The sequence below is a fragment of the Macrobrachium nipponense genome, chromosome 4 (genome assembly GCF_015104395.2).
Source record: "Macrobrachium nipponense isolate FS-2020 chromosome 4, ASM1510439v2, whole genome shotgun sequence".
In the NCBI taxonomy this organism is placed as follows: domain Eukaryota; kingdom Metazoa; phylum Arthropoda; class Malacostraca; order Decapoda; family Palaemonidae; genus Macrobrachium; species Macrobrachium nipponense.
Genome location: NC_061100.1, coordinates 139,066,685 through 139,210,863, shown reverse-complemented (window position 1 = coordinate 139,210,863; position 144,179 = coordinate 139,066,685). Strand labels below are relative to the sequence as shown.

Genomic DNA, 144,179 nt, shown 5'->3' with positions numbered 1-144,179 from the left:
CATCCCTGTGTATTCACTTCCACAAATCTATAGTCATCTCCAACCCTCCTACTTATGGTTCTCGTCCAAGCAGGCCTGAGTCTTACAACTCTTCTGGTACTCAAAGTAGCTCAATTGACTCCATCTTGTACTATTCTCCTTACAGCGGAGTAAAGGACATATCCATCCTCACTTCATTATTATTTAGTACTATATATGTGGAACTTTCCATAATTTCCTGTATGTATCATTTCTCATTCCACTGTGCCATCTGACTCCTAATTATAATTCCTAAAGCTTTATTAGCAGATCAACAGGATCTTAAAGAAATATTTGGTTTATTCTACCATGATTCAGATGCTGGAATGTGTTTTTGTAGTTTTCTGAACTATATTATTCTGGAAAAGTAAAGCTAAAAAATCATCCTCAAGTTTGTGATGGTCCATGGATTTAGTTCCATGCAAAACTTACGCCCTGTGCTATTTTAACTTGTGGCCCAAAATCAGTCTCTTTCCTCTAGTTTTATCTCCTCTAGTATAACCCACAAGGACACTTGACAGTCATTGTTAGGATGGTTAGATGCAAAGTACAAAGCCAGAGCAGCTAAAAATCTTAATCACAGGCTAATTATGTCACAGCAACGGATGAACATGAATTGAGATCAACATCCCTGTGGAGTATCCCTGTTTGTCAGGTTAAGTTGATTTGTAACATATATAACGAACTGATTTAAATATGGTATTGCAATACACTCCCTGAACACCTGAATTAGCCGTGGTCACTGACCAGCCAGAACTATATCCCCACAGATTTACCCACAAAGTGGGTAATTTTAACTTGGCGCTATCAACGCAAGTAAAATCTAGTCAAATGAGTTACCTGTGTCACTGTTGGCAACACTGCTGCAAATACTGGCCACGCCTGACTCCTACATATAGTACATATATATGTATGGCCTTGGAATTCTGGAATACAACCTTGGCATTGTATTACAACTACGCTCTTGGGTTTTGCTCCAATTTTTTATTGATTTGGACCTTCTCCTGGTATTGACTGGCTTGGACTGGACTTGAGATGGACAAGCTACATAAAAAAACGCTGTCAGCCAATGCCTCTATGTCTGCTGTGCCTTCCGAGCAAGTTGCTGGGAGAAATGTCGAAGTTCATTAGGACTGCTCTACATGCAAGTGGAGGATGAGTACACTCGAACATGGTAGACATTTCCTTATGTATTACTTGTAGGAAGGTTCAGTGCAGCGTCAGACAGACATGAGGATGTTTTTTCATGTTTGTTCTTGTCCGCCGCTGCCTGCCGCTCTTCCGAAAATATAGTTAAAAAGTGCAAATTTAGCGATCATCGTGTCAATTTTTTAAATGTTCATGCTTTTATGTTTAAAATGTGTATGGAAATGTATTACGTATAGGTTAGTATTTTTATTTTTCTACATAAATATGACACAAATTACGGCAGCTTTTGTAAGTACCCTCCTCGTATATCAGAGGATATTTTTTCATGTTCGTTCTTGTCCGCTGCTGTTCCGAAAAAATGCTTTACAAAGACTTCACGTGGTTATATTTTATTAATTTGGGAGCTAATTATAACTCATTTTGCTAATGAAACTTGCTTTTTGTTATAAGTTTTCATGTTTTTTTATGTTTAAAATAGGTATGAAAAATGTATTACAGGGTACAGGCGGCCCTCAGTTAGCGGCAGGGGTTCCGTTCCTGGCCACCGACGCCAAGCGATTTTCGACGTTGAGCGATTTTAAAGCCTACGGCCGCCGCACACCTTCTTTCGAAACTAGACCAGTCAAAGGTGCCGTAATCCCACAACGGCGCAATAAGTAAAATTATATTTATGCAGTATAGTACTATAGAATTTACTGTACAGTACATGTGGGTGTCTAGAGTATGTAAAGATATAATAAAGTTTATACAGTGTACAGGTAGCTGTAGTGTTCAGGTTATGATCATTAGTCTTACGATAGTTCGATTTTATGAGAGATCAAATTACAATGGCCTAACTTTATCCATCTTCTAGTTACATAAGTTCAATAACAGCAAAAGAGAATGATGAAAGTGTGGTTTTAACGTTATACTCGTTGTGTGAACGTGTACAGCCATGAACAACCGAACGAGAAACGACTGTTTTTTTTTTCTAAGTACGTACAACCGAACTGGATAACATGTTTGGCTTGTATTTCGATCATCGTACTACAGTGCAACATTGCCGTATTTGTTATAAATGGCGTTATGTATAGAATAGAACTGACATATCTTAATGTAATAACTTTATTCGCTATAGATCAGAGATCAATATAGATTAAAGATCAACCGGGAAATATACCGTTAAATTTAAACCTATTTATAACTGAAGCTGAGAAAACTGTTCAAGCTGCTAATGACTATTATCGTACATCGGCAACAAGAATAAAACTGCAGTAAACGTCTGCCATCACACACAACTGTAGATAAAATTGGGATAAAATCATTTTAATCAAAACTACTGTGCTTGAAAGAACACATTTTACTGTTGGTTTCACGCCGATATAAGATAAATAACGTAAAGTTCGTATTACGATGATATAAAGGATTATTGCGAACGGAATCACGTAATTTTTTACGCAATAAACATGCCGCCAACGTAATCTGTTAACGAAAAAAATACTAGTAGTTCACATTCACAACGAGACATATTCAATAAATATTTCCACCTAAAAACACGCTGTATAAGGAAAAATAATTTTGTCTCATATAAGTCAAGTATATAGATATTCGTTTATGCTAACTAGAAGCAAGAGCATTCGCTCAGAATTGCGTTATGGTGAAACAAACTCGTATTCATCAGCTGATTTCAAACCACAACATTGGCCGCTCCGCGGAATACGGGCTTAAGTTTGCCGTAGTATTTTAAAATACAATAATATGAGAATACATACAATATTCTTGGATACAGTGAAATAATGTATAACTATTTAAAGGATTTATGGAAAAGATGCATAATTAATAAAATAACACAATGCATTTTTCGGAACTGGCGGACAAGAACGAACATGAAAAACCATCCCCTGACAACGTGGAGCGTAGTTACAAAGGCTGCCTTAATTTGTATCTTATTTCTGTACAAAAATGAAAATACCTTTACGTAATATATTTTCATACACATTTTAAACATAAAAGCATAAACATTTGAAAATCGACACATCGATCGCTAAATTTGCACTCTTTTTATCTCGATATTTTCGGTAGAGCGGCAGACGGCGGCATACAAGAACGAACTTGAAAAAAAAACAACGTAGTTGATAACTTGAAGGGGAGTTTCAAAAGCTGCCTGTTTATCATATTTCTGCACAGAAATAAAAATACCCTATTCGTAATACATTTTCATACATATTTTAAACATAAAAGCATAAACATTTATAAAATCGGGGACACATCGATCGGCTAATTTGCACCTTTCTTTTTTTTTATTAAATCGATATTTTTTCGGAAGAAAAGCGGCAGGCGGTGGGCTTTACCAAAGAAAAGAACATGAAAAAATATCGTATTGATAACGTGGAAGGGCAGTTTCAAAAGCTGCCTTTGTATCATATTTCTGTACAGAACAAAAATGCCCTTTCACGTAATACATTTTCATACACATTTAAAAAACAAAAGCATGAACATTTATGAATCGACACATCCATAGCTAAATTTGCACTTAAGTAACTCGATATTTTTGGAAGAGCGGCAGACGGCGGCATACAAGAACGAACTTGAAAAAAAACAACGTAGTTGATAACTTTAAGGGGAGTTTTCAAAAGCTGCCTGTTTTATTATATTTCTGCACAGAAAAAAATACCCTATTCGTAATACATTTTCATACACCATTTTAAACATAAAGCATAAACATTTATAAAATCGACACATCGATCGCTAATTTGCACTTTTTTTAAATCGATATTTTCGGAAGAGCGCCAGGCGTCGGCTTACAAGACAAAGAACATGAAAAAATATCGTATTTGATAACGTGAAGGGCAGTTTCAAAAGCTGCCTTTGTATCATATTTCTGTACAGAAATAAAAATGCCTTTCACGTAATACATTTTCATACACATTTTAAACAAAAGCATGAACATTTATGAATCGACACATCCATAGCTAAATTTGCACTTATGTAACTCGATATTTTCGGCATAGAACAGCGTCAGAGGCATATATTTTACCCTAATACCTACGTAATAACTCTCCATAAAATTTGTTAATATAATTTGCATAACCTTTATGGTCTGAACGGCATTTCTACAAATGTATGGACTCGTTAGACAACGGCGCTAGCGGCGCTGTTAACTGAAATTTGTGCCGTAAAGATACCTTTAAAATGCCTTATTTTTTTAATGAATATTTTTGACGACCGCCGTAAAACCGATTCGCCGTTGAGTGATTGCGCCGTTAACCGCGGGCTGCCTGTATTTTTTTTTTTATTTTCGTACATAAATATGATACAGTGGCAGTACGCATGTCCATTTGAAGTCTTTTTGCATGGTGTTTTTACTTTGCATGGCACTAGTGGTTATTCAGCAACGGGACCATTGGCTTTACGTAACTTCCGAACCACGTCGAGAGTGAATTTCTATCACCAGAAATACACATATCTCACTCCTCAATGGAATGCTCGAGAATCGAACTCGCGGCCACCGAGTAACAGCCCTTCACATGATGAAGACAATAGGTTGTTCAGTCGCACCTGAATAATAATATTTTAATTTATATAATTGAATCATGGTTTTATAACAAACTATATTTACAATTGTTGCATAATTGATTTTAAAAGACAAAACTCAGGTATACATTCAATTTTGCAACACTGCAATTTGTTTGTTTTTCCATGGGATAGAAGTACAAAATATAACTGTGTAACTCGGTCGATTTTTTGCTTTGTTACGAGAGCAAAAAATTGAGGTCAGACCTACGAGCTTGAGATGTCACTGTTATGTAGATGGCATAGTGATGAAAATTAGGATAAGCACAGAAGAAAAAGTAAATAGTATGCATCTTTTCCATAAATCTTTAAAAAGTTGTAAATTACTTCACTGTATCCAATAATATTGTATGTCTTCTCATATTATTGCATTATAAAATACTACGGGAAATCTAATCTAATGTTTTGGTTTGGAAATCGGCTGATGGCGAATATGAATTTGTTTCGCCATATTTAATGCAAATCTTGAGTAAATTTTCTTGCTTTCAGTTAGCATAAACGAATATTATCTAGATACTTGACTTATATGAGACAAGGTTATGTTTCCTTATACGATGTGTTTTTAGGAGGAAATATTACTTGAATATGTCTCGTGATTGTGAACTATTTTTTTTTTTTTTTTTCGTTAACAGATTACGTTGATGACATGTTTATTGAGTAAAACAATACATAATTCCGTTCTCAATTTTTCTTTATATTGTTGTAATATGAATTTTATGTTATTTATCTTTTATCAGTGTGAAACGAACAGTAGTTTTGATTAAAATGATTGTATCTCAATTTTATCTATGGTTATGTTTGATGGCATACCTTTACTGGAGTTTTATCTTTGTTGCCGAAGCACGATAATGGTCATTAGCAGCTTGAACAGTTCTCAGCTTCAGCTATAACTAGGTTTTAATTTAACAGTATATCTCCCTATTGATCTTTGATATATATAGATATTTGATCTATTGTGAATAAAGTTATTACATTAAGATATCTCAGACCTATTCTACATAACATCATTTATAACAACTACGGTAATAGTGCACTATAGTATGATGATTGAAATACAAGCCGAACGGCTGTTGTTGTCCAATTCGATTGTACTTAGAAAAAATAAAAAGTTGTTTCTCATTTGGTTGTTCATGGCTGTGCACTTTTACGCAAAGAGTATAACGTTAAAACCATTCTTTCATCATTCTCTTATGCTGTTTTTGAACTTATGTAACTAGAAGATGGGATAAAGTTAGGCTATTGTAATTTAGTCTCTCATAAAATCGGATTATCGTAAGACAAATTATCATAACTTGAACACTACAGCTACCTGTACACTGTATAAAACCTTATTATATCTTTACATACTCTAGACACCCAAAGGATTAAAGCTAGGCTTTTTTCACTTTACAGTATTTATAATATTATAATGTACTGTACAGTACTACTGTATAGTGAATTCTATAGTACCATACTACATAAATATAATTTTATTTATTGCACTGTTGCGGGATTACGGCGCCGTTTGACTGGTCTAGGGCACTATTAACTCTAGTATTCCAAAAGAAGGTCTGCTGCGGCCGTAGACTTTAAAATTGCATAGCGTCAAAAATCGTTGAGCACCGGCGGCCAGAAATGGAATCCCTGCCGCTAACTCAGGGCTGCCTGTATACCATGTTTGTCGTCTTGCGGAAAAGAGGTCTTTTAACTATGTTGACATTTTAACATAGCTAATTACGGTCTCTTGTGCTGTATAAATCAGAAATCATAAGGAATTTGTACATTTCATTACTTTCCAAAAATATTCCCTCAGGTGACGGAATTCGGTAGTATGATGTCTTCATCTGTTTAGTAGTTGAGGTTTCGTTAGTCGTTCTTGTGGTAATTCCATTAAGCTTTTTGTCAATTACAGTTACATATGTATTACCAGTCGTGTGATCATATACAATTACAACTGAAATTAATATTCAATAGACTAAAGATTTATACTTAAAATTACCACAAGAAAATGTGTAATTGATTACATTTCAATTAAATTACAATTTCCAAATTGCCTCAACATACAGCCCCATTGTAAAAGGGGCGTGGCCTAGGCAGGCAGAGATGCCAACTAGTCAGTTTCCTTCACTTCAGATGCAACCATCTCACTTGGTTTCAGTGAATGTTCTTGTTCCTAGTTAGCATAAATGAATATCTACATATTTTACTTATATGGAATGAAGTTATATTGTTTATCTTACGACGTGTTTTCAAGTCCAAATTTGACTAATACATCACAATTTGAACTTTTTTTTTCTATGTTAATAGATTGCATAAATTTCAGCGATTTCATTCGTTTTTACTTGTTTTCATCGGTATTATGAGCTTTATGTTACAGGCAGTCCCCGGCTTATGACGGGTTTGGCTTATGGCGTTCTGAGATTACAATGCTTTTCAATTATATTTATCAGAAATTATTTCCATGTTTACAACGCAGGTTCTAGGGTTACGGCGCTTACAGCACTGATTTGGCAGAAGAAATATAACTCCAAAAATGCAAAATAATCAGTATTTGAAGGTTTTTTGATGAAAAATGCAATAAGAATGCAATTTACATAGTTTATAATGCACCAAAGCATTAAAAGTAAGGTTTTCTTAAGATTTTTTATGATGTTCCGGCTTACAAGAATTTTCGGCTTACAACGCATCTCAAGAACGGAACCCCCGTCGTAACCCGGGGACTGCCTGTATTTATCTTTTATCAGTTTGAAAACAACAGTAAATTAGCTCTTCCTGCTAGTGAAAGGAGGTGAACGTGGACTGGTGTAATCAAGTACCAGCGCTCAGCACTCTATGTACAGCCAAGTTCTTTTTGAAAGCCAGAGAGGGACCAATACCTCTGACGTCATGCCCTCTAGCCTGCACAGACGTGGTGGTGGAATCATCAAGAGTCAAGTTAGCCGTTTGATGGCTTCCCGTAGCCAAAAAGAGATAGTATTCTTTAAGACACCTCTTTCTTTGTACGGCCTGTGCTAACGAAAAGTCTGCAGCAGCCTGGTCTAAGGTGCCGAGTCCTTTTAAGATAGCTATGCAGGGCCCAGACAGAGCACAACAAAAGCTCTTGAGCATCACCACCCACAAAGTCAGTCAGTGATAGAATGGAAAACGAAGTGAACTTGACATCATGCACGGAGGGATTTTGGGTCTTGGTCACGAATTCCGGGACAAATCGAAGGACATCGACCCCCAACCCCTGGTGTGCTTCACCTCATAGCTCAGACCGTGGAGCACTCCTACCCTCTTGGAAGGTGCCAAAGCCAGAAGGAAAACTGTCTTGAGCGTCAGGTTCCTGTCAGATGAGCAACGCAAGGGCTCATATGGACTTAGTGAAGCTCTTAAGAACCAAGGAAACATCCCACGTTGGAGGCTTGAGCTCTCTAGGAGAACTCGACTGCTCAAACCTTTTTACTAGCATGGAAAGTTCCCAGGAAGAGGAGATGTCGATACCCTTAAGACGTAACACCAAATTCAGTGCCACCCTAAAGCCTCTAATAGCAGAAATGGACAAACGTTTCTCGTCTCTGAGGAAGGTTAAAAAAGTTTGCTTTTTGCTGAATAGAGGTTGCAAGTGGAGAAAAACCCTGTTTACGACACCAATCACAGTAGATCGCCCATTTGCCTTTCGGTAAACTGCGGAGGTCGAATTTCTTTTTAAGACTGTTGGACAAGTGCCCAGCTGTTTTCTGAGAAAGGCCTCTCGCCCGGAGGAGATACTTGATAGCCTCCAACCGTGAAGAGACAGGGATTATACTGACTGGTGGAACCTTCCGTATGGGGGTGACACAGAAGATGTCGCCCAGGGGGAATCTCCCTCGGAACCTCTGACAACGACGACAGCAGATCTGGAAACCATTCTGCCTGAGGCCACAGAGGGGCTACCAAAGATATCCTGAGACCCTGTGAACTTATCAGCCTGTTCAGAACCTGACGGATCAAACAAAACGGAGGGAAGGCATACACCTCCAGGTTGTCCCAGGGATGTTGGAATGCGTCCTCTGCCAATGCTAAAGGATCTGGAACCACTTAACAGAACGCCTCCAACTTCCTGTTGAAGCATGTCGCGAAAAAGTCCAGCATGGGTCTCCCCTAAACCTGGAAAAGCTTGTCTGCCACCACTTGATGAAGGGACCACTCTGTGTCTAGGATCCGATCACGGTGACTGAGTTTGTCTGCGACCCCATTCCATTTCCCTGGGATATACCTGGCTGAGAGTTCTACCAAATTGCTGACCGCCCACTGGTGAAGCTCGACAGTCCAGGCGTAAGTTTAATGTGAAACCAGGCCTCCCTGTTAGTTCACATAGGCTACCACCGTGGTGTTGTTCGACATGAGAATGACAGAATGACCCTCTACCTTCCCCCAAACCTCCATCACACGCGAGGGGCCGTCCGAGAACTGAAGAAGTCCAGTGGGAAAGAATGCAGAGGAACATCCTTCAACAGATTCTGGTCATCCAGCCACCAACGAAGGTCTTCTTTCACTTCCAGAGACAGAGGAACCATAAACGGGAAAGTCCCCCGCCGGAGATCAGAATACTCCCAGTCTCCATTGCAGAGACCGAAGATGAAGACGCCCATGAGGGACCAACTTCTCCAGGGAAGATAACACTCCCAGAAGAACCTACCACTGATGAGCTGACTGATGTGACTTTGACAGGAAGTTGCGCGCTACCGCCCGCATCTTCTCCAATCTCTGATCTGGCGGGAAAACTTTGTCACTGTCGTATCGATGCCCATGCCCAGGTACAGAATCCATTGAGTGGGTACGAGGTTCAACTTTTCCTGGTTGACTAATATGCCCAGGTCCACACAGAACCGAAGTAGATGACCCCTGTCCTGCCGCAGCTTCTCCCTGGAAACTCCAAGACTAACCAATCGTCGAGGTACCTTCAGCAAATAGATCCCCTGAGCATGGGTCCAACTTGATACGAGAGAGAAGACCCTTGTGAGCACTTGAGGGGCTGTCATCAGCCCGAAACATAAGACTTTGAACTCGAAGATCTTGTCCGTAAGAGAGAAGCGAAAGAACTTCCTGGACGTGGGGTGAATAGGTGATTTGGAAGTATGCATTCCTTAAGTCTATCGACAGCATGAAGTCATCTTCCCTCACGGCTGCCAACACTGAGCGCGGGATCTCCATCTTGAACCGTGTCTTTCTGACGAAGTGATTCAAGGTGGATAAGTCGATCACAGGCCTCCATCCTCCCGACACGTTGGGCACCAAGAAGATGTGACTGTAAAACCCCGGGGATGGACGCACTATTTCCTCTAACGCATCCTTGTCCAGCATTTCTTGCACTTCCTCCCGAAGAGCCAAGAACTTCAGAGAATCTGGAGGATATGCCTTCCTGAGCTGCGGCTTGTCCGACAGAGGAGGAGAGAAGTTGAATGGTAGTAGGTAACCCACCCGAAGGACATCTACCACCCACTTCTCTGCCCCATAACTCTGCCACTAGGCCCAATGGCCAGCAAGGCACCCACTACCCATGGCGCAGGAGAGGGAGAGCCGCCTAACCTACCGATGGCCCCCTTTACCTCTTAGCTAAAGGAATGAGAGCGAAAGGGGCGTTGATCTTCAGGCTTAAGCTGTGTCGAACGGGAAGGCCCTGCCGAACTCAAGGTCCTCGATGGCCTACCAAAACCGATCCCCTCGACTGCTGCTGGACCGGGGGAGGAGGAGGAGCCGGACGTCTCCGAGGATGAGACTCCGACCTAGACATGGCCTGGTGTACCAGTTGGTCTTTGGTGTCAGCCCGGCGCCGGTCTATTACATTTTCGAGTTCTGTCCGAGGAAAAAAAATTGGGACTCCAACAGATCTCCGTCCCTCCTAATCAGAAGAAGATTAGCCCATAAATTGGCACGGAGGTGAGCCAAATATGAAAATGCCTTGCCCCTGGACTGCAACAGACTGGCAAGCGAGGAGGCACTCTTAACCCTTCCAGGGATCTGTCGGAAGCTATCTTGGCAAAAGCCACAAACCAGAGGTCCAGGCAAGAAACAGTCTGCAACATGGAGGCCGCCGTAGAATCCAAAGCTGAGGCATCTTGCGGAGACAAGAACTGTGCCACCGACATCACCTGTTCCAAAGTCAAACCCGGCTTCAGTCACAAAACCTTGCCAAGTACATAGTTGGAGTCCAAACCCCCGATGTTCTCTCTTGCTAAAAAACGACTTCCACTGCTCCCAGGCCATGCCTGGCATTCCGTGCAAGGATTCATACTTGAACAAAAACTCAAACAACACCTACTGCATGTGATGTGAGGGTCGGTCGCTGCCCTTATGAGCTAAGCTGTGTACTTTGTATTGGTTGATCCAGATCAGTCATTACTTTGTCATATTGGCATGTTGCTGTACCCATGAAGGATCAACACCCATCATTGAGTGTCTGTGTCTTTATCCGCTGCAGACTGCCATTGCAGAAGTGTCCGATGACACGTCTTTCTCGGAGTCTTATGAGACCGTTAGAGACTTCTCTGCAGTTGGATAGTCCAGTGAATGGGTACATTTCATCACTCCGAAGAATATGTCGGACAGGAAGATAGATGAGGTCTCATTGTGACCATATTTATGTCTTTCTTCCTTCGGGTATGCCCACAGGTCCTTGGAACCTCCCTTCCTTGGACCAGTGGTGGATGCTTGCAGGTTGTGCTTGCTTACCCGGCTCCTTCAAGAGGACAGGTTGCATCTCGTCTATGGTGTGCAGTTCTAGAGGTAAGAAGAATGAGAGTGACTGGCCTCTCCACCTTCCCCACCTCGTCCTTATACTCCTCTTCCTTCGGGTTGAGGATAGGACTCGAACTTACACTGGCTGGTCAGGCGATTGATGAGGTAAGCCTACACATAGAGCTTCCTTTCTATTTTTCTTATCAGAATCAGAAGCAATCCTGCTCCTTCTTCTAGCAAGGGGAGGAAGGAGACTGGCAATAATGCAACCCACTTAGAAAAAACTTGCATTAATGCCTCGACTCTAAATATTCTTCCCAGCCCATTTTCGGATGAGTTACGATTCCTCACTCATTTCGAAAAGGCCCAGAAGTCTGTCTCTTGATCATGCAGCTCCTGTACTCCGATCAAGTTGTCAGAGGCAGGGCACTCCTCGCTCTTACGACCAGGAGGAATAGCCCAGGTTTGCAGAATGGGGTACATCTCATCACCGCCAACTCATTGCCGCCAACTCATCGCCGCCTACTCATCCCCGGCCCAACTCATCCCTGGCCCAACAACAAAAAAAAACTCATCCCTGCCCAAACTCATTCCCGCAGTGATTTAATGAAATTCATAAATATTAAAAACACCTTTATTCAGAATCAAGTATGACTCTTTCATGACACTAAAAATAAATTAACACTATATAATTAAAGACAAAAAATCCTTGAAAATATAGAAAACAAAAATTTATTTTATGTTATGAAAAATGCCTCTTAAATATTCAATGGGAGTCCTTTCATTAAAATTTTGGACAATTCTAAGAATGCGGGAATCAGTAATCCCTGACTTTTTTTAATTTGGGCGGGGTGGTGGAAACTGCCTGCTAGAAGTGATTCCTAACAAATTAAAAATCTACCTTTCTGAACTTTTTTAAGTGCATTTATGAATTTCCAGAGTGTAGGATGTTCCATTCCTAATTCCATTTGTAATCTTCTGTTCGCTCCTTCTGCATGGTTGTTTGTTTTATCTTCACGATTCAAAAGTTCGAAATACAAATTCCACATTTCCAATGGAAAGGAAAGGTGGTTGGCACAGTCCTGCCCTATTTCCAACGTCTGTTTAAAACCGACCTATATACAGGGGGTCCTCGAGTTACGATGTTGATCCGTTTCTTACGATGCGTCGTAAACACGATTTTCAGCGTAAGTCGGAACATTGAAAATACCACATGATTAGTGTAAATACCTATCAATAACAACGAGAGAACAATTCCTTACCTTTATTAGTTTGATTGGCTTGCACACTGGAGAGGAAGCTGCGGTGCTGGAGAGACTGGGGGAGGTTAGTGAAGAGAAAAAGAACCTCCAGAAGTTGCTGGAGATGCTGAGGCAGGTGATTCTTGAGGTGAGGCAGAACATACTAGTACTGGAGATGCTGAGGCAGGTGATTCTTGAGGTGAGGCAGAACATACTACTGGAGATGTTGGGGCAGGTGAGTCTTTAGGTGAGGCAGAACCTACAGAAGGTGCTGGAGATACTGGGGCAGGTGAGTCTGGGTTAGCAGAACATTCAGAAGGTGCTGGAGATTGTGGGGCAGGCGAGTCTGGATTAGCAGAGGCAGCTGAGGTAGAGGGGTACAGGATCTCCTGCAGGCCTCTCTACCTTCTTAAAATACTGCTCCAGGTTAGTCTGAACAGAGAGCGACCTCTTTTCATCCAAGATCTCCTTGTAACACTGCATCAAATCCATGACGCCTCTGGAAACCCTAGTGAACCTGTCCAAGTTGGGATCCTGAGCCTCAAAAGTTGACAACGCTTGCTGCAACTCTGCAAAACCTCTTATCAAGTCCTGCCTTGTGAAAGCCTTAGGCTCTGGGGTGGGTGCTTCTTCTTCTTCCTCTATCATCTGCTTCTCCAGTTTGTTTATCAGGTCCTCAGCAGATACTCCTCGCCATGAGACTCCAGCAGCTCTGGTAACATCATCAACCTCCATCTCCAAATTGATTTCCTTACTCAGGGCAACAACGTTCTTGACAACTAGCTGAACTGTGTCCTCAAACCCATGGAAATCATTCACAAACTTGAGGACAAAATTTTCTTCCAGACACCATTCATGTTTGTTTTCTTAACCTCCTCCCAGGAATTAGCAATGTTCTTTACAGCATCAAGGATGTTGTAGGATTTCCAAAAGTCCTTCAGAGTCAAGTCCTTCTTGGTTTCAGTTGCCTGTAAAGCCATAGCAATTGTCCTTCGTAGGTAGTAGGCCTTGAACGAAGCAATCACTCCTTGGTCCATAGGCTGTAAAAGGGCCGTGGTATTAGGTGGAAGGTAAACCACCTTGACATTAGGGTTGAAGTCTCCCAGCTGGGCAGGGTGTCCAGGGGCATTGTCCAGCACTAGCAACACCTTAAAGGGGATACCTTTGGAGGCGCAATACCGCTCCACACTTGGAACAAAATGGGTTACGAACCAGTCTCAAAACACTGCAAGTGTCACCCATGCCTTCTTGTTTGGACTTTCCAAATTACTGGTAGTTGACCCTTCCAAATGCCCTTGAGTGCCCTTGGATTTTCAGCCTGATACACCAACAAGGGCTTCAGTTTGAAGTCGCCAGCAGCATTACCCCCAAGAAGTAAAGTTAGCCTCTCCTTGCTGGCTTTATGACCGGGTGCTGACTTCTCCTCCTTGGCGATGTAAGTGCGGTTAGGCATACGTTTCCAAAACAAACCTGTCTCGTCTACGTTAAACACTTGCTGAGCAGAATAACCCCCCTCCTTAATTATCTCAGACACGCTTTAGGAAATTCACTCGCTGCTTTCTCATCCCCACTAGCAGCTTCACCTTGCAATTTAAGGTATGGTAATTGGCCCGAGCCTTAAATCGCATAAACCAACCCCTACTAGCCACAAACTCTTCACTTTCACTTCCCTCCCCCTTTTCTTTTTTCAACGCTTCAAAACAATCTTTTCGCCTTCTCCTGAATCACCATAAGGCTGACTGGGGATACGCCGTTGATTTTGGTCTTCCAACCAAAGCACCAATAACCTTTCCATTTTCAATTATATTAGACCACTACGCTGTCTTAGTTATCACTGTCGCTTTCATAGGAGCAGATCCTTTCACATGTTCAACGATGCGCTCTTATCTTTGATAATGGTAGCAACGGTCGAACGGCTAAGGCCAAGCGAGCGGCCAATGTTTGTTGGCGTTTCTCCCTTCTCAGATCGCTTTATAATGTCCACTTTAATTTCCATGGTGATGGCCTTTCTTTTCTTCGATGCACTACCATCAGAAGAGTCCGCCTTGCGCTTGGGAGCCATAACAAAGAGCAAAAAGTTACAAAAAAACGATACAACACGAGGGAGAGAGAGGCAGTGTAAAACAACCAAAATGGCGTATGGGCGAGGAATGAGCGTAGCGAAGCGACGCCGTCCTCTCCCCCACAAAGCGTATTCTTCCGCCGTGCACCCGGAACTAGTTCGCGTTTTGTTTACGTTGCTTACGACGCTAAACCGCGTTAGACGGAACGACGCAAAATATTATTTTTATATTTTTATGGGCGCGTTCTTTGTAACCACGAAACATCGTAAGTCGAGACCAGCGTAACCCGAGGACTTACTGTAGTTGTCTTCAAGCCAGTTCAAGATTGGCACATGCTCTGGGGATAATTCATCAGCTAAGACATCAAATATGAATCCAATTATGGATTGATCAGGTACAAATGCAAGCACCAGTATATCTTTACTTGTAAAGAAAACTGGCTATCGTTATTTTAGCGAGAACTTAGACCCAAAGCCGCAATGTGTTTTTGCATGTTTTGGCTAAGGTGAAAGAAGCACCCTTTTAGTTCGACTTGTGGAAAATTTTCCTTGATTGCCAAAAATGCTGCAATTTCAAAATCATATACAACCGATTTCGGGTTTACTGTTGGTTGACATTCTTTTATCATTTTAAATAGCCTTGAATATGTAACTTTCTGTTTGTTAGGTAATAGAGCATAACGCACTGGAATGACACCTCTGATTTTTTAAGCCATTACAATATAAACCTGAGAAAATAGCGTGGGAGCAATCTTAAACGTTCCGTCTACATACCAAAATTCTGCTGATACCAAATGTTGCAACTAACTTCTCCTTCCAAATAGCAAAATTCTATCTTCACTGGGACCACTGTCTTTTAATAAAAAATTTTCCTTCTGGTTTGGCTCTGTTTAGTAGGTCGAATATTCATCAGGGATTGCTAAATGATTTAGGTCAACTCGATTTGGCGGAGAGGCACTAATCTGATTCCGTTTCCGACGAATAGTTTTCTTTAGAGCCGACGAATTCAGGAGTGATCCTTGCACCGCTTGGGGAACATTACATAAAACTTCATTAATCACTACACTTGGGTTTTCCATCGTCTCTTCAGCTCTGGTTTTAATTTTTGTAGTTGTCCTTTCTACTTTTACTTTTATCGGTGAAGAGTCATGGGTGTGAGTATTCAAGTCTTTAACTACGTTTCCAAATCTTGTGTGTATTCTCGCTTTACACCTGCCGAGCTGATCACATTTCCAGAACATCAAATTGCTGTCTGTCCGTTTTGCTGAATTTGTCGAAAATGAACAAATAGCCATCATGAGAAAATTTTGCTTTGCCTCTCTGACTTAAAATTGTCTCCATTGTAATGGGTTTACTGAAAGAATGTAAAACTGAAAGTGATATATCGAAAGGTTAATAATTACTAATGTTTTTGTTGACAAACATCTGATTTCATACTTGGGTACTTTTGTTTGTAATTGGTAACTGAGTAATTGTCGTCATGCGTTGAAAGGTTAAAAATTACTAACGTTTTTGTTGACAAACTTTGATTTCATAGTTCGGTATTTTTGTTTACAAATAGTAAGATTGGTAATTGAGTAACTGTTGTTTTGTTTTTATTTACACTGCCTTGTGTGTGTGTGTGTGTGTTGGACCGGTGATGAGTTGGGCCGGGTATAAGTTGGACTGGTGATGAGCTGGGCCGGAGATAAGTTGGGCCGGGGATAAGTTGGGCCGGAGATGAGTTGGCGGTGATGAGTTGGCTGGTGATGAGATGGCGGCGATGAGTTGTCCCACGAATGGGGTACATCTCATCGCCGCAACTCATCGCCGCCTACTCATCCCCGGCCCAACTCATCCCTGGCCCAACTCATCCCCTGGCAGTGATTAATGAAATTTAGTAAATATTAAAAACACCTTTATTCAGAATCAAGTATGACTCTTTCATGACACTAAAAATAAATTAACACCATATAATTAAAGACAAAAAATCCATGAAAATATAAAAAAAAAAATTTATTTTATGTTATGAAAAATGCCTCTTAAATATTCAATGGGAGTCCTTTCATTAAAATTTTGGACAATTCTAAGAATGCGGGAATCAGTATCCCTGTACTTTTTTAATTGGGCGGGTGGTGAACTGCCTGCTATAAGTGATTCCAAATAAAAATCTCTACCTTTCTGAACTTTTTTAAGTGCATTTATGAATTTCCAGAGTGTAGGATGTTCCATTCCTAATTCCATTTGTAATCTTCTGTTCGCTCCTTCTGCATGGTGGTTTGTTTTATCTTCATGATTCGAAGTTCGAAAATACAAATTCCACATTTCCAATGGAAAGAGTGGTGCACGTCTGCTATTTCCACGTCTGTTTAACCGACCTATATAATTGTCTTCAAGCCATTTCAAGATTGGCACATGTGTGTGTGTGTGTGTGTGTGTGTTGGACCGGTGATGAGTTGGGCCAGGTATAAGTTGGGCTGGAGATGAGCTGGGCCGGAGATAAGTTGGGGCCGGGGATAAGTTGGGCCGGAGATGAGTTGGCGGTGATGAGTTGGCTGGTGATGAGATGGCGGCGATGAGTTGTCCCACGAATGGGGTACATCTCATCGCCGCAACTCATCGCCGCCTACTCATCCCCGGCCCAACTCATCCCTGGCCCAACTCATCCCCTGGCAGTGATTAATGAAATTTAGTAAATATTAAAAACACCTTTATTCAGAATCAAGTATGACTCTTTCATGACACTAAAAATAAATTAACACCATATAATTAAAGACAAAAAATCCATGAAAATATAAAAAAAAAAATTTATTTTATGTTATGAAAAATGCCTCTTAAATATTCAATGGGAGTCCTTTCATTAAAATTTTGGACAATTCTAAGAATGCGGGAATCAGTATCCCTGTACTTTTTTAATTGGGCGGGTGGTGAACTGCCTGCTATAAGTGATTCCAAATAAAAATCTCTACCTTTCTGAACTTTTTTAAGTGCATTTATGAATTTCCAGAGTGTAGGATGTTCCATTCCTAATTCCATTTGTAATCTTCTGTTCGCTCCTTCTGCATGGTGGTTTGTTTTATCTTCATGATTCGAAGTTCGAAAATACAAATTCCACATTTCCAATGGAAAGAGTGGTGCACGTCTGCTATTTCCACGTCTGTTTAACCGACCTATATAATTGTCTTCAAGCCATTTCAAGATTGGCACATGTGTGTGTGTGTGTGTGTGTGTGTTGGACCGGTGATGAGTTGGGCCAGGTATAAGTTGGGCTGGAGATGAGCTGGGCCGGAGATAAGTTGGGCCGGGGATAAGTTGGGCCGGAGATGAGTTGGCGGTGATGAGTTGGCTGGCGATGAGATGGCGGCGATGAGTTGTCCCATTTCAGGTTTGCAGAACTCCAGTCAGTTCTAGAGGCTCACTCACATTCCTCCCACCAATGAGTGAGTATTCCTCATGTGAAGGACCGAGGGTTTGTATATCATGTAGGAACAAATCACAATTTTTTAAAGTAAATTGTATTTTTCCTGATTATACAAACCTGAGGTCCTTTACATTTATACCCACCTCATGAACCTGGGCCGAAAGGCAAAGTGAGTGTTTACATCGGGGCAGGCAGGCCTACCCACCTGCCAGGTGGTAGTTACTGCCTAACCACCCTATTCAAGAATTTAATGGCTGTAATTCCAGCTATGCTGAAAGTAATTCCTTATGTAAAGGACTTCAGGTTTGTATAGTTAGGAAAAATACAATTTACTTTTAAAAATTGTAATATTGCAGGGTACTAGTTACATTGTCTGTGACTGAAATAAGACTTGCTTTCACTGCCTTGGATTTTGGTTCATAAATTAGATAATGAAAAGTTTCAAATATGGGTTACACCAGTGTCATTATAAGGTCTTTATTCCGCATTACAGCTTGATGCAGGCTGCTTGCGATGCAGCTTTCGAATACGTTCATGTTCGCAAACAGTTTAACACACGAATTGGAGAGTTCCAGCTGATGCAGGTTAGTGCTGAAACCAAAAGCTTAGTATTACTTATTTTGTGTATTTGATTATAAGTGTACTATATAATAGCTAAATTAAAAAAATTTTCTTAATTACATCTGGACAGCACATGAGAAAAAATCCTGAGAAAATTTTTGACATTTCAAGTTTGTATGCATATTATTTGTGCTGAGAAGTAGATTCTTGATGATCACTTACAGTTTACTTTTGGAATACAATAAATAAAGTTTATTTAAAAGAGTATCTTCTGTTTCATTCAAACTATAATTTTCATCTTACCAAGAAGATGCATGAGAAACCCATGATCTGTGGACAAAGAATCCATGACTGTTTGTTTAGTCAAGTTGATTTTTTCTGTAAACTCATGGAATTACATATTTCTGTAAGAATACAGAAATTTCATTCATATACATTTTCTTTCATCCCTGAAGGAGGGCAGTGCCATCAAAGCACATCACATGGTGCCCTGTCAGTATTACTTAAGGGTGCTTGCAGTGTTTCTTTTGCTCCTAGCTGCATCCACTTTTTAGCTTTTTACTTTAACTCTGTTTGCACTTCCCACCTGTCGGAAATGTGTTATTACATGAACTGTCAAGAGTGGTAAACAAAACCAACATAAAGAAAAAAGAAAGGAATATGATTGCTAATAAGAGTTTATTTGGTATTAGAAAGGCTGAATCATGGAATGATTTTAATTATAAAGTATTGATTCTATTACAGTATAATGTTTTATACTTAGATCTGCAAACAAAATGTCTTTGGAGTTTTGGACCAATGTACAAAGTTAGTAAATTAGACTAATCATTTTGTCAGAGTTGAAATGAGTTGAACATGCAAGTACTTCTTGAAAATTATGCATCATGGGAAGGGGAAGTAGGACTTGAAGTGTTTTTAATATCATGTTGACCCTTTGATTTATATAAACAGTGCTTTAGATAGAGCAGACATGTAACATCTTCTCTCCATTTTCTTGTCAGGGTAAAATTGCTGACATGTATTGCACTTTGAATGCGTGTAGATCATACTTGTATTGTGTAGCACGTGCATGTGATCTGGGTCACTTCAACAATAAAGATTGTGCTGGTGTCATACTCTACTGTGCTGAGAAAGCAACTCAAGTGTGTTTGGAAGCCATACAATGTTTAGGTAGGTGATCTTATAATCTTTTTTAAATATGTTTTTGTTTTTAAATTCATTATAGTTGTAAGAGAAGTGTAATAATGCAGCATCCTTGGGACAACCTTTACAATTGATAGAAAGCTCTTAATTATTGCTCAACCGTATAATTTATAAGTATTAGAATATGAAATCCTAACATTCCAGCAGCTATTTGGCACATTTAGAAAAAAATTAGTATGCACTGGGAAGGTAATAGTTCTCCAATCCCTGGCCCAAAGCTGTCCTGTTGACTCATTGTTCATACACAGAATAAACCTTAGGTCTTAACATTAGGATCAGTCTTCTGGTGCCAGCTGTAAACTGGTTAAAAACAATGAAAAATTGTACTTGCAAGGGATCTGAGGCATCTGGCGTCTGATATGTAACTGAGGTGGCAGCAGGTCAGAGACGACGCTTTAACCTTGTGACTTACAGGCAGTCCCTGGTTATCGATGGACTTGGTCAATAGCAATCTGGTTTTAGGGGGCTTGTCTAGTGATGAAAATTAGTGATTTTTTGTGCTGAAATGCACCAATGTCTGTTTATCAGCACCAATAATCATGTATTAGTGCTGATACATACCTAACAGAGGTGCCGAGAACTAAAAATCGATTTTTGGTTATTGTCACGCTGTCAGAATGGAACCCCCACCGATAACTGGAGACTGCCTGTATTTAGTCTTTCTTCAAATGCCTTGGAGAGCAGATGTTTGCTTGTGCTCTCCTCCTCCCAAGCTGGATTTTGTCCTAAGCCAGGTTCCTTTCTCTGCTTTACTGTGCTTTTGGGGTCTGAGTGTGTTTTGCTTCCCAGGGTTCCCGTGTTCACGCTTCCTGGCCTCCTCTAAGACAGAGCCCCATACAACTTGCATTAACTATCGTTCTAATTTTAAAAAAATCTCCAATCCATGCCCAGAGTGTTGTTCCTGGGTTGTTGAGCAGTGGAAGAATTTCTACAAAAAGGAGGAGCATAAAATGAAGTTTGTGCTTCCATCTTGGGAATGATTCCCTCCCCCATAAGTGGATGTTTATGTTTCCCCCTTCTTCCTGGCCTATTCCTAGTGCTTTGTCATCCATTGATGCCTTGTCTCCTTCCTTTTCCATTGATTTGTCTATGGAAGCTGCCTCGTCTCTCCAAGGGGGGAATATTGCCCCTTCATGGAGAGAGGAGGAAGTGCCATCTTGTTCCTTTGTTTCAGGCTTCGATGTGCAAAAGATGTCGTCTGTTTGGGCCTCTGTAAGGCTTACGGGGATACCCTCCCTGGAAGGTCTGTTGTCCCATTTCATGTCTCCATGCCTACCAGTATCGGCTCCCCTAGCAGTTCCCCTCCCACCTAGTCTCCACTACTTTGGGTCTCATCTGCTGCCACCAAGTGGGACGCCATCGCTATTAACTACACATCAGCCTTGGTTGACTTTTCCCTTTCCTGCAGCAAGGCCATCAACCCTGGGGTGGATTCCATTTGTTGCTTGAACAGATATAGTTCTCTCTGACTTCCATATATGTAATGAACCTGGACATGTTACATTGTATTTAATCCCAGTGGACTGGGTGTTAGATACCTATATGTCTAACATTTCAGAGGCATAGTTCCTCTTCCTCAGAATCCTTATTTCTAAGAAGAATGATCAGGTGTGCTGAACCTCCAGTCAGTCCAGGATTCTCATACCTCCCTCCGAGTATGTGTCTATCCTAATGTTAAGACTAAGGTGTGTTCCACATATGAACAAATGACAAATTTCTAATTAATTTGTATTTTTCTTTGCTAACAAACTTGAGGTCTTAATATTGACTGCCCACCTCTAGCCACCCTTCTTATGTCTTATCCTGGTTTGGAAGAGACTAAATAGGAGAGATTATGCTTGTAAACAAGTGAAGCATATCTGGTGCATATGTAGTACGCTGGTGGGCAAAAGTGAACATGGCAGATGATGCTCTCACCTAATTTAACTTTGTCAAGTGTTTTGTGCACTGTACATGTATGGCAGGGTAAGGCTTCTTTCTTGCATATTACATTGTATATGTATTCTTGTGTAGTGCTGTATTAATATCTCAAAATGTGAAAAAATATTCTCAGAGTTGCTTATGTTTTAAGTTTTCAGTCTGTTAACTTCTCTTACCCTGAAAAAAAAACATTCATGGCAACAATAAATATTTAAATAAAATAAATATTATTTTGCTTTCCAAAAAGTTTTAGAATCCAGTAGTTTTAAACAACTTTCACATGAGGGCAAGCTGTCTGTGTCACTTCCTCTTAATAGTGGAATGGTCTGAAATTCATTGGTCCATTATCTCGATCCGTTTTCTGTGAATCCCAACTGTTGCTCTTGTGAAGTCTATCGTCATTTTTTACTCTAAAAACATGGAATTATAATTTTATTTATTTATTGTTAGTATATTGGTTAAAATAAGTAATTATATAAGAATGTGGTGGAGTAATAAAGTTTTAAATTTTCTATTTACTAGTGAAACTGCATGCATTTTGAGTAGTCTTCTAAAATGATGTCAGTGAAATATCTCAATCTGAATATTTCAATCCACAAATGCTTTTATGCTATAATATTTGCTTAAGATTATATTATTTCATAAAGATCAACTTCCAATTTAAAAATAGCACAAATTAGATATATATGGGTGAAAACTCTCCATGTGTAGGTGGTGGCTGGAAAATGTTATTGGAACTTTGTTCTTAGCAATGGTTGGCAGATGGACTTATAATGGTAGTGTAGACATGGCAGGACTATTGTGTGGGTCTTTTGAACTTAGTAATAATATTACTCATTTACTGAGCAAGTGATCTACCTTATACCTCCTGAGCAATTTAGGCCAGGTTATGAAGTGCTCTGTCCCCTGCTCTCTTTCATCTTAATTCTCTTTAAGCCTTGCATGAGTTAGACAGTTAGTGGCTGTCAGCCACCTCTTTCGCCATTCCTTGTCACTTTCGCCGGGAATACAATTCCAGGATACTAGGCTTCTCTCCCCCCACCTATTCGTGCATCGTACAATAACGCATAACTGAACCATTGCTTAGAAATAAGGCGCAGATTAACTTGAATGGTCAACGTTCATCTGATACAGTAGTAAGGCGGAAAGGCCACCAGCAGTGTTATTGTTTGGAAATTATGTGTTGATGACGTCACGTTGATGACTCCTTTAGTATGTCATGAGGTTCAAGTGTGGTTTCTGACCCACTTCTACCTTAGCTATGCATCAGATGCCAGAGACCACAGTTCCCTTGCATATACAATTTGTTATTCTTTTTAAGCAGTTTCCAGCCGACGCCAGAAGATTTATCCTAATGTTAAGACCTCAGGTTCACTAGCCATGAAAATTACAAATTAATTAGAAATTTGTCATATTTAGATTTTTGTTATGGTCTTGGTCCCAGTGGTAGTCAGAGGTCACTCCTGAATGAGAGGTTTAAAATAACCAGCACTCTTTGTATGATGTTAGCACTTATAAGTATCTGTTGTTTTAAAAATTCTTTTTAAAGTTTTACAGATGATTTTGTTGCCTCCAGACTACTGGGATTGACTTTCTGTTTTCAGGATCTTACTCTTAGAAAATTAATAATTACAGTGCCCCCGTGGTTTTACGTGTTTCCCGTTTTCACTGTCTGCTTTGTAGTGGATATTTATGGAACACAATATTCACTTTTCCCCGGGGAACTTTCACTAATTTGCAGGTTTTTTTTCAATGGACCATATCTCTCAAGATTATATTACTGTACTAATTTGCTCTATTTTTTATTGAAATATTTATTTATTTTGTAGATCAACATGATTTATTCACTAATTACTCAATTTTTTCGCATTGTGTTTGTAACTAAATACTGATTTTTATGTTAAAAATGATTAATGATTAACAGTGAACTTATAATGTAGTTATGCATCTATTAAGTTCAAACCAGGTTGGGGCCCCATACTAAGCATAATAGGTCTCTCTCTCTCTCTCTAAGGGTAATGTAAGAGGTATTTGAAATGAGATTGCTAAAGATTTTTGATGATAGAGCATATTGTACAATATTTAAAATATATTTACTAATTTTCATTTTATTTTCCAGTAAAAGTGTAGGAAAATAAAATGAAAATAATTAGTAAAAATATTTTAAATATTGCACAACATGCTTTATCATAATAAAAACTTTACAGTAATATGATTTCAGATACATCTTACATAACCCTTAAGCCTGGGTCACACATTGGCGATTTCAGACCGTGACTTTCGTAAAGGCTGGGTTTGGCCATCAATCTCCTGTACAGTGGGCATTCTCCGGATTCGCGGATTTCTCTTTGGACCATCTACCCATTATTTGCAGGAAATTTGCCCATTTGCAGGGTTTTCCAACAAAAATAATCACTAATTAGTGTATTTTGGTGTTATTTTCATTACTAAATACATTTTTGATACAAAAATGATTTACTAATTTTCAAATATTAATATTGATTAATACTGTATTAGTAAGTTTAAAAAGATTAAATGGTATCACATAATAAATATAATAACTCTCTCTCTCTCTCTCTCTCTCTCTCTCTCTCTCTCTCTCTCTCTCTCTCTCTCTCTCTCTCATAGATGTATGTCTTTTGGATCATAAACAAATTATTTACCTTTTTCAAATATTAATATTAATGTAAACAGCAATAATATTATAATTCAATAAAGAAAATGCTATAGCGAATTAGTAAGATTTTATTTTATAAATTAAAAAAATTATGTAAGAATGAAGGAAATCCCAGTCTTCTCTAACTCCAGGTACTTAAACTGTCAAATATATCAAGTACAGTTACCATCCGAGTTACGACCTAGATCCGTTCCGACCAACAGGTCGTATGTCAGAATGGTCGTTAGTCGAAAATACCAGCCAAAATGGCCGACACTTGGATTATAAGTACTCGGTTAAAGTGGAAGATTATACTGTACTCGAGGACATATGATATGAATGTGTTGCATTTTTAAGTAACTTTTTCTGTTGAATAATATTATTGTGTATATACAAGCTGTTTATTTATCATTTTTATGCCTTTTAGTTTGACTTTTATAATTTTATCATACTTTTCGGTTGAATAATATTACTGTACATATGTATATACAAGCTGTTTATTTATCATTTTTATGCCTTAGTTTCACTTTTATCATACTTTTTCTGTTGAATAATATTACTGTTGTACTATACGTACAAGCTGTTTATGTATTTATCATTTTTATGCCTTTTAGTTTCACTTTTATCATTTTATCATAGAGATATTTTTAATATTATACTGTAGGTGCAATGTATTTAGCTTTTTTTTTCAGTTGCTTAGTTGATATACTACGTACATACATCTTAATATAATATGGTTTTAGAAATAAAATATTTATTACTGCAGTTGAATTTATTACACAAAAATACAAATGAAGATCAAAATACGAAAATAGAAAAGTTACAGTTCAAAAATAGAACATACAGTACTGTAGTACAAAATAGAAAATACATATGCATGTAAAAAAATAAGCAAAACAACACTCAAAATTAATGTTCACTGGTGCTTGGTTCGACATCATCAACACTTTCTTCATACGCACGGTCGAAAGAAAGATCAGCTGTTAAGTCAGGCGAGGCAGGGGATGGGGAAGGGGTGGTTACTGCGCTGGCCGATGTAGGGGAGGGGCTGGCTTCGATGCTGGATGAGGCGGGCTTTTGTGTTCGTTTGACAAACATGCTAAGTGTCGTTTGGATCTTCTGCTTTTTCTTTTCATCGTAGATTTCTTTGTATGGCCTCATTACTTCTTGCATAGATCTCTCTATCCGGGCAAACCATTCAACATTCGGATCCATTCCTTCCAATTTATGCAGCATTGTATTAAGCATTTGTATGGCTTCCGATAATCCCTTTACAGTAAACTTTCGTTCGGGCTCCTCCTCTTCCACTTCCTTTTCTTCCTCTCTTCTTTCTTCTTCAGCTTTCCTTTCTTCTTCTATTGCTAACAGTTCTTCATTTGTTAATTCCTCAGGTTCTTCACTTATCAGTTCTTCAATTTCTTCTTCATCACATCCTAACTCAAGTTGCTTTGCCAAGCTAACAATTTTTCCTCGGACATTGCTTATTTCCTCTTTGTTATCGAAGCCAACAAAATCTCTGAGGAAGCATTTGCAGCAGTGTTTCCAAATACCACTCATACATTTTTCTGTCACCAAATCCCAAGCTTTAGCGACATGCTTGATACAATGGTAAATGTTGTACGATTTCATCCCACCTTCATATTTCTTGATTACATCCATCTTCATCTCCAACGTCAGTGCCTTCCTAGCTTTCGTGGCAGAATTGCATTCTGATGAGTCAGACTTTCTCTTAGGGGCCATGGCAAAGGTGTAATGAAAAAAATGTTCCTGCTACAATGTTACAGTACTGCTACAATGTCTAGACAGTGAGTGAGGTGGTTGGGATGAGTCTGTCTGGGATGCTGTGCTGCCGGCTCCGTCGTAACTGTCATACCGCGCCGCACGCACTACGCTACCGCGCTGCCAAACAGTAAACGCCGCCAAATATAAAAAAATAGACCCCTGTCGGACACTGTCGTAAGTACGGGTGGACGTAACTCGCGCAGGTCGTAACTCGGATGGTAACTGTAATATGACAGGAAGGGGAGTAGCTGTTGTGTTGTTACCACTAAGTGTCCATGTAATTTCTCTCTCTCTCTCTCTCTCTCTCTCTCTCTCTCTCTCTCTCGCTCTCTCTCTCTCTCTCTCTCATCTCTCTCTCTCTCTCTCCTTACTGAGATAAATAATTTTTTATGGTACATGTATTTAATAAGTTTACCATTAATATTTTCCAATAATAATACTACAATATGTATAATAATAATACATACTATAACTGTAATTACAAAATTCATATGTGAGTATTTCAAATACAATAATCTTCCATTTACTCTTTGCAAATATTGTAAGGACAATTTCTCTCTCTCTCTCTCGTCCTCTCATCTCTCTCTCTCTCTCTCTCTCTCTCTCTCTCTCTCTCTCTCTCTCTCTCTCTCTTACTGAGATGAGATATTTTTATGGTACATGTATTTAATAAGTTTTACCATAATATTTTCCATAATAATACTACAATATGTAATAATAATAAATCATACTAGAACTGTAATTACAAAATTCATATGTGAGTATTTTCAAATACAATAATCTTTCCATTTTCTCCTTGCAAAATATTGTAAGGACATTCTCTCTCTCTCTCTCTCTCTCTCTCTCTCTCTCTCTCTCTCTCTCTCTCTCTCTCTCTCTTACTGATATGAGATAATTTTTTTTATGGTACCTATTTAATAAGTTTACCATTATATTTTCCAATAATAATACTACAATATGTATAATAATAATACATACTATAACTGTAATTACAAAATTCATATGTGAGTATTTCAAATACAATAATCTTTCCATTTTACTCTTGCAAATATTGTAAGGACAATTCTCTCTCTCTCTCTCTCTCTCTCTCTCTCTCTCTCTCTCTCTCTCTCTCTCTCTCTCTCTCTCTCTCTCTCTCTCTCTCTGCTGCAAGTGTTAGAAGTACGCATGTATATACGTATATACCTTTACGGGTACTAATGTTTAAGATTACTCTGAAATTATATTAATACAGTCTCTAAGATTAATACAGTAATATGATAATAATTTAAGGTAAATTTGATGTAGGATGTTACATAAGGTATACATTTGGTGTTTCTGTTTCTTCCTTCTCTCTCTCTCTCTCTCTCTCTCTCTCTCTCTCTCTCTCTCTCTCTCTCTCTCTCTCTCTCTCTCAGCGAAAGAATTGATAGACAGACAAATAGATACTTAGACAGACAAATAGATACTTGTACAGCCCTTTCTTTCTCTCTTCTCTGGAAAGTTAAGTATATCTTAGTTTTTCCAGACCACTGAGCTGATGAACAGCTCTCCTAGGGCTGGGCCGAAGGATTACATATTTTTACGTGGCTAGGAACCAATGAGTCACCTTGCAACGGGACCTACAGCTTATTGTGGGATCCGAACCACACTATATCAAGAAATGAACTTCTATCACCAGAAATAAATTTCTCTGAATTCCGCGTTGGCCGAGCCGGGAACCGAACCTCAGACCACCGGATTGGCAGCCCAGCTCGAAAACCACTCGGCCAGCGAGGAACTAGAAAAGATATATGTATTTATGGGAGGGAAAGAACTGTTGCCTATAGAAGTTCATTTCAATCTTTTGATATTGTAAGGAGTAATTCTCTCTCTCTCTCTCTCTGTTATTGGCTGTTTATATATTTCTAACGGTAAAATGTTTCAGATGACTTTGAAATTATATTAATAATACCAATTCAATGGTATATTTGATGTAGGATGATACTTTAAGTATACATTTGGTACTTAAATTTTCAAGATAGACAGATATAAGCATTTTTAGAAGGGAGTTCTAACTATTCGCGGGTTCAAGTTATTCGCAGGGATGTCTGGTACCCATTCCCCACGAATACGGGGGGAAAACTGTAGTCGCGGGGCTTGGGCTTAACAGAAAAGAAAAGTCGGCTGATATCAACTCCATGACAACTTCTGCAATGAACCGTTACACCATCATTGTGCAAGTTGAGATGAGATTAGGTATTTACGTAGTTGCATGCGCAAGTCACCGATGATTTAGGCTACACCCACATTTAATGGTTTTTACAGGACAGCGAGTTCCATGAAGGCATGAAGATTTTTTATGATTTATTTGCGATTTAGTTATGTAATATTCCAACTTACATAACGGGATTGTACTGAGTCGTGAACATTGAATGCCACCATGTCTAATAACTAAATCAATATTTTGCATTTATCTCCCATAGATTCAGTGTGTTTCAGAACCTTTATAAATCTTCGTGATCGTATCGTTGCACAACTTAATTTAGATAAAAAAAAATCCTACTGCCAAGAGTGAGGCAAATCGAGAGGACTCAGTGACACATGAGGTTGTCTTCATGGTTATGTAAACTCCCCTTCAGGCTTCATTCATTGGCAGGAATAAATGATATACTAATAAAACGATAAAAAAAAATGCATTTTATGCTTCAGAAAACATGTTGAAAAACACTGTAAATTTTCTGAATAAAACCTAAAATTCAAAATTATTTAAATAATTACCAAATATATTTTCTTTTAAGTAGTATTCTGTGTCATATTTATTTATATCTGAAGTTCTCAAATTATATCAAGAATACCTACAGAAAATCTTAATGAAATATATATTTTACTCAAAATAGAAAATGCCTTTTCATTTCTTATACTTCAGAACATGCTAATATATTGGCACTGGTTGCAATGAACTCACTAAAGAAAATCATGTTAAAAACTGCAAATTTTACTAATAGAAATTAAACTTCATCTTTATTTATAGAAAAAAAATCATGTTAAAAAGCTCTGTAAATTTCATGAATAAAAGTTAAACTTCATCTTCATTTATATTAGAGAATATATTTTCTTTTAAGTTGTATTAATTGTCATATTTAGATATATCTGAAGTTCTCAAAATTTATCAAGAATACAGAAAACCAAGTCAGCTGTGGGAAATTAACCCTTTAACGCCGATTGGACGTATTAAACGTCGATATAAATTGTCTTTTGGGTGCTGATTGGACGTATCATATGTCGATATAAAAAAGTTTTTTTAAAAATTCGTGGAAAAAAGTTATAGGCCTACTAGTCGAAAACTTTTGAATCACGCGCCTTGGGGGATGCTGGGAGCTCACGGATCAAAGCGTTGTTTTGTTTACAGTCGTTACCCAGGCGAGCAAGCGCGAATTTCTGTCTTCTCGCACTAAAAAGCATCATGGAGTATTATATATGAAAATGTGTGCAATTTCATGTAGAATACAACAAAAAACAACTCATGGTTGTAGCTTTTATCAGTTTTGAAATATTTTCATATAAATAACAATAAGTGCAAAAATTTCAACCTTCAGTCAACTTTGACTCTACCGAAATGGTAGAAAAACGCAATTTTAAGCTAAAACTCTTATATTCTAGCAATATTCAGTCATTTACCTTCATTTTGCAACAAATTGGAAGTCTCTAGCACAATATTTCGATTGTGGTGAATTTATGAAAAAAACTGTTTTCCTTACGTCCGCGCGGTAACTCTTCCGAAAAAATCATAAATTTTTTCGTCCGATTGTCGTAATGTTTGCATTATTTTAAATTAGCCTTTACATAATGTTTTATATATGGAAATCTGCACAATTTCATGTAGAATACAACTTAAAAACAACTCATAGTTGTAGCTTTTATCAGTTTTTAAATATTTTCATATAAATAACGATAAGTGCCAAAATATCAACCTTCGGTCAACATTGACTCGACCGAAATGGTCAAAGAAAGCAATTGTAAGCTAAAAACTCTTACATTCTAGTATTATTCAATCATTTACCTTTATTTTGCAACAAATTGGAAGTCTCTAGCACGATATTTTGATTTATGGTGAATTTATGAAAAAAAACAAAAAATTTTCCTTACGTCCGCGCGGTAACTCTTCCGAAAAAAGTCAGAAATTTTTTTGTCCGATTGTCGTAATGTTTGTACCATTTCATATTAGCCATTACATAAAGTTTTATATATGAAAATGTGTGCAATTTCATGTAGAATACAACCAACATCAACCCATGGTTGAAGCTTTTATCAGTTTTGAAATATTTTCATATAAATAACAATAAGTGCCAAAATTTCAACCTTCGGTCAACTTTGACTCGACCGAAATGGTCAAAAACGGATTTGTAAGCTAAAACTATTACATTCTAGTAATATTCAATCATTTTCCTTCATTTTGTAATATATTGGAAGTCTCTAACACAATATTTCGATTTATGGTGAATTTTTGAAAAGCGCTTTTTTTTACGTCCGCGCGTTACGAATTCATGCATCATTTTGTGATAATATTTTCTCTGTGTTGCCTTGAACGTTTTACAATGTGTTATATACCAAAATGATTGCAATTTAGTGTACAATACAACAGAAAAATATTAACTCGTTAGCTTTAACCGTTTTGCTCAAAACGCGATTTGTATAAAATTATATATGAATTTTTTTTTTTGTGCTGTCATATATCCCAATATGTTTCTGATGGTTGTATACTAAATTTCAGGCAATGACAAAAAATGAGCCAAAAATGAACTCTTAATCTTGAAAACTAAGCGTGCTGTGATTAAAAAAAAAAAAAAAAAAAAAAAATTTCCGCTTCGGCGCTCACTCGCGAACGCCGCCAGCATACGGGAGACAATTTTTAAAATACCGCTTTGGCGTTTAAGGGTTAACTAAGCCCTTGAACTACAATTATAGAGTGCCGACACACTTGACACATTCTGACTCACTGCGTAGCCCCACTGCGCACGTTGTGGGTTTGCCAAGTACATGGCTTATGTGTTTACAAAATTGTTGCATGTTGCACCATGACATGGCAACTTTTGACAGCAGTTGTGGAATGACGGTGACTTTGCTGTTAACTATGCTGTTAACTATTTCCGGTAATTCTTCATCATCTTTGTAGCCCTGTTGTATTCTGATTAGCAGCTTGTGAATTTAGGTGCTATATAAAATTAATATTAAATATTTCAGGTATTCCAATTATAGTCTGATAATTTTCATATTCATTTATCATTAGTGTATTAGTTTCTGACTTAGAGCTAGACACCTGTATCTCACAGCCTAAATACATGTACGTATTTTATTTCTGTGTATAAGACTACCTTTAGATAAGATGAGGTAAAAAGTATGGCAAATTTTCATGAATTCATCTCATATATGTAGTATAAGACAACTGCTAAATTACAATACCATCTGAATAGGCTAGCATTTGGTTACTGTATATACTCATGTATGATTTGACTTTTGAAGACCTGGTTTTGAAGTTAATTTTAAGGGGGTCACATCATATATGAGATATCTAATCTTCACATATTAATATCTTAATATAAAGTACAAACATAACGAATATACGTACATCTTTTCCAAGGATCTTTAAAAAAGTTGTGCTTTACTTGACTGTATTCAATAACATTGTAATACAGGATTCTCATATTACTATTGTATTAATGAAATATAAACATAGTGATCATGCTCCATTTGCATTGTTCACCATCAGGAATTTTAGTTTATGAATCTATTTCTGTTTAAAGATAACCATGGGAGCTCAAGTTTCATCCCATCTGCTATACATATTAAAACAACAGTAAAATGTGTTCTTTCATACCCAATAGTTTTGACTAAAGTACTTTTCTCTCCAATGTTATTTACAATCGAGTTTGATTACATACTGAACTGTTGCTGATGTGTAATAATTTATAGTCATTAGCAGCTTGAACATTTTCTCAGCTTCAACTACAACTTGCAGATAAAATTTAGCAGTATATTTACTTGCTGATCTTTTCTCCATAGCAAATAAGTGAATACAGTAATGTAACGTAAAAATATGTCAGTCCTATTCTATTTAACGTCATTTGTAACATAAATACTGTACGGTAATTATTTAATATTGTACGATGATTAAAATGCAACCAAAATGGCTGTTGATATCCAATTTGGTTGTTCATACCGCAACATCTGTCTCTCGTTTGTTTGTTTATGGCTGTGAGCTTTTACACAATGAGTATAGCGTTACCAGTGAAAGTTTTATCATTCTCTTTTACTTTTTTATACTTACTTAACGAGATGATATTTAATTAGAGGATGGGATAAAGAGATGAAGGAAAAGAGGTTAGTGTAATTTACAACAATTATCGTACATAATTATGTATTATAGGTGATAATAGTTTTTATGACCGTTCTAAACAGTTGTAAGTAATCTAAAATTGTTATATACCACTAAAATGATAATGAATGTTTAATGAAAAATGAATACTACTATGATATCTTAAATACAACTATAATTACACTACATACTATAAAAATTTTTGAAAGGTTACTGAAAGATAAAGGTTGCTTTGAGTGCAAACGTAACTACCAATAAACATCACTTATAATTCAGGGTTTGATTTTTAGAATGGTAGTTTAAGAAGATCTCCAATTTTGAGGGGTGAATTTTTAGATTTAAGTATCTCTAGTATCTCTCTGGGTGAGATGATTAAACTATATACTGTTTTATTTTAATTTAGGTAAAATCATAACTATTGAACTAGTACGTACTTCTTTACAAATTTGATGAAGCAGAGGGTTATGTGTTTACACTTTATTTTACTTTGTTCTTAGGTGGAAATGGGTACATCAATGACTATCCCACTGGAAGGCTCCTGAGAGATGCAAAGTTGTATGAGATTGGAGCAGGAACTAGTGAAATCCGACGCCTTGTCATTGGTAGGGCACTCAATATAGAGTACAAATAATTGAGTAGTGTAATGGGTTATTAAATATATAAGCTTAAGTGGGGCTCTTTTGGGGAAATAACACTGCCCTAATAGGTAGCTGCTGTTTGTGATGTAAATACTCTGGGAACAGTATTGTGTTGTATAAATCTGATAGTTCATTTATTTTGATTAGCTTAGTTCATAAGTAGTTTCTATACATACTATAATGTGTATAGGTGAAATTTAGAATAAAATTTTGGGGGGGTAATTTTTTAAAACAAATATAAGAATACATGAATTTTAATTGTCATTTATCAGAAGAAATGGCCAAAACTCCCATTATTTGGTAGGGGTACTCTAGTTCTGGATATACTGTAATTTTTTGTACTGTAAAATTTATTTTATTTTAATTTCCTTTGTCTGCATGTCATTCGAAGAATCTTGAAGATATAAATTACAGTCTGTTAGTTCAGGTTATAGCCTGTATTGTAACGTATTTGCATTTGTAATGTTGAATTTCCTGAATATTTAAGAAACTAAATTTTTTACAAATATAATCAGGATATCTCAGTAGCCAATTGATGTATAAAATTTAGTTACTAAATGGCGAGTGTGGTAGTTTTGGAGGATTTGGATAAGCCTAGTAATGTTTAAATTGTTTAAATTTAATGTTTAAAGCTGTTTGGTTAAATGGTGAGTTTTATTCCATTATAATTTTCAGTGATGGTAGCAAACATTAAATTCTTGGAAATGCAGAAAAGTGGACTATTTTTACGTACTCCATTTTTTCAAGAATATGTATTTGTTTGATACTATAATTACAAACTATTGTAATAAATTTTATTTTTGTTCAGAAAATTTCTCCAGTTTCTCCTTATATAAAGATTACATCCAATGCAGGAATTTGATACTATCTGCTATACATTCTGTAGATTTGTTTACATTTAAGAGATTTTGTTTGTGTATCCCTTGGAAGACATAATGGTTTCCAGGCAAAATGTAGTTGGAACAAAACCCACTTTCATTAACCAAGATTATTATCTGAAATCAGAAAATCTGAATAATTTAGTACCAAAGTTCACCAGTTCATGTCAGCTACGAGTCAGTATGTTGATGTGATTGATTGCTATTCTTCATTTAGATATTAATGCTCCAGAGTAAATTCTTGAATCTCAATTTTTTTTCTTCACTATATTAGAAATATGACTGGATATTTTTACTAATTCATCTGGGGCACATTACTTGTGTTCATTGTCTGTGAGGTAATATATTCTAACACTTGATAGGATACATTCACAAATGTTTTCATGACAGTTTGTAAAGACAGATGATTGATTTGCTGCCTAGGATGAATTGTATACTTAACAACAAACACTGATGGCTTGCTGTCAAGATTTCAAGTCAGTAAAAATGTTCTATACCAGCATGACCTCCTTATGTACAAACTCAATCCAGAGGTGGTTGTGTTCTGGTACATGTACTGTTCCGTTTCCTCTGTTATATGATATTTGGGTGAAAAAGTAATTTTCTTTGAGGTTATATCAGCATCAATCCATTATTTTGAAATAAAAAGTTGTAATAAGTGGTTTTATTTATAGTTAGTAAGTAGGTATTATGTAATGGGTTGGACTATACTGTTCTTAAAGTTTTAGTCTGTTTCATATGTGATAGCTAGATAGATTATTGCAGGTAGGTTAGTATTGTAGTATTATTACTTACACTCGTGTTGGAAGACTTGATGAATGAGTAGATTTTTTTAGACAATTCAAAATGAGTATACTTGAATGTACTGGGTATTGTAGACATAATAAATGTTCATGTACAATTATCTTGTATCTCCATTATTTTAGTTGATGCCATATTTTTTAAATTAAAAGCATTTTAAAGAGTTGGTTTTATTTGTCATTTTTAATCTCCAATAGACAGAATGAGTTGGGACCATTTTTTTTTTTTTAACTTACTGCCTGTTTGTGTGTGTATTTTGCCAGACTTGCCTACTTGTCATCACAATACCTCACTAGATACATTGGCAGTATGGTTTTAATATAATTTACAAAATTGGATGGGTCTATTTCTTTCTTATCGCATATTTGTTCGTTGGTGTATGTTGCCACACTTGGTGTCATAACTTCTCAAAGGTAAATATCTGGGCCTCATCAGTAGGCTTTCAATGTTTTGCAGAAAGTTGAAAGCCATATGTTTTGCCAAGATAGCAGAGAAGAAAAGAATCAGGACAATGGTTAAAAATGAGAAACTGCAACTTATCAGGCAAACTAAAATTCTTGTTTAATCTTTAAGACCATGAATGTAAAAGCACATATTGCATACATAAAAATGCCTTGAACCTTATAAGAAAGGCATCTTGTGCAACTTGTGAGCTGATAGGTCAACCATAATATTATTGTAAAAAGCCGCTTTAATCTTCAGATGAAAACCAAATGTGTGGCTTTGCAAAAGATTTTGTATAAAAAAACTTGAGATCTTAATATTGTTATAGTAAAGATCTCGAAATCTATCCTGGAGGTTTAAAGTTCTCCACAAGTAACCATAAGTGTGACAGATTTAGGCAAGTTGTTTTCCAACTAAAGTAATTTTGATCAAAGAGGTAAATCTATGAAAAATCATTCTCCCCCTTCCCTATAACCATAACATTTGCATCCAGTGTTAGTATGCTTCCTTGGTTTTTAAGTAATGCACATACAAATCTGCCTGCATTTGCACCCTCCAAAAGCTATTTCTATACCCTGAACAACATTAGCAATGCACTGAAATACCTAAGATGTACATGCTGACAGTATGGAATTTGTACTAAAGGCTCCAAATTTCCATCTTGTATAAGACTTTTTGCAATATAATTTGGTGAAACAATCCAATTTTTTCTTCAATCGAATAGTGAATTTTTATAGCAGAAGTGCTCTGCAATATGGTCAGCAATTAGAGGATTTGCATCCAAAGAAATTTGCAATTTTCATTGAGCCTTGAAGATTATTTTCCTAAAAACTTTTGTCAAACAGACATTCCACAAATTATGTAAAACTTTTATAACCGTGGACATAAGCAGGATTCCACTGAAGGTAATGAAAATGCTGATAAACTAGCTAAAGTATGAATGCCAGTTTTTGGAAAAAATAAAACTAAACCCATTGTTGACTTGTTATCTCTATTCCAAAAATAATGCAACCTGGAAGAGATATCTGGTCTTCTATGTGGTCATACTTGGGAACCATGATCCAGTTTCAAAATGCAGAAAAACGCTGAATTATACAAGAAATTTATTCAATCATCATTTTCATGAAATTTGTAAGGAATAGCAATGATTTTAATGTCTTTGTAAAATTACTAAGAAATGCCTGCGTTTAACTTCATAAGAGTGAAAATGGTAATTAAGGGTGCTTGTGAAGCTACTTGATCATAATAATAATAATAATAATAATAGAGTGATTACTTTGAAAGTATGTACAACCTATACAATTTTTATTTTGGATTTTTTGGTCCTGAGAATCACTTGAGTACAATCATTTTAACTTAAAGTTAAATCTTAACAAAAACTAAAACAGACAATATAACAATAAAGAAAGAGTATATTCTTTACCGTACCCCCTTTTATATTATTTTACTTCATCTTACTTTCCACCCTCTCCTACCACTTGATTCATAGCGCTGAATGACCTCACAGGTCCCAGTGTTTGGCGATTGGCCTGATTTGTATATGCGATTCTATATTCAAGAAAGAGTACAAAAACAATAACACAGTTGAAATCAATGTAGTACGTAAAAGCAGGTAAAAAATAATCAACAAAGAATAGATCAGGAGTAATAGGGAGGGGACGTTTCAAAGCAAAATGTCATTACTACTACTACAACTACTACGCCACTCTTAATTAAAAGGAAGTCCAGAGGAATATAGATAGAAACAAAAGAATTGTTAGAAGTGTAAATGAGTTAGAGGTAGGAAAATGTAAAGTAGATAGAATTGTAAATAATTTAGAGATAGGGAGTAATAATATTTTTAGGAGTAAATAAATTAGATTTAGGAGAAAATAGAATATCTAGTAGTAATGTTAAGAGAGTAATGTTAAGAGCTCTGAGGGAGGAAGTAGAAGGGAAATTAGTTTAGGGCAGGTAGGTGTAGGAAGTAACTTTAGTAACAATCTTAGACTATTAGACCTAGAAGAAAAAAGTGGTTTGCAAAAGATAGATAAAGGGTTAGATGGTAGAGGCAATTTTGTAAATAGAGAAAGCGAAAAAATAGGGAGCAAGACAGAAGATATATCAAGAAATCTTGAAATAAAGCTTATAAACGCCCAAGGACTGACAAAAGCAAAAATAATCGAGCTAGTGGAGATAACAAAAGAAAACACAATTATGTGCATCACAGAAACACACATTAAACAGCAAAAATTACTATTCCCAACAAGCATCAGAGTGGTAGACTCAATGAGAGATGAAGATGACACCAAAGGAGGAGGCCTACTAATAATGTACAGAACCAAAGGAGAGATCCAGATAGAAAAAGAAAAGTCGGAACACAAAGACATTCTTATAGTAAAGGTTAATTATAGAACAACAATATTCAACATAATTCTGGTCTACATGTCAACTAGTGATAAAGAAAGAAATAAACGAATAATAAGCGCCTTACATGTAGCCATAGAAAAATCCACAGACCTGCCTATGATAGTCCTTGGGGATTTCAATGGGCATTTAGGTTTCCTAGGGACACAAGAACTTGACCAAAATGGAAAATATGTTATGGATTTGGATGAAAAAATATGATTTAACGCTATTAAATGGAGATCCCAGCTGCAAAGGAGAGATAACCTGGAGTAGAGGAGACCAGAACAGTGCCATAGACTTTGCCCTAGTCAACCAAAATATGTATAAAAAATATGAATGTATGGAGATAGACGAGGGAAAATATGAATATGATCTATCAGACCATCACCTCATAAAGGTCCAATTCAAAATGAACACTAAAGTAAGGAAAACATTCAGAAATGAAACAAAAGAAATCAAATATTTGAAAGTTACAGAAGAGTCTACCAGGAAATACCTTGAATATATAGAGTATAAAGTAAGCCAACAAGACAGAAGAGGAGATCTAACCCAGTTGGAAGAAACAATGAGTGAAGCAAAAACAAATAACTTAGAGAAGATAATCAAAAGAAGGTTAAAGACAGAAAAGCAAGAAGAAATAGAACCAGTATGGAAAGGGTCACCAAGAAACAAAGAAAGAAATAAGCCAAAGAAGGGTATATAACAAATTAAAAAGGAAAGCCACAAGTATAGAAGAAAGAAGATACTGAATTGAAGCACATCTTAAACAAAAACAAAAAGTACAGATAATAGTAAAGAAAGCATATGAAGAATATGAAGAAAAGATTAGAAATGAGATAATGAATGATAAAAACAGACACAGGAAAATCTGGGAATATATAGACATGCTGAGAGGAAAGACCACATCAGAAAAAGAATGGATAAGAATATTCGATGAAAATAAGCAAGAGATGAAGGACGAAACCCTAGGGAAAGAGCTGGTAAAATTCTGGGAAACAATATACCAAAAAGAAGAAAACAAAATAGGAGAGATATGGAATGAAAGCAAGAAAGAACAGTACAAACATGACATGGAAGCAATAGTGAAAAGATTAGGACAGCAGATGAAATGCCATATATCTTTAAGAGAACATATGCATGGAGTGTATGACCCAACAGAGACAGAGATTAGACCCATGGAAGAAATCAACATAACAGAAGAAGATGTAAAAAATCAACTTGAGAAAATGAAGACAAAAAAAGCACCAGGACCAGATGGAATGAAGCCAGTACTGTTCAAATTACTCTTACAAAGTAACAACCTTCAAAAAGAATTGGCAGAATGTTTAAATGAAATACTGAAGGGCAGGAAAACGCAGAAAAGCTGGTTTAAGTCAAAAACAACACTCACGCCCAAAAAACAAAACCCCACAGTCAAAGATCTAAGGCCAATTGCTCTAACAAATGCATCATATAAAATCTTCATGGGGATCCTGAGAACCAAAATAGAAAAACATATTAGAAATATAGGAAAAATGAATGAACTGCAATCCTGCTTTACCGCACAAAGGAGAGGAATCGATAATTTATATATCTTACAATACTGCATACAAGAAACTTACAGAAGAAAGGACCCATTATTTGTAGTATCAATAGACTTCCAAAAAGCATTTGACTCAGTTAATAGGAAAAAGCTCATTGAGGTCATGATGAAATACAGACTACATGCGGAAGTAATAAATACAGTTGCAAAGATATATACAAATGATGTAACAAGCCTATGCCTTAACAATATAGAACAAAAAGAACTAAATGTAACTAATATGGCTCAACCATATTCTTTCTATTAATAACGTACCTGATAATAGAAAAATTAGAAAATACAACAGAAGGTTTCAGAAATGAAGTAATAAGGATAGTGGCACTACTATATGCAGACGACAGGTTAATACTAGGGCACACACTAGAAGAAATAACAAAATCAATAAAAACCCTTATGGAAATCGCAGGTGAATGTGGCCTAAACATAAACAAGGACAAGAGTAACATACTAATATATAACGACTGGTACAGTATCGATGATGTGGAGAATATGGAGCACATAGAAGGAATAAAAATAGTAAAGAATATTAAATACCTAGGAGTAACAATCAACAACATGAAAGACTGCTTCAGAGAACAGATAAAAAGGGCCCAAATTAAAGCAAAGCAGATGGCAAATATGGCTAATGCAGTCATCAATAAAAGCTGTAGCAGGGTAAAAATAGGAAAATTGTACTGGAAAGGACTAGCGATGCCTTCATTCATGTATGCAATGGAAGTCATGAAACTTGACAGGCAAACAATAAATGAATTGCAGAAGATAGATAATAAAGTATACAGAGCAATATTGAAAGCGCCAAGCTACACAGCAAGTTGTGCGTTAAGATCTGAAATAGGGGCCTCTTCCTGCCAATCTAGAGATATAAAGAATAAACTTTTCTACCTGAAACATACACTGAAGAATGGTGGAAATAGGCTTCTATATGAGATAACAATGGATCAGTATGAAAACAAAAAAAACCCCTGGATAATGCAAGTAAAAGAATATATGAAAGAACTAAACATAAACTTAAGTAAAATTGAAGCAGTTAAAGACAAACAGTTAAGAGAAATAATAAACAATTGGGACAGAAAAATATGGCATAAAGAAATGAATGAAAAGTCAACATTAAGAATCTACAGAAAAATATAAAGAAAAACATAGAGAAGAACAAAATCTGGTATGATAACACTAAAAAAACAATGCTGATCAGTAGGGCCATACTAGGTATACTAGGATTAAATGATAGAAATAGGATAAAAGGAGAAGATACAAAATGTTTATGCTGTGAGGAACAAAATGAAAATTTAGAACATTTCTTACTTTACTGTCCAGCATACAATGAAATTAGAAATAGATATAGCTTTATGCAGCAACCATATCAAGAAAATAAAGAGGAATTAGTAGCAAATATAATCTTATTGGTAGTACTAATGAGGGAGGAAGTGGAGAATCGGAAAGATTTTATAAAAGAAATGTGGTATTTCAGAGAGAAGAAGCTCAAGCAAACACAAACAAAGGAGGAATAAAAGAAGCAAGGGAGCCGTTTCAAAGGCATATCCCACCCACTACTACTACTACTTTGTGTTGTTTCACTCCTGCCCGTATTATTGACTCCACGAACGTGATTATTCTTGACAAATGTCATTTATTGAATTTGAAAGCGCAAGAGAAAAGGAGAAGAAGCGTCAGTGGGAACGAGAAGCGAGACAGGCCATTCTCGAAAAGGTAGGTATGCTCTCTCGACTGGTAGGAAGCTGGTTTAGCCTAAGTCAAAAACTACACTTAGGTTACACCCAAAAAAACAACACCCCACAGTCAGAGATTTTAAGCCAATTGCATTAACAAATGTATCATATAAAATTTTCAGGTTAATCTAGACACACCATTAAAGAAATAATAAGAGCAATAAAAACCCAGAGGGTAAACAACCGCGTGGACTGGCCAACTCACCGACTACCATGGCTAGGCCACCCTCCTAAAAAGTACTTTTAACACCTCCTGACACCGGAGATGGTCATCAGTCACGAGTTGTTGGTGGTGAGAGGAGCTCAAGACCTCTACTCTCCTTTTGAAGTAAGTATTTTCTCCAAAGTTAGAAATTAAAGCCATATTTTTAAGATTTAAACAGAGGGTAATGAAAAGGGTGGCCAACGCAGTGCACACAACCCCAAAACGCTTTTGAAATTTTCATTACAACTTTAAATATTTAAAAGATTGATGCCATCTCGATGTTTGCAGAGTCGCTTGTGTCAATAAGCTTCCCATTTCCTGTGCTAAATACGCACACCACTCGTACCCATAGATGCTGGGGCACTTTCATCTCAACAGTCGTACACCCGACCTCTAACCACGGCACTCTTTGCGGCGTTTTGCGCTCTTCAATTGTTTATCAGTGTTGTCAATTGGTATGTGTTTACCCTCCAAACTAGGTATAAGACTTACACAAAACCGGGGAAATAAGTGAAATTAGCGTATCTATTTGTAGTATATATACATATTACAGCAATTTTATCATTACTGCATTACTATGACAACTAGAATTCATGGAAACAGTTTGTAAATGCATCGGTGTATGTGTATGCTCCACTAGATTGGCAATGATGAGTCATTTTTCCTAGCGTCGTCTGCTCGTAAGTAATCATCTGAAACATTTGTAATTTTTTGGGGTTAATTTGATTGCAAAAAAGGGATAATGGGTATGAATTAAATAAACATTTTGAAGTAAAGTTAAACTAAATAATGAGTAAAGTAAACAATTAAGGGAATAAAGCTTTGCACCTCATAAACAGTGTTGTCGTCTGCTGCTCGTAACTGTGTTTGTGGAGTGAGTGCTTAGGAACCAGGAACAGCAACGTGGTTAAAGTGCAATTTGGAGTGAATTAAGACAAAAATGTGTATAATTACAATCAAATAAGCACTGTGGAGTTTCAGTTGTGATGGCAGTAAGGATAAAACCACCGATTACAAGGTAAAAATGAATTCAGTTCAAACCATGACCCCGGGAATAAAAAGTTTTATACTTTCACTAATATAGGTAACAAAATGTTGTTTTATTGTGCTGCAATCTTAAGTAAGATCAATAAACGTTACATGCATACACTAACATTGTTCAATGAGTGCTGAGAAGGCTGGGAAAGATGGTTGATTGTCCGTGGTTAGACCGGCCAGCCACATGATTGCTGCCATATTGAATTTCAAAACTGCCCTGAAAACATATTTTACGAAGAGCGTCACATGCTTATTTTAGTTCGTATGGGGCTTTCTTATATCACATTATGTTAACAAAACTTCAATCTTTTGAATGGTATGCTTAAAGTTGTAATTGTATTCTTGTTTCACCAATTAAATATTGAGTGAATAAGGCCTGGCCAGCGTGATGACGATGGATTGTCTGTGATTGTTTACCCTATAGGCTAGGTTAATGGAAATCTAGTGAGCAAATGTGGCCTAAACATAAACAAAGACAAGAGTAATAGGGTAAAGCAGAGCTGTGCTGCCAGGCGACCACCTGTATGGTAGCGAGATCACTTCCCTGAAAAATAACCTGAATTATAGATGTCAGTCGCAAGCCAACCTCCATGGAAGCAACACCTTCAGACCTTTACTTTCCTCTCGAAGTGAGTGTTTTCTCCCAAGTTAGAAATTAAGGTCATAATTTCTGATTAAACAGAAGTTAATGAAAGTCTAGCCATGCGCATTGCTAACTTACCTCCATGACGCTCTCAAAAATTTTACTTGAAACACCTAACTAACATATAGAAGATCGATGCCATCTCGATGTTTGTGGAGTCACTTGTGTAAACAAACTTCCCATTTCTGTGCTAAGTCCGCACACCATTTGTACCTTTCTTCACAACAATCTTAAACGACGATGGTGTTTATGCTTGTGACTTGGGAAATCTGGTGATTGTTCGGGAAGAAGAATAAGAAGAAGAGTGTGTTGGATAACATCTAAATAATTAGTTAAACACCAGAATAAGGTTATGAATGGCCTAAATTTATTATGTATTCATGATAATTCATTTGAAAATATTCATTGTTGTAAAATGAACCAGATTCCTGACACAAATTTAATCAGATTTGCTGTGAACATTAGCTACGATGTGTTGTTCGCGCTTTCTTATTTTTTTTATCACTCTTGCCAATTGGTTTGCGTTTACCCTCCAAACTTGGGCTAAGACTTACACAAAACCGTGGAAATAAGTGAATTTAGCGTATCTATTTGTAGGGTAGTTTACAGTTTTGCGGGCCAGTTTCCCGGGCTGTACGACACCCAAATCCATCCGCCAAGGTAAGTAGTTCCTACGACCTGGGGTGGCTGATCACCTACCACGGCCTGCACAGTGCAAACATTCAAAACAGTCAACATGGCGTCTCTTCCGCGCCGCGAACATTCAAAACAGTCTCCTGTAACACCTCACCAGCCCCCGTTGCTTTTGCTGCTACAAATTCCGTTACGATATCGGACTTAATTAAGTTGGGTGACGATGTAGATGTATTTCGTTGTTATTTACCTACAGTTTTGTGGGCCGGTTTCTAATTTCCAGGGCTGCACAACACCCAAATCCATCCGCACAGTTAAGTAGTCCCCTCGACCCGGGGTGCCATTCACCTACCACAACCTTAACCGCGCCAGTATTCAAAGCAGTCAACATGGCGTCTCCAGTAACACCTCACCGTTGCTTTTTCTGCTGCAAATCCTATTACGTTTTGCGATTTCATTACAATGTTAGCATTAATATGTAACGTTTATTGATCTTACTCAAGATTGCAGTTGTAATCAGCACAATAAAACAACATTTTGTTGTCTGTATTAGTGAACTTATGAAACTTCTTCGGGGTTTGAACTGAAATTAATTTTTACCTTGCAATCAGTAGTTTTATCCTTACTGCCATTACAACTGAAACTCCACAGTGCTTATTTGATTGTAATTTTACACAATTTGGTCTTAATTCACTCCAAATTGCACTTGAACTACATTGCTGTTCCTGGTTCCTAAGCGCTCACTCCACAAACACAGTTGCGGGCAGCGCACGACTACACTGTTTATGAGGTACAAAGCTTTATTGCCTTAATTGTTTACCTTACTCATTATTTAGTTTAACTTTACTTTGTTACTTCAAAATGTTTATTTTAATTCATGTCTATTATCTCTTTTTTGCAAACAAATTAACCCCCCAAAATTACAGATATTTCTAAAGTAGATAGGAGCAGACAACGGCAAAATGTCATTGTTGCCAATTTAGTGGAGCTTCACACATACACTGATGCATTTACAAACTGTTTCCATGAATTCTAGTTGTCATAGTAATGCAATAATGATAAAATTGCTCTAATATGTATATATATACTACAAATAGATATGCTAATTTTACTTATTTCCCCAGTTTTGTGTAAGTCTTATACCCAGTTTGGAGGGTAAACACATACCAACTGGCAACACTGATAAACACTAGAAGAGCGCAAAACTTTTGACATTTTAGTCAGGAATCTATTTACTTTTTCAACAACGAATATTTTCAAATTAATAATCATGAATACGTAAAAAATTTATGAAATTCATGACCTTATACTGCTGTTTAACTATTTATTTAGATAATTATCTAGTGCATGCTTCTTCTTTCTACCAAAAAAGCATCAGTTTCCTTGGATCCCAGAGTGGGCGTTATCATTGTTGATGATTGTTGTGAAGAAAGTGCCCCAGCGTCTATGGGTACAAGTGGTGTGTGGATTTAGCACATGGAATGGAAAGTTTATTGACACAACTGACTCCGCAAACATCGAGATGGCGTCAGTCTTCTACATTTTTGGTGTTTTAAGTAAAAATTTTGAAAGTGTCATGGAGGTATGTTTGCACTGTGCATGGCTAGACTTTCATTAACCTCTGTTTAATCTTAAAATATGACTTAATTTCTAACTTTGGAGAAAATACTTACTTCGAAAGGATAGTAGAGGTCTCAAGCTGTTGCTCTCACCACCGATGACTCGTGACTGGTTCCCATCTCCGGTGTCAGGACATGTTAACCTGTTAAGCGTCACCCACGTAATAATACGTTTACCGCGATCTACTCGTAGTGCCTTCAACGGGATATTACGTTCAAGACTTTAACTGTGCTTGTCAAGCCGTCAGCCCCGTAATAATATCGTTTACCCGTCGTATAGAAAGTGTAGGAACATCATTTGGTAACACTCTCAGCAGCACGGGAAACTTATTTCCAGCCTGGCAACTCTTTCCTGGTGGTCGCTTATGCTAGAAAACTGCCTGTCCCTGCTAGTTTTCTTTCAATACGCTTCGGGCGTTTTATCGAGACAAATTGGATTTGGCATCTTTCACAATGAATGTCCCAAAGAGGAGGCGTATTTCTTCAGGTGAGATCAATCAAATACTAGATGAGGAGTCTGATATTGATAACTTATTTGATGATGAGAGCTCTAGTTCTGATGAACCTCCAGTGATGATGCAAACTTTTCTTCCAATAGCGGGAGTGAAGATGACTTTCTTTGCCGAGTGACTGGACTCGAGAGAGAGAGAGAGAGAGAGAGAGGGGAGAGAGAGAGAGAGAATTTCTTACACTTAATTACAGTTATGAATAATAAGCATAAAAATCAATATTAACTTTGAAACACTATCACCAGTGCTATGATTGCTGATTACAAAAAAAGCGTGACGGTACGTTAGCAGCGAGCTCATCCGGGGCGGACGCTTAACAGGTTAAAGTACTATTCCGGAGGGTGGATCCCACAGCGCGTGAAAACTGGATCAGCTAGTCCAGTCGGTTGTTTTCCTACATTTGTTTCAGCCGTACAATTATTAAAAATTAAAAACAAATTATTTCAGCCATACAATTATTAAAGATTTTAAAAAATCAAAATAGTAATATAGACATAACCAATAAATGAAAAGTGTTAGCAAAAAAGTACAAATTTTTTCTCATAAACAATTCAGTAAACCATCGTCTGCTGCTCGTGGATTCTGGCTGCCAGATGTACAACAAGGCTGAAAAATTATTCCCGCCATGGCTTTGCTGTAAACAAACTAGTGTATTTTAAGTGGAATTTGGAGTGAATTAAGAATGAAATGTGTGTAATTACAATCAAATAAGCACTGTGGAGTTTCAGTTGTGATGGCAGAAAGGATAAAACCACCGATTATGTACAAGGTAAAAATGCATTTCAGTTCAAAATATGACCCCGGGAATAAGACATCTCATACTTTCACTAATATTAGGCAACAAAATATTCTTGTATTGTGCTGATTACAACTACAATCTTAAGTAAAAGCAATAAACGTCACATATATATGCAAATATTGTTCAAATGAGCACTGGGAAGGCTGGGAAGGACATGGTCCTGATTGTAGAACCGAATTGCACTCAACCATCACACAGCATATATATTGGATTTAAAAACTGCCTTCAACACATATTTTACGAAGACTTCATATGCTTATATTTTACTTCATATGGCAGTTTCTATATCTCATTTTGTTGAAGAAACTTCAATCAACTTCAATCTTTTGAATGGTAAGCTTAAATATTGAATTGTATTGTTGTTCCACCAATTACATAAACATAAAGTGAAAAGGTGTTCTTTTTTCCGATCAATGGTTCCACAGCGGTGTTTTACCCTATATTAATATACAACGACTGGTATAGTATCAACGATGTGGAAAATATGGAGTACATAGAAGGAGTTAAAATAGTTAAGCAGATTAAATACCTAGGAGTGACAACAATATGAAAGACTGCTTCAGAGAACAGATAAAAACGCCCCTAATTAAAGCAAAGCATATGGCAAATATGGTTAATGCAGTCATCAATAAAAGCTGTAGCGGGGTAAAAATAGGAAAATTGTATTGGAAAGGATTAGCAATGCCATCCTTCATGTATGCCATGGAAGTCATGAAACTTGACAAGAAAACCATAAATGAATTTCAGAATATAGACAATTGTAGTATATAGAACACTTTTGAAAGCGCCAAGTTGTGCGTTAAGATCTGAAATAGGGACCTCTTCCTGCCACTCAAGAGATATGAAGAATAAACTATTCTACCTGAAACATACACTTGAGAGTGGTGGAAATAGGTTCCTATATGAGATAACCATGGATCAGTATGAAAACAAGAAAAACCCCTGGATAATGCAAGTAAAAGAACTAAACATAAACTTAAGTAAAATTGAAGCAGTTAAAGATGCAGTTAATAGAAATAATAAACAACTTGGACAGAAAAACATGGCAGAAAGAAATGAATGAAAAGACAACTTTAAGAATCTACAGGTAATATAAAGAAAACATAAGAGAAGAAATCTGGTATGACAGCACTGAAAAAACAGTGCTGATCAGTAGGGTAAGACTAGGTACACTTGGATTAAATGATAGAAATAGGATATAGTTTTTGTACATGAAAACTTACCCAGCAGATATATACTTAGCTATAGACTCGGTCGTCCCGACAGAATTTCAAAACTCGCGGCACACGTGACAGGTAGGTCAGGTGATCCACCATTCCCGCCGCTGGGTGGCAGGGTCTGGAACCATTCCCGTTTTCTAAGCCATAATTTCTCTGTCGGTTGAACGGACAATACCTATTGTTCGTTTCCTCCATCTTGGATTTCTTACTCGTTTGCCGAGAATTTGGATTGGTTTTTTGGTTACGTATTCTGTTTTTTCTCTGGCTTGGCATAACGCTTATTGTGGACTGTTTTTCGACTTTGGTTTTGACTACTCTTTCACGATGTCTGACGCTAAGGCTTCACCTATGTTTAGAGTTTGTAGTAGGGAAGGCTGCAAGGTTAGGCTGCCAAAATTGGCAGTAGATCCTCATAGTATTTGCGCTAAATGCAGAGAGAATGAATGTTCTTTTAATAATACCTGTGTTTGAGTGCGAGAACCTTACGAGCTTGAATGGAAGGAGTTATCTTCATATGTTAGGAAGCTTGAGAGAGATAGAGTTTAGGAAAGGCTTCAGCTAGGTCATCTAGTAGATCTTGTTCTCTAGAACAAGAAGTTAACTCTCTACTAACGCATTTTCCCTTAGCCTCAGCTGCTTCTCCCTGTTTTTCTGAATCCAAAGATTCTTCTTCAGAGAGGGAAAAATGTAAAAGCTTCCATCAGAACTTCAGCTCAGTTACGAACTCTAAATGAAGGTAAGAGTGGTGATAGTGAATTGTGCAGTGTCCCCAGTGCAGTGGAGGGGGCGTCTGACCGGTTCCCTCAATTGCGCCTAGGCCTAGAACCGCTTTCCAAACGCTCAGGACCAGGGAGGAGGAATGTCGAAAGCCGCAGGGAGGATGCAGAACATCCCCAACGGTCAGGCGTCCCTTCGGCAGATCCTGTTGTAAAGTCCCAGGCTGCCTCGGATTGCCGCAGAAAAGGCATCCTAAGGGAGTGTTTTTCGGCCTCAGACTCTTCCTCTCCTAAACGAGGATGGAGTTCGGCCTCTCTTCGCGCCTTTTGAAGAGAGCCTGGAACGGCCGCCTAAAGGAGACGCGGCTGATTTCCAGCCCAGAGCGTTCCGAGAATTGGCCTGCGGTACCTAAGAAGACGAGACAAGAGGAGCCCTCTCTTCAGGATCCTACGAAGAAGTTTTTGATTAATCTGCAAGAGCAGTTAGCCTCTTTAGTAGGCTCCTTTGCTAAGGACTCGACAAGGAGGAAAGATGTTTCGCTCCCTGTTAAGAGTTCCGCTAAGCGCCTCTCTTCGTATAGGAGAGAACCCTCACAATCTCCAGGGCGTTTATCGCCATCGTCGAGAGACTCGTCCGATAGGGAGTTGTTCTCCTGAGAGGAGAGTTCTTTCGCCCTATAGGCGGGGTTCCATACTCCAAAGCGCCCTATGACGGGTAAGGCTTTGAATCCTCCCGTAGACAGGACGATCGTAGCCTCTCTCCTATGAGACGCCGCGAATCGAGCAGAAGTCTCGATCGTTTAGGTTCAAGGAACCGGAAGATAGACAAAACCGATTTAAGTATCAGGATCCTTTGGGTCTGCAGGACCAGGAGCCAGGCTAGAAGGCAGGAATCAGGACGCCATGAGTCATGGGACGCCAGCAAGTCAGGGCGCCAGGAGTCAGGACGCCATGAGTCAGGGCGCCAGGAGTCAGGGCGCCTGAGGCAGGACGCCAGGAGTAGGGCGTTAGGCGTCCCACAGAGTTAGGGTTAGGCCAAGAGCCTGTTAAGCGTCAGGAATCAGGACGCAGGGATCTTTTCAAACGCCCTGAATCAGGGCGCCAGGAGCCTATCAAGCGCCGCGAGCCTGGCGAACCGCAAGGGCCTAGACAACAAGAGTCTAGTAGGCGCAAGAGTGTTTCGGACAGACAGGAGCCTCACTCTTCGTATAGAAGTTCGAACGTTCAGCGCTCCCCTTCTCGGGAAAGGAGTTCTTCTCCCGGGAAGAGCCCGATCACTCCCAAACGGTCTCCTTCGGTGGATCCGTTGGAACAGGTATCGGAAGAGGAGGAGCCCGTAGATGTAGCAGTTTCTGACTACAAGAGGCTTTCCCTTTTGCTGCTCAAGGAGTTCGGAGACTCCCTTCATCCTGCTGACCCTCCTTCACCAGGATCTTTGATGTCGAGCACAAAAGCTCACAAGTCGTCTTCCTTCGTCAAGATGCGCCCGGCTCTTTGTATGAAAAAGGCCTTAAAGACCTTTTCAGAGTGGTTGACTTCCAGAAGGGAAGCGGGCAAAACAGTTTTTTCCTGCCCTCCTTCCAAGTTAACAGGTAAACCAGGAAGGTGGTACGAGACCAAGGAACCTATGGGGTTAGGCCTCCCTTCATCCGCAGATGCGGATTTCGCTTCCTTAGTGGACTCTTCCAGGAGGAAGTCTTTGCTTTCTGCTAAAGCAACATGGGGCATGTGTGAGCTAGACCACCTTCTAAAGGGCCTCTTTAAGACCCTGGAAGTCTTCAAACTTCATGGACTGGGCTTTGGGAGCGTTAGCTAAGAGAGCTCAGGACACTGACTTTGTCTCCATGGAGGAACTTTCAAGCGTCCTGGCTTGCTTGGACAGAGCGGTTATGGACGGTTCCGTAGAAGTTGCCTCGCTTTTCGGAACGGGAGTCTTAAAGAAGAGATCGGTCTTTAGCTCTTTTCTAGCAAGAGCCGTATCACCTTTACAAAGAACATCTCTTCTTTTTGCACCGTTGTCCCCGCATCTGTTTCCACAGGAGACTGTTAAAGAGGTTGCTAAATCTCTTACGGAGAAGGCAACTCAGGATCTCCTCACTCACTCAGCCAAGAAGTTTAGGCCGGCCGTGCCTATCGAGAAAAAAGAGAGACCCTCTTTTGTACAGCCCTTTCGAGGTGCCTCCTCTTCTAGGACCCCTCTTAGAGGTCGCAGACCAGATAGGAGTAGACCATCTAGAAGGTCCTTCGGGAAGTCTAGATGAGCAGGGAGTCCTCCAGACGAAAGTAGGCGCCAGACTACTCCACTTTGCAAAAGTCTGGGCGCAGAAGGGAGCGGACTCTTGGTCCCTCTCGATCCTGAAAAAAGGATACTTGATTCCCCTTCAGGGGGGAAAATCCATCCCTTGACGACAACTCCAAGGGAGTTGGACTGCAAGATACTCGGATCCGGTACCGAAAGCTTGCTATTTTGCAAGCAGTGGAACAGATGATTTCAAGGAAGCGGTAGAACTGGTTCAAGATCTCCAGTCTCCAGGATTTTACAGTCGGCTATTCTGGTACCGAAGCATCGGGGGGATGGAGACCGGTTCTAGACGTCAGTGCCCTGAATTTCTTTGTCTTGAAGAAGAAATTTTCGATGGAGACGTCTTCCTCTGTTCTGTCTGCTCTTCGTCCAGGGGACTGGATGGTGTCCCTGGACCTTCAGGATGCATATTTCCATGTGCCAATTCATCCGGCAGCAAGGAAATATCTGAGATTCATGTTCCAAGGGAAAGTATTCCAGTTCCGAGCGATGTGTTTCGGACTTTCGACTGCCCCTCAAGTCTTCACGGACATCATGAAGAATGTAGGCTTATTGGCTACATCTGGAAGGGATCAGGATCTCTTTATATCTGGACGATTGGCTAATAAGAGCCCAATCGGAGAAAAAATGTCTGGAGGACCTTTTATACTCTAAATTTGACAAAGTCCCTAGGACTTTTAGTCAATCGCGAGAAATCCATGCCTGACTCCCCAGCAGAGTATTGTCTATCTGGGGATTCAGATGGATTCTCGGGATTTTCTAGCGTATCCTTCGCAGGAAAGGAGAGAACGCTGCTTAGAAAAGGTGGCAGTCTTCTTAAGGAAAGAACATTGTTCCGCGAGGGAATGGATGAGCTTACTGGGGACCCTCTCCTCGATGGAACAGTTCGTTTCCTTAGGAAGACTACACCTACGACCCCTTCAATTTTATCTGAAGGAGAAATGGGATTGGAAGTCCAACAATCTGGGAGAAACATTTCCAATCTCGAAAGGGATCAAGGAGAATATCCGCTGGTGTTAGATCCACAGAAACTAAGCAAGGGAATCTCCCTTCGCTTACAGAACCCTCGCCTAGCGTTATTTGCAGCGCCTCAGATTCAGGGTGGGAGCGACCCTAGGTTCGGAAGAAGTGTCAGGCACTTGGGAAGGAGAACAAGTGTCCTGGCACATAAACAAAAAAGAACTAACAGCCATTCATCTAGCTTTAGTTCATTTCGAGGAACAGGTCTCAGGTCTGGGGATTCAGATTCACTCGGACAACAACAACACCCTCGCTTATATAAAGAAACAAGGGGGACGCATTCCTTTTCCCTGTACGAATCAGCAAAGGATCTGCTGATTTGGGCTCAGAAAGGAAGATCTCTCTTCTCACAAGGTTTTGTGCAGGGAGAGAAAAATGTCCGGGCAGATCTGTTGAGCAGAAAAGAACAAGTCCTACCCACGGAATGGACTCTCAATCCTCAGATTTGCCAGCAACTATGGCATCTGTGGGGAAGGCCCAATATAGACCTGTTCGCGACCAACAGGAATCACAGATTAGAGAACTATTTGCTCCCCGATCTCGGATCCACAAGCAGTAGCAGTAGACAGCTTTCTGCTAGATTGGACGGGCTTGGACGCATACGCCTTCCCTCCTTTCAAGATAGTAGGGGAAGTATTGAGGAAGTTCGCTTGCTCGAAGGAACAAGAATGACCCTCATCGCTCCCTTCTGGCCAGCTCTCGATTGGTTTACAGAGGTGCTGGAGTGGTTAGTAGAGTTTTCCAAGATCGCTTCCACTGAGGAATGATCTTCTCAAACAACCCCACTTCGACAGGTTTCACAAAAACTTACCCGCTCTAAGTCTGACCGCCTTCAGATTGTCGAAGGACTTGTCAGAGCAAGGGGCTTTTCACGAGAAGTGGCGAAGGCTATTGCAAGAGCCAGAAGGAGTCTCCACCTAAAAGTATATCAGTCGAAGTGGAGTTGTTTAGAAGATGGTGTAAGGGGAAGAAAATATCCTCTTCCAGTACCTCTGTAACTGAAATCGCAGATTTTCTCCTATATTTTGAGAAAACTGTAACCTGGCAGTATCAACAGTGAAGGTTACAGAAGTATGCTGGCCTCAGTCTTTCGACATAGAGGAATAGATCTGACCAATAATAAAGATCTACATGACCTTATAAGGTCTTTCGAAACCACGAAAGACCATGTAATCAAGAAACCTAGCTGGAACTTGGATGTGGTCCTCAAGTTCCTAATGTCGGAAAAATTCGTACCGTCTCACGCAGCTTCTTTTAGAGACTTAACGAGAAAGTCATTATTCCTCTTTGCGTTAGCAACAGCTAAGAGAATTAGCGAGTTGCAAGCTTTGGAAGGTAAAGTGGGTTTTAAGAAGGATTCAGCGATTTGCTCCTTTAAACCATTTTTTCTAGCAAAAAATGAAAATCCCTCAAAGCCTTGCCAAGAAGCTTTGAGATAAGAGGACTATCTTTCATTAACAGGAAGAGAACTAGAAAGGACTTTGTGTCCAGTCAGGGCACTCAAGTTCTACCTGGAGAAGAAAAAGTTGCTGGGAGGTACAGAAGAAAGTCTTTGGTGCTCTGTAAGAGATCCGAAAAGATCGATTTCCAAGAACGCCCTTACATTCTTCATAAAGGATGTAATAAGGGAAGCTCACCTTAAGTGCGATGAAGAGCACCTCAAGGTTCTCAGAGTAAGAGCTCATGAAGTGAGAGCCATAGCTACGTCAATGGCATTTCACAAAACATGGTCTCTGCAGGCACTTATTTTAGAGTCCTACGTTTTGGAGATGTAATTCCTGGTGGTTTTGCCTCCGAATTAACCTAAGGCTTGTTCCAAGAAAAAAAAAAAACAAAACAAAAAATTTCGGCTAACGAAAAAAGTGCTTTGCTCTGGGAGCGTATGTTTCGGTGAATTCAGTGCTGGGAGAAGGGGCTGAGGCTAATCCTTCGTAATTTACTTTAGTGTTTAAATTATCTTTTATTGGTGGTTGTTTTTATTGGTTAATTGTCAGAGGGAATAGGGAACCCTCTTGCAATTCATAGATTATAACAGTACTAACATGGTCAGGTGATCGGGATTGGCTTCAGTGCTCCTTGTGATTATTTTTAGTAACCTTAACTCTGTCATGTAAGAGGGCGAGTCTCCATTGACATGACAAAAGGTCAAGGCTCTACCATGTAAGTGGGTCAGCCCCCATTGGTACGATCCAGAATAGGCTCTGTCGCGTAAGCGGGCTAGCCCCCATTGACACGATCCAAAGAGTTATTCAGCCATAGGTTCATTCCTCGTTGAAACTCTTGAGGCAGGCAGACTCATCGAGAGTAGTCATGAAGTCTTCAGCCCAATCAGGTAGGAACCATGGATTATTTTATCCAAGAACATAGGTTGTTTTTTCCCTGTTTTTTTAATGTATTTAGTTTAAGTATTATTTTGTTTTTAGCTGTCTCTTGCCCTCCACCAATGGTGCCAATCAGCTAAGTATATATCTGCTGGGTAAGTTTTCATGTACAAAAATGATATTGTTAAGATACAATAAAGTTTTGTACTACTTACCTGGCAGATATATACGATTAATGGCCCACCCACCCATCCTCCCCTCAGGAGACAGGTGGAAGAGAAATTATGGCTTAGAAAAACGGGAATGGTTCCAGACCCCGCCACCCAGCGGCGGGAATGGTGGATCACCTGACCTACCTGTCGCGTGTGCCGCGAGTTTGAAATTCTGTCGGGACAACCGAGTCTATAGCTAAGTATATATCTGCCAGGTAAGTATGTACAAAACTTTATTGTCTTAACAATATCATTTTGTGCAGCAACCATATCAGGAAATAAAGAGGAATTAATAGCTAATATACTTTTATTTGTAGATCTACAGTTTAGATCTAACAGAATTTCTAAAAGAATTGTGGTATTACAGAGAAGAAACTCAAACAAACAAACAAAGGAGGAATAAAACAAGCAAGGGAGCTGTTTCAAAGGCATATCCCGCCAACTACTACTACTACTACTACTACTATATATAGGTTTAGGAATAACCTAACCTGTCTTAACCTAAGGCACCCATCACAGACTTTACTCAGCAGAAACACAAACCCCCACAATAGACTAACCTTATCTTGATATAAAACTGCCTGAATTTTTGAATTTTTGTTGTAGGTATCTCCAGCTTTGCCCCAAGCTGTGTGATATTTTCCGTAGAACTTGGCATTTTGGTGATGAGGTTTCTGTTGAATTTGTTTTTATAGGGAAAAATCTTATGCTAAACTATTGGCATAGCCTCTGCAGATGGGGGATCACATTCCACCTATTATCTCGAGCTAGTATGGGTAAATGTAAAGGAGACGGCCACATGAAGGTATCGTTTATTACTAATTACAGGCAGTCCCTGTGATCGGTGGACTCGGTTAGCGGTGATCCGGTTTTATAGAGCTTGTCTAGCACCATAAAATCGGCGATTTATGGCGCCATAATGGGCCGAGTTCCGGTTATTGGTGCCATAAATCACCGAGTTTCAGTTAATGGTGGTTTTCACTTATCAGCACACCCTCAGGAACAGAACCCCCCACCGACAACCAGGGACTGCCTGTATATAGGTGAGATAATCAGAAATTGGTCATGGTTTACAAGTGACCAGTATGTTTATGATAGCGCTATATAACCTACACAGTTGTGTAGGTTCACGATGGAAATGACACGCTCAGTGCTCGATTCTATCAGAGGGAGAATAACTTCGTGCTTTCTGTGGACCTGAAGGATGCATATTTCCAGATATCCATCCACCAGTCCTCCAGGAAGAGAGAGCCTGTTATGAGCACAGGCACGGAACGTAACGATCCTCAAGAGGTTCGTTGCACGATTGCAGCACGTCCGTGCAGATCTTCTCGATAGACGGCAGCAATTACTGACGTCTGAGTAAAATCTTCGCTTAGAAGTGTGTCGAGATTTGTGGAGAAGTTGGGGACGTCCTTTCATAGATCTCTTCGCAATGTTGAAGATGAAGAGGCTTCTTCTAGACTGCTCCCTTATTCTCGATCCGAGAGCGGCAGCAATAGACGCCATCCTATAGTATTGAATGGGGATAGATGTTTAGTCTCTTTTCCCCTATTCAAACTCTTAGGAGATGTAATAAGATAATTTCCGGCGTCAGAGGGAGCGAGAATGACGCTGATCGCCCCATGTTGGCCTTCGCAATGTTGAAGATGAAGAGGCTTCTTCTAGACTGCTCCCTTATTCTCGATCCGAGAGCGGCAGCAATAGACGCCATCCTATAGTATTGAATGGGGATAGATGTTTAGTCTCTTTTCCCCTATTCAAACTCTTAGGAGATGTAATAAGATAATTTCCGGCGTCAGAGGGAGCGAGAATGACGCTGATCGCCCCATGTTGGCCTTCGAGAGGCTGGATTCACAGAGGTCACGTCCTTCCTAGAGCACTTTCCAAGAGCCCTTCCCGAGAGAGTCAGTCTACTCTAACAGCCTCACTTCGAGAAGTACCTCAAAACCTCTCCGCTCTGAGTCTGACTGCGTTCAGACTGTCGAGAAGTTGACCAGAATGAGAGGATTTTCAAGACTAATGGCAAGTGTCATTGCCAAGGCAAAGAAGTGCTGCCTATTTTGCAGTGTACCAATTGGAGTGGGCCGTTTCTGGAGATAGTGCAGGAAGAATGGCTTTTCCTCCACCTCGACCTCTGTGAATTACATTACCGTCTTCCCTTTCCGTCTGAAGAATGGGATAAGCTGGCAGTTCCAACTATTAAAGAATACGAAAGTATGTTGTTGACGGCCTTTAGGCTCAGAGATTTGGATCTGTCGAACAACAAAGCCCTTCACAATCTTTGAGGTCTGTGGAAATCTCGAAACTGTCTAGATCGAAGCTTCCGGCATGGAACTTAGACATAGTCTGAAGTTCCTGATGTCAAAGCATTTCGAACCTCTCCTTTCTGTAAACTTAATGCACGTGACCAGAAAGGCTAATTTTCTAACCATTCTAGCTACGACAAAGAGGGTTAGAGAGGTTTAAGCCATCATCAGACGTTTTGGCTTTAGAGGACATAATGCGGTGTGTTCTCTAAGCCTTCCGTTCTTGCCTAAGAATGAAAACCCGTCTAATCCTTGGCCCAGAAGCTTGGAGATCAAGGGGATGGCACAAATTATTGGGCAAGAGCCAGAGAGAGTCCTGTGCCCTGTCGGGACTCTCAAGTTTTATCTAGATAAAACTAAAGAAAGTCGAAGGTCCTTGGACAATCTGCGGTGCTTCCGTTAAAAAAGACCAGACTGCCATGTTCGAAGAACCCAACGGCTCGCGTTATTGTTAAGGAGTTCTTTCAAAGAGGCTCATTTGTCATGTTTGGACAAAGATTTTAAACCTTTTAAAGTAAATGCTCACGAGGTGAGGGCGCGGCCTCGGAAGCATTTCAACAGAGCATGGCACTCAGTAACATACTGAGTGCCACGTTTTAGCGAAGCAACTCTGTGTTCGCTTCACACTCCCTGCGGGATGTGAAGACGACATATGAGATCTGCGGCTCGCTAGGGCCATACGTGTCCGCAGACACAATCTTGGGGGCAAGACGTACCACTCATCCTATCCTGTAGAAAATGGTTAGGAAGAGCTGTTAATTTTAGTTGTTGGGTCGCTGCCAATGGCGGACTTCTCAATTCTTAAGCCTTAGTTAAAACATCCTTAACTTTGGCTAGGTTGGTCAGGTAGTGATATATATTACTTCTTAGCCCTCATGGTATGGTCAATATGGTCTAGTCACATTGTGGTCACGCTCCCGTTGACAGATCATCTAGAACTCACCAGCTATACAGGTCACTACCTTGCTGGAGACTCTAGTAAAGCAAAAGCCGACTTGGGTGACAGTAATCACGAAGTCAGCGATGCTAACAGGTAGAACCAAGATGTCAATCATCTGCATGCAATTTGTTTCCTAAAATCATTCTATTCTGTCCCTTCCCACCTCCAATGGTGGGATTCAGCCATATATATATCTGACAGGTAAGTTTCATGAACAAAATGATATTGTTATGATACAATAAAGTTTGTTCATACTTACCTGGCAGATATATATAATCAAGTACCCACCCACCTCCCCTCAGGGGACAGTGGCATTAGAAAATCTGAATAGAAAATGGGAATGGTTCCTGATACCCGCCTCCCAGCGGCGGGAATGGGTACTAACCACCTGGCCGACCACTGCGTGTGCCGGGAGTTTTGAAATTCTGTCGGACTTCGGAGAATACAGCTATATATATATCTGCCAGGTAAGTATGAACAAACTTTATTGTATCATAACAATATCATATTTGTGAGTGTTTGGCCTGTAATCCTAATTTCATGAATATTTTGTACTTTTATATGAATGAATATTTTCCTTTTAATGATGCCAGTTAGTTTTTTTTTTTTTTTTTTAGATATCAGTGTAAATGTCCCTAAACAATGTGGTGTGAATTGTAGACTTTCCCTAATAAGCTAAGAATGGAAAGAATTGTATAGAGATGAAACTTGGATTTTTATGAAGCTTTAGTATGAATTTTTGGTTTCAGTGAACTTTGGTTTCTTTTTACTGTACTATGTATATAGAAATGATCAATGAAATTCAAACAATAATACATTTACAGGCAAAAAGTAAATATGAGGCTGATAAACTTAAGGATGACGCGAGGCGACAGAGAGGAGAACATGAGTGGATGTTGCCATCTGTTAAAGAAAAGATAGAATCTGATGCCCAAGAGAAGAAACACAAGAAGAAGAAAAAGAAGGAAAAGAAAAAGAAAAAGAAGGCAGCAAAAGAGAAACATTCATCGACAGTAAGTTGCACTCGGTTTTTATCCTGTTCTGTAGGTAATCCTTTGATTATCAACAGTAATACATCCAAGACCCCTGCAGATATTGGAAATTTTTGGATATGATAAGAAAACCATAGGATGAAAACCAGTGTTCCCTTATTTCCCATACTTTGTCACTAAGTATTCAGTACTGGATACACTATATACTGTATACATTCTTATAAACAGCACACAATACACTGCAAAGCACTGCGTGGATGTGAAACCATAGGTTTGTACCCTTTTCCCCCCTCAGTATTGGACAGTATACACTATAAGCTTAAAAAATGCACACAGTACATACACTGTACAGATGTAAAAATGTTAGTACCCAATAATTTTTTTCCTAATTTAGTCACTGCACAGTATAGTACTGTATACACATATTACACAATATTCTTAAACGACACACAATATGCACACTACACAGTACTTTATGGATGAAAAGCTATGAGTTAGCATCTTTTTTTTCTTATTGTGTTACTACGTATTACTGTACAGTATACTAGCAGGATAGCCAAATTTGCAGGTGACACCAAACTAGGTGTAAATGCAGCAGACCCAGATGTAGTGGAAAGTTTAAGAAATGATGTAGTGAAAATAGGAGAGTGGTAAAAAAAATGGCAAATGCCTTTTAACTTGGATAAGTGTAAAGTGTTACAAATAGGAACAAACAACCCTCATGGCAGTTGCATGCAGCTTGGGAATGACATAAATAGTGTAGAACAAGAGGAGGACCTTGGAGTCATTATTACCAAGGACTTAAAATCCACAAAACAGTGCATAAAAGTTAAAAAGAAGGCACAGAAACTAGTGAGGTACATAAAGAGGCAGTTCAAATACAGAAACAAGGAAACGGTGCTGCAGCTCTACACATCAATAGTTAGACCTCATCTTGAATATGCAGTACAGTTTTGGTCACCAACACTAAGAAAGGATGTAAGTAGATTAGAAGGGGTACAAGCAAGAGCCACAAAGTTAATTCCATGCTTCAGCCAAGTAGGTTACCAAAGACGACTAGAGAGCTTGAACATGTATGGCTTAGAAAACATGACAGTTGCAAGGGCAACTAATAGAAACATTCAAAATACTGAAACGCATAACAAAAGTAGACCGTTACCTATTTATTTTAAATGAAAACCAGACAAGAAATAATGGATGGAAACTAGAACTGAAAAGATTCAACACATCCCATTGTGGGAACATCTTTACATACAAGATATGTGACACATGGAATAAACCACCACCAGAAGTTGTAAACGGCAACAGTGTGGAAGAGTTTAAAAGAAAGTGAGACAGAATCATTAGGACATTATGAATGAACAGTAAAACCTGCTCCTACAGATAAGTGAGCACGCGATGTAACATACACTGTATGCTTATAAGCAGTAAACAAAAAACTTAATAATGCTGTACACAAAATAAAAAGAAAATAATCTTCTCTTACAAAACACTATCCCTTACCAGTGAGCTATGACAAAACTACTTAAATTGATGATGAACTGGTCAAAAGAGGCATTGAGGTGCATAGAGACTCTTCACTAGGCAGCAGAGATACATCAGATCTCTGGCTAGAAGAGCATGGCAAGTCAACAAAAATTGCTGAAGGTTTTGTTTGTGTTTACTGAGCTAAATGACTGAGTTACTACAGAGGTGGATGGTGATGGGGTTGAGGGACTGAAGAAGCTGTTGAGGGTACTCAGGATGAAAAGAATAAAGATTCTGCTTTGCAGTCGCCAACTGCAGCATACACCAATCCCTTGTGGGAAACAGCTGCAGTCACATCAGCTTAGTGAAGTTATCCAGGATCCTCTGCATGTCCTTGTAGGATGGGATTTGGTGTGTGGTAGATTTGTCATTAAAAGTCTTCAATATCAGAGCGTTGGAAGTTGATCAGGCCTTCCTCCCACCTTCAGGTTATGGTTCCATCCATGCTCAGAGGTCTCTATGGTGATGTCCTTCCAAATATCTCTGAAGTTGCAGATGGTAAACTTGAATGAATACTTTCAGGGCAGATTCTCCAGAGTCTATTCCCCACCCCAAATAGCCAGGCATTTTTCCTTCTCCATTTTATCCTTGAACACCACCATCCTTCTTTCCAGGTGAACCAAGCCTTCTCTGAATTATACTAAATCACCAGGAGACTATTCATCAAACCTTGCAGGCAAATGGGATTGCTTTGATTGTCCAACTACAACTGATATGCAGTGAGGGCTACCTGAAGCATTTGCACAGAACAAAGCAAACATATGTTATATGGAAAGCTTTTGACTGCATAAATTCTTTTCCTTCTTCTCAGCCAAGATTTTAGTAAACTAGAAGTAAAGAATAGACCAGTTGCTTCAGCTTTGTAGATTTAACTCAGTCCTTCTTTCCTCATGAAATTTTTCAACTGTCAAAATTCTTCTATTCTCTCTCTCTCTTCATAAGCATCCACAGCTTTTCCATGAGTCTTCTTGTTGGTAAACCCTTGTCAAATTTTGAAACAAAATAGCCAGCCCTTGGGTGCCTTAAGTTAGCAACCCCATACAGACCTGTGAATTTCATAGTAGCAGTCTTCAACTCAACACTATAAATGCTTTCATATACTTTTTCAGCTTGTCCTCTGCATTCTGGAAGTCCTGCAAGGTAAGACCATGCTATGAAGCACTCATGGCTGAGTTCACCATAGCATGGCCTTGCACAACTTCAAGAATGCCAAGGACAAACTGAAAAAGTACATGAAAGACTTTGGGAAGAATATGTCTAGGAGTGAGCCCCACAACTTTGATCTGAATTCTGTAGCAGACAGTGGCTGATGTGCAAGCGCATAGTGCTGACTTGAAGACTGCTGCTATGAAGTTCACAGGTCTGCATGGGGTCACTGGCTTAAGGCATCCAAGGATTAGCTGTTTTGCTTTTGGTCTTTATTCTCTTCATGATTTCCAGCTTCTTCTGAAGTGTTATCACCCTCCTGGCCCTCTTAGAAGTTGGTGGAGCCATGCACAAGAGCCACAGTACCACACCTAATAAGTAAAATCTCCTAAAATGTATCATTACATATCTCTTTCAGCCATTCAAAAGTGATAAACATAATGAAGTGTAGTGAAGTTGCTTTTGAGGCAATAGTCACGAGGGCTTACAAACACACAAGGGGTCTCCCACCCACAACTATGAGATGTTATTGTAGTCTTGCCATATCTTTCTCAGCTGTTCAAAAGAGTAAATACTAAAATATAAGGAAGGACATGTAGAAGACAATTTGCTTTTAAGCCAATAAAAATCATGAAAGCTCTCAAGCCAAGTAAGACTTGCCAAACTCAAACCACTTTGTGCTCCCAGCCCTCCCATCCACTTGTGAGCATTTACATAGGCCTAACCCCTCATGCGCTTAAAACAGTGAACAGAATGACATGTAATGAAGTTTTGAATGATTTCACTTTGAATCCAATAACAGTCACAAAAACTCCCATGCAAATGAAAGCCCTCTCACCCCTCCCAAGTCAGATCTCCTGCACCCCCAGAAATAAATATACTCCAGCCTACTACCTCCACATTACCCTTTTCTCAGTGTGCTGTATAACTGGTAACAGCATTACCTTTGCTGTTATCTGCCATGGAGCATTGCTGACCATACAAAAAGTTTTTATTAATCTTTATTTATTTTATAATATATCAATCATCCCATCAATAGATGGTGCAGGTGCATGGGTTTGCAGTAGCACACTCAGCACAGCAGTCAACCAGACAAGTTCCAGGATGATGGGTGTAGACGTCTTTCGCATCCATGGTTAGAAACGTTGGATAAGTGACCTCCTAAAAACTTCAGATGCTGTTGGCATCTAGAAGACATCTTTCACATCCTTGATTCAAGTCTTGGGCTTACAACTTCCCGTCATTTTCCCTGGTTTGTCGGGAGATCAACAACACCTCTAAACTAAGTTTCAACAACTTGTTTGTTCATGTGCGAATAAACCTCCGGTCTTAACAATAGGATAATTTTCTAGTGCCCAGCTGGATCCAGTTAAATCATAGATGAAAATCAAGGAATCTTGTGAGATCTGGCAACGCGTGCGTATATCGGGTGAAAAGTGGTCAAGGACCAAGCACCCACACTACAGCGTTCAGTCTTTTTCTTAACCGGCTGGGCGAGAGTCGTGGTTGATTCTCTCGGCCCTTTACCCGGTTCATTGCCTGTTTTTGCTTGTGATTCTGTGTGTGTGTGTGTGCTTGTATTATGGCTTCTTCTGCTCCTTCTCGGTCTTGACAATGTGTGTGCCCAGGTACTCAAGGTTTCCTGTGTTCTCGTTTTTTGGCTTCTTCAGCGACAGATCCCTACAAAACTTGCAGTAGGTGCCGTTCTAACGTTTGTACCATAACAAATCCCAGCACGGAATATCGTGCAAGGTCTAGAGAGCAGTGGAAGTTATTTTATAGTAAGAGGGAGCATTGTAGAGTTTCTACCCTTCCTTCGTGGGAGAGATGTTGTTCTCCTCTTCCCAATGCTTTGTCTCCTGCCGCAGTCACACCCCATGCTAGTGTTGTACCTTTGTCTCCTTCCATTTCTTCCATCGATTCGTCGTTGGAAGTATCGGGAGGCCCTCAGGCTGATTTATTATGTGATGTTGCCCCCCTCTTCCTCGGGAGTTAATTTATTTCCCGAGAGGGAGGAGGTTTTTTCATCAATTTCTTTCGTTTCAGAATCGGAGGTGTCCAAAATGGAGGTGCTCTAGGGGTCTCTTGGGCTATGGGTTCCACCCTCCTTGGAGGGTTTGCTGATGCAATTCTTGGATGCTCACCTCCCCCCTCCTCAGGCTGCCCAGGCTCTCCCCCTCCTCCTGGCCTCGTCTTCGTTGGTAGCCGAGGTCAGCCATATTGTATTGCTTTGCCAGTGACGTCTGCTTCCTCCTCGGGTCGAGGGGAAGTCGTGACGTCAGCGCCGCTAGTGACGTCACTTCCATCGATGACATCACTCCCAGTTTCCTCCACTGCGCTGCCTTGCTCATCTGTGTCGTCATCGTTTGCTCCCGTGACGTCATCACTGCCATCCAGTTCGCTGCATCTCCCTTTCATGTCGTCAGCCCCTTCTCTTGCTGATCCGTCTGAGGCTTTATGTCAGGCGGTTCTTTAGAGATTGGACTCTGTTTTGGAAGAAAGGTTTGCTGCGATGTCAGCTGGGAGGGCTTGAAGCAAGCGTGTTGCGTCGTCCCCATCTCCTGCAAAGAGATTGTGTAAGGAGTCAGTGCTGGATCTTCCTCTCCTTTTCCCCCAAGCGTTGGAAGGTTAAGGACTTTGCCTTTTCTTCATCTGTGAGTGAGGAGCAGCACGTCCATGTTCTTGCGAGTGTTAGTGTTCCTGAGAGTATTATTGTTTCATCCCTTGTGCGATATGCAGTGGCTGCTTCATCCTCTGCATCGAGTCGTGAGTCTGTTGCAACCTCCCACATTCGTGCACGTTACAAATTCTTCCACTTCTCCAACACCAGGGCCTATTCGTTCCCGTAAGGATCTCGAGGCATGAGAAAGTTGTGAGAGTGGAAATAGTGCAGCAGGAGTGTTTGTCTGCCCCTCCCCTTGGTGCTTCCCGTGTTTCGACTCCAGGGGATTCTCATTCTATTTCAAGTGTTCGAGATGTTTCACCTTCGCACATAGCGTGCGTCTGTCCTGCACATGCACATACACAGCCATGTACGCGAGTCATCTATTGGGAGTGTGTTTCGGGCTGTTTGGCTGCTGGGCCTTCTGTTGTTTACACGAAGAAGATGCATTGGATAAGCCTGCACATTTATCTCGTTGTCGGTCTCTGTTGCTGAAGCAGGAGAAGGGAGACACGCAATAGTGTTTTGTCTTCCTTTACCGAAGTTGTCGATCTCATTCATGGGTTCAACATTTTGGAGAGTAGGACTCAGGCTCGGTCATCGTTGGTTCCTTCTTGCTTGGAAGCCTTGCTGGGAGCTACACAAGATCCCAAGTCATCGTTTCAATTTCACTTATCGGGGCATGTCCAGTCGGTTTTGCATAAGGTAAACACCTCTGTTTCAGATCGGGAAGAGTCTCTTTGCTCAAGGGGTTCTTCCAAGATGCTCCCCCTGCCTCTCTAGAGGCATATTGAGTACTATGCTACAAACTCTGCATACTTGATGTCACGTCATCTTAACCAAGACATCATTCGTCTGAAGGCGGGGTTGACTTTGGAGCAGGTGAGGTCGGTGGCTCCGCCCTTGTCTCCACAGGATGACTCAGTTTTGGAGTCTATGGCAGCCTCCGTGTTGCAGACGGTTTCGTGGTTGGACTTCTGGGTGGCGGTCATTGCCAAGATAGCACCTGACAGGTCCCCAGAGGGTTTGGTGAGTACTTCTTCTCTTGCTAGTTTGTTGCAGTCTGGGGGCAAGGCATTCTTGTATCTCGCACACCTCAGTGTCAATTTACGGGCTAATCTTCTCCTGATCAGAAGAGATGCAGCTTTGTCTAGGATAGAAAGATCAGTTGACCCTGAGTCCTTGCTGGCATTGAGGAATGGGGACCTTTTGGAATGTCAGTTTCTGTTCCCTCGTACTGAGCTGGGGGATGTGATAGACGGACGCTGGGCTGACACGAAGGACAGTATAGTGCACCAGGGTGTGTCAAAGTCAGAGTCTCATCCTCAGAGACGTCCAGCTCCTCCTCCCCCCCCTGCCCAGCAGCAGTCAAGGAGTTTGGTTTCAGCAGGGCCTTCCTGTTCATCCCAGTCATGGTCAGAGGGCCAACGTCCCTTTTGCTCCCGCTCTTTTCAGTCGAGAAGGAGCCCCAGGGGCAAAGGTAAAGGGGGTCGTTGGTAGGTTAGACGCCTCTCCCTCTCCTGTGCCATGGGTGGGCGGTTGCCTGAGATGCCAGTGGGCCAAGTGGCAGAGTTATAGGGTGGAGAAGTAGGTAGTAGATGTCCTTCAGGTTGGGTATCTATTGCCATTCAACTTCTCTCCCCCACTCTCGGACAAGCCTCTGCTCATGAGGGTGTATCTTCCAGATTCTCCGAAGTTCTTGGCTCTCCAGGAGGAAGTGCAGAAGGTGCTGGACAAGGATGCGATAGAGGAAGTGGTGTGTCCATCCCCGGGGTTTTTACGGTCACATCGTCTTGGTGCCTAAGGCGTCAGTAGGTTGGAGACCTTTGATCGACTATCCACCTTGAATCATTTCATCAGGAAAACGAGGTTCAAGATGGAGACCCCGCGATCAGTGTTGGCAGCTGAGAAAGCAACTTCATGCTGTCGATAGATTAGAAGGATGCATATTTCCAGATCCCTATTCATCCATCATTCAGGAAGTTCCTTTGCTTCTCTCTTGGAGACAAGGTCTTCAAGTTCAAAGTCCTGTGCTTAGGCCTAACCACAACCCCTCAGGTGTTCACAAGGGTTTTCTCTCTTGTCTAAAGTTGGTCCCATGCTCAGGGGATTCGTTTGCTGAGGTACCTCGATGATTGCAGGACAGAGATCGTCTGCTTCGGTTTTGTCTGGAACTGGGCATCATGGTGAACCAAGAAAAGTCAAACCTCGTACCGAGTTAAAGGATCCTCTATCTGGGCATGGTCATCAATACGGCAGTTTCAAGGGATTTACCATCGCATCAGAGGTTGGAGAAGTTGCGAGTGGTGGCGCATGACTTCCTGTCGCAACCACATCAGTCATCCAGCTCATCAGTGGCAGGTTCTTCTGCGAATTTTGTCTTCTCTGGAGAAGCTGGTCCCTCATGGGCGACTTCATCTTCAGTCTCTGCAATGGAGACTGAGGGACCTCTGGTCTCTGGTAGGGGACTTGCCCCTAATAAGGGTTCCTCTGTCTGGTGGTTGGACGACTGGAATCTCTTGAAGGTTGTTCCTCTGCGTTCTCTTCCCCCGGACTTCCTTCTGTTTTCAGATGCCTCCTTCACAGGTTGAGGTGCTCATTTAGGTGGCCTCATTACCTCAGGCATTTGGATTTTGGAGGACAAACAGCAGCATATCAGTGTATTAGAGTTAAAGGCAGCCTTGCTGGGTCTGAAGGAATTTTGGGAAAAGTATGGGTCATTCTGTTGTTCTCATGTTGGACAACACCACGGTGGTTGCTTATGTGAACAAGCAGGGGGCCTGGTTTCATGTCAACTTCACGCCTTGCCCATCTGGGTTCACCAGTGGGCGGTCAACAATTCGGTAGAGCTCTCAGCCAGGCATATCCCAGGCAAATGGAATGTGGTTGCAGACAAACTCAGTCGTCGGGATCAGATCCTAGGCATAGAATGGTCCCTTCATCGGGTAGTAGCAGACAAGCTCTTCCAAGTTTTGGGGGAGACCCATGCTGGGCCTTTTTGTGACCCAGTTCAACAGGAAACTGGAGATATTCTGTTTGGTGGTTCCGGATCCTCTAGCGTTAGCGGAGGACACGTTCCAACATCCCTGGGACAACCTGGAGGTGCATGCCTTCCCTCTGTTTTGTTTGATCTGTCAAATCCTGAATAGGTTGATGAGTTCGCAGAGTCTCAGGATAACTTTGGTAGCCCCTCTGTCGCCACAGGCAGAATGGCTTCCGGATCTGCTGTCGTTGTTGTTGGAGGTACCGAGAGAAATTCCCCCTGGCGGCATCTCCTGTGTCAGCCACACGTAGAAAGGTTCCACCAGTCAGTAGAATCCCTGTCTCTTCACAGTTGGAGACTATCAAGTATCTCCTCTGAGCAAGAGGCTTTTCTCAGAGGACAGCAAGGCATATGTCCAGCAGTCTCAGAAGGTCGACCTCTGCAATGTCCTGTCAGGGCTCTGCGTTGCTACCTCAAAAGGACATGGCACCTTAGGCCAGGCTATCGTAGGCTTTTTGTTAGCACGGGGCGTACAAAGAAAGAGGTGTCCAAGAATACAATCTCTTTTTGGATACGGGAAGCCATCAGACAGGCATACTTGTCTCTTGATGATTCTGCCACCATGTCTATGCAGGCTAGAGCACATGACATTAGGGGTATTGGTCCCTCTCTGGCTTTCAAGAAGAATTTGGCTGTTTATAGAGTGCTGAGCGCTGGTACTTGGTTACGCCAGTCCATGTTCACCTCCTTCTATCTTAAGGATGTTGCACACAGATCTATGGATACGTTTTCCCTGGGTCCTGGGGTGGCTGCCCAATAGATTGTGTAACTCATCATTGCCCTTAACAGGGCACATTTGTATCTTGCCTACGATGATTGTGTGGATGAGAGAATGAGTGAGTTGGCTGGTCTCTTTCTTTCTTTTCTACCTTTCCTTCTTCCTTCGGGCGGGTTGAGGAATAGACAGGTCATTCGCTGGACTGGTCTGATACAGGTGAGTAAGATAGTCATACTGATTGTTTGGTAGCTTAGTATGCAAATAACTAACCTTCTATTCGGTAGCATATACTCCACTCCTTGGCAAGGGGAAGTAGGGAGTGGTAGTAAAACCTGGTGCATTGGGTTGTTATTGGGCAGTCAAAGTTTCACTTGAGTTCCCTATACAATGATTTGTCCCATATATCATTGTATGTCACTCAGTTGCTGAGTCATTGGATATCAATGTATCTAGCTTCTCACGGGCATCAGTCCCTCTCCGGTAGATATTTCTTCTGGAGCTGGACTGGTGGGTAGGTCCCCAGCCAGTTTAGGATGTCTGTACCTCTCTCCAAGTATAAGTCTATCCTATTGTTAAGACCGAAGGTTTGTTCTCATATGAACAAATGAAAAATTTTCTAAGACAATTCGTATTTTTCATAGCTACAAACCTGAGGTCTGAATGTTGTACTGCTCACCTCTAGCCGCCCCTCTGTCTTCCTAAAGACATCCTGGGTTGGGAAAGACTGAACGCTGTAGCATGGGTGCATGGTCCTTGACCACTTTTCACCCGATATACGCACGTGTTGCCAGATCTCACAAGATTCCTTGCTTTTCATCTGCGATTTAACCAGATCAAGCTAGGCGCTAGAAAATTTTCCTATTGCTTAGACCTCAGGTTTGTAGCTATGAAAAATACAAATTGTCTTAGAAACTTTGCAATTTTTTGTTCCTACTCAAGAAGTGCTGTCTAGGAGCTTCATTTCTTTTGACTTGATGTAGTTACACTCCTTTGAAGAGTGGGAGATGTAAGCAGTAGTTGCTGCTGCTGCAATCACAAATTGATCCCCAACCCAAGGAGAGAGTATATTATGTGGATCTTAAGACATTGTCAGGAGTCTCCATGTCTGAATAGGCACTCCTTTGATAGCAACGACACCAAGGTAGTGCCTTGGTCACACTATCCTCCGCCAGAGATCTTTCATTCTTCAGAACATTGACCAGGGTGCACTTCCTTTCTTGGAACTTAAGCACATTTCTGTTTAGACTTTCAAGTCTCAAGATCCAAGATAGAAATTCCTTGGTGTGATAGCAACGACACCACGGTAATGCCATGGTCAACAAAAGGTCCTAGTTTGCTTTCATCTGCTCTACTGCAGTGCAAGTACACAAGCAGAGAGAAGAACATTCAGTACAGTGGCCAGTCAGACATCCCAAGCAAGAGGGATATTGACTTCTGGAAATTCATTCAACTCTGAAGAAGCTGAATAATAATCCTTCTCTTCTCAACTTACTGAAGTTGGCATTGTTCTGTTCTGTCTTCTTGCACCTTTGAATGAAGTAAGACATCTTTGCTACCCATTTACTTCTGGAGGCTTACACCTTTTGTTATTCTACATGTTTCAAAAATGGTCAGTGAGAATGGTCATTCCACTTCTATGGTCCTGTGGTACCAATGACAGTATGACATCCATGTTTCCTCTGTAAAGACTAGAGTTTCAACTCAATGCCAATGACTCATTTGTTAGCCTCGAATTGGCTGAGAAAGTGTCCAAATTGTAATTTCTCTGTCAAGTGAGATGATTAGATGAGCATACCCCACAGCTTCTTAGTGGACATCATTGTTTCGGACCAGCTTTTTTGAGGCCAGGGTCATCGGTCTGTCCATCACATTCAGGAAGAACCTGTTGGTTGAGTACTAGGATGGAATGTAATCATGTAGATCACATTCAGCTTTTATCTTGGGACATTGCCCATAGGTCCCTGGATTCCTTTTCCTGTGATCCTATGGTGGCTGCTCAACAAGTCCTGTAGTATACCCAGCTCTTGAGGAACAGGTTGCATCTCACCTAAGGTGTGTGGTTGCAAGGGGAAAGTGTGTGGTGCTGGCCTCCTCCCTTTCAGCTGTCTTTCCACTTCTTCCAATGGGCAAAGGAACAGTGAATGAGCCATCATGCGCTGGATTGGGCGTGCATGCAGGTGATCTAGATGACTAAGTATCCTATCTATAATCTAGCTCTGTATTTAGATTAGTAGATGCAAATCCTTCCTTCCCTCTAGCAAGGGGAAAGAGGGACTGACTATGAGCAAACCAGTTGGTTATTCTTAGCTTTATAGTCTCTGACACTTTGGGTTCATCCAAAACTTTTTTGAATCAAGGATATTACATTCCTTGAATTCGAAATGCCAAGAAGTCTGACGATTGAATATCTCTTTTTCAGTAGGTCAGTGGTATGGTCTTTTTCCTGTGCTCTTTCATGACCAGGAAGAGAGTACCCAGGTGAGCCAAACTACCAGTTAGTTCAGAGATTTACTTAGAATCCTCCCTCCTTAAGTAATCTCTTATGTAAAGACAGGGTTTGTATTCAGTTAGGAACAAATGAGAAACTTTTAAAGTAATTTGTATTTTTCCTAACATATAAACCTAAGATCTTTACATAAACGGCCCACCTCTTGCCACCCCTTATTCTCTTATCTGGGCTAAAAGGTAAACTGCATTGAATTTAATGTGCTCCGACTGGTGGGTAGTACCTTCCACCCCTACCATTAGAAGATATTACCATAACCAACTTTCAAAAGTTGAACAGCCAGTTTTGTACATGAACTTCCCTGACAGATATATACTTAGCTATAGTCTCCGACGTTCCCGACAGAATTTCAAATCTCGCGGCACACGCGACAGGTAGGTCAGGTGGTCTACCTTACCCGCCGCTGGGTGGCGGATGTACGAACCACTCCCGTTAGCTTGTCAGATTTTTCTCTTCCACCTGTCTCCTGAGGGGAGGCTGGGTGGGCCATTAATCGTATATATCTGCCAGGTAAGTATGTACAAAACTTTATTGTAGTTTAACAATATCATATTTCCAGCTGGCTGAACATCAATCCCATATGTAAAGGCCTCAGGTTTGTATGTTAGGAAAAATACAAATTAATTAAAAAGATAATTATATTATGCATTAGCTTTGCCAGATTTCTGAATGACACTGAGATCACAACGTTTTCTGATGATTTAGTGACTTAACCCCTTCGCCACTGGGACGTACACATGTACGTCTTTTACGGTCCAGTAATAAAAGACTGTGACGTACGCTTATACGTCTTTCATCCCTCCTCGAAAAGCAAAGCTGTTTTCTTTAGCTTGGATGGGTTTCAGGCATAGCATTGTGTATAAGAGAGGTGCTGAAGCTCCACTCACTATACATTCTAACCAATGAGGGTCCGATGGAGATCATGACGTCATTGTCATAAGGAATTTCAGGAGGGGTATTGTCCAACACTTGCCAGTGCACCTCAGGCTATTATCTGAGAAGGATTATTACGATTTTGTCCCTAAACCATGTATATTTAAATTCTAAACCTTTTACCCTTTTGATTGCAGTTATTTTATGTTTTTTTTTATTTAATAACTTGTCAGATGATAGTTTTTCAGAGTCAGAGTACCTGCCAAATCTATCAGATGATGATTATAATGATAGTTTCTTAGAGGATGACAGTGACAATGAGTGTTTGGAAGACATTGAACCTATTGCTGATGAAGGTTGGCAGTTCATGACTGATCCATTTTGTGACGTGTGACAGACCCAGCCCCCTGATTCACAAAGGGTGACAATAGGATGTCTGTACACACCAGATTTCACCTGCTTACGTGATGCAATTTATTTTTTCTTTTTTGTGGTGATGTAATTGTCAAATTGTGTGAATGGATGACTGCTCGGACAGAGGAGTATTTTCGTTCAACAGGAAAGCATAAGGTGAATGGACATTATGGAGGCCTGTTACTCATAATGAGATGTATGTTTTTTTATAGCTTGCTGATGATAATGGGGGTGAATAAAATGCCCCTTATGTATATGTATTGGTCCGAGATGCTGTTGCTTTTATTATTATTAGTATTATTATTACTGTATTAATATTATTATTATTATTATTATTATTATTATTATTATTATTATCATCAATGCCATAAACATTCATTGATGTATATACGCTGTTTTTGTATGAAATCAAGGACTAACTGTTTCCGTAAGAAAACTAGTACTGCTATTACTACTACTACTACTACTACTATTTTACTACTTTTTCTGCTACTTTATTTCTACTACTTTATAACTATTTCTGCAATTACTTTTTCTCCTAAATATTCCTCTTTTTTTCTGATATCCTTATTATATATGTATATATTTTTTTTTAACAATGAGGTAAAAAATATTCATTGATATATACACAATGTTTTCACATAAGAATATAAAGGAAAAATATAAATGCATAAAATTTAATTGGAGCAAGTGATGATTGATATACTCGTGGTCGACGGGGTCTCATGTGGTATGCAAGCCTTTGCAGCAATGCAACAGGCTGGTGGCGAAGGAGTTAACAACATTGTTTTTAATGTGCTAATATGCTTCCATTGCAGAGTTGTGAAAGTGATGAAAATGAAATGTGGGTGGAAAAACCATCTGCATCTATTCCTGTTAAATCTGCTGAGCATCCCCCTTGTGAACAACTTAAAGTTTCTCAAGAAACATCCAAGCGTGATGGATGGATGGAGGTATGTTTACAAATATTTTAATATCTAACAAGAGTTTTTGTCTACAGTGCAATATTAGCCTTCGAGGATAAAGTAATCTCCAATACACAGCTTTGTATAGAAAGGAGTATTAGTTTGTAATAGGGTAGTGGGGAACATAAAATTTTTTTTTCCAAGTTTACTGTTATGGGTTATCCCAGGAGCTGATTATCTACCTAATCACTGTGTGAGGAAGGACACATTATTGCTTCTCCTCTCCTGCTTAGGTAAAGCTCACTGTTAAGCCTGGCAGTAACATGAATGACAGAAGTTAGTAGTTACAAAAATAACTGTCCAAAGGGCATATTATTAGTTAGATTAGATGAAGAAAAACGTTAAGTATATCTTAGTTTAACCAGACCACTGAGCTGATTAACAGCTCTCCTAGGGATGGCCCGAAGGACTAGATATTTTTACGTGGCTAGGAACCAATTGGTTACCTAGCAACGGGACCTACAGTTTATTGTGGGATCCGAACCACAATATATCGAGAAATGAATTTCTATCACCAGAAATAAAACATGGAAAGTTGTTATATGTACATCAAAACTTATTAATGATAGTACTGTCATAGTCTGCATACTGGGTTCTGAAAGAAAAAATCTGAGCAATTAAAATTTTGAATCTATAGTGGGACCCCCATAATTAACATCTGACAAGGGGATGACGAGCTACCATGCAGGTGTGGAGTGTCATTAAAATCATACGTATTCACAGGGGAGAAGGGCTTGACTCAAAATATAATCTCTCATGGTGGTCCAAATGGTCAAGACAAGATAGGGTCTCATTTACTGGATTTAACATTTCCCACTCTCGTATTTTTATTCTTTTAAAATATTCCTTCAGTATTCCAATTTGTTTAAGGAAAAGAAAATTAAAGAGGGTCCAAAATGGATGCTCGTAGCAATACCAAGCCACTTGTCAAAACTACCCTAATAGATGAGGGTCATTATTAGTAGTATTAGGGACTGCGAGGCCTCTTTTTAGATACGTAAATAGAATTCAAATTGAATAGGGTATCCTTATTATCTCAAAATGATAAACATAATTAATCTTAAGGAGACTACTATATATCTAAATCTTCTGTCAGTATGGTTAGTTCTTTAAAATCAGGGTTCATAATGATGTGAAAATGAAGTAGCAATATGAAGACTATAATTAATTCCAATTAGGATTAATAATTTGTTTATCATTATGTCTTATTGTTAAAATTGATAAAATTATTTGTAATGCAGAACTTGAACATAACATATTTGATTCTACTAATGTTAATTATCTAATGGTTGCAGCATATTGCTGCACCTAATATAAAGTATGTATTGTGTAAGTTAAAAATACAACTTATATTATTGTAAATTATTTTTTATAATAAACACCCCATAGTTTTGCTTACTCCGGTTTCACTTACCCGGCGAGTAAGCCTTCAAACTACTATGTTGTTGTTGTTCTTGTTGGGGGGTATGAAAGCTGTATTGAAGAGCCTAAAAAGGTCTGAAAAAGGTTTTTTGCATTAAGATAAAGATACAAGAATTTTAGGATTGGATATTTATATGATTTATTTATTAGAATGAAAATGTAAAAATTATTGTACATGTTGAACAGTAAAGAAAAATTATTCCTAATAAAATATATCGTATTTATTTTAATTTTTGTTAGTGAAACAAGGCTCTATTTGACTGTAGATTTCAGCATGCTTTAATTAAGGTAAAAAGTTAGTAATATAATGTTTACAGCTTATGTGAGTGAGGAAAATCTTGCACACATTTTGAGTAAGCTGGAGGTTGGATCATGCCTTGTTTTATTTGTAATGCAAAATGTAGTGTGAGTGAACATTCCATAATGTAATATGTACATGCTCAGAAGGCAGATGTAGTAGTATTGAAGTTTTTCAGATGACCTCATTGTTTAAGACATACTCAAGAGATGAGATAAAGGAGATGGATGGTACATCAAGAAAGAAGGAAAAAGAAGAAGAAAGACGACGTAAACAGGAAGCAGATAAAGTAAGCCATTTATATCAAAGTTTACTAGATGTGGCAAGCCTCCAAGACCTAAAAAATAAAGTTGTGGAAATATGGTACATATATGGTAGTCAGTGGATATAAATAGACAAATATGGTACATATATGGTAGTCAGTGGATATAAATAGACAGATCTCTTAATTAGATGGTGTGGAAATGTGATTACTATAATGGTAAGCTAATGATTAGTCTGAAATGTCTTAGAAATGGCAGTAGAGTAACAAGGAAATCAGTAGAAAGACTGAGAATCATGGAAAAAGGGTGAAGATGAAGGTCTAGACTTGGGTGGAGTTTATGTAGGAAGTTGCACAAGACAGCAGATTGGAGAGAACACATTTCATATTTAACCTCACAAAGGGGAAATTTGACTTAATACACTAATGGTTATGGTAATATAAGTTAGATATTGTTCCAGTGTGAAAATTTTTTTTTATATCTCTGCTTTAATAGAAAGAATATTTGCAAAAGTATTTTTTTGAGTGCACATATGTTTTATATGTTTTGGAGAGTTGTAGATTGTTCTACAAAGCAATTTTTTTCCAATATGTAATACCACATGCCATTATTTCAGCTAGCATTTCATTTTTAAATTATGTCTTACAGTTGATTCTTCATAGTGCACTAATATATTATTAACATGATTTTTATTGTAATTTTCTTTAATTGTGTGTCTTGTCTAGAAGTTTTAAAATAAAACACATGAAAATAAATGAATGTTTGAACTATTTTCACAGCCAGGGTCACATGCACGTGAGCTTAATCCTTACTATAAGAACGGGGGTTGTGGATTACCAGAAGAAAATCAGCTGGTTAATAGATCATCTTCTCCAGCTGTTGGATTAGATGCCACATGGTTGCGGAAAGCCTTGCAACGAGCTACAGAGCAAGCCCAGTTGGAAAATAAAACTTTGGAAGAAATAGCTGCTCAGAGATGGGGGGTAAGTTTATAGTTTTATGTGCAGACAGTGAGCATGATTTGTTTCTGACCATTTCTGGAAAGGGAACTGACACAAACAAAGACGTATGAAGTGATTGACTTATACCAAAGTAGACAATTCTGTTTTCAAAACCTTGTATTTTGGGGGTTGTCTTCCCAGCCCTCTTAATTTTTTCAGCATATCTTTCAGCTTCCTAAGACAGCAGTAATGTTGGCCATGTGCAGAGTAAGGGAATTTTCTTGTAAGATAGATAATAATTTGTGTTGAAGACACAGTATAGGGGCTTTTGATATGGACATAATGGGGGGAGTATGGTGGGAAAAGATTTGGTTATTCAATGAGAATCAACTTTTTCTTAACCTAATTTATTTTCTTAATATTACAGAATTGAAACTTCAATTTTCCTTATCCCAATAATTCCAAAACATCCTCCTTTACTTAACTTAGCCTAACTTAATACTACCACGACCCCCTGAAGAACCTAAACATAATTCCTTGATCTTACAGCAGTCTGAGACCTTTAAGCAGACCTATATCTAATTTAAACCTAACTTACTCTTACCACCTAAAGAACCTAAACCTAATTCCTAACCATAAATCTATAGTGTCTCCTTCTTAACAATTAAAAGAACTGTAACCTAATTAAAGAACCATAATCTAATTCTTCAACCTAAGTCTACAATCCTCCCTTCTTAATACTATCAAAAGAACCCCTTCCGATAGTAAAGTTTTCCCCATTGAGCACCAGGTGGTAGAACTCCCTGAGACTGATGTACTTCATGACAGATGTTACTGCTCTTCATCCATAACTTCCATAGATTAAGCTGTGTATATTACTCACAATGCCCCTTATTTGGGATGAAGAGACATGCTTCCTAAAGCACTGAAGGACACTGACTTTCTATCACAGTTCCCATCAGTAATGGAGGAACAGGGAATAGGGTGGCACTTATTAAGTGTTTTGTACTATCGAATCTAACGTACTATCCAATCTAACAGCTTTTAGTTTTCTCCCTATATTCCTGAACACTTCTTTGCTTTATCACTTCCTCAGTTTTTAACTACTTTTCTATCTTAGGTGATTTCTTTGTTTCTATCAGGTCAAGTTGAAGAGGAGTGATACCCTCTACTCTGACACACTCATCACTGCATGTATAAAATTTTTTTAAATTTAGATAAGATCAATTTTCATATCAGAAAAAAAAACATGAAAACACTCAAACAACACCAACACACACACAATCCAAAAACAAAGTACTAGTTTCAAAAACACAGACCTCTTACAAACCCAACTCTAGTTTGTCACATCCTGAATTGTTTAGCCATTGATCACTCAATTTTGAGATTGAATTGTCACTTTTCAGGATTGCAATATTCCAATTAAGTTTTAATTGACATTATTTCTTTTTTATCTTTTTCAGTCTCTTGAGAAGTTCAATGAGTTGTTGGCAGAGGCTGAAGGAAGAGAAGCAAATAGTAGAAGAAGCTCTTGGTCTCGAAAGAGTGAAGAATGGAAAGGAAGAGGCCAAGTTAGGGATAAAGATTATACAAGTAGAGAGAAAAGATCTAGAGAAAACAGAAGTAGAAGTAGAGAAAGATGGAGTAAAAACAGAGACAGAAGGAGCAGAAGTAGAAGTAAGGAAATGGGAAAGAGCAGTAACAGAAGGAGTAGAAGTAAAGATAGGAGAGATAGAAGTCAAGAAAGGAAAAGAAGTTCAAGTAGGGGAGGAAGTGAAAGTAAAGAGTGGAATAGAAGCAAGGAAAAAAAGAATCGTGGGAGAAAGCACAGCAGCAGTAGTAGCAGTAGTAATGATAGCAGGAATAGCAAACTCAAAGATGTTAGCAGGGAGGAGCACACCAACAGAAATGAAACATATAGACAGCCACCAACAGAGAGCAAGCTTAAGTAAGTGTTAAACTTTTTTATTCTTCCAATATACACATTAGTACTTTGTGTAAGTTTAGAAAAAATAATATATAGTCTGTAAATGGTTTAACCCCATCCAACAATTTTTTTGTAAATTTGTAAAGGAAAGTAAGTTTTAGATATTCTATATTGGATAATATGCAGTGCATAGTTTTTGTTGCAAAATGTTCAGTACTTTGGAAGTTGTTAGATTTTTAAGTGTGACACCTACATAACTGAATCAACTCGGGGTCATAGAAAAATAAGGAACCTAAAAAGATTATTATACTAGTTAGTTTTATTTATGAATTATGCAGTAAACAAGGCATGGTGTCATCTGTTAGCAATAATACACACTAAATGGTCACCAACTGGAGAGAAAGGGTAGAAAAAGGAATTCATCAGAAATAAAGTAAAATTAGGTTAATAGGAATAAATATGGATTTTTATACTATAAGTAACTATCCAAGTAATTACATAGCTATAGTTTTACTCACAGCAGCTAAAATTTTGAACTTTACAGTTCATGCTATTGGTTTTGAGTAGGTGACTTGCCCTGTCCACTTTTTAGGAAAGAGAGGAACAACTCGGCAAAGATCTTCAATTTGTTTTTGCCGGTGTATGGCTGTAGACCAGTTGTATGCAGCAGTTTAACTTTGGAATTTGTTGCTTTTCCAGTGGGTGAAGTATTCTTGTATTTTGTAGCCTTTCGGCATATTTCGATAGTTATGTGACCCAATGACTTATTTCCAATTTTGACTCTCTTGGTTGACTTGCTCACATCACGATGTCTGACTCTAGTTTGGCTAGCTTTACGTATTGCAGCTGCAATACTCGACTGACTAAGGAATCCTATGATTCACATACGCTGTGAACAGATTGTAGGGGGAAGGTGCACTCAGTAGACTTAAGATGTCAGGAGTGTATGGACTTGGATAATAAAAAAAATGGAAGAATTTAAAGTCACATTTAAATCAATTGGCTAGGGATAAAAAGAGAAAGCGACTGCTAGAGCAAAGAATAGTAAGACTTTAGTTAGCCAGGAGTCGTCAAAGTCTGCTGCTAATGTTAATGTTAATATTCTTGTTTCTGAGCTTGTAATTGCTGTGATTCCCATTCCCAGTCCTCAATCTGTTCTTCCCTCTCCTTTACCTGCTCCCAAGCTTTTGAACCTAACCCCATCGCCAGTCTCGAGTCAAAATTTGACTATAGGTTTGAGTTATCAGTAGAGACTGTGGCCTAATTAGGGTCTCCAGTTAAAGTCCTATTGGACAATATAAGTGTAAATGTGCTAGTGAAGTTGGTAGAGAAGGTAGCTGCCCACCAATTCTCCTAGGACTTAAGCAATAGGTATATTGCTGCCATAGGGGATAATTCCTTGTCTTTTTCCTTCCTTCTTTTGTTTTCATTAGGCCTCAGTTGGACATGGATGTTAAGTAGCCCATCTTATTTGTCTTTGCATTTCAAGAATGTAAATTTTTTTCTATAATTACCTTCATCCCAGACTGTCTTGATTCCTTTCAATGTGTTTTCGTTCTTGTTATGTTAGCAGTACGTAATGTATAATGTGGTTAGTGAGAAGGCTACCCATGGTAAAGAATGTTTACGTTTGGGAAATATAAGACTTTCTCAAATTGATGAACCATTTCTTGGTTAACGCTACTCTGCACTGTGCTTTCCAGTGTAAGTAAAAAGTGGGTTGTACTTATGGAACATAAATATTACTTTTAATTTTTTTTATGTTCTCATTTAAATCAGTTGTAATTCTAACACATATTACCCTTTCTCTTAGATCTGTATCAGGATTAATGAAACCTGCAGATGTAAGCTGTGCTGGTCAAGGATCTTCTGTATTAGCAAGAAAGTTTCAAAAGCCTGGAGAAGAACCAGAACGAAGGTACATGGAAACAAAGTTATTGCACTCTGTATGATACATATATTACCATAATTTTTAATGTAAAGTGGTTGCCATCAAGTTGTACTAGCATTTATTTTGATATAATCAGTTCAAGTGGTAGATACAGAAAGTGATATTTCTTAAGTTTATAAATTATCTACTGTCCCAGATGTTAATGTATCCTGTCACATTTATGTTCAGGTTGACACATATTGCAGAGTATGGGGTAATGAAGATGAGCTCTTTGAATGCTTTAACCTTCTCCATAAAGGAGAGCTGACAAACTATCCCTTGATGCATTCCCATGTAACTCTAAGTCTCTTCTCAATTGTTTGTGCAGGTCAAGCTACCCTCCTTGCATAATCTACTCTCTTGACTTGACTTCTCACACCCTACCATCAACCACAATATTTAGTCCTAAATACTTAAGCATATCAGCTGCTTCTAGTTTTCCATCATCCTTATTAATATAGATTGTTCCATCTTCCTGGTTGTCATTTACCCTCATCACGTTGCTCTTGCTCACATTTACTCTCAACTTCCTTCTCTTGAAAACAACTTCAAACTCTTTTTCAGTTGCTGTATTTTTTGCTTAATTAACCTCAATTCCACACATCAATTTCATGTCATTTTCTTTTCACAGATTTACACTAATATCTAATGTCTGCACTCTGACTTCTTGCAGCTCTCCATCCACAGAAATGTTAAACAGTATGGAAGCATAATACAATCTTGTTTCAGACTTGTTTGATATAAAACTGTCACTGGGCCCTGCATATAATCTGACATGATCTTCACTTCATAAAATCTTCAGTCCATCTCAGTAACTTATCTTCTATACCATACATCCTCAACACCTTTCATAGTGCCTTTACTGGTTGTCTCATAAGCTTTTCCTCTTCTCTTTCAAAAGATCTCACAAAACTTTTCCATAATGTGTACAAACACACACACACACTCACACACAGTATAGCATACAAATCAGAACTAATACAGGCAGTCCCCAGTTATTGGGGGGAGGGGGGGTTGGGCGTTCCGCTCTTGGCAGGGTGCCGATAAGCAAAAACTGCCATTAACTGGACATCAGCAATTTATGGCACATAAGTGCCGATAACCGCTTAATTACGCCTTTGTTAGGTATGCTATAGCGCCATAACTCTATTATTGGTGCCTTAACCAGAACTCAATGCATTATGGCGCTATAAATCGCTGAGTTTATAATGCCAGACAAGCTCCACAAAACCGGATCGCCATTAACCAAATCCTCCAATAACCGGGGACTGCCTGTAATAGTTTTCCCTCCATAGGACTTCACTAGAATACACTTAATACGTCAGCAAAATAAAGAATGTGAATAATTTACCAGACACAAATAATAACAGTTGAATAATGGGGACTCATGGATCCTTATGTGCATGAACAGAGCTGCCTACTGGCTGCCACTTCTTTTCAAAGAAGAGACTGATGTGTTTGGGATTTTGTTGCCCATGGAAATTGGCTAACTTGTCAGCAGTGGTTTATGGTGAAACAAATTACTATTAATGTGTATTTTATTATGTCAGTTAATATTAAAATTCCAAAATTATTTCTTTGTTACTTCTTAGGTCAAGTTCTAACATTAGTAACCGAATGCCATCAGGCAGCAGCCAAGGCTGGAAAAGGAGGGAGTATGCTCAAGAGCAACAAAAACGCCTGGATATATCAAAACAGGAATCTTCATCTTCATCAGACTCAGAAACATCAGATGAGGTGTGGACTGATTTTATCTGTATTTATTGTGTTAAAAGTAATATGAGGCTGTTTTGTGTCCAAAAGAAATTGATCTTGTAAGATTTTATGCTATGGGGATTGGGAATGAGTAAAGTGTGAGACTATTGGCATTGTTTTCAAAATCGGCCAGTAGTTATCATCATGCTTGTGTGTTGAGATGATAATGATTTTAAAACCAGTAAGAATAACTTGAACGTGTAGATGTGTCTACAATAGAGGGTTATTGTAAAAATACTGTATCTCACTTTTACTTTTTAAAGAAATATTCACGTTTACCATGTGATGAAGGGCCATTGCTATGTCTAGTAAGTGGTTCTGCATCAATATGGAAAAAGAGATTGTAGAGAATATTTGGTTAAATTTGAATTACTTTGTGGGTATCTTTGAGTAGGTAACACCATGGATCTTGTATCAACTGTTAGTATTGCTTTATAACTTCCAGATTACAGAGGAACTTAGCTAATTTGTCTGTATGTGCACAAAATAAATGATTTTGTTTTTATCAAACTGAATTTTCTTAAGTGTTTTACAAAAAATATGAAACAAAGATGCCCCTAGAACTTATTTTTAATAATGTGAAAGGGTTAAATCCTTGAAGACATAAATTTATTTCCAAGGAGTTAAAAAGTTAATGAAAAGAGGCTCTTATTTATATTTTTATTTTTTAAGTACAGGGCTTACAAAGAAGTAAATATGAATGTTTCGACATAATCTTTTGACTATCCTAATTTTGCCAAGTTGCTAATGATATTAGGTGATGTTAAAGTAACTAACAAATGAGATTGTCAGTGTTGACCAAATGTGTTTGTCCCTTGCAGGAATCAGTCCACAACAAGTCCTTGCAGGAAGAATCTTTAGAACTTGTTGAAAAGCCTGAGACCAAGTTCTTACTGACTGATAAGGAAATGAATGAATTGGCAGCAAAAATCATGAAAGCAGAACTTGTTGGAAATGATGTGAGTGAATGCACTCTTTATTTTTTCAAACACCATTATGTCCTTTTTATTACTATTGGTTAGCTTTTTGTTTATATGGCATCCTGTTCTCTTAGAATGATTAATTTCAGTTACGGATGTTTTTGTCGTCAGCTATTTCCTATTCGTGGTACCTCTTGTAAAGTTTAATTTGAGTCGGAGGCAGTTCAGTTATTCAGCAGCCATGCCTGTGCCATCACAGTCTTTTTGTAGCCAAACTGTTTTAGGTATTGTTCTATGGAGCTGAAGGAATTACTAATTCTATGAGGCTGTCTCACAACTTCCTGGCCACAGCACCTTGATTTTGCTTGTGGAGATTAGTGTTCACTAAGCTCTTGAATCTCTTTACTCTTAATTGCCCTAATTCTTACAACCTTACTCCTGTTTTAGTGGATCAGATGTCTCCTTTCTTGTATGTTGCTTACTCCCTTTCCATTCCTCCTGTAGTTCACATTTTCCCTAAGGCTTGCATTTAATAGGTTATTGAGTTATCCACTTCATCAGTCTTCACATAAAAAATTAATGGAAGTCATATTAAATTCAGTTATACACATCCTCAGGTGTCAATTGAAGTATGTAATGAATCTCATGAGTATTATGTAATTTGTGATAGGACTTGGGATATTTTGTGTATGAGTATAATGTGGTACAGTGGAACCTCGACATACAAAAGTCCCTACTTACGAAAAATCCAAGGTACGAAAGCAAAGACGAAGATATTTTGCTTCTGTATACGAAAATAATTCAGGTTGCGAAAGGATAAAGTCCGAGATTCGCCTGGACCGCCGAGAACAATTTTAAAACAAGCGCGCCGCCAACTGAGTAGACTCGCCACCATCCTCCCGCTCTCCCATTGGTTCCTGATGCTAGTCAGCGCCGTAAGATCTTGCTCTCCTATTGGTCAGCATCTGTCCCATCATGCCTCTATGTAAAGGCGTTCCTTGACCATTTTGCGGCAGCGTTATCGTAAACACTGGAATTCGTTCGTTCACATATATTTCGTTTGTTAACGTAAATTCGTGTTAATGATTTCGCTTTCGTTGTACTTTAAGTTACTTTATCGTGTTGTGTGTGAACTTAATTACTTACTTTATTAGCCATGGGTCCCAAGAATGTTGCTAAATTTCATGGAAAGAAGAGGATGCTTTCTATGGAGAACAAAGATGGAGATAATCAAGAAGTGTTAATGTTTTCTGCCATTTGTTAATACAGTGAACCCTCGTTTATCGCAGTAGATAGGTTCCAAACCCAGCCGCAATAGCTGAAAATCCGTGAAGTAGGGACACCATATTTACGTATTTATTTAACATGTATATTCAGACTTTTATAACCCTCCCTTTATGTAGTACTGTTAAAAAACCACCCTTTAATGTACAGAACACTTAATGCATGTACTACAGTACCCTAAACTAAAACAGGCACAAATATTAAAATGTTAGAATATTAAAGTATAAAAAAATAAAGATTGTTACTGTACTCACCACGAAAGAAGTTGAAGAAAAACTTGAATGATGATGGCGATGAATTTGCTGCACAGTAGAAATGATGATGATGAAGCTGATGATGTCTTCTACTGTGCAGCCAATGATAGTTACGACGCTGACGCTTCCGACGCTCCGAGTTAACGATGCTTTTAAAAAACGCATACGATGATAAAAATCCTTTATAGTTTAGCACAGTATATTAATAAAAATAAGTTTCTGGTTAGATTACAACAAAAATTTTGAGGTTATGATGATTTTCGACACTTTTTATGTCGTATTTTTCTATGTTTTTTAGTGACGCCTCATATTCAGAACTAGTTTCCGAGCGAATGAATACTAGCTTGGATGCGCAAAGTTTATAACAATCCAAAAGCACAAATAATGAAAAGATCATTGCTTGTTTCTAGTAATAATAACAAAACTAAGTTTCTGGTTAGATTACAACGCAAATTCCAAGTATCCAAAGAGAGACATTACGTATTCAGTAATTTGATCAGAGAGAGAGAGAGAGAGAGGAGAGAGAGAGAGAGAGGCGTCTTCCGACGCTCCGAGTTAATGACTCTTTTAAAAAACGCATACTATGATAAAAATCCTTTGAGGTTATGATGATTTTCGACACTTTTTATGTCGTATTTTTCTAATTTTTTTAGTGACGCCTCATATGCGGAACTAGTTTCCGAGCGAATGAATACTAGCTTGCGTTTCATGTTCGATTTAATTTTACTACGTATACTGAATTATCGTAAGATCACATTCTCTTTTCGTGTTTTATTTCTTTCTGTACTGAATTATATGTCATATGTAATGCAATGAACCATCAGTAAGAGCAGATATTACTAATTATTAATGGAATTAACGAAATATTTGGGGTCTTCTATATCGCGGCTATTTTCAAAATTTCCGGAAAATCCGCGATATATTTCTTTTATAATATATACATACGTATTGAAAAAAGTCCGCGAAGTCGTGAATCCGCGATGGTCGAACCGCGAAGTAGCGAGGGCTCGCTGTATGTTTCGTAAAGTTTAGTGTTAATGTTTTCTGCCATTTTTTAATGTGTTTCGTAAAGTTTAGTGTTCATGTTTCCTGCCATTTGCCCTCCTCCTCTGTCACCACTTTCGGAGATCGCCTCACTCGAAAGGTAAGGTTCCATATTTTACTACATACATATGTACGTACAGTATTTCTTGTACCATGTACACTAATACACTTTATTTACAGGTACACACTACAATAAAGGTTATGTTAGGTATTGAATGGTCCAAATTGTTGTATTTCATTGTTTATTGGTCAATATAGCTTTGATATAAAATTTACTGTGGTGTTTTTGTAGGGCTTGGAATGAATTAGACAATTTACATGTACAATGTAGTTCGAGATACAAAAAAATCAGGTTAAGATGGCCACTTCGGAACGGATTAATTTCGTATCCTGAGGCACTACTGTATTTATATTTCATAGATTTGATAGCATTTAACTTTTTCAGACTCTTGCAAGTAAACTTAAAAAGAAACTGGAAGCTGCCAGAAGTACCAGAGCTAGCCCATCTATAGATAGTAAGAATCATAGAGAGGAATCTGGTTCCCATGAAGAATTTGTTGTTTTAACTCGAACGGATGCAAGAGGTAAAAGGGTTAAGCGAACAAGCTTGATAATCTTTTTCTTATCATATACAGTATTGTTTCCCTGGCAGAATAATCTCAATTCCTTCCCATATGGAGAAAACTCCATATGAATGAAATTAATATGGTACTACGCCCTTGTGGAGAACTTAAAATAATTAGAAAGAAATTTTAACAAAAGAAATTTTTTGTGAAATAGAAAGGACTGTATTTTAATTTTTATATTTGCCTTCACAAGCGTCCTCAAAAATTTGTATTTATGTTCCAAATATGCCAGAAAATTTCATAATAATGCAAATACTATCCTATTTTAATGTTGCCCTTTTCTCCTTCTGAAGGTTTTACTAGGCCTGTGAACTTCAAGGAATCTGAAAGTGAAAGAAAGAAAGAGGGAAAGATGAAAACACATGGAAAAGATGGAAAAAGAGTGAGATATTTTCCTGATGATGATAAATATGATCTTAAGCAAATGGTAAGCCTTTCAGTGTTACTTCCTTGTAGTATTTGGACATATAAGTCCACACGTTAAACATGGAGACATACTAAACTGGGGTATTTAAATGCTTGGAATGGAAAATATGCCTAACTTTTATTGGGTATCCTATAAATTCTGTCATGTTAGTCTAGTAGTGCATCTTTTGATACTTACATGGTTTATATACTACTAATAATTATTTTTGAGGTTAAGAAAAACTTTTATTCTAAAAAGTCCTGGTTAATTATATAATTAAAATTCAAGAACTACATTACAGAGCATTTGTATATTGTACACCTGTGTGTATTGGATAGTCAGGGGTCTGGACTTCAGTGAGTGACGAAACCCAATACTAATTAATGAAGGCCTGATAGTGTAGAATATAGTGCTTTTCCTTCGTTTATACTGGAATAGGTTCCAGAACCTCCCATGGAAATGCAGAAATCCCATCTAAAAATGCTTATAACTGCCAAATACACAGTACCCCATAAACTAAAATGTTTATAACTGTCTATTTTAACATTTCACTGCTTAATTTGATTGTTCAAACAAAAAATACCTTAAATTATCATGCTAAAACAATTTAATATTTCAAACAAAAATACACCCCAGACCATCATCCCAAAACATCTTAAGATTAGTACCCTTTTACAACTGGTACTCTTTAAGTATACTATACAATCCCTAAAATGCTTATAACATTGATTTACTCTTTTTAAAATATTAATATTATAATGTAAATGGCAAAATACCTATAAAATGTTTAATACAAATTAAATAAATCTGTCTTACAGAACATTTGACAACTAATCAAGTTACTCCTTTACCATATATTAAGATAGGACATTTTCTCTCAATGTGTAAAACCAGGAGCTATTGTACGTGACATCCCCCACAGCCAACATGTGTAGCTTATACTGCTGTAAAACAGTGGCTCCATATATGTATTAATCTGTCCTGGAGATGAAAGTCCAGTTTAGTTAATTTGTACCTGGGAGACAGTGTATGAAGGATCATGGATGTGCACATTGACTCTTTTAGACCCAGAGGGTGGGGGGGGGAGGCGGTAAGAGGTTACTGACTGACTTTATTACAGGTTTTGGAGGCCAGGTTCTTAAATTTAGCTCTTATAATGGAACCAAAGAATTTGCCAATTTTGAAAGAGAAGCTCCTCCCAAAAATCTCAAATCCCCTTCATAGTATATCCTTTAGTTTAAAAGCATCTATCTGACTTGTGAAACTCATCAACACTGCCTTTTTGATAGTACAGAACTATTAGCTTCTGGAAGGTGTTTAAGTGAGTTGCATGCATTTTCCAGTTAAGATACATACACCAAAACTGCCACAGAATTGAGCTTTTGTATATGCCCAGTTTTGTGGCATATACAAAATGCTCTCTTTTATTACCCTTATCTCCTCATTGCTACTGCAACTTGGAAATAAGGAAGATCTCATGTGTCCCATGGAGTTATGCTTTTATTGCTTGTTCTCAGCAGTCACAAATGCAAGGATTATTTATTTTTTTTATTTAGTCTTTAATTTTATAGTGTAGATTGATTCTCTAGATTCTTGTAGTCTCAGGATGCTTGAAAGTTACAATAAAGTTGTTTTTCATACTTCATTCACACTAAAAAAAAGAACATACAGTAAAGTACAAGTTGTTCAGTGCGGAACAAACCTTCGGCCTTAACGAGGATATTTTTCCAAGCACCAGCTAGTAACCGGTTAAAACAATCTGAGATTTTAAAGCTAGGAATCTGGCAACGCCTGTGCGTACGAGGTGAAAGCTGGTCAGAGACCGCGCATTCAACCTCATGATGCCCAGTCTTTCCTAACTGCCTTGGGGAGTTGACGCTTATGCTTAGCTCTTCTCCCAAGCGTGTTTTTTCTGCCCGTGTTCTGTTTTTTCAGTGTGTTGAGTGTGTGTATTTGTTGGTAGGGCTTCCCTCAAGTCTTCACGGCCTCATCAACGCATGTTCCTGGGCATTTAGGGGTTCCCATGCTCTAGGTTTTTGGTGTCATCAGCTACAGATCCACATACAACTTGCAGTAGGTGCAGAGCTAATTTTTGTACGGTGACGAATCCATGCCCGGAATGTCGTACCTGGCCTAAGGCGCAGTGGAGGTTGTTCTATAGGAAGAGGGAACATTGCAGAGTTTTGACTCTTCCCTCTGGGGCCCTCTTGGGAGGGGTTTTCTTCACCTTGCCTGGCCGATTCAACTGCCTCCTCGCCTTCGGTCACTCTCCCTGATGGTAACTCAAGTGTTCCTGTATCTTCTTCCTCTTCTTCCATTGATTCGTCAATGGAAGTATCAGGAGTGCCACAGAATGATTTTATGTGTAATGTAGTCCCCATTACCTCAGGTTCCAATTGCCTTCCCGGGGGAGAGGAGGCTACCTCATCTCATTCCTTTATTTCAGATTCGGAGTCATCCAAAAAGGCAGCAGTCTGGGCATCTCTTGGGCTATGGGGTTCAACCACCTTGGAGGGTTTGTTGTCGTATTTCTTGGAGGCCCATTCCCCACCCCTGACCCCACTGCTCTTCCACCTTCCCTTGGACTCCTCTACGTTGGATCTCGCGTGCAGCCATCTTGTGGAACATTGTTTACGGTCCCTGGGTATCACCCTATCACTCCGCTAGGGAGGCCATCGAGTAGATCTGATCATAGGGAAGTTGTGACATCACTCCCAGCACTCTCTCAAACTGTGACGTTAGTTGAAGCGGCCGCTTATCCTCCCGCTGCTATGATGTCATCTCTTCCAGTTGTGACGTCGTTGTCCTCACTCACTGAGCCATCCAAGGTGTTATGTTAAGCGGTCTTCAAGAGGCTGGACTCTATTTTGGAAGAGAGGTTTTCTGCCTTCGCTGCGAAGGAGACGGTTAGTAAACGTAAGGTCTCTTCTTCACCTCCTGCTTCTAAGAGATCTCGTAGGGAGGGAGACTTATCTCCTCCATCTTCCTGTTGCTGCCTTGTCATCATATCAGACAGAGGATCGAGTTGCGATTATGTCTTCCGCGAGCGGAGGGAGTGCATCACCTTACGCCTCTCATGACCGTGTCTCCCCCATGCACGTCCGTGGTCGTGCAGGTAAGAGGAGTGCTTTGCCAGCTTCCCCACACGGTCATACTTGCCCATCGCAGGTTAGCGTTCATGGGATTGACAGTGGAATCTGCGGAAAGGAGCCATCCTCATCTTCGTTGTATAGCTGGGTCTCCCCTATGCATGCTGGTAATGCTTCAACATCTTCTCTTCAAGGCTGTGTCTCTCCACGTGGACGTGTTTGTGATAGTATGAGAGTCATGTCTCAGCTTTCCGTACGTGGACGTGTCTCAGGCTTTCACGTATGTGCTGATGTTGTTGGAGGTGCATCTTCTTCGTCTGCTCGGTTCCAGTTTGTCGTTGTAAGGATGATAAGGTGCCAATTAAAAGGTCAAAAGTTGCAGAAACTGAAGTGGTCCAGGCTGTGTATAAAGATTCGTCTCTTGACAAGACTGTGGTTGACATTCGGGAGCGTAAGGATTCCTTGGCCCACAGATGGGTTCCTCGTTCGCCTGAAAGAAGTCTTGATCATAAGAATTGTTTGCCTTCAAGAATCTCTCTTCAGTCATGTTCTGGGTCTCGAGACCATGCTCAGTCGACATCTCATGGACGTGTACTTGTCTTGTCACACAGCTGTGTACACTGTTCCTCCCGTGAACGCATACATATTTTGCCTGACGTATGTGTACCTAATTGTTTCACCGATGGTGTACGTGGTGTTTCACATTCTCTAGAGTCATTGTTGGTTAATGCTAAAGAGCCTTTGATAGCAGGCTCTTCGAATGTTAGAGGCATCTCCCCTACCATTAATATCCAGAAGGCTAGATACTCTAGCGAAACTTCATCAGCGTTGCTATGAAAGGAGGACGATACTGCCAAACCTTCTTCTTCACGTCGTCAGTCACCATTGCCGGAGCAGGAGGAGGGAGACAATCAAGAGTTTTTGTCTTCCTTTGCAGAGGTTGTTGATCTCATTCTTGGGTTCAACAATCTTGAATGTAGGATGCAAATTCAGTCTTCTATCGCATCTACATGCATGAACGCTTTGGTGTTGGACCGGGATGGCTCTCTGTGTTCAAAGGGGCCCAAGATTCTTCCTCTCCTCTCACACAACATAGAAAGTACTACTCGACTAATGCAGTTCATTTGGTGTCTCATCACCTTAACCTGTACGTGATTCGTCTCAAACCTGGTGCAACCTTAAAGCAAGTTGGATCGGTGGGTCCTTCCTTGTCATCTCAGGAAGCCTTAGCTATGGAGACTACGCAGTCAGGTGGTAAGGCATTTTCTTATCTGGCCCATCTTAGTGCAAACTTATGGACCAACCTTCTACTAGCCAGGAGAGACGCAGCTTTGTCCAAGGTGGCGAGCTCAGTGGACTCTTTAGTCTTTATCAGCGCTTAGGAATGAGAATGTTCTGGATTTGCAGTTCCTGTTTCCAAGAATTGAGCTAGAAAATGTGATTGACCGGCAGTGGGCGGATACCAAGGACAGGTTGGTCCATCAGGCGGTTTCCAAGTCAGAGGCACGTTTACATTGCCCGCCTCCTCCTCTTCCTCCTCAAGAGACAGGTTTGAAGATCTTCACCTATTAAGTCTTCTAGGGGTTCAGCTTCGGCTAGGGTCCCTCAGTCCTCCTCTCAGGCTAAGTCTAACAAGTAGCGTCCCTTTCAATCTTGCCCCTACAACCCTGGGAGGGGCTCTAGAGGAAGGGGCAGAGGGGGTCGTCAATAGAGTGGGCGCCTCTCCCTCTCCTTTGCCACGGGTAGGGGGATGCCTGGCAGGCCAGTAGGCCAAGTGGCAGGATTATGGAGCGGAGAAGTGGGTAGTAGATGTTCTGTGGGTGGGATATCTACTGCCATTCGACTTCTTCCATTCCATCTTTGAATGACTTTGTGGACGATGACCCACAAGGGGTCTTTTTGTGTCCTGTCAGAGCCCTACGTTGCTATCTTAAAAGGACTCGACATCTCAGACCTGGATGTCGAAGGCATTTTGTTAGCACAGATCAATCCAAGAAAGAAGTTTCCAAGAACACTATTTCTTTCTGGATACATGAGGTGATCAAAGCAGGCTTATTTGTCTCTTGATAGTTCTGCCACTGAGTCCGTGCAGGCTAGAGCGCATGACTTGGGTGGTATAAGTTCCTCTCTGGCGTTTAAGAAAAATTTTGCTGTTCATAGAATTTTGAACTCTGGTACTTTGTTGTGCCAGTCCATGTTCACCTCATTTTATCTGAGAGATGTTGCCCACAGGTATATGGACCCATTTTCCTTGGGTCCTGTGGTGGCTGCCCAACAAGTTGTGTAATTCATCCATTGCCCTTTACTGGGCAATTTTGTATCTTACCTGGGTTGATTGTGTGAAATAGAGAATGAGTGAGTTGGCTGGTCTTTTTCTTTCCCTTTGTTTCTTTCCTTTTCCTATGGGCGGGTTGAGGAATAGACACGTCATATGCTGGACTGGTCTTATACAGGTGAGTAAGGTAGTCAAACCCTCTATTCAGTAGCAAATGCGCCACTCTGTGGCAAGGGGGAGTTAGGAGTAATAGCAAGCCGCTGTGATTATATAGTTTGTCATTGAACAGTCAGAATTTTCTTTAGTTCCCTAGATGCAATGAATCTGCTCATATATCATTGCAGTGCAACCCAGATGGCTGAGTTGTTAGATATCAGTTGATCTATCTTTTGAGGTTTTCTTCCCCACAGATTCTGAGAGAGGCTTGCCACCTCACTCTTGTAGCTCTGTTCCTAATCTGCCCGTCTGCTATTCAGTAGACATCCTCCAAAGAGATTTTCTCCCAAAAGTGAGAAGTCCCTTTTCTGTTGCTGCCCTCTGGTTTCGTTCAGTGGTTAATCACGTCCGTTGTCCCACCTGTTTTGGGGGGAAATTAATTGTAACACCTCCCTTGATGGGTGTGACTAATGACATCACTGGAAATGTACTGGTTCCAGTGGTAGCTGAAAGGTTATAAGAATAAAGCAATGAGTGCACTTAATTAAGGGTTGCCAGTTTGATAAACACCTGTACCTGTTTGGGTTACTTTGTCGCCAGCCCGATAAACACCTTTCTTGTTTTGGCTGTTACGAGAACACTTCTGTTGCTCTCGCTACCTTCTCTCTCTCTCTCTCTCTCTCTTTGTCTCTTGTTCAATTCTTTTATTCTCTCTGTCTATCTATCCATCTATCATTGAATTTTTCTCTCTTTTTCTATTCTTTGATTCTCTCTGTCTATTCATCTGTCTATCAATGGATTTCTATCTCTCTTTTTCTATACCTGTCTATCAGTGGATTTCTCTCTCTCTTTTTCTATATCTTTCTTAATTTTCCCTAACTAACATTACAAAATAATGTACCTTGTGACCAGGGTATATCCCTGTCTATTTCATGATTCCTTATTGTCCCAAAAAATTTGGATCATCAGGCACCTAAGTCCAGTGGTTTCTGTCTCCAGAGTCCATGACCATACTTTGTAGGGCTGATGAGAGTTTTTCCACCTAAGTACTATAGCTACACAGGCTATTATAAGATCGAATTTGTGTTTTTATACAAATCCATCGATACAAAGTTGATTAAAGTTCTTCTCTTAACCCCACTCACATCTTGGTAGTAATTTGGACAATGCATGGAATAATTTTACTGGCACTGGAGAGTGCTTTCGAGCCAATTATGTATAATTATTATTATTCAGAAAATGAAACTTATTCATGTGGAACAAGCCCACAAAGTCCATTGATTTGAAATTCAAGCTTCCAAAGAATATGATGCTCATTAGGAAGAAGTAAAAGGTGGTAAAAGGAAATACTAAAAGAAAAGATCCCACTTATTAAAAAAAAATTGATAAATTGATAAATAGATAAAAATGTATTAAAATGGAGAATAGCACTATTAGGGTGGTAATGCGTTGTGTCTTTGCTTGAATTTCTGAAGTTCCAGTTGCGAGACATCCTCTGGGAGACTGTTCCACAGTCCAACAGTGTGAGGAAAAAAGGAACCTCTGGAACTGAGAAGTTCAACAGTAAAGCACATTTACTGCAAGTTGGTGCTGCTGTTCAGCAAATCTGGTTGCTCTCGGCAGGTGAAGGGATCAGGGATCATTCGTGAATTTGAAAGATCTGTTGAAATACAACTTGTGAAAAAGTGAAAAAGCAAGAGGCCATCCATCAATAATCCAAGTCATAACTGCTACTATTAGGAAACAGAAACCTACCACCAAGAACCACTCAATCTAACCAGACATCCACAACGGAGAATAGTATTCTAGTACAGGAAGCACAAATGACCTAAAACAAGGTGGCATTGATTTTATCACTTACAAATTTATGAGGCTTTACAAACAATGCCTAACTTTTGTGCAACTTTACCTGAAACTTTCATTAGATGTTTCTCAAGAGTTGGATGTGAGTCAAAAGTTACACTAGAATAATTAAAGCTTCAGACTCATTTAGCAAAGTTCCATCCACCTGAAGGGGAAGAGGGGGTGGGAAATCTGTACGAAATCTGCTAATCAACAGTGTTTTTGTTTTACTGGAGTTCAGCCTCATACCCCATTGACTACACCATTCACTGATGTGCAGATGTCTATTTGGTGACTCCTACAGCTTTTGAAGGATATCTTGAATGTGAGCTGATACTCACTTCAATCTGTTGCAAAGTGATATATTTGTAAAAAAGTAAAAAAAAGGTAGTACTTAAAAATTTTTCATTAATTATAACTGTACAAGTACTCTACAGTAATGGCTTAGTACAGTAGGCCATTTAATTGTTTTTGCAATTGGTTGCAGGATTCACTGCACATTACAAAACTTATGTTGATTAAAACCCCTTATATAAAATTACATAATAGATAATACTTTAAATGTATTCTGAATGCAGTCCAAGCATAATAATCTGTATACAGTGCATACTTTAAATCATCTCTAGTATGATATCTAAACAATGGAAATTTTATCTAAGTTTGTATCGTGTAGTTGTTTTACTGTTTTGTTTAAGGTATACCATAATAGAAAATATATACATTTTAAGCACTGACATAAACATCTTAACTCTGTATAAAGTAACAGTCACCTCAAGAATAAATCCTTCAAACCAATACCATAAAGGTCTGCAAATGACCAGTAGGTGTATCAATAATAATATATAATAATAACAAATTTTGCTGTTATAATTGAGATTATAGCCCTGCTCACCATTTGCTGGTGAATCATTTCAGGACTGCACTCATTCAGATATGTGTTGTTTATTTTATTGAAGTTTGAGGCTGAAAAGGGTACAACCGCAGAAGATCAAAATGCAATGTTCAGTCGAGCAGCCATGAAGAATACAGAAAGGCTAGATGATGATTATGATATGGATGACATGTTTATGAGCAAAGCTGTTAAGAAGGAAGATGCAGCCAAACAGGCAGAGAGGGACAAAAAGAAAGCAGTTCAGGTAGGCAGTTTTTACCATTTGTCAGTCGTATCTGTAAAGTGTTAGAAGTAATTTTAACTGTGAGAGGGGTTTGATTTTGCCCCAACATTTATAGTAATTAGTTTCTTTAAGCATTGAATCATAATTTTATCTATATATCTATGTTAGTTATATAACATTATTATTAAAGTATTACATACTTGTAAAAAGTTGTTACTGAAAGGATATGCTTTAGTCTGTACTAAGTGTTTTCCAGTCATTTTTATGTGCTTGTATTGTCTTATTCAGGAGCATCAACGATCGCAACGTTCTCTAGAATCCTGTCAGTGGTGTTTTGAGAACAAGGAAATGACCAAGCATCTCATTGTTGCTCTTGGATCAAAAGTAGGTTCATTTCTAGTTTGCTTTGATTATGATATTTAACACTTTATAGAATTAAGGCAAAGAGAAGTGGAGCACTTGATTGTCATGGAAGGTCAAACCTTGCATAGATAAGTGAAAGGTGAGATTACCTAAGCTTCCTTATTGTCTTATGAGGGATGAAACGGTTTGCAAAAAGGCAATTTCTCTTTCCCAGAAGTGAAACTGCAAGGGTGACTAGGGATAGAAAAGATTTGGAAGGATTAGACATCATTTCCAGGGTGGGTTATGCTCTAGGGATGCTGGGGAACCTTTTCTTGCACCTCTTTCCCCTCCTATGTCCACCAGGATATCCTCCTTCTCAGTCAATTTACAGTTGATACATTGCATGTGTTCAAGGATACTCCATATAGGGAAGGCTTTGCTTTGTATATCTAGGAAAAATACAAATGACTAAAAATTTGTGATTTCCTAATGGCGCTGGCAGGGTTTGGGATGAAAATCTTTTTTATTGCATTATGACTTTATATTTATACCAGAAGTAAAGGACATCATACACACAAGCCAAATGTATCCATTCTGTAGCTCATTTGGTTTTTGCCCCTAAAGTAGTATGAAGTAAGTAAATGCCTACTTTCCATGTATTAAATGCATTAATAAAAATAAGTAATGCAGTACTACAGGCAGTCCCTGGGTTGTCGGGGGTTCCATTCCAACACCGCACTGTAACCTGGAAAATGCTGTAAAAATGTCTAAAAATGAGAAATAAAGCAATGAAAGCCTGACCTTTAATCCTCTCGGTGTACTGTTTACTATTTTAAGGCAGTCCCTGGTTATCAGTGATCCAGTTTTATAGCTCTTGTCTAGCAACAAAAATCTTCAATTTTTTATGCCAAAATGCGCTGATTTCTGCTTATCGGTGCTGATACATACCCAAATTGGCAATTTTCAGCTGTAATTGGTGCTGATAAGTGCCAAAAATCACCTGTTTTCAGTTATTGGCAATTTTCAGATATCTTCATGCCCCAGAATGGAACCCCTGCCGATAACTGGAGACTGCCTGTACAATCGACCCTCATTATTTGCGAACTCACATTTCGCAGACTCACCTATTCCCAGATATTGCAGTACACTTCCTGAACACTTGAATTAGCCCTGGTCACCTGACCTGACCAGCCTGAACATAACCCCACTCATTTACCCACACTTGGGAAAATTTTAACTGCCAGCATTACCAACACTGCAGGTAAACATTGCTCACTGAGTTACCTGTCTACCATTGGCAACACTGCTGCCAGACATCGGCCGGCAGATGGTTGCCACCTTCAATTGCTTTTTGTACGCTTGACGGATAGCATGCATCCTGTTACAAGCGAACGTTTTTGGTCTTTCAGCCCGACCCCCACAGCAATTTAGGAATAGACCTGCTGTTGATGACCTGCATTTCGTTTTGGATTACGTTTTAGGCTTCTCATTTGGATATTTCTTAGTAGCAGGAAGGGAGCTGGCATTTCTCATCTATAAGATTAATAACAGCCCTAATCAAAAAGATATAAAACCATTCATAGACATATTATAAAGATATGATCCTTCAAACTGGAACAAATCATCAGAAAACATCTTGAAAATAATTGAAGTTCCAAATAAAATCCAAGTGGTCAAGAGACTCATAAAGAAAATTTACATCAATCAGCATATTCCAACAAAGAAAATGAATAAGGTGAACATTGTGAATATACTAATTGATGCAATAGGAAAAAGAATGCCAAAAGCATGCAAACTGTGTTAGGTGTGGTATAGCATAGTTAATCCACAAAACCTGATCAGAAAATGTTCTGCATGCAACATTCCAACGCATCCTCAATGTGCTGAAGTAATGCAAAATATGAGTAAGGATACCAGAATATTTTGCTCAACATGTCTATCATGGATAGACAATGTTATTAAATCAAGACTTAATGTGCAAATAGTTGAGGATGAAGAAGAAGAGGAAAACGGAAGAGAAGAAAACAAAACTGAAATGACAGAAAAAAATAAGGAAAACAAAGAACAAGACAAGAGTATGGATGCAGAGATACTCATTGATACTACATATGAGGCAATCAAGTAGCATACATATGAAGAAATAAATTACGACATGACAACGCAAAATAAAATCCTGAAGAGGCTCAACCCAGATCTGCACACTGATGGGATAGAGATAGAAAAAATAGAAAAGATAGACAAAGTCTGCACCCTTTTGAAAAGAGGGAATTGCAGATTTGGAGAAAGATGTTACTACAAACATCCCAAGGGATGTCACAATTATGAAATCTATGGTAAATGTGCATACCTAGCGGTAGAATTTGAATCTGAAAAATTAATGAACATAGTAGGGATGATATATGTAGAAATCACAAGGACTGGAATATTCTCCTATCCAGAGACTTTAACTTTCCTTTCGTAGACTGGAAAGAACGAATAGGAGATTGTGGTTGTATTTATACTTATAAAAAAAGAGAGTAATAGTAGTGCAGAAGATAAGAGGCAGTTCGAAAAGCTATTAGATATGCTAATAGAATACAACATTCAACAAATAAATCACCTGCCAACAAGAAAGGAAAATACTTTAGACCTAGTGTTTGTGAACGAGGTGAATTATGTTAAAGAAATAATAGTTTATAATGCGAGTATTTCAGACCATAATGTCATAGAATTAACAGTCCATTCTAAAGCAAGTGAAAAGAGAGATAAGCAAGAAATGAAAAAGTGGGAAGGATATGGAAATACAACTTCTACAGTAAAAATATAATGGTCAGAAATAAATGAAGAATTAAAGATTGGGATAACATTTTCGTAAGTGATGATATAAAGGTAAATACGGAGATATTATATAAAATATTAGAGAAAATAGTGGATAAATATATGCCGAAGAAGAAAAGAAAACATCAGTCATGCATAACAAGAGACAGAAGGATCTTGTTCCAGAAAATCAGAAAGTGGAAAAAAGGTCTTGCAAAAGAAAAAAATGCATGGAAAGAGATGGAACTAAAAAGTAAGATAGAAAATGCAGAACAAAAGATTATACAGTGAAAAACGGGACTTGGAAGAAAAAGCCCTAGTAAATTTCAAGCAAAACCCCAGACTATTGTACTTGTATGCAAAAAAGATGAATAAAAGAAGAATAGAAATAGGCCCTCTAAGAATTGAAGGGAGATTAACGAATGAAAAAAAGGAAATATGCAACATATTGGCAGAAAGATATAAGAGAGAATTCACCCCTAGTTGATAATGAAGATAATGATACAGAAGTAAGGGATGAAAATAGTGAATATTTAGCAGACATAGATATTAATGAAGCTGATATTGTGCAGGCTATTAATGAAATTAAAAATGGAGCTGCAGCTGGGCCTGGTGGAGTCTCTGCTATTTTGTTAAAGAAAGTAGTTCATTCTATTGCAAAGCCACTTGCAATATTATTAAGACAAAGTGTAGATACAGGCAAGATTTATGATGAGCACAAATTAGCATATATTACCCCTACTTTCAAAAGTGGATCAAGACTAGAGGCAAGTAATTATAGGCCTGTGAGTCTAACATCACATATTATGAAAGTGTATGAAAGGTAATGAAGAAAAATATTATGAAACATTTAATAAAAAATAATTTGTTTAATATAGGACAACATGGTTTGTACCCGGAAAAAGTACACAAACCCAACTGTTAGTCCACCGTGAGAACATACAAAAATATGAAAAGCGGAAATGAAACAGATGTGGTTTATCTAGACTTTGCAAAGGCTTTTGACAAGGTAGATCATAATATATTGGTGAAGAAAAATAGAAAACATAATATAGTGGATGAAGTAGGAAGATGGTTAAAAGAATTTTTGCACAACAGAAAACAGATAGTTATTGCAAACGATGAGAAATTGGATGAAGCTAAGGTAATATCTGGTGTGTCACAAGGTACGGTGTTAGCTGCATCACTGTTTGTTATTATGATTGCAGACATAGACAGTAATGTTAAGGACTCGGTAGTGAGTAGTTTCGCCGATGACACAAGAATAAGTAGAGAAATTACTTGTGGTGAAGATAGGAACGCGCTACAAAGAGACCTTAAGGGGGCCGGCCGGAACCCCTATATATGGTGGTATAGGGCGAAAAATGCAAAGTCATGAAAAAATTCATGGAGCTTCATATGGCAATTGAGAATATGTATACGAAATATTTCGTCAAAATTCTTCTTACTTTCGTAGTTACAGGGTAATTAGTAAACATAACCCAATAAGCCTAAAACATTCATCCATACAAGAAAATGCAATATTTCTTCTGTTATCGTAAATTTTGATAATTATTGGCAAAGAAATTGTGAGAAATGGCATCTGTAGAGATTCCGTGGCTCGCAGAAGCGTTATCTGGTAACTGGTTCAACCATGAATCAGTGGGACCACAGACTTCAAGTAGATAACACGTTCTAGTTTCACCTCGTGACATTCGCTTGCTTTTACGTATGTTTATATATGTTTCGGCAAGAAGTTCATCATGCCAATGAGGAAAAGACAAGGAAAACATCTCGCTAACATACAGACGAAGAAAAATCGCTCAAGTATTATTACAGAATATCATAATATACGCATAGTTAGTGAAGAGAGAGGGGAGGGTTGCCTAGTAACGCCCCCTTCTTGCCTGACAGCACACGTCACACTGTGCCCAAGGCTACGATCTTTGAGCAAAGAGATCTTCATTTATTATAAATAACATAGTTTTGGTTTTTTAATACCCAAAATGGAATATGAAATTCATAATAATCATGATTTATTAAATTGTCTTTGTAAAAAGAGAGTACACCTTCGAGTTTCACCACTGACATTCTCTTGCATTTACGTTTGTTTATCTTTGTTTCGGCAAGAATGTCATCATGCCAAAGAGGAAAATACAAGGAGAACATCTCGCTAACATACAGAAGAAAATTCGCTGTAATAAGCCGAGTTAGTGAAGGGGAGAGTAGGGGGTTACGTAGGAAGGAGTGCCCTATCCTGCCTCAAGCAGTGCCCCAGGCTATGATATATGAGCAAAGGGATCATCATTTATGATTAAATTATGATAAATAAAATAGTTTTGGTTTATTAATACACAAAAAAGAAATATACATTCATAATAATCATTATTTATTAACATTGTCTTTATAGAAATACGAAGGAAAACTTTGAACGCCCATATCTCAAAACTATACTTATTGACATTCAAAATCTATCTCCTCACTTAGTTTTAAAGCTATAACATTGGAATTTGGTATATAACTCAGAAAGACATTATAGAACAATCAAATAGAGCCCTTTTTTCCAATTTTTGTTTCCTCTTTTTTTTTTTTTTTGTTTTTTTTTTTTTTATAAATTTTTGTCTCGTGATTTATAGGGTTTATTTTTTTACCATATTGAAAAATTCATATCTAGCAAAAAAAATGACTTTTAGAAAAAAACCTCTCCATTTGATTGGAGATCTACATCAGGTCTATATATGGTAGTAATCCCAGGTCTTAATATTAAATATCAAGGGAGGAGATAGAATTTGAAAAATGGTTATTTTCGGGATAAATTGCTCTGGCGTCACAAAACAGAGGCGAAAATCATATGCGGTTTGGAGATGTCCCAAGTCACCTTATTAAGTGTTATGAACGTCAAATTCCTGTTGTTAAAAAACGGCATTAGCCGGCCGGCCCCCTTAATAAAGTATATGTTTGGGCAGAGGTAAATAGGATGGTATTTATCTCTGATAAATTTGAATCAATAAATTATGGAGACAGAGAAGGAAAGCTATATGCATATAGGGGACCTAATAATGAGACAATCACAAATAATAAAGCAGTTAAAGACCTTGGTGTGATGTTGAATAGGAACATGTTATGCAACGATCAAATAGCAATTCTGTTGGCAAAATGTAAAGCAAAAATGGGAATGTTGTTATGGCACTTTAAAACAAGAAAAGCTGAACACATGATTATGCTTTATAAAACATGTTTGTAGTCCACTTGAATATTGCAATATGATATGGTACCCACACTATCAAAAGGATATTGCACAAATACAGAGTGTACAAAGGTCCTTTTCAGCTAGAATAGAAGTTAAGGATCTTGACTACTGGGAAAGACTACAATCCTTAAAATTATATAGTCTAGAAAGGAGAAGAGAACACTACATGATAATTCAGGCATGGAAACAGATAGAAGAAATTGCCTAAAACATCATGGAGCTAAAAATATCAGAAAGAGCAAGCAGAGGTAGATTAATAGTGCCCAAAACTATACCAGGAAAATTAAGGAAAGCACACAGGACATTAATCCACTACGCACCAGCATCGACAATGCAGCATCTATTCAATGCGTTGCCAGCTGATCTGAGGAATATATCAGGAGTGAGCATAGATGTGTTTAAGAATAAGCTCGACAAATATCTAAGCTGCATCCCAGACCATCCAAGATTGGAAGATGCAAAATATACCGGAAGATCCACTAGCAACTCTCTGGTAGATATTAGAGGTGCCTCACACTGAGGGACCTGGGGCAACCCGAACAAGAGTAACTCTCTCTCTCTCTCTCTCTCTCTCTCTCTCTCTCTCTCTCTTGCCACATGAGATATGCATGTCATAGTGGTAACTCTCGCCCTCTGTTTGGCATGGAAGTTTATGGGCATTACATTTTATGGTGAAATAATAATATACAGTACTAGTTTTCAAATAATATTAGGTTTAATGAAATTAAACAATAACATTCTCTCTCTCTCTCTCTCTCTCTCTCTCTCTCTCTCTCTCTCTCTCTCTCTCTCTCTCTCTCTCTCTCTCTCTCTCTCTCTCTCTCTCTCTCTCTCTCTCTCCTCTCTCTCTCTCTCTTCCCAGTTTTTTTATCCACTTGGTGGAAGGAGGGCGGGGGAGTAAATGACAGTTTGATATAGTATTGGCGGAGGGGAAGGAGGAGTCTAAGAGCTATTCTCTCTCTCTCTCTCTTCTTCTCTCTCATCTTCTCCTCTTCCGTCCTCTCTTCCTCTCACTCTTCTCTCTCTCTCTTCTCTCTTCTTCTCTCTCTCTCTCTCCCTCTCTCTCGTTCCATTATTATTCTGGTCTGTCTCAGGAATAATTCATAATTTCACTCTTGATGGTCAGATATATGATGTTGCCATTCAATGCCGCTCTCTCTCTCTCTCTCTTCTCTCTCTCTCTCTCTCTCTCTCTCTCTCTCTCTCTCTCTCTCTCTCTCTATCTATCTGTTATTGGCTGTAGGTATATATTTTTAATGGTAAAATGTTTAAGATGACTTTGAAATATTAATAAATAATATAACCTCAAAGATTAATACAGTAATAGGTTAGTAATTTTAGGTATATTTGAAGTAGGATGTTATTTAAGGTATACATTTGGTATCTGAACTTTCAAGATAAGCAGTTATAAGCATTTTTAGTGTTGGTTCTACCTATTCGTGGGTTTTAACTATTCATGGGGGTGTCTGGTACACATCCCCCACGAATACGTGGGGAACACTGTACTAGTGTGAAGTGACTGTAAGTACTCTTATTATTTTTTTTTCATTATATGTGGAATTACATCGCTGGATTGAATATGCAGTCCCACAAATTGGAGAAGCCCTCTTGCCTCCATCGAACTGGAGAGTGTACCCTGGAGTGGGAGGCTGTAAGTGTGGGGCTTTCAGGTCCAGCGATGCCGTGGACCCTCATCCTTTGTGTTCTAGGTGCCGAGGGCGTGAATGCTCTTGGTCATTGACTTGTGATATTTGTGTCTCTTGGTCAGAGGAGCAGTGGGAGCTGTATGAGAAGAGGAAAAAGCTGTGTAGGGCCTCCACGGTGTCGTTGGAAAGCTCTCCCTTGACACCTCTGGTGACTGATACGTCATCTTCTTTTCTCCCTCCTCGTCAGCTCCCGCGTATGGCTCTCTCCCGTTCGGGGGACGTGTCCCCCTCCGCCTGTTTGCTCGATTTGTTGAGCGCAGAGGAGGGAGGGCGACACCCCAATGTTGATTTTTACTCAGTCTTTTGTCTGTTCAGGGTGGGATCCTTCCCCCTCTGAGCGAACAGGAACCGCCCCCTTAACCCGACTGTTGCTTCCTCAGGTGTGTCTGCCTCAGCAGGTGGGGACCTTCAGCAGGTGTGGCGCTCGCTGAGCCTTCCGGGCACTCCGAGTATTCAGGGGCTCATCCATCATCTTTCTGCAGCCCCGGTCACTCACGTGGTGGAGACGAGGACGACTACGACCATCTCGACATTGGGTTATGCTGCCCAACCGCACCTGGTGTATACTCAGCACATGACCACGGTCACCCCCTCAGCTGTGGTGCAAGCTCCATTGCTGTATGTACCTCGGAGGGAGCTGGTTCCTCCTCCACCTGGTTTTGCTGTCCTCGGTCCGCCCCCTGACTTCGAGTGCCCGAAGAGCTCACCCTTTGATTGCTCTCCTGTTGCCATTGCTGTACCTGCTGCCCCTGTTTCTGCCTGTAGAAGTGCTGCCGCTCCCGCAGGTCCCTTCCGGCCAGGTGGAGTTGGGCCCCATTGCCACCACAACTGCTCGAGCTCCAGCCTGGATGGGAAACCTGTGTGCTGTCCTGAGGAAGTTGGCGAAGAAGTCCCAAGAAGAAGAGGAATGTGTTGTCATCTTCTTCGTCTTCATCTTCGTCGTTGTCTTCTGCTGCCTCTTCCCCTTCGACTTCCAAGGCCCCCAGCCGAGGGAGAAGGAGGTAGCCTCGCTCCCCCCTAAGAAGTCTCGCTCCGGCAGGGCAGGTGGGTCTTCTGCTGGTCCTCCCGTTCCTCCGGGAATGGGGCCATCTCTCCTTCCTCAGGGAATAAGAAGACAGGGACCGTAGAGGTACCAGCTACCACTGGTACCTCCATTTCCGGCTCCAAAGGTTCCACCTCCGGACTGGGAACCGTCTCGGCCGCTCACTCGTGAGCGTCACCGAGTGTATGTTCACCTACTGGTGATCGTGTAGCCAGGAACCAGATGACGGAGTACGCTCACTGTCAGGATCCAGGCATGGAGCGGAAGATTGGTAAGAGTCGCTCAGATGACTCTCGCCAGACTGGCGATCGCTCACGCAGTGATCGTCCGGTTCCAAGGGTTGACGTGACGGTCCCACCAGACCGTTCACGTGTCGAGGATAGGAAAGAGGTCCCCCCGGTCACCAGGAACAGCCTTGGCTGCTTTTGGGACTGTGGCATGTTATGAGGACAGTGCTTGCTCTTACCATATTAGCGGACGCTACCAGTCACCCGACCGTCGCTCCCAATGGGACCAGACGGCTCGCACAGCTGGTAGCAGCTCCCCTGATGCACGAGACTGAAGCTGCTGTCCTCGGTCCAGCGTTTCTCAGCAGGGAGACCACTGGTCCAGACCAGCAGTCCTCCCAGCCTGCCGGCTCTGCTGGTAGGCAGGGTAGGAGCATCAGGTCTTCCTCACCTGTCCCTTCAACCTCCTCGGGCTACACTGGGAGGAGTGAGGCGAACAGGAGTGACCTTGAGGAGTGCGTTCCCTACGGTCCGGCCACAAGAGCCTACGAGCCTGGTTCGGTCCTAGGACCGAACCGATCGTACGCTCAAGTGGTTGGAGGAGACCACGAGGGGTCTGGCAAGGTTCTTCCTCCTGAAGGAAGAGTGTCTCGGGAAGTGATTGGCCTTGATGGATCTGACGGTCCATCTCCTCAGGACGCAATCACTCTAGAGATACAGAGGTCCTTTGCAGAGGTCATTGTGCTGATTCGTCAGCACAACGACCTCGGGGAAGGATCAGTGGTTGCTCCCTCTGACCCTTCATCGAGGTTGGAGTCATTCTGGGGCCCTAAGAAGGAACCCAGAGTGACGGTGAGACTACCCCAGTCTTCCTTGGCCAATGGTGTGTTGGACCAAGTGAATGCCCTTGTTTCCAGACAAGAGAACTCACTCAGGGCCAGCAGGTCAGACAAGGTGCTTCCCCCTCCTCTGCCTCATCAGCGGCGCTTGTACGTGCCTTCGGTAGACCCATTGCCGACCAAGCAGGTTGACCCGGAGCTAGCTCGTCTAACTCCGGGAGTGCCTCTTCATCACCTGCTATCTGAGAACCTCTGGTTCTCTTAGCAAGAGGCATCGGCCCTGGAATCCACTGCCATGGCAGCTTTCCAGGCTGTCTCCTGGCTGGATCTGCTGTCCCTCACAGTATCCAGAATCGCAGCCTCCTCGGGAGCTATCGTTCCTGAGGAGGACTCGGCGTTCGGGAGACTCTGCCAGTCTGGAGGTAGGGTCATCTCCTACCTTGCCCACCAGACGGCCAACCTGGTTTTGAGGAGACGGGACGCAGTCCTGACTTGTGTAACCAGAGCGGCCAGTCGAGAGGTGACGTTGGGTCTACGCAACGGACCGTTGCTGGGTTCCTCCTCTCTTCCCCAGAGAGATGGTGGACGCTGCGGTGGAGAAGTTGAGAGTTGAGGGCAGTGACCACTTAGTATGCCAGGCAGTTACGAAGACTTCTGGGCAGTCTCGTTCAACTGCGGCTAAGCCTCGGAGCTTAGCTAGCGATTCGAAGACTTCTGGGTAGTCTCGTTCAACTGCGGCTAAGCCTCGGAGCTTAGCTAGCGATTCCTCCGCTCCCAAGACGTCAGTACCGTCGAGGGTAGCGCGAGAAAAGACCCAGCTTTCCTCTTTTGCTTCGAGAAGTGAGCATCAGCCCTCCTCTCAAGCCTCCTTCTCTCGCAGGAAGGGGGCTTAGCAGAAGGGGAAGAGAGGGAAACGCTCGGGACGGCGTTCCCCCCTCAACTACTGCCGGAAGTTGGGGGGTGCCTGGCGAGCCATTGGGCAACTTGGCAGTGCTATGGAGCCAAGACTTGGGTAGTGGATGCCCTTCGAGTCGAGGCCACCCCTCACCTCACACCCGGTCCATCTTCAGATGTATGTCCCTGGTTCTGCCAGGGACGTAGCACTGACACAAGAAGTAAAGACCATGCTGAGCAAAGGAGCTGTGGAGATTGTGTGAGATCAGTCACTGGGTTTTTACAGCAGACTTTTCCTGGTGGAGAAGTCTATGGGGGGCTGGATACCAGTGGCAGATCTCTCTCCCTTGAACCGTTTCATTCTCCATACTGGGTTCACGATGGAAACGGCACGCTCAGTGCTCGACTCCATCAGGGAGAACGATTTCTTGCTTTCGGTGGACCTGAAGGATGTGTATTTTCAAATACCCATCCACCAGTCCTCCAGGAATTCCCTCCTTTATCCTCACCGGGACCGTGTACCAATTCAGGGCACTTTGTTTCGGTCTCTCAACCGCCCCACAGGTGTTCATGCGAGTGTTCACTCTGTTGTCGGCTTGGGCCCATTCGGTCGGGATACGTCTGATGAGGTATCTTGACGATTGGCTGGTCCTGCGAGCGCTCGCAGTTGCTACAGGACAGAGATCGACTCCTCGACTGATGCCACGATCTGGGGATTGTGGTAAATGTCGAGAAGTCAGATCTCAAACCCAAGCAGAGGATAAAATACCTGGACATGCTGATCGATACGGTAGCAGCACGAGTCTTCCCTGCAGACTTGTGGATCAGCAGGTTTAGGGAGGCAGCCAGACGGTTCTTGTCATGACAGGAACAGTCAGCTCAGCAGTGGCAAGTCGTGATCAGTCACCTGTCGTCACTAGAGAAGTTAGTCCCTAACGGGCGTCTTCACCTGCGGTCTCTTCAATGGAGACTAAAGGAGTTCTGGTCACAAGCACGGGATACACAATCCTTCCTGGTTCCTCTCACGGTTGGGGCGCACACCTGGAAGAGTTGCTGGTTGCAGGAGTGGAACCATCACATCAACTTCCTGGAACTCAAGGCTGCATTTCTCGCGCTCCAAGAGTTCCGGGAACGGCTGATGGGACACCCAGTGGTATTGATGAGTGACAACACCACGGTAGTGGCATATTTCAACAAACAGGGGGGGCCTAGTGTCCCTGCCGTTGCACCAGTTGATGGTGCAGGTGCATGAGTGGGCTGTAGCTCACTCGGTAGAGCTGTCAGCCAGGTACATTCCAGGTAAGAGGAATGTAGTGGCTGTCATGGTAATTGCTTTATAGCAAAGAATTACGAGTTAAATTAAAGGAAAACGCATCTTCTTCGAGAAGTTCTGCAGCTCGGAGGCATTCGCGCATGTATTGGAGGCGCCTGTTCTCATGATGGTTCTAGAATTGGCAGGAGTGTTGTGGAACTTGACAGGCGCCGACGGGACGTAAGGAACACCGCAATTTCTGATGTAATACTTCGTCCAGATCCTTCTAAGAAGTTCTAGATATCTTGGGAGTCTGTGACATTCGAGCTCCACCTCCCCCGTAGGCCCCGAAGTAGCAGGGATCAGAGATCATCAGTAAGAGTCACAGATCAAATTATCAGTGAGAGCTCAGCAGCAGAGATCAGAGATCATCCGAGAGAGATAAGAGAAGAAGGAACTGACGAAGGATCAGAGAGGAAAAGTCGCTCGAGAGTTTGGTCGAATTCTGGTCAAGTCGTCGTCAGGAGTGGACGACCAAGTTATTTCGACATTGAACAAACCTTTGGAGAAGAAACGTTCTACAAGAGGTTTTGGGGAGTTCCTGCCCTTCAAGTATCAAGAGAAGACATTGTTTTTTGCAATACGGAGGCAAGAAGGCGTCTGCAATTAGAGTTCTCCTTTTGTGAAGGCATCGCTTCGAGTCGCAAAACTGGCCAGCAAGTACTTTCATAACCTCACCGTTTCCCCAGTTCATGCATTGTAAGATTTTGCCTTTTTATGTAAATAGGAGATACTATTCTTCATTTATCTTTGTTAGTATGCTTGTAAATAAACCTTTGTTGTGTTTGTGTATCTTTCTATATTTGTATCCCCAGTTTCAACTGTTGGTGTTGAATTCTTTTTTGTTTATCATAATATCGAACTTGGAGCGGACTTCTCTCTCGGTCCGTAACAGTGGTAGACAAGCTAAGCAGCCAGAATCAGGTGATTGGGACTGAATAGTCTCTTCACCCAGACGTGGCGGAAAGGCTGTTCGACCTGTGGGTCATCCAGTAGTGGATCTGTTCGCCACCCGGCACAACAGAAAACTTCAGGTTTTCTTCTCAATTGTGCTGGACCCATGGGCAGCTGCAGAAGACGTGTTCCATCACCCGTGGGACAACCTTGTAGTCTACGCCTTTCCCCCGTTCTGCCTAATTCACAAGGTGATCAGCAAGGTGCTGGTCACCAGCAATCTTCGGATGATTCTGGTAGCACCCAAATGTCCTCAAGCCATTTGGTATTCGGACCTGCTGGCTCTTCTCTCGGAGGCACCGCGAGATTCCCCCTTGGCACAATCTGCTGCGTCAACCGCATGTAGCACGGTACCATGAGGCAGTACATTCCGTGTCTTCACAGCTGGCGGTTATCCACCATCTCTTGCAAGCGAGAGGCTTTTCTTGCTGAGCAGCGACAAAGATGGCTGGATACCTCAGACAGTCCTCTGCAGCAGAATACCATGGAAAGTGGTCCGTCTTCTGTGGTTGGTGTTGTATACGGGGGTCTCTCTCCGCTCAGAGCCACTCTTCAGCAGGTAGCGGATTTCCTCATCTTTCTTCGCCGAGAGTAGCTCCTCTCTGTCTCTGAAGTCCGAGGATACAGAGCCGCCCTGGCCCTAGTCCTTAAGCTGTGAGGAGTTGATATTTCCTCCCCCATGGAAATATCTCTCCTAATGAGGAGCTTCGAGAGGTCTTTCCCACCCAGGGAACTCAGGCCCCTGGGGTGGGATGTGACCCTTGTCTTAAGGAGTTTGACTTGTAGACCCCACGAGCCTCTCCGGGAGTTGTCAGACAGGGATCTGACCCTCAAGACTGTCTTTCTGCTGGCCCTGGCATCGGCAAAGAGAGTAGGAGAACTTCACGGTCTTTCCTTTGATGTTAAACACTCGAGGGGATGGGAATTGGTTACGCTCGATTTCGTCCCAGATTTTGTAGCGAAGACTCAGAACCCTTCGGTCCCTGACGCCAGGTTCAAGTACTTCACGATCCCCTCCCTAGAGGACTTCACCGGTAATGATACGGAAGAGATGCTGCTTTGTCCTGTGAGGGTGCTACGGCACTATCTGAAGGAGATTCAACACCTCAGGCCTGAGTGTCGACGCCTCTTCGTTAGCACTGGGGTGACCAAGAAAGAAGTGTCCAAGAACACTGTTTCTTTCTGACTTCGTGAGGTAATCAAGAAAGCGTACAACTCTGAGAGGAGTGCCGACACCAGTACCTTCCATCTGAGAGCCCATGAAGGTAGAGCCATTGGTCCAACCCTTGCATTCCTTAAGAACTTGTCAGTTGCACAGGTGCTGAAGGCAGGGGTTTGGTCCAACCAGACCACTTTCACCTCCTTCTACCTTCGGGATATTGCCCATAGGTCCTTTGGACACTTTGTCCTTGGGACCCCTGGTGGCTGCTCGACAAGTTGTGTAGCTTACCCAGCTCCTTTACAGGACAAGGTAGCATCTTGTCCTTGTAATATTGCATGAATGGCGAGTGAATGAGGATATGACTGTCTTCTCTTCCTCCTTTTTTCTTCCCTCTCCCTGCGGGCAGAGGGTAGCAGTCATCACAACGCTGGACAGGACAATGATGCAGGTAAGCTACGTAACCGAGCTACATTCTATCCCTTTCATTAGGGATAGAAGCGTTTATCCGTCCCTTCCCTAGCAAGGGGGAAGCGGACAGCAGTAAGAAACAATCCAATACTTTATATTTGGCTTCTTACTTAGGACATTAGTTCTTGCTTGCTATTCATAAGAGGTATGCTTACCTCCCTCTTATGAATTGGTCCAGAGGTCTGACCACTGACCCTGCAGTTCACACTCCAATCAGTTGGACAGAGGCCAGGTTCCCCCCTTTGCTCTTACGACCAGGGAGGGAACCCAGGTTGGGCGAACACCAGTCTGTTCACAAGACTCAGATTCCTCCCACCAATAAGGGAGTCCTCCTTATGTTAAGGACTGATGGTTTGTATAACATGTTGGAACAAATCACAATTTTTGAAAGTAAATTGTATTTTTCCTAACTATACAAACCTGAGGTCCTTTACATATAGTCCCACCTCATGCCACGCCCTCACTCTATTCCTGGGCCTAAAGCAAAGTGGAATGTTTACCTCCAGTTGGGCGGGACTCCTGACCATCGGACAAGCAGTTACTTGCCGAACTGCCTTGTTAGTAAATCTTACGATCAGTCCAGTTGGTGCTGAATAGTAATTCCTTATGTAAAGGACCTCAGGTTTGCATAGTTAGGAAAAATACAATTTACTTTTGAAAAATAGTGATTGTCATGCTTTTAGGTGTAAAATCAATATAGAGATTCTGTGTATGCTATTTATATTTTTGAAAATATATACAAAGGTAGTATGTAATTCACAGTGTTTGTCACTATATAAGACCTTCATGATCAACTAGGAAAACATATCAGACATAACAGAGTTGTCGTTATGTGAAAATTACTATCTTAACCTCGGAGAAAAGTACTATTGCAATCTGTATGTACTATGTTACATAATTACAGCAGATACAGTTAATGTACTTTTAGAAGATGTGATCCCCATTGCACTTTTTAAAGATGATACCCCTCCAGAGTTTTACCTCACATGATGTATGTATTTCTCTCTTTCTCATAGTTAGCCCTCACACTAGTACTACTGTACGTACATGATTTTAAATTGATTGAATTTTACCTTCACCCTCTACAAACATTACTTCTGTACATACATGTTTTCTTTATTTTATTGAAGTGTGTATGTACCCTCGTTATAACAGACATATGAAGTTTGCCTAGTGACGCAAAGAGAACTTCTTTTACTCTGAGGGAAAAAGAAATGGCATCCCATGAATTAGGGGTAGCTAGTCTATGTACGAAAATGGATACATATGTACGTAGTGGTTCTTGTAACTATTTATATGCCAACCAGTTATTTCCCTTTTAAAGGGGAACTTATGGTTAATAGCCATTAAATTTCGTCAAACAGAACTTTTAATAAGCTAAAAAATGAGCCATTGCTTAAATCTGTACATAATCCCATTATTTTACTATTTAATTTCAAAGTAGCGCCAAGGTACTTCAATGGAGAGCGCCATTTCTCCTAGATTTGACTATGTTGCCATCTGGCGGATTAGTACCGATGATGTAGTGCCGCGGTTGCCAAAACAACAAGAGCAGTGAAGCATGCGTATTGTAGAGTATTCGTCCTCGGTATTGTCCTCTTGTTTTAGGTCAATTGTCATTCAAATAGCGTCAGTTTTGCCAACTTGTAGAGTCCAAAAGGCATATCATTCCATAGGATTGTGTCAAATAAAGAGAAATCAAGCCGCTGGCTGATGGCTCTTCAAAGGTAGCATATCAACATAAAATCTTTCAACCTACGACGCAAACCATTGTCTGTTGTGACGATTTCTTGCCAACAGATTTAAAATATGACATTAGGAGTAGGGTATTAGCTATGGCTATGAAATTTATTTTTATAATGTTTTGGGAACTTAATTTCCCTCTGAACAGACCACGGTACCGACGAAGATAGGGCGACTATCTACGGCTATCTATACTATGGCACCTCCACTTGTATGCATTTGAATTGAAATTTATTCTTGTCAGTTGCCATGTGCGTGGTGTGATGGGGTGAATGGCAGTTTTCTAAACGTGTGTGTGTGTGTGTCCATGAATTGATGAGGGCCTTCACTTTTTAACTAGCTTAATTAATGGGGTTTCAGAATTTAGGGCTGTATATGCCTAACTAGGCATACTTCAGGCTACTTCTTTATTTACCATTTCAATCATATATTTTCAGCTGACAAATACAAACCAAAAAGAATATTATCTAAAGATGCTGTTCCCTCGGAATAGTTCCGCCTGTCTGAGCCGACCGTTACATGACGTCACGCATAACAGATGAGCCATGGTGCAATAGAAAATTGGTTGTAAAAAATAAGAAAAAGAAAATTCCCCTTTCAAAAAACTTTTTTCACCAGGGGTACTTAAATAGAATAATACTACATATGGAACAGCTAAAATGCAACCATAAGTTCCCCTTTAAGGGTAATGTATTAAACTATTAAATCAAATTACAGTAACTTTAATTTGTTCCGACACGGCATACAAACCTTCGGTCCTTTTACAATAGGAAGGTACTAGCGGCAGCTGGATAGGTCGTAAGCTTTCGAACAAGGGGTTCGGTAGTTAACTGCTTGTCCGACAGGCGCGCGCGCGACTGGGAGGTAAACAAATCACTTTTGCTTTCGGCCTCACAGCGAGTGGACGTGTGTGTTCGACGCTCTCTGCCCGCTTCTCGTCGTTTGCTTTCCCTTGAGTATATGGTTGTGTTTGTTGAGATAATCATTGTAAGTACAATCATTTCCTCTCTTTTCATTAATTGTGAGTAATCTGATCAATTATGGAGTCTCCACGCCCCGCTACCCTCCGGAGATTGTGCCCGGGTACCGAAGGGCGTAAATGCGGTAAGTTCCGCTCCTTTCCAGAAATTGATCCCCATATTTTGTGCGCTCGGTGTTGGGGCCGCGAATGTACCCGAGCCGAGCCCTGCGAAGTTTGTATGTCTTGGTCGGAGGCGCAGTGGGGCTTGTACAAAGGTAGGAAGAAGCGAAGGCCTGCAAAGGAGTCGTCGGAAAGCTCTCCCGCGACTCCTTTGGTTACGGACACTTCGTCTTCTTTCCTGCCGCCCGCTCAGCTCCCACGTTTGGCGCCTTCCCCTTCGGGGGGGGGTTTCTAGGTCCTTCTCCTCACCCGATCTGTCGAGTGTGGAGGAGGGCGCGAGATACCCCGACGTTGAGTTGTATTCTGGGTCCTCTATCCGTTCGTCTACATCGCACGGACGGGTAGAGGATCCTGCTAATCACCCGACCTTTGCTTCCTCAGGTGCTGTTGCCGCGAAGGACGATCTCGGACAGGTGTGGGCATCGTTGGGTCTGCAGGGCGTGCCGAGTGTCCAGGGGCTGCTCTACCATCTCGCTGGCTCTGTGGCGGTCACGCATGCTACGGTGACGACCACTACCATGACCCTGTCAACTCCTGGCTATGCTTCACCTCCTCACCTGGTGTACACCCCGCACGCGGTCTCTGTTACACCAATTACATCGGTGCAGGGGCCAGTCGCCGTACCACGGGGGAGTGTGATGCCGCCGCCTGGGTTTGCCGTGCTGCCTCGACCGGACTTCGTGTGCCCGAAGAGCTCGCCCCTGGACCTCCCACCAGTACCTAGGATGTCTGTGCCGCTGGTCCGTCCACCTGGTCTGCCTGTACAGCCTGCCGTACCTGCCCAGCCGCTGTTTACTGACGTGATGTTGCCCACCACTGCTGCCGTTCCTGTATCTGTTCCTGCCGTCTCCACGGCTGTTCCTGTGATGCCTGCACCTGCTGACGTTGTTCCTGTTCATGGCGCCGCTGCTCCCGATGCCGATCTGTTCGAACAGGTGCGTCCGGGCCCTGTTGCTTCGGCAACAGCAGCCCCGGCTCCGCCCTGGATGACAGATCTGACATCGGTCCTGAGGAAGCTGACGAAGAAGAAGAGGAAGAGGAGGAAGGTGTCGTCGTCGTCTTCATCGTCTTCTTCGTCGTCGTCGTCGTCTGCCGCCTCTTCCCCTTCTTCTTCTAAGGCTCCACAGCCTAAGAAGAAGAAGGTCGCCTCCTCCCCTCCTAAGAAGTCTCCTTTGGGAGCTTCTAAGGGCCCGTCTCGCTCCGGTGAGACGGGGGGTTCTTCCGCTGGTCACCCTGCTCCTTCGGGGGCAGGACCCGTCTCTTCTTCCGCAAGGAAGAAGACTACGGGGACCAGAGGAGTGCCGGCTAACACCGGCACTTCCTCGCCTGCTGTTAGTGGTTCGACCACGGCAGCAGGATCCGTCTCGGCCTCTCGTTCGCGAGAGGTACCGAGTGTACGGTCGCCCACCAGCGACCGTGCAGACTAGGAAACCAGACCTCTGAGCCAGCTCAGCGTCAGGTTCACGGCACGGAGCGGAAGACTGGTGACAGCCGCCTACGCGACTCTCACCAGACCAGCTCTCGCTCTCGCGGCGATCAGCTGGCTACCCGAGCTGACGTGACGGTCCACGACCGGCCACGGGCTGAGGCTAGCGCTTCCACGGTGGCTAAGACGGTAGTCGCGTCGAAGCCCCGTGGAAAGACTCTGTCTTCTTTGACTTCTGCAAAGGGGAGCCGTAACCAGCCCTCCTCCCAGCCCTCCTTCTCCCGAGGAGGCTCTGGGAAGAAGTCGAAGAAAGGGGGGAAACGCTAGGGACGGCGTTCCCCCTCACCTGCTGCCGGAAGTGGGGGGGGTGCCTGGCCAGCCATTGGGCAACTTGGCAGCGCTACGGCGCCGAGACTGGTATTGTGATGTCCTTCGGGAGGGATATCTATTACCTTCGAATCTCGGCCACCCCTCACCTCCAACCCGGTCCAACAGCAGTCGTACGTTCCAGGGTCATCGAAGGACGTAGCATTGAGACAGGAGATCAAGACCATGCTGAGCAAGAGAGCTGTAGAAATCGTCACGGATCAGTCACCGGGCTTTTACAGTCGACTCTTCCTGGTGGAAAAGTCTACGGGAGGCTGGCGCCCGGTGATAGATCTCTCTCCCCTGAATCGTTTGTTCGCCAGACCCGGTTCACGATGGAGACGGCACGTTCCGTGCTCGACTCCATCAGGGAGAACGATTTCATGCTTTCAGTGGACTTGAAGGATGCGTATTTCCAAATACCCATTCATCAGTCCTCCAGAAAGTACCTCCGCTTCATCCTCGACGGGACGGTGTACCAATTCAGGGCACTTTGTTTCGGTCTCTCAACCGCCCCACAGGTGTTCACGTGAGTGCTCACTCTGGTGTCTGCTTGGGCCCATTCGCACGGGATACGTCTGATGAGGTATCTCGACGATTGGTTAGTCCTGGCGAGCTCCCGCTCGCAGTTGCTACAGGACAGGGATCGACTACTCGAGTTCTGTCGTGATCTGGGGATCGTTGTGAACTTCGAGAAGTCCGATCTCGAGCCAAGCAGAGGATGAAGTACCTGGGTATGCTGATCGACACGGTAGCAGGGCGAGTCTTCCCCGCAGACTCGCGGATCAGCAGATTCAGGGAGGCAGCCAAACCAGTTCCTGTCTCGGCAGGAACAGGTAGCTCAGCGATGGCAAGTCGTGATCGGACACCTGTCGTCACTCGAGAAGTTAGTCCCTCACGGGCGTCTTCACCTGCGGTCTCTTCAGTGGAGACTAAAGGAGAGTTGGTCACAGGCGACGGATCACCCAAGCTTTCCAGTGCATCTGACACCGGAGGTGAGGCAGGACCTAGCCTGGTGGCTGGACGACAGGAACCTCTTAAGAGGAGTGCCTCTGTGCACTCCCCCCCCGGACATGTTTTTTTTTTTTTTTTTTTCAGCTGTTCTCAGACGCATCGACCGAGGGATGGGGCGCACACCTGGAGGAGTTGCTGACTTCAGGAGTGTGGGACGAGAACGACAAGCACCTTCACATCAATGTACTGGAACTCAAGGCAGCGTTTCTCGCTCTCCAAGAGTTCCAGGTCCGCTTGATGGGACACTCAGTGGTGTTGATGTGCGACAACACCACGGTTAGTGGCTACGTCAACAAACAGGGGGCTAGTGTCTCTCCCGTTGTACCAGTTGACTCGGCAGGTGCACGAGTGGGTACCGAGGAACCACTCAATAGAACTGTCGGGCATGCTACATTCCAGGGAAGAGGAATGTAGTAGCAGACACGCTCAGCCGTCGGCGGGATCAGGTGATAGGGACCGAGTGGTCTCTACACCAGGACGTGGCGGAAAGGCTCTTCGACCTGTGGGGGCGACCAGTCGTGGATCTGTTCGCCACCCGGCACAACAGAAAGCTTCAGGTTTTCTTCTCAGCCGTGCCGGACCCATGGGCAGCTGCAGAGGACGCTCTTCAACACCCGTGGGACAACCTCTTCGCCTATGCCTTTCCCGTTCAGCCTGATTCGCAAGGTGATCAGTCGAGCACTGGTCACCCCGAATCTCAGGATGATCCTGGTGGCTCCCAAATGGCCACAGGCCATTTGGTATCCGGACCTGCTGGCTCTTCTCGCAGGAGAACCGAGAGAGATTCCCCCTTGGCACAACCTTCTCGCCCAGCCACACGTCGAGCGGTACCACCAAGCAGTCCAGTCCCTACGACTTCACGGCTGGCTGTTATCCACCATCTCTTGCGAACGAGAGGCTTTTCTCGTAGCGCAGCAACAGAGATGGCTGGGAAACGTCCGTCAGTCCTCTGCAGCTGTGTACCAGGGGAAGTGGGCCGTCTTCTGTGGTGGTGTCGTAGACGGGGTCTATCTCCTCTCAGAGCCACTCTTCAGCAGGTAGCGGATTTCCTCGTGTTTCTTCGCCGAGAGAAGCTCCTCTCAGTCCCCACAGTCAAAGGATACAGAGCCGCCCTGGCTCTCGTCCTGAAACTGAGGGGATTGGACATCTCGAACTCGTTCGAGATCTCCTTGCTTTATGAGGATGCTTCGAAAGGTCTTGCCCACCCAGGGAACTCAGGCCCCCTGCGTGGGATGTGGACTCCTCGTCCTTAGGAGTTTGACTCGAACACCCTTCGAGCCACTCCGAGAGTCGTCAGACAGGGATCTGACCCTCAAGACCCTCTTCTTGCTGGCCCTGGCATCGCGAAGAGAGTAGGGGAACTTCATGGTCTTTCCTATGATGTACGACACTCCAGGGGATGGGGATGTGACGCTCGATTTCGTCCCGAACTTCGTTGCGAAGACTCAGAAACCGTCGGTCCCTGACGACAGGTTCGAGTCTTTCATGATTCCCTCCCTAATGGACTTCACCGATAATGATGCGGATGAGATGCTGCTTTGTCCTGTGAGGGCGCTACGGCGCTATCTGAAGGAAACTCGACACCTCAGGCCTGAGTGTCGACGCCTCTCTTGTTAGCACCGGGGTAACCAAGAAAGAAGTATCCAAGAACACTCTTTCATTCTGGCTGCGTGAGGTCATCAGAGGAGTATGAGGCTGATGGTAGTGACGACATCCGTACGTCCCGTCCGAGAGCTCACGAAGTCAGAAGTATTGGCCCCTCGTTGGCGTTCGTAAGAACTTCTCCGTGGCGCAGGTCCTGAAGGCAGGTGTCTGGTCTAACCAGACTACCTTCACCTCCTTCTACCTTGCGGGATATTGCCCACAGGTCCTTGGATACCTTTTCCTTGGGACCCGTGGTGGCTGCTCAACAAGTTGTGTAGCTAACCCAGACCCTCGCAGGCTGAAACAGCATCGAGTCCTGGTGTGACTGTGTGGATGGATGTGTGAGTGAGTGAGTGACTGGCTCCCTCTTCCCATCTTTTCCTCCTCCTCTACCTGTGGGCAGAGGGCCACGGTCGTCACTACGCTGGATGAGGACGAGATGCAGGTGAGCTATATGACAGAGCCCCATCCTATCCCTTTCACTAGGGATAGGAGCAGAATATCCACCACTTCCTCCTACAAGGGGGGGAAGTGGATGCCTACAAGAGTCAAACCCATGACTTTATATTTGCTCCTGTACAGGAACAAGTTCTTACATTGCTGGTACGAAGAGATACGCTTGCCTCTCTCTTAGTACTCGGTCCAGAGGTCTGACCATTGATCCTGCGGTGCACACCCCGATCAATCGGACAGAGGCTTGGATCCCTCCCTCGCTCTTACGACCAGGGAGGCATTCCAAGGTTGGGCGAACACCAGTCTGTTCACAAAAGACTCAGATTCCTCCCACCAAGAAGTGAGTCTTCCTATTGTAAAAGGACCGAAGGTTTGTATGCCGTGTCGGAACAAATGACAATTTGTCCAAAATTGCATTTTTCCTAACTATACAAACCTGAGGTCCTTTTACACATAGTCCCACCTCATGCCACCCCTCACTCTGCAGTTTTTGCTTGGGCCAAAAGCAAAAGTGATTTGTTTACCTCCCAGTCGCGCGCGCGCCTGTCGGACAAGCAGTTAACTACCGAACCCCTTGTTCGAAAGCTTACGACCTATCCAGCTGCCGCTAGTACCTTCCTATTGTAAAAGGACCTCAGGTTTGTATAGTTAGGAAAAATGCAATTTTGGACAAATTGTCATTTCGTTTAAAAGTTAGCTTAATACTTAGGGAGCATGATTAGGGTCATATTTATTGTTCAAACTCTAGAAATAAGCATTTATTAGCATTTTTAGAGATATTGCCAAACTTATGCGAAACTTCCCCTTACGCGAGGGGGTTGGAACCTAACCTCGCGTAAGTTCGGGGTATTACTGTATTACAATATTAGTTTTATTATGAAAACTTCATTTTTCTATTGGCCATATATAGCCATCTTTAATATGCAGTACATGTCGCCAAAACTAAGAAAGGACATAAATAGATCAGAAGGGGTACAAGCAAGAGCCACAAAGTTAATTCCATTCATTAGGCAAATTGGTTACCAAAGACGACTAGAGAGCCTGAACATGTATGACTTAGAAACATAACGATTATGAGGACAACAACTAATAGAAACATTCAAGATACTGAAAGACGTAACAAAAGTTAGCCAGTAACCTAATTATGTTGAACAAAAGCCAGACAAGAAATAATGGATGGAAACTAGAAATGAAGAGATACAACACATCTCATTGTGGGATGTAGAAAAGTGTTCCAAACTTTGCACTCTTGGTCTCAATTGTGGTCTAGTGTATCGAAGACTGATTCTCATTACACAGAGATGTTGTATTATAATGAAGCAAAATTTGTTCCGATACGTAATACAAACCCTCGGTCCTTTAACAATAGGAAGGTAACTAGCGGCAGCTGGGACGGTCGTAAGCTTCGAACAAGGGGAGAACGGTAGTTAACTGCTTGTCCGATCGTGCGCGCGCCCGAGAGGTGAAGAATCACTTTTGCTTTCGGCCGCGGGTGTGAAGGACGTGTTCGTCATCGCTCTCTGCCCGCTTCATCGTCGTATGCTTTGTTTATATTGTGTTTTCTACTAATGGTTTGTTTGACTTGAAAATGAAACTGTAAGTACACTGTTTTCATTTTCATTACTTAATTATGAGCCAACATGGAGGTATCGCCGTAGAGCGGCGATTTCCGCTCTTTTCATGAAATTGATACCCTTGAATTATGTCTCGGTGCCGAGGGCGGGCGCGCTCGCGCCGAGTCATGTATTTTGGGCGAAAGTGTGTAATTGAAAGATGTAAGTACTCTTTTCATTATATTTTGCCCTGTGCGTTCATTGCCGAGAGCATGATTGCGCTCGGCACGAGCCTCTTATTTTTATGGATAGAATGCATGAAAGTGGATTTGCAATGCAGTATTCTTTTCATTTTCATTTATTAATTGCATCAAATTTAATTTTGGATCAATTTCCGCTCTTACCCGGGAATTGATCCTTACGATTGATTTTCTGTGAAAGTGAAATCGCAAGTGCAGTATTCGTGTTTCATTTCTATATATTTTATGATAGCATCATATTATTATGGATCAAGTTTCCGCTCTTACCCGGGAATTGATCTTTTCCCCTTTAAGTTCTATGAAGTGAATCGCAAGTGCAGTATTCTGTTTCATTTTCATATTACTTTTCACTGCTGTGCGGGGTAGAGGAAGCGAAGGTCTGCAGGAAGCCGTCGTGAAAGCTCTCCCGCGACTCCCTTGGTATCCGATTCTTCGTCTTCTTTCCTGACTACCGCTCAGCTTCCTCGTTGTATTTTGTATTTGGGGTCTTCCTTGCGTTCGGGGTGGGGCATGTCTCCCCCCCGTGCGTGAGGGAACCCCTCTTACTAATCTGTCTGTGCTACCGCAGGTGCTACATCCGTGGGAGACGACCTTGGACAGGTATGGACCACTGCGGCTGCATGGCGTGCTAGCATCCACGATCTGCTGCAGCGTCTAGCGAGGTCTGGGGCGGTGACCTTGGCACGGTCTACACTACAACCTCCATGGCCGCTTATGCTGCTTCCCCCCGCTGGTCTACACTCCCCATGCTGTGTCGGTGACGCCGTCTGCCGCTACTAGGGCCAGTCGCCGCCATACCGAGGGGGGTTATGCCGCCGCCGCCTGTTGTTTTCTTGTTGCCTGCCCCAGACTTCCGCTGTTCCAGCAGCTCGCTCCTCGACCGGCCGCCAGTACCCAGATTCCCGTTGGCTGCCGATGATTCTACGAGGCGATGGCCTGCCGTACCTGCCGCTGATGTGGTTCCCGCTACTGGCTTGGCTGGTTCTCCCTTCTGTGTTTACCGCTGCCGCTGTTCCTGCCGCTCCTGAGCTGGTTGCTGTTCCTGTTGCTCCTGGTTCCTGCGCCTGTCCATGCTGGTCCTGCCCATGGTGTGTCTTCCCCAGTCCCAGGTCCTTCCGGACAGGTGCAGTCGGGCCGTGTTGCTTCGGCAATAGGCCCGACTCCGGCCTGGATGGAGGACCTGACGACTGTCCTGCGTGAGCTGACGAAGAAGAGGAAGAAGAAGAGGAAGGTGTCATCTTCGTCTTCATCGTCTGCTGCTGCCTCTTCCCCTTCGACTTCTAAGGCCCATAAGCCGAAGAAGAAGAAGGCTGCCTCCCCCCCTAAGAAGTCTCCTTCGGGAACTTCTAAGGGCCCGTCCCACACCGGTGGGACGGGGGTCCTTCTGCTTGTCTCCTGCTCCTTCCGGAGCGGGGCCCGTCTCCCCTTCCGTAAGGAAGAGATAGACGGGGGAACCAGAGAGTATCGGTTAGCTCTGGTACTTCCTCGCCTGGTGCTAGCGGCGATGCCGCTACGCCAGGTTCCGGCTCGGTCTCTCGTTCGCGGGAGATCCCGAGTGTACGCTCTCCCTCGGGAGACCGTGCAGCCAAAGTTTCGGCGCCAGAGTTCGCTCGGCGCCAAGACCGCGGCACGGAGCAGAAGGCTGGTGAGAGCCGCTCAGGTGACTCGCCAGGCCAGCGGCCGCTCTCGCAGCGACCAGCTGGTAACCCGGGTTTCCCCCCTAAGAAGACTCCTTCGGGAACTTCTAAGGGCTCGTTCCACGCCGTGGGACGGGGGGGTTCTTCTGCCGGTCCCCTCCTTGCTCTTTCGGGGAAACCAGGGTCCGTCGCCTCTCCACAAGGAAGAAGAAGACGGGGACCAGAGGCGTACCGACTACCACCGGTACTTCCTCGCCTGGTGTTTGCGGCGCTGCCGCTACGCCAGGTTCCGGCTCGGTCTCTCGTTCGCGAGAAATTCCAAGTATACGATCTCCCGCAGGAGAGCGTATAGCCAAAATTTTGGCGCCAGAGTTCGCTCGGCGCCAGGACCGTGGCACGGAGCAGAAGCTGGTGAGAGCCGCTCATGTGACTCTCGCCAGGCCAGCGGCCGCTCTTGCAGCGACCAGCTGGTAACCCTGGTAGACGTGACGGTCTCTGACCAGCCACGGGCTGAGGCTGGGAGTAGGTCCCCCCGACCATCGGTACCAGCCTTGGCTGGTACCAGCGGTTTGACGCGCCTTGAGGACGCTCACCGGTCTCACCGCGAAAACGAGCTCTGCAAGTCACCTGACCGCCGCTCCCACAGGGACCGCGCGGATAGGGCGACCAGCAGCAGCTCGTCTGACGCACGGGACCGGGGTCGACGTGCTCAGTCAAGCCGCTCGCCACAGGTGAGCAGCATGGCCAGGCCTGCAGATCGATCCCCACCGCGGGTTGGTGATCGGCTGCAGCCCCCCACGTACGCTGGTCCTGCCAGCGAGCGGGGGGGGAGCGTCAGGTCTGTCTCTCCACTACCTTAAACTTCCTCGGGGTACGCCGGGAAGAGCGAGGTAGCTAGGAGTGATCGTGAGAGGTGCGCCGCTCACGATCCCGTCACGACGCCGCACGTGCCACGTATGGTCTTAGGACCAGCCAGGACGTACGCGCAAGTGATTGGAGGTGACCGTCAGGGGGGGGAGGGGGTAGCATCAGGTCTGTCTCTCCGATACCTTCAACTTCCTCGGCATACGCCAGGAAGAGCGAGGTATATAGGAGTGATCGTGAGAGATGCGCCGCTCACGATCCCGTCACGACGCCGCACGTGCCAGGTATGGTCTTAGGACCAGCCAGGACGTACGCGCAAGTGATTGGAGGCAACCGTCAGGGATCTGTTGCTGGTCCTTCTTCTGAAGGAGGAGGGTCTTGGGAGCTGCTCTTGTTGGAGGGACTATACGGTCCTACTCCTCAAGACGCTGTAATTCCGAGATTCAGAGTAACTTTGCCCAGGTTATTGCACTGATTCGTCAGCACAACGACCTGGGGAAAGGATCGCCGCTCCAACGGCTCAAGTCGGTTCTTCGAGCCCGAGTAGGGAACCAGACTGACGGTGGGCTTGCCGCGATAAGAGCTTCTCGACTCGGTTCTGAACCAGGAGAGCCTCTCGTCTCCGGACGAGAAGGCTCGCTCAGGTCTAGCCGGTCGGGCAAGCTACTTCCCCTCCGCTACCCCACCGCGACAGCGGCGTTTTTTCGGAGTATTGCAGCTCTTCATCCCCCCCCCCCCTTCCGTCCTCCTGAGAGGTTTCGATCTCGACGAGGACTGGAATGAGTCAGAGGACGGTTTTGGCTCTCCTGTCAGGTGTCGATCAGCCCCACCCAGACGAAGTTCACAGTGGTGGCAGATGCTTACCTACAGCACGAGTTCGTGACCCTCCTCGGGGGGGAGGGGGGTGGGAGGAAGGCCATCGCCGCAAGGTGATGGCTGCTCCTACTCTCGTCTCCAATGCTAGTGCCGCTGGAAGGGCGAGCAATATCCCTTTCCTTCCCCATTCCCTCTCTCCTTACGGCTACGAGGGAAAGGGGTAGGATCCTACAGACTTCTCTGTAGGATCCCACGATTGGGGACTGCACTATCGGGGGGACCTTCGGGTCCTACCTGACGTAACCCCGGTCGTGGAGGAGGGACCCTGCACCATCTCCGATTTCTACGGGAATCGAGAGGACAACCAACCGATATTCGTTTAACGAATCCGGTGGGGGTTTCGCTGGGCGCTTAGAATTCTGCAGAATTTCTAGCACATATGGCGAGACCACTGTCCAAGGGAGTTAGACGAGTATTCCCGATAATTGTTACCACGATAATCGGGGATCTCGCCGAATGCTCGAATTCCTGGAGTTCTTAGCGTTGGAAGAAGACTGTCGCCGAAGGAAGATATCTCACAGTGGCGGCCAGCCCTGGATTAGAGAGAACGGATGGGAATATCCAGTTTGGCTTGAATTTTCGTCTTTGTTATTCTGTGCACCATTGAAGCTTTCCTTCGGGGAAGACTTCTCCTTCTCTCTCTTCTTAGATCGAAGGCGGTCGATCTCCAATCCTTATTTTGGTTTTCTTGAAGGGAAAGAATTTAGGAGGCTGGAGATCCGTTGTCAGAATCCTACAAATATACTACGTATTAACCTCGCGACATGATTCTGCTAAGCAGTTGAATGGTCCGAGGGGTAGGCGCATATCCTGGTTATTCTACGGATTGCGACTTAGACGAGAAGTATTCTAATTGAACTGCAACTCGGGGTTGCCTGCAACCTCCCAGGAGTTTCCAGTTTCAATTTTATATACTTATGGTGTTGTCACAACACCACCATTTAAGCTTTTATATTTACCGAAATTCGTTTCGCATAAATATAATTGCTCGAGCATATCTTTTTATGCTCGGTGGTTCTAGCCGAACGCATTCCTTCGTGGAAAGGATTACTTGGCAACTCAGGATGACGAGTCAGCGACAGCTACTGCGTATTGAATTGCCCGAGGCATTTCAGACTCAGTACCAGCTGCCGCTTCTAGATGCACGGTTGGTTATGTCTTTCTCACCTGCTTTGATTGAATACCAACCGTATCTCTGCCCAACAATCACGGACTTAAGTCTCTGATTAACGGGGATTCTCGCATACATGAATGACCATCTACTGCTGTGACACTAGTATTCATCGTCTTCGGTATTGCGAGAATTTAAAACAGAGATATCTATTCAACTCTCATCTTTCTGTTTACCGCACGGTAACAGAATTCTGTAATAGTCTCTTGCTGCATCGTATCGCGATAATGCGAATGATTTTTGCGGAATCTGAGTTTGTCCTCAAAATATATTGTATTCGGAGGTGTGCAATTGTTCATTGTTCACCCCGGATTAGCAGATGTATTGAAAGACATCGCCTACTCCCACACCTGCCAGCTCTACTTCCAAACGTTCAGCCCATGAGAAGCAGTTCTTCAGGCGGCTCTCCCCTGTGTTTCATTACTGAAGAACGCCCGCTTTCATTGCACACCGGACAGCAATGAAATGGCGGTTAGCGTTTTCAGTCATTTGTAAGCACAGGTTTAGAATCTTGAGATTCCTTCTCTCGATTCAGCTGGAAGACGTAGGTTGCATTCATTGCCTACCTTCGTCTTCAATGTCACATAGTGTTGTTTCTCCTTAAGCTGAGATTCAACGTCTATGAGATTTTCTTGCCATCAGGGACCTCGGTCTTTTGAAGGCAATTGACTTTCACCTTTTGAGCTTATGCATTAAGAGAATCATCACCGCGCCGTCCGGCATCGGTGACTAACAAATATATTATTTGTTTGGTCTCTCAGCATAACTCTTTAAAGGGCGGGACGAAGGTCACGTGACTTACCTGGATGCTTGACAACTTGCCTCACTACCGATTCCGAACCAGTCAGTCGGCAGCTGTCAGAGCGCCCGAGTGAGTTACGAACTATGCTGTGGACTTAGTTCGGTTGTTCCAGAGCAATCATTACTTCGTCTTAATAGCTTGTCAGTATGAGTACTGTACATAACCAAAGTCGAGAAGAGGGATAGGTCATACGACTATTCCCTTCTTTTCGTCTTAGGTAACTGCATGACTTCTCTTGCGAAGTCAAGCACAAGGGGATGGGGATTTGTGATGCTCGATTTCGTACCGATCTTCGTAGCGAAGACTCAGAACCCTTCGGTAACTGACGATTGGTTCGAGTCCTTCACAATACCCTCCCTAATGGACTTCACCGCCTCCGATACGAAGGCTATGCTGCTTTGTCCTGTGAAGGCGCGACAGAGCTGTCTGAAGAAACTCGACACCCAGGATGTGTGTGGACGCCTCTTCATCATTCTCTCGCGTTCCGCAAGAACTTCTCCATGGCGCAGGTAGTGAAGGCAGGGGCCTGGTCCAACCGGACCGCATGCACCTCCTTCTACCTTCGGGATATTGCCCACAGATCCTTGGATCTTTTTCCTTGGGAACCGTGGTGGTTGCTCAACACGTTGTGTAGTTAACCCAGACCCTCGCAGGCTGAACAGCATCGAGTCCTGGTGTGACCGTAAGAATGGATGAGTGAATGAGAGTGTGACTGGCTCCTCTTCCCATCTTTTTCTCCCCTCTACCTCTGGGTAGAGGGACACGGTCGTCACCCTGCTGGGTAAGGACGAGATGCAGGTGAGCTACTCAATAGAGCACCATCCTATCCCTTTCAGTAGGGATAGGAGTAATATCCACCACTTCCTCCAACAAGGGGGAGGAAGTGGATGCCAACTTGAGACAAACCCATCATTTTATGATTGTCTCTTGCAAACAGGAACAAGTTCTTGCTTGCTGGTACAAAGAGATACGCTTGCCTCTCTCTTAGTACTTGGCCCAGAGGTCTTACCATTGATCCGGCGGTGCACACCCCGATCAATCGGACAGAGGTTTGGATCCCTCCCTTGCTCTTACGGCCAGGGAGGCAAACTCCAGGGTTGGAACGAACACCAGTCTGTTCACCAAAAAGACTCAGATTCCTCCCACCAAATAACGTGAGTCTTCCTATTGTTAAAAGGACCAAGGTTTGTATTACGTATCGGAACAAATGACAATTTGTCGAAAATTGCATTTTTCCTAACTATACAAACCTGAGGTCCTTTACATATAGTCCCACTTCCTGCCACCCCTCACTCTGCAACTTTTTGCATGGGCCTAAAGCAAAAGTGATTCTTCACCTCTCGCGCGGGCGCGCGCACGATCAGACAAGCAGTTAACTACCGTTCTCCCCTTGTTCGAAGCTTACGACCGTCCCAGCTGCCGCTAGTTACCTCCCTATTGTTAAAGGACCTCAGGTTTGTATAGTTAGGAAAAATGCAATTTTCGACAAATTGTCATGTTTGTTGGGTACAATATGGAGTAGCACTCAGTTTATTGAATAACAACCCAAGGATAGGTCAGAGTTAGCTGTAAGTTCCCTGATACTATGAGCTTGGGTCTTGTAATTAGATAGAAATTATATCCTTCTTGAGGACATCTCTAACCCAAGAAGAGCAAGATCATCCTGTCACTTAATTCTTACTTGTGTGACCTCACAAATATCAGAGTGGTAGGCATTGGCTTGTGCTCCTTATGTACACATACAATGCTCGGTTTACATTATCTGTGTATGTATTTGTTCTATATGCAGAGAAAGTAGAGATATTTATTCTTTTGCAGGCATATGTTTGTTTGCCTCCTCATGAATCTCTTACTTCTGGGCACTGTCTTATTGTGCCAATTCATCATGTGATGTGTTCAGTTCAGGCTGATGAGGACTTATGGAGTGAAATTCAGGTGAGGAACCACCTCTGTATTCTTATAGTTTCATCTACTAGTATAGTATTGTTTTGTGAAGAGCATATTAGCTTTATGTTGATAATACAGAGAATGTAGGTTTGGCTATATTTTAAAAAGCATCACATCTCACCAAGTTTCATATATTGTTTTACCTTGACTTTTTCAGAGCTTCCGTAGGTCACTCGTTACAATGTTTAATTCAAGGGGTGAGGACTGTATATTCTTCGAAACTGCTAAAAGATTCCGTAACTACCCACATATGGTGATCCACTGTGTTCCTCTCCCCAAAGAAATAGGAGATATGGCCCCAGTTTACTTTAAGGTAAATAGCTTTCTGTATAAATACATATTTTGCCATCTTGGTCAAAGTTTTGGAAAGTTGTGATGTGTTGGAAAGAAATACTGTTAAAAGGTACATATACTTTTTTACATGCCATGTGGACAATAATTTTTCAAAAAATCTTATCAAAACAGATTTGTGATAATAAATTGTTTCAAAACAAATCCATTCTGGTCAGTTTGGGCATCTTATCTTACACCATTTGCCTGAGAGCAGACACAGTTTATGTAAAGAAATCTAATAGTGACTATTGGTGTATGACTGTCTTTGTATCAGAACTTGATACATCTAACATATTTGTGTGTACAAATATAAAGTACATAACACTCATTAAAGTAATACAGTACAATTTGGAATATTTTTTCCAACAGAAAGCTATAATGGAGTGTGAAACAGAATGGGCCCAGAACAAAAAGTTAGTTGATCTCAAGAACAGGAATGTACGGAAAGCTGTTCCAAAAGGTTTACCATATTTCTTTATTGATTTTGCCATGGATCCAGGATATGCTCATGTGATTGAAGATGAGCAAGATTTTCCCAATAACTTTGCCCAGGTAAGACTAAACTTGCGATTTTCTTTATTATTTATAAATTTTATTACTTGTTGTGATAGTTACTTATACTTTGATTTACTATCCAAGTTATCTGTAAACTGCACAGTCCTTCGGTATTTACATAAGGGTTTTGTTTACTATCCAAGTTACCTGTAAACTGCCCAGTCCTTTAGTATTTACATAAGGGTTTTGTTCTACTGACATTCATAAATTAGGTTGATTTTTTCATTCAGTTCTGTGCATCATTCTAACACATATCTGCAATACAAATTTTATATTGCATATCAATGTTTAAAAAGGTCTGAATTACAAAAGTAAGGATGGAAAGGAAAGGAATCAAAATAATTATAGTTGTTTTCTTATTAATGGCAAGAGATAAAATTACAAACCCTCAAACTGAAGAACAGTACAGATTATCCTCAGCTTACTGTCTACTCAACTTATGTGCATCATAAAAAAATACTGTTGTTTTCATGTCAGATTTTCCCTTGATGAGGTAGACATTAAATGATTCCTCTCCACTGTACTATGTTTGTACACTATCTGCTTGAATTCCCATCAGATCTAAGTCTTCATCAATATTCTTTCATCTTGTTGCTTCCATATCTTCTATTAATCTAACTAACTGCTCCTTGTCATAATTACAGACTTTAAGTATTGTAGATTTCACTATTTTCTAGCCACTAATACCAATCTCAGCAACTCCTCTTTGTAAGTGATTTACCTAGTAATTACATAGTTACTAGTTTTCCATGTATGGCAGCATAAATTCAAATTTCATTGCTAGTGCCCCGATTGTTCAGTGTAGTTACACATGGGTGCAGTTCTGCCAGAGCTCACTGGAACGCTACTTTGGCACCTCTGCAAGCGGATGGTGTGATCATGTAATGTGAGAAAAGGAAAGAGGATGAGAGGATAGAGGCTTGTGGGAATCTGTTGGTGATGGCAAGAAAATGTTAGTATGACATTACCAGTATATTAATAAATATTTTAAAATTTTCTACTTTTTTCATTAAATTTGATACTATTTCAATTTTTATACATTTAAAAAGTAATGAGTGAATGCAAACATGAAATGTGACATACATAAAAACAGTAAGGAAATGAATGTATTAATAATATGATAATAGTTTTTATTATCAGCTCAAGACCATATACATGGAATATACAAACAATAGACAATAACATACAGTCTAAATACATAAGAGATGATAAAAAAAGATTAATCGGCAGTATCCAAACTTGCTGAGGTAGTATAAAAGAAGGTAATCAAAATAATGGTCGTAACCTTAATAAGATTGAGAATAGTAAAAAAATTGAATGTAAAAGCTATATTTACTATAATCACAGTAATAATGAAAAAAAGGAAAATACCAGTAATAACAATAATCATAGCAATACAATAATAATGACAAATTCTGCAGATGACATTTTGTAAAAACAGAGATTAAGTCATTTAGGGAACAAACACCTCATTTTCCCATCTTCCCCCCAATTTAGATCTTCTTGCGTCACTACTTAGGATGCTCTGTATAAACGAATTGCTGCTGTTTCGCAGTAGGGTGATCAAGACTGAAAATTGTTCTCCTTACAGTGGTTTTTAAATTGTCCAGGTGGTTTTCTGTGAACATCTGTGTGGTGGAGTGGTATCGAGGAGTGTTTGTGAGGCGTCTCAAAAGGTCATTGTGAACAACATTGATACGTCTCATGGTCTCTCGGCTGTAGTTTGTCCACAGCGAGCACCCATAGATACTGTAACAATACGAGCGGAAGAGCAGCATTTTCAAGTTTCGGTGACAGAAAGCAAACCTCCTTGCAATCATGTTACCAGTTGCAAATAGTTTACGACGCCTCTGTTCAATGTCTGCCGTATCTTTTAGGTCGTCCATGATAATGTGACCCAAATACAGAAATTCATGCACGAATTCTAGCAGATGATTTCTGACAAAGCTTTGTGGTTCTACAATATGCTTAAGCAATCTCGGGAGCAGCGACATGCACTGTGTCTTGGTTTCGTTGTATAGAATATCAAATTCCTCTGCATATTCGCAGAAAGTGCGATGAGTCGTTGAAGACCTTGCACTAATGGGGAAATCAGAATCATATTGTCGGCGTAACAGAGGTTGTTTATAGTTGTTTCATTGACAGTGCATCCGATTGGGAGTGAGTTCAGTTTGACATTCAAGGCATCTGTATACATATTAAACAGGTATGGAGAGAGAATGCCCCCTTGCTAAAGCCCGTTTAGGGAGCTGAAGGTGTACGACAATACGTTACCACATTTGACACACAATTGCTGTGTGGAGAACCAGCAATATAAAATGCCTGTTAAATATAGAGGTGTGCCTCTTTTATTCAGCTTCAGGAAGAGCTTCAGGTAGTTTACTCTGTCAAATGCTTTTCTCACATCCACAAAACATAGGAGAACAGGAGAGGTTGATGATAGGTAATAGTTCAGCAATTCCTTCAGTATGTAGCTGCAGGTGTCGATTGAGTGGTTTGTTTTAAATCTGAACTGGTTATTCAGTGGTGTGTAGAAAGGGGAGAAGTCTTACTAGAAGAACCAACTTAAGTATTTTCGACACAATCATTGTGATTACAATTGGCTGGTAATTGCCAGGGTCAGCTGCATCCTTTAGCTTGTTTTTGATTAATAGCATCATGGAAGAAATTGGTGAATTATGCACGCATTGAATAGGGCAGCTAGCAAAATGTAAATTATCGGATGGCAAAATTTGAAAGCTTTTGCAGGAAGACCATAGCAACTGGGCCATTTATTATTAGGTAGGCATTTTATGCAATTCAGGATATTGCTGAAGTGATCCCCCCGCACACTTGCGATAGCCTCATCACCGACTGCTTCTCCTACTCTCTGTGATAGCTTTTTAGTTTTGGGATATAAGGACTGGATATCTTTCCAAAGACGAGGATAATCACTGGATTCTAAGTTTGTAGACAATGTATCAGCTTTTATTAGGAACAACTTAGCTAATCACCTCATTCTGTTTTCTGCCGTGCTCAACTATACATCGAGTGTAGACAGCAGTTATATCACCGGATTTTGGAAGTGTTATATAACCACCGGAGCGCATTTATAGCCTTCGATCAGGATGAGTCTTGTCTATAGTTTATTTAATTCAGATTACCATCAAACCAGCTACTTGGAGTCGCCATGAATCGTTTTGCCTTAGAAAATAATTCTTGGATGTTACACCATCCTTTTAGGCCAAAACATTTGCATTTATTATTTGCATACTGGACTTAGGCTATGTGCGAGTCGCTGGTTAATAATTGCCTTAAAAAGAGTTCTTGAATGTAACACCATTCAATTAGGCCAAATACTTATGCATTCATGATTTGTTCTCCGGGCATAAGCTGTTCGCAAGCTGCCGGTCAATAATTAACTCAAAGTAATTCTCAAATGTTACACCATCCCATTAGGCCAAAAGTTTTGCATTTATGAATTGCTTACCGAGGTTAGGCTATGTGCAAGTCAATTGTTAATAATTACCTTTAAGTAATTCTTGAGTGTTGCATCATTCTAACCTCAGTGTACAGAGGTATTTTCCTGGTGTCACACGATTGTGAGCGTTCCACATATTACCTCCTAGCCTCCAGCTTGTTTAATGGTCTGCAGTGTAGGCCACTCGAGTCCATTAATGGGGCATGTAATCGGTTACTGGATTCGATAACTTTGAATTCCTGAAAATTCTAGTTATTATTTCTTTTTGAGTAATTCGTTATTTGTAAATGATATTTGTTTTATTCTTTTATCACTAATTAAGGAATAAAAGCAATTGTATTACAACATTAGAGTCAGAATTGCTTTGATACTTTAATGCTAAAACTACCTTTTATATAAATTTATCTTTTAATTTGGAAGGTTTACATACATTTGTGTTATCTTAGATTGCATTCATATCTGAATATATGAAATGCTAATATTATTCATGCAAATTATGCATATTTCTATACCTAGTTGCTAGAAATTGCTAGAAAGATATATAATAGTAGTTGGTAATCGATCGATGATCAATTGTTTTCATTTAAGTGAGAAATAACCGAGATTACCAAAAATCAGTGAGGTGCCCACCACTGGCCTTTGCCTGCAACTGCGCACACAAGAGGGCCTGCCATCTACCTCCATCCGCCTCCTACCTCCCTTACCCAACACCGCTCAGCGCCACCTCATATCCACCTGGCACCATTTCTCTCCTACTACTAGCCCTCCTATCTTATTCATTTGCTTCTGTGCCTGGCTCCCTTGCTTTCTTCCCATGCCTTTGCCAGCCTTTTTTTTTTTTTTTTTTTTTTTTTTTTTTTTTTTTGGTTATTATGAATTTATCCTTGAAACAGTGAAGTGTTGTGCAGGTCACTGTCCTGCTCCCCCGCACAGAGAAGAAGACGTTCCAGAGGTCCAAGGGAGAGTTGCATATAGGTAGTTGCCCCCTCAGTCAGCAGAAAGCCGCTGGAAAGGCGTCTAACTGGATGTGTGGTGAAGAAGGTGACTATCTGGCCCCTCGGATCTCCTAGAATTAAGGTCGCTGTCCTGCTACTCCACACTGGGGAGAAGACATACTGGCAGTCAAAGCAAGTCCGAGGGGGTTGCCCCCGATAATTGCCCCACGGTCAAACCTGTCGTGTGTTTACAGGTTTCGACTGAATGCCACTGGAAAGACATCTTAGTGAATGGTGCTCAGTAGTACATAGTCGGATTCGGCAGTCTTCTCCCAACAAGAAACGTTACTTATTACAGTATTCTCCCATATTCGTGGGGGATGCGTACCAGATCCCCCCACGAATGGCTAGAATCCGTGAATAGTTGGGACCCCTATAAAAGCACTAGAGAAAAACCCATTAAAAATGTTTCTACCTGTTTTTTTTTATAGTTTTATCACAAAAGTGCATTTTATGATGAAATTGATAAAAAATATAGGAATTTGTGGATATTTCTCATATAATTAAGGGATTTTGACAAAGGAAAAATCTATTTCTGGGCAAGGGCCTGTGTCGCCCAGTGAAATATCCTTTTAGTTCATATTTCTAAGGTAAATATTGCTAACATTACCAGAGAAAAAACCAAAATGGGATGTCAGAGCATTCTGACTCGCTCACCCTAAATAAAAAGAGGGTGTCGGTATGGGTTCTGGGGTGAGTGAAACCACTACCATGGGCCTCTTGTCATTTAGATCTCTCCTTCACAAAATCCCCCTGCTAGAGAGAGCTGATACACAGCCCGCGCCAGCAACTACTACTACCAGCGCTCCTATGCCAACACCAGCGCCTCTAGCGGCCATCCTTGAATGTTAGAGAACCAAGCTTGGGCTAAAGGGTGGGGTCAATAAAAAGGGGGGGATTTCACTGGGCAACACGGGCCCTTGCCCAGAAATAGATTTTTCCTTTGTCAAAATCCCTTTTCTGGGCTCAGCCTGTGTCGCTTTGTGAAATAGTACCAGAGAATTGGCCACAAGCTTAGTAGAGAATAAATAGAATAAGGAAATAGCAATAAAAAGCAAAATATAAAAACTGAATATAATCTTGTACAAATTTACAAAGTTAGCAAATTTACTCTTAAATTAACTTTAAAGTATAGTTGGATTAGCCTTATGATTAAGAAAGAAAGATCATAAAAACTACAATTATGCTAACTTACAATAACTTAATTTATACAATGTTAAATATATACGAATGTGAGAATTCCTAGCAAAAAAATAAGGAAAACATCACGATGTAGCCTTGGCAACTAAGGCTCTAAAGATTAGGGGGTGAACCTGGTGGCAGGGTCACAGGAAGGATGTTAGTGAGGCACGTAGAAAGGAGATCTGGATCTATGGCTAACTACTTAGACAGTGTGAGGGGAAACTGTGTTTCCCGCTGCCACTGCTGGAAATTTTAAAGATTCTAAGGATTTCAGGTAGTGGCGTCTGAATACTGTCGGCGACTTCCAGCCTGTATATTTCTTAAGATCATCAAAATTCATATGTTGGAAATAGTTAATTGAGGTGTCTACTGCTCTAATGTCATGGACTTTGGGAAACGAATCTGGGTTGGCTTGTTTAATAAAGTACAAGATTTGTTGTGTAATTCCTTTTAAGGAAATAGTGCCACCTTTTTCCCTCGTAAATAAGGGACCTGATGATCTAGTAGATGTCCTTGAGAGGTAAGCTCGTAAGGTGGTTACTGGACATAGAGAAGGGTCTTGAGGAAGGGAGAGTATCTTCCAAGGGGCCCATCTCATCAAGGGATCTTCATTTTTGGCCAAGAATTTCCTATCTGGGGAGAGGAGGACTTCTCCTGATGGGAGAAATTCTATATGGCCTGGGTCTCTGGAGAGAGCCGACAGTTCAGATACTCTGGCTCCTGAAGCCAGACTTAAGAGGAAGAGTGTTTTCCTTAGTAGAGATATGTAATTACATGAATTGTTATCAGTATCTGAGGCCAGTCTGAGAACATCATTTAAGAACCATGAAACTGAGCTAGGTCTCTCTGATGGTCTGAGCCTAGCACAAGCTTTGGGAATAGACGAGAAATAAGAATCTGTTAAGTCTATTTTAAAGCCAAATTGAAAAATTTTCTTTAGAGCTGACTTATTAGTAGTAATAGTACTGGCTGCTAAACCCTTTTCAAATAAGGATCTGAAGATACTGGGGACTGGAGACTGGTGATAGATCTCTCCTTTGAACCGATTCGTTCGCCAGACTTGGTTCATGATGGAAACAGTGCTCAGTGCTCGATTCCATCAGGGAGAATGATTTCCTGCTTTTGGTGGACCTGAAGGATGCGTATTTCCAAATACCCATCCATCATTCCTCCAGAAAGTATCTTCGCTTTATCCTCGATGGGACAGTGTACCAGTTCAGGGCACTTTGTTTCGATCTCTCAACCGCCCCACAGGTGTTCACGCAAGTGTTCACTCTGGTGTCGGCTTGGGCCCATTCAGCTGAGATACATCTGTTGTGGTATCTTGATAATTGGCTGGTCTTGGAGAGCTCTCATTGCAGTTGCTAAAGGACAGACATTGCCTCCTCTACTTTTGCCGCGATCTGGGGATTGTGATAAATTTCGAGAACTCAGATCTCGAGCCCAAGCAGAGGATAAAGTACCTGAGCATGCTGATCGACATGGTAGCAGTATAAGTCTTCCCTACAGACTCACAGATCAGCAGGTTCATGGAAGCAGCTTGTCATTTTCTGTCACGACAGGAACAGCCAGCTCAGCAGCGGTAGGTCGTGATCGGTCACCTGTCGTCACTAGAGAAGTTAGTCCCTCACAGGCGTCTTCACCTGCGGTCTCTGCAATGGAGACTAAAGGAGTGCTGGTCACAGGGGCCGGATCTACAATCCTTCCTGGTTCTTCTTACGGAGGAAGTAAGGGAGGATTTAACCTGGTGGCTAGACGACAGGAACCTCTTAATAGGAGTGCCGTTACGCACTCCCCCTCCAGAGATGCTTCTGTTCTCAGACGCATCGACTGAGGGTTGCAGGAGTGTGGAACCGACACAACAAGCACCTTCACAGCAACATTCTGGAACTCAAGGAAGTGTTTCTCTTGCTCTAAGAATTTTGGGAACGAGTGATGGGACACTCAGTTGACGATGCAGGTGCACGAGTGGGCAGTAGCTCACTTGGTAGAGCTGTCAGCCAGGTACATTCCAGGCAAGAGGAATGTAGTGGCAGACAAGCTCAGCCGCCAGAATCAGGTGATTGGGATAGAATGGTCTCTACACCGAATGTGGCGGAAAGGCTGTTCGACCTGTGGGGGCGTCCAGTAGTGGATCTGTTCGCCACCTGGCACAACACAAAACTTCAGGTTTTCTTCTCAGTTGTGCCTGACCCATGGGCGGTTGCAGAGGATGCGTTCCAACATCCGTGGGACAGCCTTGTAGTGTATGCCTTTCCCCTGTTCTGTCTGATTTGCAAGGTGATCAGCAGGGTGCTGGTCACCAGCAATCTTTGGATGATTCTGGTGGCACCCAAATGGCCTCAGGCCGTTTGGTATCTGGACCTACTGGCTCTTCTCTCAGAATCTCAAGAGATTCCCCCATGGTACAACCTGCTGTGTCAACCGCATGTGGAATGGTACCACCAGGCAGTACATTCCCTGTGTCTTCATGGCTGGCAGTTATCCACCATCTCTTGTGAGCGAGAGGCTTTTCTCGCCCAGCAGCAACAGAGATGGCTGGATATCTCAGACATTCCTCTGCAGCAGTATACCAGGGAAAGTGGTAGCAGATTTCCCAGTCTTTCTTCGCCGAGAGAAGCTCCTCTCTGTATCCACAGTTAGAGGATACAGAGCCGCCCTGGCTCTATTCCTTAAGCTGCGAGGAGTTATTACTACCTCTTCCATGGAAATACCTCTCTTAATGAGGAGCTTCGAGAGGTCTTGCCCACCCTGGGAACTCAGGCCCCCTGAGTGGGATGTGACTTATCTTAAGGAGTTTGACTCATTGACCTTACGAGCCTCTCCGGGAGTCATCAGACAGGGATCTGACCCTCAAGACTGTCTTTCTGCTGGCCCTGGCATCAGTGAAGAGAGTAGGGGAACTTCATGGTCTTTCCTTCGATGTTAAACACTCTTGGGGATGGGGATCATAAGTTATGCTCGATTTCGTCCCAGATTTCGTAGCGAAGACTCAGAACTCTTCGGTCCCTGACGTCAGGTTCGAGTTCTTCACAATCCCTTCCCTAGAGGACTTTACTGGTAATGATAGGGAAGAGGTGCTACTTTGTCCTGTTAGAGTGCTATGACAATATCTAAAGAAAACTTGACACCTTAGGCCTGAGTGTCGACACCTCTTCGTTAGCACCGGGGTGACCAAGAAAGAAGTGTCCAAGAACATTATTTCTTTCTGGCTTCATGAGGTAATCAGGAAAGCGTACAACTCCAAAAGGAGTGCCGACACCATTACCTTCCATCTGAGAGCCCACAAAGTTAGAGGTATTGGTCCTACCCTTGCATTCTGCAAGAACTTGTCAGTTGCACAGGTGCTGAAGGCAAGGGTATGGTCCAACCAGACCACCTTCACCTCCTTCTACCTTCGGGATATTACCCATTGGTCCTTGGACACTTTTTCCTTGGGACCCGTGGTGGCTGCTCAACCAGTTGTATAGCTTACCCAGCTCCTTTAACAGGACAAGGTGGCATCTCGTCTTTGTGATATCGCATGAATGGAGAATGAATAAGAGTGTGACTGGCTCCTCTTCCTTCTCTTTCCTTCCCTCTTCCTGCAGGCAGAGGGTAACGGTCATCACACGCTGGACAGGATGACGGTGCAGGTAAGCTACGTAACTGAGCTCCATTTTATCTCGTTAGTTAAGGATAGAAGCATTTATCTGTCCCTTCCCTAACAAGGGGAGAAGTGGACTGCAGTAAGAGACAAACCCAATGCTTTATATTTGGCCTCTTACTTATGACTTGAAGTTCTTGCTTGCTATTCATAAGAGGTAGGCATGCCTCCCTCTTATGAATTAGTCCAGAGGTCTGGCCACTGATCTTGCAGTATCTCATTCTGATCAGTTGGACAGAGGCTAGATTCCCCCCCTTGCTCTTACGACCAGGGAGGGAACTCAGGTTGGGCGAACGCCATTCTGTTCACAAGACTGATTCCTCCCACCAATAAGTGAGTCTTCCTTATGTAAAGGACCGATGGTTTGTATAACGTGCAGGAACAAATCACAATTTTTGAAAGTAAATTGTATTTTTCCTAACTATACAAACCTGAGGTCCTTTACATATAGTCCCACCTCATGCCACCCCTCACTCTGTTCCTGGGCCTAAAGCAAAGTGGAATGTTTACATCCAGTTGGGCGGGACTCCTGACCATCAGACAAGCAGTTACTGCCAACTACCTTGTTATTGAATCTTACGACTGAGTTCCAGCTGGCACTGAAAGTAATTCCTTATGTAAAGGACCTCAGGTTTGTTTAGTTAGGAAAAATACAATTTACTTTCAAAAATTGGGATTTTTAGTGGTTGGCATGGTATCATGGAAGAAAAAGCAGGATGTTTTCTTACTATCTCTTCACCTTTTCAGTAAGGAGCTGAGGTTGAGATCTGGGGGTACAGTGTACCTAGGTCACCCACCACTCTCATAGGAGGGGTCATAACTTTCAGTGTAGGTGTCAGTGTTTTTTTTGGTTGTTTTTGTCTTGTTGCTGCAAGGGTGGGCACCTATCATACTTTGCTAGCTATAGGAGCACTTCCTTCACTGCAAAGTTCCCCGTAAGTAGGAGGTGACCCTTGGGTATACTGCCACGCCACTATGAGTTTAAGATGAGCACCAACCAGAGGCAGTATCCATCTGCAGTAGCTCTCTTAACTGACAGGAAACGACAAGCATTGTTTTTTCTGTGCTAGCAACTTTTCTATTTCAAATTCATTACCTGACTTAATGCTTTGGAGTAGAATATTTCCATGATCCCACCTCCTTTCAATTTGGAATCAGCTATGTAATTACATACTTTTAAAAAATGTCAGTCTTCATTTTGAGTCATCCAGCTATAGATTTGTTGTTCAGTGACTTTAAACTATCTAATACTAACAATATTAACAATTATATTTCCTTAACATTTCTTTTTATATAGGTACTTTGTTTCCTTTAACCATAAACTTTGTTCTGTTTGTTCTGAATTTCAGTCCTCTCCTTTCCATCATGCAACAAATATATCAACTAAATGCACATTTGCATAGCTTTGTATATTTCATTATGAAAATGTTTAGGAAATAATTGTGGTACTATATTGCTTAGATATAGGGCACTGCCAATTAGGCTACTATTTATTGGTACTGGGCTGGTATTTGGTTCAAATGCTTAGTTTACAGGCTTGAATTTTACATGAAGAGCTAACTGTTAGTGTTAGGGCATGTCTTATTTAGTTATTTGGTTATTTGTTTTTTTATGATTAAATGGAACATGAACAAATATTCAGAAAACTTATTTTTTTTTACCCAAAACTGAAATTGTTGTCTGGTTTTTCACAGGAAATTGTTGGTGGTATGTTAGACCTGGAACCTAACATGTGGCGTAAACCACGCAAAGAAAATTTTGAAGTTCAGCGAAGAAAGGTTATGGAGTTCAGCCGATTTTACAAAGAGTTTGACATAACCCAGGATGAAAAGTAATGTACTAAATTTTACAGATGTACATTTGTCTGAATTAAATTTTATACATGTACTAAAAAATACAAAGGTGGTGTATAAATGACCTTAAAATCAGTGTGAAATTTTTTTTATATCAAATGCAAAGCATCGCCCAGATTTTCATGAAAAACATGAAAAGAATGCATTTGTGATTTTAGACAGGTAAGAGCCATAAGTCATTCATAGCATTAAATTTTTTGCTGATAATTCTATACTAGATCCTCCACGTTCTTTTGTTTCATTTACCAATTTCACTCTTAGCACTTATTTCAGTTTTACTTCCTTTCAGTTCTTCATGATTGACGGGAGTGTGATTTGTTCCTACTTCCCCATCCATGGTTAATATTTTTCCCATATGTATTTCTTTTCAATAGTTACATACTGCAGCTATGTATATCAGATTTGTAAGTATATTATTTATAATTAATTAAAGGTACCCTCCAGGTAGCAAATATCTTCCAACGATGATTTTCTCTTTGACCGGGCCTTTATGTCATGTGATGAAGGTGCTCTATTTACAACAGGCTGTCCTACTGCCATTAACCAAAACTTGGTGATTTATGGTGCCATAATGGTGCTTATGGCGCTGATAACCGGTTATCGGTACCATAGCACTCTTATAGTGCACCATAACAACCCTTTTGGCGTTGATAACCGGAACTCGTCCCTTTATGGCGCCATACGTATACTATTGCCGATTGTATGGCGCTAGACAGCCGCCATAAAACCCGATCGCCGATAATAGAGTCCGCCGATAAGCGGGGAGGGACTGCCTGTATATCAAATTGGTTTCCTTTTAAAACTACTGTTTTTTTTATAGGATAGTTGCTGTTTCGTCCTCAAGGATTATCCTTCCATGGTCTATCCAGAGCTCCATGGTGACCAGACTAAATGTCAAAGAATTACTAAAGCCAGTAATTCTTTGCTTATTGGGTTCATTACTGAGGATCATAGAAACATCTAACTTGAAAGCTAAGTGCATAATCTTAAGTTCCAGGTAAACATTGCTTAGTTTAGACTGTGAAACAATGACTTAATTGTGCGTGAAAAGCTGTAAGCTGACTTTTTCGCATCTGCGCTTCTCACGATTTATTATCGTTATTTGTAGAAGCACAAAATTGTTTTGAAGAATTTATCATTCTATTTAGAAATTTTATCTAAAGAAATGTTCCATAATTATTATTATTATTATTAATAATATAGATGATCGTTTCGGATAACAATGTCTGCAATAGCCTACAAGGCAGTAGCCAACAATCTAGGCTACACCGATCCTGTGAGAATAAGTTAGTTAGACTATAGTAGATAATATCCGTAGCCTATAACAGAGCCTTTTATTGTAACCGATTCTTGTAACAAAAACGCATGTGTGGACGGTTCTTCGACCCAAACCCCGAACCCGCAAGGTTCGAGGCTCCGTTTGCCCTCCGTCCCGGCAATTGTTGGTTTTTGGGTCCCGAATCAAAGGGAGGTCTCTTTGCACGTTACGCAATGTATGGACGGGACCTGTATTGCACGCGTATCAACAGAGGTTGCTGAACTTGTTGACACTTGACTATGAACTAGGCCGTCCATAGTAGAGTCCCTTGTTTTAGTCAGTCAGTACGTATATGTCTACCATGGGAGACTGGAGTGAGGAAGAGGTCCTTCAATTTATTAGTTATTACGAAATAAAGACTTTACTGTGGTATGGAAAACACCCAAACCATTTTAATGAAATATGTCGCAATGTTGCATGGATAGATATATTACAAAAAACAGGAAAATCGATGGAGGAATACAAGAGGAAGATGACTTGCTTGTTAGCGTCTATGAGAAGAAAGAAGGTTAAGATTAAGAAAATATATTCTCAAAATCTGTTGGAGACATTCTGGTGAAATTTTTGTAGTCACCAGAAACTTCTTGGAATCTCATGTCAGAGAGTAATTCCAGACCACTGTATTCTACCCGTCTAGTATATAACCTTGATTGCCACCATCTTCTTGTATTTCGCTTCATCTTTGTTGAATAACGTAGATAAATACACGCGGCAGCTGCTACTTGCTGGCCATCGTCGGTAAACAACCTGGACAAGACTGATGATCGCAGTGGATTGCAATGAAGTTACGTGCTTAATGTGGTTACGGTTCGTCCTCAACACTCTTGACACCTTGTAACCGTATATGCGTAACTCAGTTACACATACAAGGTTCGGCTCTTGTGTCTACCCACTTTTAGGCTCTGGGCCTAGGCAGTAGCCAAAGTTTACACCAAAGACCGTGGGCTTAGATAAAAGGCTACAAACTTTTCCTTTTATACATAACACCCTTTCGTAACCTGAATTATTTTCGTATGCAGAGGCAAAAAAATCTTCGTATTTGCTTTCGTAACTTGAATTTTTCGTAAGTTGGGACTTTCGTATGTCGAGGTTCCACTGTATTTTTGGAGGGGTATTGCATCTTACCCAGGACTTCTACCCCTTTGTTAACAGGCAGTTACAGTTCATTTGCTGAAGCTCAGTCAAAGTGTGCAACCTTTCCCAAAAGGGATACATAGTTTGTGGCATTGGATCAGCTCTGTAAGGAAATTATGAATAACATAAAAAATGTCCATGCCACAGAACAACAATATACAAGGGACATGATGCATGATTCTGAAAAGGAATTTAAGTCAGTCAAGTGCACTCCAAAGTGTAAAAGTAATGCATCTTGCAACCCAAAAGTGAGAGGGAATGCAAATACTGCTCAAATAAGGTCTAATGTTGGAATTCTGACTGGTAACCAGTAAATAATCAGTTGGGAATGCAAAATTTCACATCGAAACATGAGAGAGGCTCCAGTACTCATCCCTGATGATACTAATGAACCTTTATTAGATGCCCCAATGCATATTTTCTTTCCATATAGTAACTATCTAATTAATGAGAGAAAAACTAAGATCGAAGCTGTACATGTGAGAGACCACTAACAGAAACTGTTTTGTTACCTATGTTTTTAACATTAAAATCTATAGAAGATACCCTCTACCAGGACCCAAGTTGCTCACCAAGTAGCCCCAGCCTTCTGTCTTTTCACTTTCAAAATTATTAATCTAGTAATGACAGATTTTCGGCATTTTCTAGTGAATAAAAGACCAGAGACAATGGCAGAATTAGTAAAACCATTTGCCACAGTCATCCCAATTTTGGAAAACTCCACCAAGGAATGGGCAGTGCTACAGCTCCCTTCTGAAGGGGAAAAGCTCCCCTTATATATAGCTACGCAACAATTTAGGACCCTTATGAGAAGAATTTCAGAGGCGACAGCCTCAGCAGAATTTTGTACTTCTTAAAGTGGCGCATAAGAGCGCAAATGGAAACATTAGAGGGCTCCAACAAATCACTTCCCAATGTTACTTAATTATTACATAATATCCCCTTCTGTAAGAGCCTGTTGAGGAGTCTGTTGTGGTTAAAAACTTAACCAGCAAGCCAGCCAATAGAATTGTACAGAATATATTTTTTTGGGGGAAAAGGGGAATTCAGGAAAAAAAAAAACCAAACTTCTTACTCAACCCAAAGAGGCATGCTTAAAAAGGTAAGCTTTCAGTCAAGCCAAAAGTTTTTTCCTCAAAGACAGGTAGGTGGTCAGAAGGGGCAACTCCTCACAGAGGGAAAACAACTACAGCAAGGAAATATTTTTCAAAAGGTCTCAAGACCCTCTTATAGGAAAAAGAAAAGCAACAACTGGAATGCCTATCAAGGGCAGAGGAAGAGGCAGATACCAATAGGAATGGTATGGTTAGGGGTCAACTTCGATGACACCACAGGCAATGGAAGTCTTCCCTTTGGGGACACAGCATTACTTTTAAATGGCAGCCTCAACAGAGTAGAGTAGATGTTAGACAACCAGTCTTTTCAGAAAATAGCCAACATGCATCCACAAGTGGAAGTGGACCTGTTCGCCATATATGAGAATCACAAACTGCATGTCAAGCAACAGCAAGAGATGCCTTCCTACAAGACTGGAACAAATGGAGGATGATATATGTTTTTCCTCCATTGCTCCAGATTTTGAAGGTGTTGAGATAACTCCTAACTTTCAAAGGAGCAGCTTACTTGATAGCCCCAAATTGGCCAAACAGGCATTGGTTCTTATTAATACTTTAACAATTGGCGAAGAGATAAATTCCAATACTGTCTGCTGTTTTATTCCCAGTCAGCAGAAGGGAAATTCATTTATGAAGCCTCCTTTCTGAACTGAGACCTTCATGGGTGGATTTTTTAAATATTATCTACTGTGAAAATTATTCACCCGACATTGCTAGGTACATAGTGCAAAGATTACAGACTGTATATCAGGCAATACCAGTATGCATGGAAGATATGATTAGATTACATGTACAGTCGGGTCCCAAAATAGGCGTGTTCGGATTGTGAGATTCCCCTATTATGCGGTCGCTGGTTCTCAAAAATATATTTTCTGTATCTGCGAAGCCTTTCGATGTGCTAGTCACGCAATGCAAACGTATCAAATCTATTGTCTTTTCAAGTACTATTTTAGGTAGGGGGGGGGAGGGATTCACTGGTATCTGAGAGAAGGGGTGGGGGAAATGTGAGAGAAAGATTTCCTGCTCAACCATTAATTAAGATAGAAGGCTCTGCTTCATGCATTTGTGATGTCATAGCATAGAGTGTATGAATGATCAGTCTCATCATCATCGCCAAAGTGTATTCTGATCATCATTGTCGCCATAGGTATTATTCAGAACTGCGAAGTGTATTCTGAAGGCTTCTGCTCAGGCATTAGCTAAGACGGAAGGCTCATCCTCACGTATTTGTGACATCATAGTGCAGTGTGTATGAATGATCGGTATCATCATAATCACCGTACGTATTATTCGGATCTCTGAATTGTATTCTAATCATCCACATCATATATGCATCTGCCTAGAAGTCGAAGAGGAAGCCCCGTTTTCTTGAAGGCGAAGGAAAGAGCCATCTATTTTGGCAGCAGTCAACAACTTGAAATCAGTCATTGCTAAACATGAAGAATTTTTTTTTTAGAGGTTAACTTGTTTTGACAAACTTTTAGCATTTGATCATTTATTTTATCTATTGTTGAAATAGATTTTGATGAAAATGATTAGATAAAGTGATCAATAGAGAAGCAGATGTGTTAGAGAGAGAGAGAGAGAGAGAATATCGTTCGATCTAAACTTTTCAAGAAACTGTCATTTCATGTTGAATTTTGAATTTTTATAATTTCTTTTTCAGAAATTGTAATTTCCTATCAAATTTTGAATTTTCATAGATTCTTTCTTATCATAGAATAAATAAATTTAGATGAAAATGATTACATAGTGAAGGTGACAAAAGAAACTGAGACAGGTGCTCATAACCAAGTTTGTTAGGCCTAATGGGAGTGAAGACACTCATGATCCACCAGTCCCCGAAACCTCAACTGGTTCACAAAGCCTTCCTTCAGCAGAACTCTTCGTGGAGGATTAGATAGAGGAGTTTGAAGGTTTTTTTGGCAGAGGATAGGTAGAGGAAATTCCATTCAAAAGGTTTTTTAAAGGAAATGACTATCATACAATACACTTGCACCCAAGGGTGGCAGTGTTTATGAGTGGGAGTTTTCACCATCCTAGGTGTAATTTTAAGAGTTTTTCAAGTTATTAAAACCTTTTGAATGTTTTATTTATCCATAAGAACAATTTCATATTAGAAAAATTTACAGTATAGTACATAGAAAGTATTAAAAAATGGGTATAGTATAAAAAAAGTTTGACTGGGTAAGTTGTCGTTTGCGTCGGCCTGAATGGAATTATTCCAATAAGGTATGTGTATTGAATTCTGCGAGGCTGTGGATCGACCAAACTCTTGCATAATTGGGGATCATACTGTATATCCATACTGGAAAGCCCAGTCAGAAGTTCTAGGGAAACCATTTTAAATTTTCTTATCCCTTTTGAAGACAAATGCCTTGCAGTTACAACAATCATGGCATACAAGGCAGCATTAAAGGAAACTATTTAAAATTTTCTAATACATTTTTTAGACAAATGACTTGCAGTTACAACAATCATGGCATACAAGGCATCATTAACGGAACCATTTATTTAGAATTCAGGATTGGCCCTAGTATAGAAGTTGTCACTTCCCTTCTGCAGTCCTTTGCACCGTTAATATTCGAAATAGGATATTATTTAAAGCCCGGGCGCAGTGTTACCATGTGCAAACACCACAGGCGAATGAACAGATGGAAAAAAAAGAGAGTATAATTATCTTTAGCCTTTTCCTCAGAGGAATTGGTAATTTTCCTTGATTTAAAAAGTTTGAAGTAAACTTCCAGCTTGTTTGTCATTCATTTAAAACATTATTCCCTTAACATATTTGAGTTTTAGCAGAATTTAAAGCATATTTTAT

The 144,179-nt window shown here is 41.1% G+C and overlaps 2 protein-coding genes across 2 annotated transcripts in view; both read left to right on the top strand.

The window, feature by feature from the left end:
* Positions 1 to 35,037, top strand: part of LOC135211228 (isovaleryl-CoA dehydrogenase, mitochondrial-like) — a gene marked incomplete in the record, with an annotated part of 108,421 nt that extends 73,384 nt beyond the window's left edge. Inside the window, 3 exon segments of the mRNA XM_064244485.1 lie at positions 18,597 to 18,687; positions 19,666 to 19,834; positions 33,057 to 35,037. Of these exon segments, the coding sequence (XP_064100555.1) occupies positions 18,597 to 18,687; positions 19,666 to 19,834; positions 33,057 to 33,190 (394 nt within the window).
* A 5,596-nt stretch (positions 35,038 to 40,633) lies between these two features.
* LOC135211227 (CWF19-like protein 2) lies at positions 40,634 to 137,866 on the top strand. The gene is made up of 17 exons (XM_064244484.1): positions 40,634 to 40,997; positions 58,328 to 58,516; positions 72,203 to 72,337; positions 74,248 to 74,358; positions 75,112 to 75,315; positions 76,737 to 77,221; positions 79,014 to 79,118; positions 80,723 to 80,867; positions 81,707 to 81,844; positions 84,833 to 84,971; positions 85,307 to 85,440; positions 93,738 to 93,917; positions 94,185 to 94,280; positions 125,639 to 125,755; positions 125,925 to 126,080; positions 126,470 to 126,652; positions 137,633 to 137,866. The coding sequence occupies exons 1-17, from the start codon at positions 40,911 to 40,913 to the stop codon at positions 137,771 to 137,773; spliced, it is 2,745 nt and encodes a 914-aa protein (XP_064100554.1). The 5' UTR covers positions 40,634 to 40,910; the 3' UTR covers positions 137,774 to 137,866.
* The last annotated feature ends 6,313 nt before the right edge of the window (positions 137,867 to 144,179 follow it).

Coding starts and splice junctions, on each gene's coding strand:
- LOC135211227 (XM_064244484.1), top strand. CDS start 40,911: ATGTCATTTATTGAATTTGAAAGCGCAAGAGAAAAGGAGAAGAAGCGT. Junction 79,119..80,722: donor GGAGAAGAACCAGAACGAAG/GTACATGGAAAC, acceptor GTTACTTCTTAG/GTCAAGTTCTAACATTAGTA. Junction 94,281..125,638: donor TTGTTGCTCTTGGATCAAAA/GTAGGTTCATTT, acceptor ATTCTTTTGCAG/GCATATGTTTGTTTGCCTCC.